Source organism: Phascolarctos cinereus, unplaced genomic scaffold, assembly GCF_003287225.1.
Source record: "Phascolarctos cinereus isolate Bilbo 61053 unplaced genomic scaffold, phaCin_HiC Scaffold_4;HRSCAF=312, whole genome shotgun sequence".
NCBI lineage: Eukaryota > Metazoa > Chordata > Mammalia > Diprotodontia > Phascolarctidae > Phascolarctos > Phascolarctos cinereus.
This window is the reverse complement of record NW_027555847.1, coordinates 560,156,177-560,273,303: the sequence shown is the minus strand read 5'-3', so window position 1 is coordinate 560,273,303 and position 117,127 is coordinate 560,156,177. Positions and strand designations below refer to the sequence as shown.

Here is a 117,127-nt window from a genome sequence, read left to right as displayed (position 1 = left end):
CAATCTTAAAATGATCAACGTCCAAAATCCTTCAAGATTAATCTCCTCAACTCCACAATCTACTAAAATATTTTTAGCAGTTCTACAAACTGTAAGTCAATTTGGCCAAGGCTGAAATGACAGGGAAAAAGTGTCTTGCGGGGTTCCCCCCCCCATAATTTAATCTCCTGTGGAAAGTCTGAAGTGGGAATTAGTCCTGCTTACTTGGACAGTTGCCTGAAGTGTGAAACTTCATTAGTCTTCCCCAGTATTCTAAAGTCTTTTGGCTTCAGCCTTTTAGCAGTTTTTCTGGCTGGCTGCATTTTCCCGTTTAGAAATCTTTGCTTATTTTTACCTTCAGTTGAGTTTTGTTTGATCTTTCTGATGGTTCCTCCTATTGGTTTTAATTTTTACTTACAACTTCACTAATGTGAAAATATGTTTAATGGGCATATAAATGTAAAACCTATGTCAGATTGTGTGCCATCTTGGGGAGGGGGGGGGGAGAAAAAGGGAGAAAAAATTTTCAACTCAAAAGCATATGGAAAAATTTAAAAAAATAAATAAAAATAAATAAAATTCAAAAAAAAAGAGAAATCTTTGTAGGGGGAGAGGGGGCTGGCATCCCATTCACTACTGGTGCAGTGGATAGAGAGCCCTGGAGTCTGGAGGATCTGAGTTCAAATGTGGCCTTACACACGTAACACTTACTAGCTGTGTGTGACCCTGGGCAAGTCACTTAGCACCATTGCCTAGCCCTGCCCCCCCCCAAAAGAAATCTTTCGATAAATTTCTGCAATAGAATCTACAAACAATACAAACACAACACAAGACAGATTTCCCTAGGTTTTACAAAGCAAAGACACAAAAACAGAGGAAATGATACAAGACACAAAGACAATATAAAGAAAAAACCCCTTTTAGGGGGAGGTAGGCAGAAGCTATCACTTAAAGTTGTTCTGTAAATCAAAAGTTCATCTGATCAGAATAAAATTTTTCAGTGACTAGTCTTAATTTCTTTAATTTGCAATAATCATAAGAGCCAAACTAAAACCAATATAAATTGCCAGTCAAATCTCTTAGAAATTTATGTCAGATGTCACATAATTCAATTTAAAGGAATGAGTTGAAGTATTGACCACAGGCTACTTCTTGATTTTAAAAGGGAACTGGTGTATCAGGGCTGGGGCCTCAAGGGCCTCCCCCTTCCCTTTTTCATCCTCAGAGTAAGGGAGTGAATCTTTCCTAGGGAGGAGTGAATAAATATTCTCTAGGAGAGGCAGCTTACAAGCACACAAATTTCTGATCGCCTGTTTTAACTGAGTGATACAATTCTGATTGTCCAGGGAAAGTGTTTGGACACTGCTTTGGAGGACATAGATTTGATTTTATGCCTCTTTTCTTTTCACACTTCAATTTGTTTGATGTTTCTATAACAGGCGCTAAGTTACTTTTGGGTTCTCATTTGGTGGGTTCAAGTGGCCATTTTATTAAAAGCTTAAGCTATTTAATTTTCTTGGCAGCTTCATCAAGACATTTCTTAAGGTAATTAATTTTATCCCAATCAAAAATACCCCAGGTTGGCCAATAATGGGGAGGGGGGGGGAACTCATCTAGAGTCAATTTCTGCCAGTCAGATTCTTGCAGATTTCAGGCCCATAATGTAGACATATGGTCAGCTGCTGTGTCCTTTAGAGGGGGTGGCTTCAGTGTCTTTGGATGTTTGGTTACTTATGGAAACTTGACCAAGATCTTACTTTATTTCAGAATCTTTTCTTCACCAAGTAATGTAAACTACCTAAATTAAAAACCGGGGCTTTAATCAGTCCCCAACCCGAATTAACCTGTAAAACCTGAGACTTTTCAGTCTCAACTGTAGGATCTTCACCAGTCCCCACTCAAGATATCTTCACTGGCCTCCACCCATGGGCACAAATTCCCAAGCCCCTGGGCCTCAGAAGTTGATCAGTGCTATCCCTGGCAGGCCTTTACCAGCCCTGGTGTCCTCCGATACCCAATCCCAGTTTTCTCCTAATAAGCGAACTCAACAGAAAGAGAAGAGAGTTAGGGATTCAAGCTGAGGGCACTTACCAGACGCCTGGGGGAGATGTTGTGTTAAATAGCATTAAAATCTTCCTCCTTGAAAGCAGTTCAAGAATTTAGCTGGAAAATGTGGGGTTGTTCTGACAGAAACCCCGACTGCCCAAAATGAATGATTTAGCACAGATTAACCTTTAACTTTGCTCCTCAGAGGAAAAAAAGGGGGTTTAGTTTTGAGCCATTCGTCATTCCACGCATAGGAGATTACTTGTGACAAAGGAAGGGAGGTAGGAGACCAGACTCTGCTGTCTGGGGAACAGCTCTCAAGCTAGTCTGATCAGAAAAGAAAGTGCCAGAAGGAGAAGCAGAAATTATCTGGAAAAGTAGGTGAGAAGGGAGGGTTTTCGATGTCTGAGAATCTTCTGTTTTATTGCTGAGGCAATAACCATTCCGTTATTTTTTGGGGGGGAAAGGGTAACATTCTCATGCCTGGGGAATATTAATTTTGTGGTATCGACAGAATTTTGAATGCAGTCCAGACTGGACCAGTCTCTAACCTGGGAATGAATGGATGGAGCCGAATGGAGTGAGCCAGAGGCAGGTGTGTCTGGAATCAAGTAGTGGTTTAATTAGTTTCAGAGTGAGGAAAACACAAATAGCAGTCCTCTTCAGTAGAAGGGCTTAACATGTTGGGAAACAGGCACTGCTTATGTACCCACTGGGCTGGACTAACTATGATGTAATCATTTTTAGGTCTTGAGTTCTTGTACCCACAGGTCCTGTATTGTCCCAAGTCTTAGGGGTTGTGATTACTCTGTGGGGTACAAAACCAGAGTTTTGTGATGGGAACAAACAGGAGGACAGTACAAGGAACAGGGATTGTGAGCATGTCAGAGGCTTGAATGATGTTGGCTGTCAGGTCCCTGGGAAATAGGGGGAGTGAGGGGCAGCTAGGTGGCGCAGTGAATAGAGTACCAGCCCTGAAGTCAGAAGGACCTGAGTTCAAGTCTGGCCTCAGACCAAACACTTGACACTTATTAGCTGTGTGACTCTGGGCAAGTCACTTAACCCCAACTGCCTAAAAAAAAAAAAGGAACAAAAAAGAAATAGGAGGAGTGAACACCTGGCACAATCCACTTTGCCAGAGGGTTGAGATCACCGAGAGAGCACAAAGGATTATTGTTATGCCAAGCTCAGGACACAGCCTGCTTGCTGGGCCTTGACTCTGGGAAGTAGGGTGTCTCCAAAATATTTTGACAGGAGCTATATTGAGAATAAATTAGAGAGGGAAGAGACTGAAAGTGGGGGTACTAATGAGGGGGCTATTGCAATGGCCCAGGTCAGAGATAATGAAGGTCAGCACTATGGTGCTAGCTGTGTGAGGGGAGAGGAGGAGACTTGTGGGACACATCTTGCAGAGGGAGAAGACAAAACACTTGGCAATTGATTCGACACAGGGAGGTGAGGAACAGGGAATAATTGATAAGGATTCAGCTTGGGAGACTTGGATGACTGGAAGGATGGTGGGGGTGGTGCCCTAGAGAAAGGAAAGGAAATTTGGAGGACTGAATGGGGAAGGAGGGGGAAAAAATTAATAATAATGGCTCACAGTTATATATTGCCTACTAGGTGTGTGTGCTACAGCTACCCAAAAATAACACTCAGAGATTTTCTAGGTATAAAGTGAAAGATTTATCATGTTCTCGCAAGAAGGGGGCTTCTGCTTCGTCTGGGGCAGTCCGAGCGAAGCGAGGCAAGGCGCAAAGGCCAGGACAAAGGTTATATAGCCCTAACACAGAGATACCCACCCACCACTGGCTTTGAATTCCCATTGGACAGGAATTTCAGCCTTACAATCTAAAATGTGAAACTGTACCCCAGAAACAAGGAATCTCATTATAATACTACCAATCCTAGCTATTTTATCCTTGTTAGTAATTAGCCATTACCTAATGCTGATGTAACAGTACAAATCATGTGTTTTCTAGGAACCTAAAACTTAGGCCTATTGAGGCTAGTGTAACCAACCTTGATTGAGTTTGTAACAGTCTAAGAAATTGCTATGCTTAGTCCATCTGAGAGACCTCACATTGTTTACATTGTTTTACACAGTTAAAAACCAGAGTCTTGACAAAAGTTTGCAAAAAGGAGAGATCTCTTTATTGACTTTCTCGAGAAAGTGCACTCCCATACTGCTTCAGCTGCCCCAAGAGTTCAAGGCAAGACTACATAGACCCCAACGTAGCAGCCCACCCTAACCCCCCTCCCATCGGCTCATGGACTGAGCCTCAGGGATACAATCTATTTGTGTGTAAAGTACCCCAGCACGTTCCCCTTTTCAGGGCCTCACAGTTTCAGCAGTCTTTTACCCAAGGTCATACAACCAGCTAGAGGATGAGATAGGATGCTCCCATGTCTCAGGAATTTCTGCTAACACTATCCAAGAGTGGGAGAGGGAGAAGGCTAGGGGAGGGGAGGGTCTTGCATTCTGAGGGGTCTTCACTTAGTGTTGGTACACATGTACACTCAAAAGCAACAATACCAGAACCATTAACAAGAACTGATGACCCTTTGAGGAGGCTTCACTTCCGAGAGATCATCTCTCACAGGTGCCAAGTGGGCAGTGGATAAGATTGTTATCTCCACTTTACAGATGAGAAAATTGAGGCAAACAGGTTAAGTGACTTGCCCAGGGTCACACAGCTAGTAAGCATAGGAGGTTAGATTTGAACTCAGGTCTTCCCTTGACTCTAGGCCCAGTGCTCTAGCCATGTGCCAACTAGTTGGAATATAATAAACTTTCTGTTGCTCATGTTGAGTTTGAAGTTCCTATGGGGCATCCATTCAATCAACAAACATTTATTAAGTACCTACTACGTGCCAGGCACTCAACTAAGCACTAGGGATACAAAAAGAGGCAAAAGACAGCCCCTGCCCTCAAAGAACTTAAAATCTAACAAGAGAGAACAAATAAATGCCATGCAAACATACAGGATAAATAGGAAATAATTAACAGTGGGAAGCAGTTGTAATAAAGGGCAACGGAGAGAGAGATTCTTTGTAACAGAATAATGTGGACTCTTACTCAGGGGTCCATAAGTTACTACATAATAACTTTTTATTTTATGAAAAACAAAATTTTTAAATTTCATCCTAGCTCAAGAGCTCTACAGAGAGAGGCAGCACCGCAGTTTGCCGACTCCTGACTTGGCTTGGCTGCCCTTGAATCACATTAACCAACAGGATCATAAAAATTAGCTGGGGTGGGGAGGGGCTGGGGAAGGAGCGACGAGTAAGTTGCAGACGGTCACCTACATTATGGGCCCTCTAGCAGAGAGTGCAAAATCCGGGCAGGCGCTTACCACGTGGCGCCGGGTCCTCCAGACCTGTTGGGGGCAGCAGCAACCCCCGCTTATCTTCACATCACGTGATTTCCTCTTTAGTCTACACCGAGCCACTTCCGGGCCACGGGACCGGAGGTAGGGAGAAAGATGGTCAATCTACGGCCGCGGAGACGCCGCTGTGCGTTGTCGTCCGGGACAGTGTTGGGTCGGGGGGATGAGGAAGAAGACTCAGAGGAAGACGTCTCCGAAGAGGAAGAGCCGGACCTGGAGTTCCCGGATGGCGGCCCAGCAGCCGATGGAGAAGGGATGGACGAGGACGAGGAGGAGGACGAGGAGGAGGAGGAGGATGACGAAGCCCCAGAAGAGGTGACGTTCGCCAGCGCCCAAGCGGAGGCTAAGGAAGACGAGCGGCGGCTGCGAGACGCTTTGCGCAGGTAACGCCCCCCCCCCAACGGCGCGGCCTGAGGTGGGGAGGGGGCGGCGCGCGGGACCCCCTCCTGCGGGCCGCGGCCGCTCTCCTGCGCGCCTTCACCTCGCCCGGCCTTTCTCCGCAGGGACAAGGAGCTGCTGAAGGAGAAGAGGAAGCGGCGGGAGGAGCTTTTCACGGAGCAGAAGGTCAGTGGCCTGGGGCGGGACGCCGGGGATCGGAAGACCTGCGCGTCCAAATCCCCCCTCTGAGCGATGTGGCCCCTGGGGCCCTTCTCCCTTGGTGCATGCTCCCTGCCTGCAGTCCCGGCCCTTTTCCTTCTTCATCCTCCAGGGCCCTGCCCCTACGCTCACTCCAAAGGGAGACCTCCCGAAGGGAGCGTTCCTGACCTCCCCCACTTCCCAGCCCGTATTCTGCATTCCGCGGTGAGGTCGTGTTACCGCTCTGCCTTGTGTGTCTTAACACTTGACCAGGCAGGGATCTTACCTCAGAGTTTGAAATTTAGGGTCTTGATCGCTGGTGTCCATTCTGGTGGAAAATGTGACTCACGTAACCCTGCACCCGACTCTCAACAGAATGGATTTAAGTATTAATAGCATTTAGCCTTGTAGCTCCATTTTCCACTTAGAAGGGTTATTTGGTATATTTCAACGGACTGTGTATGTGCTCTGCTTACCTGTATGTAGTTCTGTTACATAATGTCTAAATTTTATGGTGATTTTAAGCCCTTAGCAAATAAGAGAGTCCTTTGAAATCTTCTTTCATGGAAAAGTAGCAGGTTTGAGTAGTGTACTCTGGTGGAGAAGTGATTAATTTCTCCATAGACCCTCCAGTATATTTAAAAGTGGAGGACGTATGAAGCAAAGAGGATCCCCTTCATCTCTCTCTTTAAAAAGCATTATCATTTACCTTGGACTGACTAAAAGTCAGCCTTCTTTTGATCAGAGGCCAAGAATATTGATGGACAATTCCTAGGGGTCTAGTTACTAAAAATAATTCGGTAAATGTAAACATGAACTTATTTCAAGGTTTGCATTTTAGACATTAATTACAACCTAAGTGGGGGGGCAAATTTTTTGTGAGTGCTCTTTTAAGAAGTGAAGTCCAAAAGAGAAAGTGTTAAAATTCGATGTAGGGGAGGCTAGTACAAACTTCAGTGTACCCATTTTATTCGTGACCCCATTCAGTTATTCCAGAAGATGCTATTGAATCTCCCATCCAGAGGTTCTCTGAGAATTTAGGTAGGTCATTCCTGGGGATGGTGTGAGAGCTAATATTTGTGGCAATATTTATTTCAGTTATTTTGCTTTCTTGAGTCACAGGATCATAGATTTAAAGCTAGAAGTGATTTGACAGATAGCCACCCTAGACCAAAGTCTTTATTTTCCAGATGAAGAAATTAAGAGATCAAGTGATTTGTCCACAGTCACACAAGTTATAAGGAATGAGTTGAGATTTGAACTAAGATGCTTTGATTCCAAAACCCACACTATTGATTATATCATGCTGTTATTCATTGTAGTCCTTTGACTAATGCATCTTGCTCTAAGTACCTCTGGTAGTTTAAATGCTGTTTTTTTTTCCTCCAAGAAAAGAAAACTACTTCCTGCAAGTCTCCTAGAGGAGTTAACTTCCGCTACCCAGACTAAGTAAGAAATGTGGTTTGCTGACTTCAAATTGTAAAAATTCTGGGTTTTTCCTCATAGTTCAGCTCTTGAAGTGGAGTCAACAGTTGTACTACTCTGTGGCACAGCTCTCTAAGGAATACAGGACAACTTGTTACTAAAAAACTCTTCAAATGTTTTAATTTAATGGGGTTAGAGAGACAAAAGTACATTTCTTTTCAGATTAACAGGAAATACAATTAAGTCATACCTTCCCTCTTTATTTCTCTAATTGGAGTGATAGAGTTTGAATTGTACTTAGTTTCTTCTAAGTATGTATACTGCAAGTATTTGAGATTCTGTGTTAACTTCCTTAATGTGAGCAGTCTTGATTTGCATAAGGATTATTGGAAATCTGCTAGTGTTTGTTCTCAAGATTTCAAAAACTTAAATCTTAAATTATACCTGCTTAACCTTACTTACTCATCTTGTTTTTAACACTATGTTAGAAAAATTGATAAGCCTCAAAAACAGATCATCCCTATCTACTTGCATCTAAAGCCCTCTATCTGACTTACACTTCCCTCTCGAGCCTTACATTCTTGCATACCTTTCTTCATCTTAATTAAACTGGTTTCCTTATGCATATAAAATGCCCTCTTTCCTACTAATACTTTTTTTAAATCCTCCTGTGGTATTAGTTTTTCTCATTAAATTACTCTTAGTATACTTATCTTCATACGTGCATATTCCAGCTTGGAGGGGAGGGATTCTTGGTTTTCGTTTGTGACCTTGGAGAGTCACAAAGACTTTTCCAAAACTGGTTGAGGTTCTTATGACATTTAATTGTGTTATACCCTCTTCTTTATTAGTTGTAGAAAACAAAATATTACAAGGTTTTGCTGATAGCAACAGCCATTCTAATCAATTATTTTTACATTTTTATTAGAATAAATGAATCATTACCAAGACTGGAAACAGGTATGAAGTATTCTGATTGTTCTATCATTTCTAAGATATATATAAATAGAAGGTTGCATTTAAAAATTAGGTTTTCTTATCTGTACTTGAATGTGGTAGGAGAGGACATTAGCAGACTATAGCAAAAACAGATAATCTGTTGCCTCTTTTATAATTAATGTAGTTAGCTGGAGAAAGGGAACATTCTCCCTATTCATGCAATTAATCATGTCATAGTAATTTGGATTCAATTAACCATTCCACTAGAATTCTCATGTTCTTATTAAGATGTGAGTACCAAAGGGCTTTCATACACGTGGGAAATAAGTTATTGCCAGTTTGCTAAATTTTGTAAGTAGAACAACTGGCACAGTAGATAAGAGTTTTGGGTCTAGAGTACTAAAGATCTGAGTTCACATCCTGCCTGTAACACTGTATGACCCTGGGTAAGTCAGTTAGGCTGTCTGCCTCAGTTTCTTCACCTACACCTCAAAGGATTGAGGTTGAAATATTTGCAAATACTTCACAGAGTGCCTGACATATAGTAGGTATGATGTAAATGCTTACTTTCTTTTGTCCTAGGTAATATGGAAAGTGAGAAAAAGGGGAAAAAAGAAGCAAAAACCTTCCCTATAAGGTAATAAGCCCCTATTGTACCAAGATATGTGAAGGTGACATTTGGAGGACAATTATTGGAGCCTTTATCCAAATAAGGGTAATTTTAGGAAAGTATTGCTAATGTAATACAGTGTAAGTAGACTTCCAAAATTTGGATCTATTTGTATAGACTGATTATTTCTGTTACTTGAGTTCAGTGTAAGTTATAAAACTGTGAGGCATTGAACAAAAATATGTAAGTTCCTAAGCATTGAGTTCAGTTTTTTTTTTTTTTTTTACCTCAAATCCAACTTCAGATGCTTAACTGAGCTGTGTGACCCTGAACAACCTTTAATCCTTAACCTGTTTGCCTTATTCCTCATTCCACTTACTTCCCCGGGTGGTTGTAAGGATTAAATGAGATAATAATTGCACAGGGCAATTATTAGTAGTATGGATATAATAAAGGCTGTTGTTTTTTTATGTTCATTTTGCTTCATTCATTTCAAATTTTCATTTTGATTACCAGAATAAAGAAGAGGTATGTGGCCTGTAGACTAAAGGACCAAGATCTGATAGATTTAAGGCAGCAAGCAGCCAAAGGCTTCATACAGAAGTATTTATATGGTCGAGGAAGCAACAGAACTACTGGTAACTTGATTTCATATATGTTATTTGCCTAATTAACATTAATTTGCCTTGGTCAAAAGTTAAATCTTTTTTTTCTTTCAGTAAACAAATTTCTTTCCCTTGACAACAAGAGACTGCCAGTTAAGAAACCTGCAGTCCAGTTTGTGAATAGTAATTGGGGTAAGTTAATAATTTGAGTTTCTTCTTCCTTTCAGGTGTCTACGAAAGTTAAAATAGGCAGGGCTGGTTAAATAACTTTTTTTAATAGGAAGAGAGAAGAGACAGTTAATTTTTTAAAGAAAAGCCTCTTGAAAACAGGTCCAAATTACAGTTTTGTGGAACCAAGATCTATGATTTTGACCATATTGGACAAATCATATTGTCACAGCCTATCTTAGGGGGGAGTTGTCTGAGGCTCAAACATTAGGCAGTGAGCATTGTCAAAGACAGGTTTCAAAATCTAGAAGAGTTCAAATCTAGTGCTTTATTGTTACCTCTTACTGTAATTTGTTTAAAAAATAACATTGCAGGTTGATTAGCTGATGTCAGTTCGTTTATAGTTAGACTTTGGCCTTTAAGCTTTTTGTTTTGTTTTTTGGCAATTGGGGTTAAGTGACTTGCCCAGGGTCACACAGCTAGTAAATTTCAAGTGTTTGGTCTGAGGCCGAATTTGAACTCAGGTCCTTCTGACTTCATGGCTGGTGCTCTATCCACTGTGCCACCTAGCTGCCCCTTGCCTCTAAGCTTTTTAACTAAATGATTTTTGCCATGGATATCCATAGTATAAATGTTCTTTATTCATAGTACTCCATTCTTTTAATGCTCAGTTTTTAAAATAAGTTTGATTTGCACATTGCCACGGGGATTACTTAAATGTAAAATTTTCTTAGTATGTTCAGCATTTGTTTGTTTCAGGAACAGAGAGAAAACAAGGTGCCAAGAAGTTCAAAAAACAGTGGATGCATAAAAAGAAGCTGGCTTCCAGAAGACCAAATATTACTTGAATCCCATTTCTTTATTAAGTAATCATACTGTTAGGGTCACACAAAATTTATTAAATCTGTTTTGATGTTTTTTTAGAACTTGTTTGTTTTCTCTTTTTAACTGCATACTTTGTCTGTTTTATGTACGAAAGTCTCTTTGGCTAATAACTGGTCCTACGTGAAATTATGGATTGAGAACTTTTGTGTCATTCTGAAATCCGTGGGAATTGAGCTCCATGCCCCTTATATGAACAGTTTTGTTGGAAAACAAATACCAGGAAGTAGGCTCTTTTTTCAATATGGCTTCCGCCACATTTATCATTAACTGTCACTTCTGGTCTAGGATAGGAATACTGCTGTGCAGTATAAGTCTATGAAACTCAGACCACCAAAAAACAAAACAAAACAAAATCATGTGTGAAATAAAGTGAGTGGTTCAGAGAATTTTGGACCACATTTTAGGCAGAAGGGCCATTGGAGGCCATTAATTCCAATCCTTTCATTTTACAAATAAGGAAACTGAGGTCCAGAGAGGTTAATGACTTGCCCAGGGTCACAGAGCTAGTGTCTAAAAGCAGAATTGAACTTGGGTCTTTATGTCTCTGAGCCCAAGTGTTATGCCCCTTGTGCAGCCTACCTGCTTCAAAATAAGTAAGGACTGGGAAGTTTTCTCTACCAATGCAAGTTGGCACATTCTCTGCAACTTAAGACCCTGAAGTCGTAGGAGTCTTCAGAGAGTTCTCTAGAGCTGATAATTTGAGTGACTCTCTGAAGGTCACATAGCTCCAAATGGGTTCAAAGTTAGCTTTCTTTCCACTATGTCATACTGTCCCTTCACAGCCTATATGTAATAAAGAGAACTAATTTTAGGTAGAAAAACCCTGTGTAACAAACAGCAGAGCAACAAAAGGATTTTTTTTGAGAGAGATCTGATAACATTTTGAACTCTTCAAATGTAAGGGCCTAGGAAAAACTACTTAAATAAAAAAGATTAGTAATGATAACTTTCATTTTCAAAAAGACCGAAGGAAAAATGCCTTAGGTACTAAATTTTATTTTACTTATATTGTAGCTGAAGTAAAAGTAATTGTCAAGGCTGTTACTAGAAATGTTTTAAAAATAGGTCTAGTTTGCATCTTGTCATTAGTTAAGCAGAACTGATCTAAAATGGGTAAAGATTAAGGTGTCTTCCTTCACCTTAGTCTAAAGTACTCAACAGCTATAAGCAAAGCTTTCACTTTTTTCAAAGCAATTGGAAGAAACAACCAATACTAACAAATATGTTCTTGGTCTGACTAACTTCAGTAATGCCAAATACAGACCTTAGATGACTTGTTTTTTAGTACAACCCATCCTCCTGAAAAAAGAATTTCCCTTTTCTCTGTATTGCTGGACTTGTTTCTTTCCCCCTTCAAGCTTTAGGAACTGAATCCACAAACAGGCTACTGAATTGAACCAGCACTCCTAAATTTATACTGCTCCAACAGTCATGGCCAAACTATAAGCAGCATTAGTATTTTAATTTAGTTTTACTTTGCTTGTACCCAATTTTAGTTTTATAATTTAAAATTCAAACAACTCTAAAATCTGTAGAAGTAAATTTTTAATGGCTGGTTAATTATATCACTACATTTTTATTGCAATATAGTACTCATTTAAGCACTTAAAAATGGAAGGTGTACAAAGATTAAATTAAGACACTGTAAATTGACTAAATATTTGGTTTTTTATATAAATAAAGGTAACCACACTGTTGACATGTAATACTGTTATAATACAACAGTTAAACTTGTGAGTCTACAACAGAAGTTGTCTGCAGTTAAACAGGAAACAAAGTTGAAAAAGACCATGTTAAAACAAAACTACTGGGACTAACAGGTTGGGATTGTAAGTAGCAACAAACATATTCACTCAGCTCCTGAGTATTTCAAGTTTTACAGTACACATTAAAAATCATTTCTTCCATCAACACTATAAATCCAAACTGTCAGGTGTTTATGCACTTTGCAAATTACACTGATTGATCGCTAATAATGGCAGCAGGAGGGGGTTGGAAAGTCTCCCAATTTGAAGTTTATATCACCCACATGCTAACACAAACACAACTTGTTCTATAGTTCCTTCCCCTACCTCCCTCCCCCGACCCAAAAAAGCAGGATTTGGGGTTTTTTTTTAGATAATTGTTTTAGAGGATTTTTAATGATCAAATTTGAATATCTGAAATTCAGCAATATTTTAACTCTTAGACAACTAAGAGGTTAAAGATGGAAAATAATTTCTCCTAACACTAAGTTAGAAAATCATTTGCATCATGCTGTAAACTAGGAAGCAATGTAAAGCGACAAAGACCTGTCCCCAGTACATAATTTTAAAAAATCTAAATTTCAAATCGGCAGAGCTGGTCTACTTCCACGTTGACTATATGCCACAGTTGTAAGTCTGAGCTCTTAAATGCATAGCTAATGAAGATAGTCTTCCACTGTAGCAAATGCGCAGGATCCAATTCCTGATCGAGCCATCAGTCCTAGACATTGTGTGGCTTGTCCCATTGCTAGGGCAAGTGGAGGTTGCTTTGGCAGATTGTGAGTCTCTGGGGGGAAAAGAAAATTTAATAATGAAAAAGAGCAATTAGGAACTTCTTTTTAAAGGATATGTATGTTTCACCAAGAAATGTCGTCTTTAACAATGCAAAAGCATTTATTAAGCAAAAAGCGTGAGACAGCAATAGTGCTACGCACTGGGAATAGTGAGGAGGTGGAGCAGTTCAGGCATTGTAGACAGCCCAAGTGAAGGCAAAGTTCATATTAGGCATAAAGTTGGATATGAATAACAGCAGGTAGGCTGGTCTGACTGAAGGTGGGGAAAACTAATGGCTGGTCAGGATTGCAACCTTTGTATTAACACAAATGAGAAATCCCTAACTACATAGTTAACTTTGAATAAATACGGCAATTTCTAACCCATTAGTCATTGTAAGTACATACTACCAATTCGATGTGAATGTGTACTGGCTAAGTAAGCCTACAGGAAATTCAAATTAGGCATCTGAGAAGATTATAATTGGTTGGGGATGTTATCCTTGAAGAAAAGGCTCTTGGACAATTAGCTCAATTCAATACTCAAAAGTTCCAGTTTCCCTTTCAGCTGAACTAAAGACTGGTTAGCATATTAAAGCATGCTCTGAACTTAACATCTTCCTTCTTCCCTGTAAAATGGGAATTTCTAGGAAGCTGCTGTTTCTTCTACTTAACTGAGCTTGGCTTTTTTTTTTTAAACTGGTGCTCTCCTTTCTAACCAAGCTCAAACACAATAGTTACAGGTCAAAATGAGGTCAAATTTTTGGTGTTTAACTTTTCTTCCATCTCTGTTTTACCTGACAAAACCATCTGAGAAGACCTCAATACAGTTGTTCAAGCTGATCAATGCAATGACTAAACATGATTCTTTAGGACTGGTGATGAAGCACGCTACCCACTTCCTGACAGAAGTGTAATGGATTTGAGACACAAAATGAGACATCTGGATGAGGCCAAAGTGGGTCTGTAACTGGCCCTCTTCTGAACAATCTTACTTGACCTCATTAGCTCCTGTTGGTTCAATTATCATCTCCATGCAAATAACAGAGCCAGACAGCTAGGTGGTATAGCAGGCCTAATGTCAAAAAGAGTTCAAACTGGCCTCAGACTCAGTGTCTAACCCTGGCTCAGTTCCTTAACCTCTGCCTCAGTTTCCTCATCTGTAAAATGGGGATAATACTAGCACTTACCTCTCAGGATTATTGTGAGGCTCCAATGAGATCATATTTATAAAGCACTAAGCACAGTTCCTGGAACACAGAAGGTGCTATAAGTCTAGCCCTAACCTCTTTCCTGACCTCCAGACACATCACCAACTGACTTCTAGCCATACTGTACTAAATATCCCACAGGCATCTCAAATTTAACATGTCACCTCCACACCCCCAATGCATTCCCTCTTCTGAATTACAAAATAACTGAATCCTATTATAAATGTGAGCATCAGCATCGCCCAACTTTACAACCTCAATGCCATCCTCTATTCCCACTCACCCCATATATCCAGTGTGTTGCTAAATCTTCCTACTTCTACTTTCACCATATCTCTCGTGTTTTTTTTTTCTCCTCACTCACTCATGGCTGGTGTAGACCCTTGTCACACACCTCATGCCCAGACTATTACAATAACCTTTCGGTTGGTCTTTCCATCCCAATCCATCCTCCACTCAGCTGCCAAAATAATTATAGCTATGACTATATCATATCACCACCACATCCCCACTAACATCGCCCTACCCCCCCCTCCCCATCAGCAACTCATATCTATTTCTTTCAAGATCAAATATAAAACCTTTTGTTTGGTTTTTTAAAGCCCTTCACATTCTGGCCCCTTCTTACCTTTTCAATCTTCTCAAAACAATATTCCCTTCCACATACTCTACAATCTGGCAACATTGGCCTTCTTTCTATTACTTTAACACAATGCCATTCCCTAACTCCATTCCTTTTTACAGGCTGTCCCCCCACATCTGGAAGGCTTTCCCTCTTCCTCACCTTTATTCTCCTGATTTTCCTAGCTTCCTCTAAAATTCATCTCAAATTCCACCTCCTAGGAAAAAGAGGCTCCTCTCAGTTGCTGACTCTTCCCTGCCCCCACTGCTACTAACTTCCCTTTTAGATTACCAGAAACAGAGCATGCTGAAGCATGAGTGCACTTATATGGACACAACTGTCTGAAAGCTGTCTCCCTCATTATAATGGGAATTCCCTGAGTCTCCTTGCTTTCTTTGTATCTCACCTGCTTGGCACATAGTAAGCCCTTAAATTCTTTGTGAGTAACTTTAAATTCGTCAAATTCATCACCGTAAAGGAGATGAAGTACACAAAGGGGCACACACAGTACACTGCTTTAAAAAAAATCAAACATTTCTTTTTTCATCTAGTCTAGGATTGAGATGGAAGTGTGATTGAAGGGCAAATTCAAAGACTACAATGTTAACACAAGTAATTTTCTAATAACACTAGGAAGATGCTCCCAGTTTGTTTGTTTTTGGTGGGGGGGGAGGGCGCACTTCTTATTCAGTCATGTTTAACTCTTTATGACCCCATTTGGGGTTTTCTTGGCAAAGATACTGGAGTAGTTTGCCGTTTCCTTCTCCAGCTCATTTTACAGAAAAGGAAACTGAGGCAAACAAGGTTAAGTGACTTGTTCAAGGTCATACAGCTAGTAAATGTCTGAGGCCAAATTTGAACTCAGGAAGATGGGTCTTCTTGACTCCAGGCCCAGCACTCTATCCACTGCAGTACTTAGTTGGTCCCAAGCTGAGTTTGTTTTTTTTTTCCTTTTTGGTGATGCAATCAGAGTTAAGTGACTTGCCCAGGGTCACACAAGCTAGTAAGTGTCAAGTATCTGAGGCCAGATTTGAACTCAGGTCCTTCTGACTCCAAGGCTGGAGCTCTATCCACTGCGATATCTAGCTGCCCCCCCAAGCTGTTTTACCAGTCCTAAAATGCTAGCACCCTCTGCACAGAAATTCAAGGGAATCAATTATGTCCTGCTTTTAAATTTTACTTACCTAGTATTGCACTATTTAGAGCCGAGCACACAGGTTCTCTTTGTATTGGGTCAAGTTGGTTTCCAACTGGACTGCTCCAGGGATCTGAATAAGCAAGCAAACTGAATGCATCCTGTTGAGAAAACAGTAATGAGTTCACTTTTCAATTCCTATGTCTTAGTTACTGTATACTATCAGTTCCAAACTGAGAATGAGGGAAAACCCAACTATAAGAATACACTAACACAATTCATTTAATTTGAGCTATTATTCCAACCTCTCTCTCTAGTATGCCTGCTTACCTAAAAGGCAATTTTTTATTCTGCATGGTGCTACCGGGGAAGCAAAAATATATGCTCTTAATGAGCTTACCTGCTAATTAGTAGAATGACAAACACGTGAAAAATTAAATCATAATACAAGAAATGTCATAACATAATTTGTTATCAAATAAGCATGATAATAAACAGAACGGATTAAAAATTCAAAGAAATCACTTTGAACTAGGGGACTTCATGAAGCAGATGAGACTTCACCTAGGTTTTAAATCATAAGTAGGATGGTGACAAATGGAATGTAGAGAGAATCGTATTTTTCTTGAAGGGGAGGGGGGCCTCTAATGGGAACCCTTGTGATTCTAGGGATGATACTCAATTGAGGTGGGGTGGAGTTTCTTGATAAGTCAGTTAGAAAGCTAAAATGAATGTCCTTGTGGCTTTCTTCATCTTCCCCAATTTTGGCCTTCTTCAAAAGGGCACTCTGCAAAACACTGCACTATGTCGAAAGTCAAAGAGTACTGGAGCAACGCTAAACGAATTTACTCTGTAAAGCCAAAGCAAGCTATCAAGAGGTTATTTCACTGAACTAGACAAAACAGTAACAAAATTCATCCTGAGGAACAAAAGGTCAAAAATCCCAAGGGAAATATAAGGGAAATTAAGAGTTAAGGGCACCTACCATTACCAGATCTTAAACTATATTTTAAAGAAGCAATTAGCAAAACTTGTGGTTAAGAAAAAAAAAAAGATCTATGGGACAGGATAGCTAAGTGAGACCCAGAAACATAGTGTCTTGGTGTTGAATAAAAACCCCAAACAAAAAATGCTAGAGAAAAAACTTCGTAAATCAAAAAAGAACATCTAGGAAATTTAAAAATTAGGTTGGCAGCAACGGGTTTAGGCCACCTTACACCGCACAACAAAATATGTTCTAAATGGATAATCGACCAAAATACAAATGGCTGCATCATAAAAAGAAGAAAAAAGAGGAGAAAGGAAAGAGGTTCTTGGTACATCTATGGATAAGGGGAAAATTATTTACCAAATATACAATTAAGATCACAAAAAAAGTGAAATACTTTGCAAAAACAAAATCAAAGCAGACAGTGAAGGGAAAAATCACTAGACTGTTAACTTCCTTGAGGGCAGAGACTGTCTTTTGCCTCTTTTTGTATCCCAAGCACTTAGCACAATGCCGGGCACACAGCAGACACTTAACAAATGTTTACTGAATGAATGTTTCTGACAGCCAAAATATGTAGGAAATTGATATAAATACCTAAGAAGCACTATATGACCAATAGATAAGTACTCAAAGTATATGAACAGACATTTGTTTTTCAAAAGAAAAGCAAATTATAAACAACTATATCAAAAAAGTTCCCAAATCACTAATAAGAAAAACAGAAATTAAAACAACTTTGTTTCACTTCATACCTAACTGGGAAAAATAACGATACTAGAGTGGTATATGCTGGAGTGACTACAGGAAGACAGGTATAATAATACACTATTAGAGCTTCAATTATTCTGGAAAACAATCTGTAATTATACCAGAACAGTCTCTAAACAGTCTATACCTTTGAAACATTGATCCTATTAACTATTATGCATCCCAAGAACGTCACAGAGGGCAAAGGTCCCATATACACAAAAATATTTACCGCAATGTTTTCTGCAGGAAAAAAAAGAGAGAAACAGTGACGGACAGTGCCCATCAACTGCGTACAAATTGTGGCACATGAGTATAATGGGTTACTGAGCCATAAGAAATGACAAATATGAAAAATTCAAGGAAACCTAAGACTTAAGCTGATCCATAACAAAGCAAGTAGAACCAGGAGAATAATTTGATGAGCTTTCTGATAGTTGTGATGTTTTACAGTGTTGTTTTTCTTTCATTATTGTCTTCATTGTGTAAATTATTCTCCTCTTGCCTCTAGCAGAGAATACTATAAAAGCACAAAAAAGGCCTCCACTGTTGGGTGTGGTCAACGTAATGATTTATTTTCTGCAGCACTTCTTTATGACATGGGAATGTTGAGGGTGAAAGGAGCAGAGGAGCCACTAGGAAGGGAAAGTGAAGTTTAAAAAAGAAAACAATAATAGTACAATATTACACCTTGATAATTTTTTTAAAAAGTATTAGAATAAAGAGACATAAAGTCCTGAACTGAAGTATCAATTCTAAAGCTATCACTAACTGTGTGCTCCTAGGATCCTAGCACCACCATACATTTAAACCTCACAACTTCAGAGGTGATTTAGCACAACCTCTTAGATCAGTTCATCTCTGTGGGCCTCAGTTTTTTCACTTGAAAAATTAGGAAGTTGGATTATATGGTTTTATAAATTATGTGGGAACGCTAATTCTGGCTTTGCTGTTCAGAAACGTGAAATTAAGTTTCTATCCTGGTTAAAAACAAAACAAAACAAAACACCAAGCGATCAAGCCTTTCATTAATCCATCTTTATGTGATCCTTTATTTTGAAATCTGACAGCTCAGTCTGAAAAACCTACCTTCAAGTACAAATTTATTAGTTGAACATTCCAAATGACTATCAATGGACTGCCACTTCACATTCAGTGTGTCCAAAATCAAACTCGCTGTCATCTTCCCTGCTCCTCCTTCCAATTTACTTGCTGCCACTGATATGACCAATTCTCCTAGTTACTTAAACACAAAATCTTGGGAGCTATAGGATCACAAAATTTAAGAGGTGATGCCTTAGAAATAACTGAGGTCAATAGGGATTAAATGATTTGACCAAGCACAGAGATCATAAATGCCAAAGCCAAAGTTCAAACAACTCAAAATTCCTCTGAGTGCAAATCTAAACTCTTTCCATTATATGACAATACCACTCTCTGGTTCATTCCTGTATAAAACCTTTATATATAGTCACTAAATCCCGTCAACTCTTCGTTTGAATATTTCATGTATACATCTTAACCCCTACTGCCACTTCCATAGTACACAGTTGCTCATTGCCTCATGTTTGCACTAATGCAATATCCTCACTGATCGCTATCTATTATCTCTGTGATCCAATTTATCTTTCATACTGATGATAACCTACTTTTTTCTCTAGGATTGCTTCCATGTTGTCACTCTCTTGCTTTCACACTTATAGCAACTTCCTACAGTCTAAACCTAGCTTTCAAAGACCTCAATTAAATTAGCCTCATCCTACAAATCCAAGCCCTAACCCATACAATCTTTGACTCCAAACAAGGAATATTACAAACTCTCCCAAATACAAAATACTTATTTCTAATTCTGTACGTTGGCTCATATTGTTGTCTAAATTAACCTGAAATGTCTTTTTCTATCCTTACCTAAATATCAAAGTTACTAGACTGTGTGACCCTGGGCAAGTCACCTAACCCCAATTGCCAAAAAAACCCCAAAACAAAACAAAAAAAAAGTTACTAGGGTATGTTTTAACCCAACAAGCCAAATTTTACCTCAATGCTAGTTCTGTCTTCTGCTCCCAGCTTAGATCTAACCATTTCTATGAAACTTCCCGACTACACCAAGACAAACTGAACTCTACTTCCTCTGAATTCCCATTTCTTCAAAAACCTGTCTAAAACTTAAAGAGATAGAAAAGAATCTTCAACACCTTATATAGTCAACCCCTTCACTTTACAATTGAGGAAACAGGCTGAATCTGAAGCCATGTTCCTGACTTTAACTCAAGTGCATTATCCACTGCACCAGTATTTCATGGGGTGGTACTGTACAGTCATACATCTAGAGATGGAAAGGAGCTTCAAGATGAAGTTCAATTCCCTCATTTTACAGTTGAAGAAACTGAGGCCCAGAAAGTTTAAGTGGTCACACACAGGTAGTAAATGGGGAGGAAAGGGAATAAGCATTCATACAGCATATACTATGTGCCATACACTGTGCCAAGTGCTTTTACAAACATCTTATTTGAACCTCACAACGAACCTTCAAAGCAGAGGTTATTATCATCCTCACCTTATGGTTGAGGAAACTAAAGAAAACTGAGGTTAAGGGATTTGCCAAAGGTCACAGACTAATAAGTATCTGAGTCCGGACTATAACTCAGGTGTTCCATTAGTTCCTGTTTACTTCAGGCCCAGCATTCTATCTACCGTGCTACCCAGCTGCCTCTGTGACAAGAGACGGGATTTTAACGAGTCTTCTGATCTCAACTCTTTTTCTGGCTACACTGCTTTCTTTTTATTTAATCAAAATTATCTATTTTATAATAGATATACATTTTCTCAGTTACAGATATGAAAAAGTAGGACCTTCAAAAATCCTATCTAGTTCTAACTGACATCAACCTAAGTGGATAAAAGGTCAATAATCAATGTATACTTTTAAATGAAAATGCCAGCCAAAAATATAAGCTTTACAAAGGCCCATAATTTAAAGATCTGAGATTTTTGGAATACAAGATTCCTCAGGAAGAACTAGAAGAGTCTCCAAGACATACATGGTTCAAGTAATCTATAATATTCCTCACCCTCTATCCAAAGGAATCCTGATCCAAATAGTAGCCTCATGTCACCCTCTCTTCATGCTCCCCAGCCCCCAAAAGAAAACCAAGATTAAACTGAATGAGGGAATGAACAGTCAACAGTCTTTTCTTTCCTTGGCTCTGTAAGAAGCTTTCTCCCACAGAATCCCGTCACATAACTCACATTTCTCCATCTTATCCACATCTACACTGTGAGTAACTCTGTCAAAGGTCTTGCTAAAATCTAGAGTACGAGACTTGTCCATGGTGAACCCCCATCAGTTTCCCACAATACTCAAACTACTAAGATTTTCTGAACTGCTTTCTATTTCTCTTCAATTGCTTATGTGGTGTTGTTCTTTCTTCCCCCAATTAGAAGCTCCTTAAAAACAAACAAAAAAAAGATCGTGTCTATTTTTTTTTCTATCCTCAAAGCCATCTGTAGTACCATGCTTCCATTTGTAAACCAACTGGAAAAGGAAATGGCAAACCATTTTGCCAAGAAAACCCAAAATGGGATCATGAAGAGTCCGACATGACTGAAGCGACTTAACATAAAATACATAAAGCACTTTACACCTATTGTCTCATTTTAGCCCCACAACAACCTGTGAGGTCTTACATAGTATTGTCCCCATTTTATAGAAAATGAAGCTGAGGTCCTCCTCCCTCCGGCCACACCTCACCACCAGGCCAGGCTGCCTCTCCAAGTGAAGGCTCAAAGTTCAGCTCTCTTGTCACTTACCACCCCTGAGCCTCAACTTCCTCAGGTAAAAGATGAGGGTGAGTGATCAGATGGCTTAGCAGGGACCTTTCAGTTCTAGATCCTAGATCCTATAAATTCAAAGTGAACAGTTGGCCAAGAAGCAGAGTTTGAGAATGTGATCTGGATTTCTGTAACATGGCTTAGAATAAGAGTAATAAGACTCTTGGCAAGAAATGACAAGGGATGAAATATTCCTAAAAAGGTCCAGTTAAAAACATTATTTCAGTCTTGTGAGAATCTGAGGCGAAAGAGTAGCTAATGTAGAATCACAGAAGTAGAAATCACAGGAGAAAAGAGTAGCAAAAGAAAGAACCAACATCTCATGAAACAACAGCTAAGAGAACAACAAAACTCACTGCACCAAATATTTACATACAAATACAGACAAATATCTTAATTCTAGGAGGCAAATCTGACACCATATATATCATTAAGATGAGGTGGGATAACTAAAATGTGGCACTGGAATGGAACAAAAGAGTTAAAAGGAAGGATGGGACAAGGAACTCACTGCATGTTAAAAAAAATACAGAGTCACGTGAAGAAACCTAAGAAAATGATGTGGTAAAGAACGCTTAGATGTGTCCCTCCAGAATAGAAAAAAAAATAATACTATGGTAGATATAAACTACAGACCACTTGAACAGGAGGAAGTATTAAATGAAGAATTTAGAAAACATCAGAAACGTAACACAGAAATAAATTTCAAAAACATTTCGACCATGCAGACATCTGTGGATACACTGTCCCTGCCAAAAGCAGAGCAACTGATGTGATTTGCCTTTATCATTCAATTCAATAAACACTTATTTAAGGAACCAATTATGTAAAAAGAGGTATTGTGCTATGTACTAGAGATACAAAGACAAAAACAAAATAATCCTTTCCCTTAGAGGAGTTTACATTCAACTAGAGTTTATGAAAATTTCATTCTTAAAAAAAAAAAAAGAAAGAATCAGTGAGGGGAACAGGTTGCTAAAGTAGAGACAACAGTAACCTAGAAAGCAACTAATCATTTCTACTATAGTTCATGATAGCACAAGACAAGAAAGGTATGTGTGCAGTATAAAAAGCACTCTAACTAGGAAAAAACAGATTTCAAAAGGTTCAGAGGATCCAGTGGCCAAGTACTTGGGAGTGAAAGTTTGCTCAAGGACTATGGGAGACACTCAAGACTGAAATTCTGAAGATAAGAGCAGAATGAGTGTAATGAGTTAGAGAAAAAGGGAGTTTCTTGAAATAACCAATATGGATATACAGGAAACAATGACAAACTCAGATTTTTCAATGTTTCTTTGTTTTGTTTTTTACACAAAAGCATATGTAAAAGATAGGGGAAAACAGGAAGATAACAGAGAATGAATACCAATGAAGAACATGGTTCTGTTAGCATTGTGTAACACTAAAGCACCAAAGATGAGGCTGGCAAAGAATGCTAACAACAAGAAAATGAGTTTTTCAAACTACACAGGGAAAAAGAGGAAAACTGAATAAGAAACAGTTGAGAGTAAATGGGATGATAATGAGCAACAGTCTGAAAGCTAAACTACTCATTTTATTTTTGTTTTGTTTTCTAAGGAGAACAATCTTAAGACTGAGAAGCAGACAACAAAAATGGTTAGCATGAAATAGAAACCTGAAGTAAGTAATGAGATGGTAAGACATCTTAGATGGTATCACATCCTAGAGTACTGAAAACGCTAGCAGACGTGACTGCTGACATAAATCAAACAGGAGATGACAGAATTGGAGAATGTTGTATTACTTTTCAAAAAAAGGGATAAGGTTAGATTCTGCAAACTCTGGCCAGTGAGCTTGGACTCCTGTTTCTGAAAAATTGTAGCATATATTAAGGAAGTCTCATGTAAGCACTTAGAAAGGGAAGAAGTGATCACTAAAAGTCATCATAGCTTTATCAAAAACACTTCATGCCTAATTAATTAATTAATTGGCTTTCTGATAATGACTACAGGGGACAGAGCAAAGGAATGCACTATACTTATGTGCCAGCAAAGCATTTGACAAAGTCTGTCCTGCCAGATTTCTGAAGTGATATGCATTCGACTATATAGTTAGGTGGATCTGGAACTGGTTGAATGCCTGGATCCAAAGAGTAGTCACTGATGCCTCAATATCAACTTGAAGGGAGAACTCTGTGCTGTTTAGTATTTGTATCAATGACTTGGATAAAGGAATAAATTCATGCTCCTCAAATCTGCAATTAACACAAAGTAAGGAAGGAGAGCAAAATGGATGAGCCAGCATCTGAAAAGATCTTCAGAAGCTACCACATCGGACCAAATCCTAGAACAGATATGATAACTAACTGCAATTATTTCCCATTTATCCTACATAGAGATTGTTTGTACATAGTGTTTGCATGTTGTCTCTTTCATTCAACTGTGAGCTCCTTGAGAATAGAGACCTTCTTTTACCTTCTTTTTGTATCCCCCTGCCTGGCACATATAATAAGTAGGCACTTAATAAATATATACTGACATAATCAAAAAATCAACTTCAGGGGCAGCTAGGTGGTGCAGTGGATAGAGCACTGACCCTGGATTCAGGAGGACACGAGTTCAAATGTGGCCTCAGACACATAACACTTACTACCTGTGTGACCCTGAGCAAGTCACTTATCCCCACTGCTATCCAAAAAAATAAAAAATCAACTTCACAAATACAGGCTCAAATCAACAATTTATTAACTACTCACTAGGTGTTAAGAATAAAAACAGAAGTGAGATAGTCTCTGGCCTCAAAGAACTTAGTCAAATAACTTACATTCCCATGGGGGGTGGGGAAAGAAATGGATCCATATTCATGGATAAGTGAATATGTGTTATATACAAAATAAAAATACAACTGGAGAAGGAGAACTTACAACTTAAAATACATGACACTTGAGGTAGACATTGAAGAAAGCCAAGGGTTCCAAGAAGTGGAGGTGATGAAGACCATTCCAAGCATGGGGAACAGCCTGCCAGGTGGCTGCAACACAGAATATGTGAGGGAGTAAAATGCAATCATCTTGTAAAGACAGACTGGAGTCAGAGGGTAAAGGAGTATTTTATCCTAAAGGCAATGGGGAGCCACCGAAACTTCTTAAACAGAGGCCACATGGTCAGACTTATACTTCAGGAATACTATACTGTAGCAGACAGCTTGGAGCAGGAAACCAAGAAATCAACTAGGAAATTGCTGCAATAGTCTAGAGTCACTGGTGTTTGAACAGAAAGAAATGAGCAAAGGCAAATCACATGGAGGTAGAATTTACAGGAAATGGAAATGACTGGACCTGGGAAGTGATGGATATCACCTAAACTTTGAACCTGAGTGACAACAAGAATGGCAATATCCATAAGGGAAAGAGGTGTATTAGGAAGAAGCCTAAAACTGGGTGTAAAGACAATAACATTCTCTTTTGGACAAGTTTAGTCTAAAATGGTGGTATAGGTCTGAAGCTCAGGCAAAAAAAGACTGGATATTCAGATATGGGAGTAATCTGCAAAGAGATGATAGCTGAATCCATGAAAACTGATGAGATCATGAAGAAACAATGCAGACAGAGAAGAAAACAAGGCCCAGCACAGACAGAGCCTTGGGGTATATCTACTTATGGAACACAAACCAGATAATATTTCTGCAAAGGAGAGCAAGAAACACCAGTCAGACAGGTACAAAGAGAACACTGGGGGTTTCATAAAAACCACTGAAGAAAGAGTATCAAGAAGGAAGGGGTTAGTCAGGAGAGTCAAAGGCTGTAACAAGGACAAGAAGTATGACTGACAAAAAGCCACTGGTAACCTTGAGAAAGCAGTTTTCGGTCACGTGGTGAGGATGGAAGCCAAAACACAAGAGGATCAGACATGAACAGGAAAAGATGAAACAGAGGTAATATATGTAGACAGCTTTTTCTAGGAATGCGGCTAATAATGCAACAGTTTGAGGGAGGCAGAATTGCTCTGCCATGCTCTATCCTCATCAGGCCATAAAACAATAATGATAGCAGCTAGTATCATATAGGTTTACTATGCCCATTTTACAGATAATGAAAGAGATTAAATGACTTGCTCAGGGTCACACAGCTAGTTAAGTGTCTGAGGCCATATTTGAACTTAGGTCTACCTGAATCCAGACCCCATGTTCTAGCCATTGTGCCACGTAGCTTCTGACTGGTGGTTCAGGTGTGGTTACTATATTTTAAAAAAATTAGAGCTTGTCTAGGGTGGCAAATAGCCTGGAGAACATGCCACAAAACCATCAAGTGAAGGAACTGGGAATGTTTAACTTGGAAAGAAAAGATTCAAGTAAGATAACAATTGTCTTAAGTATCTGAAAGAATTATTCATTTTTCTTTAACCCTAAAACTAGGAACAATGGGCAGAATTTCATAAGGACAGATTTTTAACTTGGCATAAGGAATAATTTCCTTTTGATTATACAAAAGTGGAATGGGATGCTTTTGGAGGTGGCAGAGGTTAGAAAAAGGACTGTAGACTTCCAAAGTCCTCTAGATCTTAAGATTCTGTGAATCTGTTACCTTGGTAACAAATGATCAAGAGTAAACTGCTTACTCTTAATAAACATGTATGTGAACATTATACTGTACACTATTCTAACTTTTTTTTCTAGAGCTTTTTTATGCCTTTAACCTTTATCAAGTCACTTTTAGAATAAGTGTGGTACAAAGGCTATTTTCACGTATGACAAAGTCTTTCACTCTTTTTAATATCTAGATAGGAGTCATCCAGAATTTACCACCTTCTTCCCACCCCCACCTCCCAAAAGGCTAAAATGAATGACTTGACCTTCAGAGCCTTGTCTCCCCATGTATAAAATGAGAGGGGCTACACTAGAATGACCTCTGATGTACCTTCTAGCTCTAAATCTATAATCTCTATGATTACATAAAGAGATTAAAAGAAAAACCCAAAAGTGAAATTATTTCTATGATCTCGCAAAAGCCAAGTAACTCTTCAAAGTTTTACTGAAGCTGTTTTTATATGTCAGTTATTTCTCCTTATACTCCTTGCCATACCATCTCCCTAAAATCATCAACTGACACCACCCTCTTTCCCTTGTAACAAAAGACAATCAATTAAGCAAAATCTACCAGCACATAACAGTTTATGCAACATTCTATATTACGTCTACCCTACCACTCCCTGTTCTCCAAGAAAAGAAGGCAGGTACAATCCCTCAACTTTTCCCAGGGTAAAAATTAGTCATTAAAACTTATGTTTGGCTTTATATTAGTGATCTTTTCTTTATATTATTGTGGTCATTACATCCAAGTTCTGCTTCCTGAACTATGCATCAAGTCACACTACTCTTCTCATAATTCTTTATCTTTTCATATTTATCATTTCTTACTAGCATAATAAAATGCCATTTTCTAATAATATTCTCTATGCTACAATTTATTCAACAATTCCCCAAATCAATTGACACTTGGCTATTTGTAGTTTTTTACTACCACAAAAAAGTGTTGCTATGAATATTCAATTTTAGGAATAATATGGGACCTTTGTTTCCACTTTTAACCTTCTCGAGATATACCCATTAGTGGAATCTGGATCAAAAGACCATAAAGTTTGGGAGCTTCTTACATAATCCCAAACTGTTTCCCAGAATAGTTTTATAAATTCAGAGCTCTGCTAACAGTATATTAGTTAGTGCCAAGCAACCCTTATTCCTTGCTTCTCCTTGCCCCTTTGACCAATCCTTGCTACCCTCCTCAGCACTGCCCATGCCTAGGTCTTCAGCTACTCACCAGCAAGCTGCCTCCCATCTCTCACAACCCAGAGCCAATTCAGCTACCCATCTTACCTGCATCTAGATAAAAGTAAGGTAGGGGAATGGAAAGATATTAAACAGAAGAAATACTGAAGGGGGAGAAATTATGATGGGAGATCTTCAAAATACTTTGCACGTAACTTTCTTCATCAAAAGGAAGAAATAAGTCAATTTCCTGCAATTTAATCTATAGGTACAAGATGTAAAATGCCATCTTCTGAGCTTCCTAGAAAGTAGTAGCTCAACAACATTGAAACGGAAATTCAAAGGAATTTTATAAATGCCCTCTGCCTTCCTCCAGTTCTTGCTCTCTACCAACTTTAAATGAGAAAGAGTTTAAAAATTTGAAAATCCTTGCAATTTGGATGTGGTCTTAAAATATCTTTAGAAGTCTGTCATTTAAAAGCTAAATCAAAAATCAAAAGGGAAGACAAAATGACCTCTATTTTCATTTAATCTCTTTTAAAAATTAAACTACAGTATATTCTCATATGTTTTCATGGAAAATCATTCAAAAGTTTATGGATTAGCTTTAGAACATCTTTAAGTATACCTAAATAACAGAGGTCTTGTTAGCACTGTTACCTAATAAAAGTTTTCTTCTAAATTTCTCTATAGCAAGTTATTGTACAAAAATAATTATTTTTCTAAATACTTGAGCTGATTTACTTTTTGCACAAAAAGAAATCAAATGATATTCATGAAACTTATAAAGTCACTACGCAATCATACTCCTTCCTTTTAAAAAATAAATCAAACTCCAACTAACTAGAAACAAAAACAGAAACTCTCTTGGATAAACAAAATCTTGGTGAAGTAAGTCATTCTGGATAGCTGAAGACCACCAGTACAAAACTTTTTTATAATGAAAATCTTCTTAAACTATATTATTTTCCTGTAGTCTGGCCATAATGAATATATTTAAACTTTTCCTTTTTGACTAGTATCAGTGTGAACATGTTAACATAATGGGATGTAGATATTGAACTAGCGTACTGATAATTGGTGACAGGTACACTTCTTTGCAGGCTGATATAAAAACACAGGTGGTTTCTTGGCTCTTCTTTGCCCCATTTCCAGCACCTTCCCCCCCAAAACTCTGTTTTTATTGAGGTGTATAGCACAGAACTATACCAACACCTCAATGACTTCCCCCACTCTAAACAGACACACACTAGAGATCTCAAATTTAAAGAAATCTGCCAGATTGCTCTTCATACAACTGAGATGTATTATGCCTCCAAAGGGTATGGATTCCGTAGCTATTTGGCTACAGGAGGTGTTCTTTTGTCTGTCTCCTTCTCTGCCTTTGTGATGTTTCTCCTCAACCCCTGCTGATCTCTCTGTCACCCTCTTCCTTTTTCTGTCTTCTTGTCTGTTCAGTTTTCAGATATGCATGAAGCCAAGCAGTCTGAAAGAAAAGGCGAGCCTTTTATAGTCGGTGGGTCCCTGCGCTACTTTCTTGCTGAGAATCCAGGTCTTACTTATTACTCAAGTACCATAGCACAGGTGGTTGCTGAAGCAGTGTGGTATGGTGGAAAAAACATCCATTTTGGGAGCAAAGAAACTTGGTTCGAAACCAGCATCCCACACTTACTACCTGTGTAACCTTGGGCAAGGTGCTTAACCTTCCTGGACGTCAGTTATTCTCATCTATACAGTGAGGGCCTGGGAGGTCCCCACCACATTCCCAACATGGACAGCTTTTAGGTTCAGAATCATTTTAAAAGACTAGAATGCAAATATTTTGTTAAAACAATGATCATCAAATAATAGATGCCTCCCTCTATATTTTATTTTTAGGATAAACAAGCAAATTACAATAAAACTAGAAAATAAGATCTTCTAGGACATGTCCTGGGTCAACATACATTTATCCCATCTTGTACTCATTTTTATTGCACCTAGGACTCAGTAATATTTGGCAGTATAGGGAACTGCTTTGTCAAATTCAGGGTCAAGAGGAGGTGGCATATACTTTTCCTTTTCCCTACCCTCCAGATGTCAGTCTCAACGTCACAACAAATGTCACCACTTTCTTTTCGTCTTCTTTTTTAGATAAATAAGAGAGATACCAATGCCTGATTGCAATGGACTATCCTTAAAGAGCTAATATATTGCATTAAAAAGAACACAGGACTTGAGAATCAGGAGGATCTGGTTTTCAAATACTGCTTCAGATACTTACAGCCATGTTAGCTGGTCAAGTCATTTAAACTCTCTCACTCTATTTCCTTACCTGTAAAATGAGGATAGCACCTACACCTCACAGGGTTACTATGAAGATGAAATAAGATAATACACGTAAAGCACTCAGCAAACCATAAAAATTATATGTTATCTGTTGATTTTATAAGCAATTTGGAATTATGCTAAAAAAAAATACCCATATCCTTTAATGTAGCACTGGTCTTTCTGTCAAAGACAGAAAGGTCTCCTATATACCAAAATGTTTATAATAGTGCTTTTTTTGTGGTAGTAAAGGAACTAGAACCAAAGTAGATGCCTATCAATGGGGAAATGGCTAAGCAAATTGTGGTACATGAATTTAACAGACTACTGCCTCATCTTAAAAAGACTTATATGAACTAACGAAGAGTGACACTATCAGAATCATGAGAAAATACAGACACAGACACACACACAGAGAAAGAAAAAGAGTTCAATGGTATATAATTATAAAAGACCAAGTTTGGCCCCAGAGAAGAGCTGGAAAAAAATGTACTGACTCCCCTTCATTTGCATGGATGGGGACTACAGGTGTGAAATGAGGCATATACTGTAGGAGTCAGCGGGTGTGCTGATTGGTTTTGCTGATCTGCTTCCCCTCATTATTTTTTATTCTGTTACAAAGATGGCTTACTGAGTAAGGAAGAAGGGAAGGAAACACTTTTAAGGTGATGCAAAGAGTTACCAATAATTTTTTTAAACAGTGAATAATGGGGCATTCTTGGTACCACACCTCCTCTTCTTTTGAAGAAAGAAGTAACATAGCTATGATGCTCCATAACTGAATTAAATTCAACAATTTAAACACAAACTGCTCCATCTGTATCTATTCTATGCATTAGTATAAGGAAAGAATATACACAGATCACTCCTACCCTCACAGAATCAGACTTTTATTGAGGAGCCCACCAGTACATACTTAAGTAAATATGCAAAAGAGATACAAAGTAAATACAAAACAATGGTAAGGGAAGCACTAAGTGCTGGGATGAATGAGGCTGGTGCTTCTGTAGAAGGGTATCCCTAAACTTTACTCTGAAATAAGCTAAGGATTTTGAGGCAAGAAAAGCATTCCACATATGGGCAAACAGCCTGAGTGAAAGCAGGGAAGGGTGGGAAATGGAGTTGTCACGACCAGAAAAGAGCAAGTTGCATAGTTTGGCGGGAGCACAGACTGCATGAGGGAGAGTAAGATGAAATCAGATAGGAAAGGTCAATGGGAGCCAGACTGTGAAGTGTTTTAAATTACAAAAGATGTCAAACTATTTGATTGTAGATGCAATCAGAAGTCTCTGAAAGGGTATCAGCTCAGCAGGCATTCAGGAGAGACACTGAATAGATCAGAGCCTTGATTCAGTGACACCAAACAGGAGGACACCTGCAGTAGTCCAGGCAAATAGTGACAAGAGCCACAAGGAGAGTGGTTGTGGTCTGAGTAGAAATAAGGAGATGACAGATGCAAGGGACCATTTGTGTAGGTATTAACACAAGACTGGACAACAGACTGCCTATGAAGAGTAGGGAGAGTGAAGAGTCACGAATAATTCCTAGATCATGTGACTAGGTTACTGGAAGGATAAGCCTGTCCTTGACAGAAATAAGGACACCTAGGCAGAGATGTCCAGCAGGATGGTAGTCATAGAACTCAAGAGAAAAAAATGAGGCCTGGATATATGGATTTGTCAGTCACAGTTGATGAGATCCCCATGAGAGAATTCAGAGAAAAGAGAACAGGACCCACAACAGGCCCCTGGGGTAAAAACACACACAAAAAGAAGAGAGGACATAAGGAAACTGAAAGGGAACAGTCTGATGGGAAGGAAATTACATCATGTAAAGTTGTATCCTGAAAGCCACAGAGCAGACAGCACATAAGTGGAGGGATGGCTAAACATGTCAATAGTTGTAGAATGGTTAAGAGTAAGGACTCAAAAAAGACCACTGGATTTATCAGCAGTTAAGCTGTCATTGGTATCTTTGGAAAGAGCAATTTCAGAGAAGTGGTATGGCCAATTCGAGAATTTAATGGAAAGTGCAAAAGTCTAGCCATCTTTCTCTAAGAGTCTGGCAAAAAAAAAAAGAAGAAGAAGAAGAAAAGATATCAATTGCTTAAGGGTATGGCAGAGTTAAGTGTAGATTTTCTGAGTATGGGGAAGATATGTAGGTAGCAAGGAGGGAATCACTGGATAAAGAGAGACTGAAGATGAGAGAAAGTGGACAACAGAAGGAGTAAGCTCCCAGGAGACAAGAGGAGATGGAATCAAAGCAACAATTAGAGGGATCTGGAAAGAATCAACTAACTCCTTGAGAGTGAGGATGATAGAGAGGATCTGAGGTATAGGAGTAATGAGGTCAAAGTGATGGCACAGATATGGATTATGTTCTTCCTCATGTACTCACAGGTTTGAGAGAGAACTTTGGAAAAATTCAAGGGATCATGAAAATTTTACAAGGCCAGTTTGATCTCAGACAACTCCTGTACTTCTCAAGGAACACACCTGTTAACACAACTCAAGAAAGCTGCAAATTTATATATGGACACTATGCCCATTTGATCGTTACCTTTATTCTAGATAATAACTATGTATTTTTTAATATTTTGCTAATGAAAGAGGGCCTAATTAAAAGCCTTGGCAGCTTAAGTCCTCTATTTTACCTGCATTCCTTCTTGGAAAGGAAATCATACACCTCTTCCCTTACCTGCTCTAATTATGTATGCTGCTCAGTAAAACATTCTTGACTCTCTACTAAGGAGGTGCCACCGAGAGAAATTAAAAACAAAAAAACAAAAAAACTTCCCCACCCTGACACCCAAGATAAAATAACTCACTTTCAACATTTTTTTATTTGCAGTGTTCTTGCCACATTCTCTCCTTAGTTGTTCACTCATAGCTTGTAATTCTCTTCCAAAGTGGATCATTCTTTCAATGGCTGCTTGACTTCCTCCACAAAGCTGTCGCCTCAAGTGATTTGAATCAACTTCTACAAAATAATGACCTTCCGTCAGTAATATTACCAAAAAAAAAAACCCAACCTATTATTATCCTAATGAAAATGCCAATATAATCAAGACAATTCCACTCATGAAATATACCTTATATTTCAATTAAGAAATATATACTAATGAAGTATAACTTAGATGTCTAGCTTTATAGCTGCAATTAACATTTAACATTAGAACATTAACTAACATTTTATCCATGTATAAAATCAGCAAGGAATCCAAAGGATAAACATGAATTAAGGACAAGGAGACTCAAATTCCTTTTCCTGATTTCTGTGTAACCCTTGGGCATCTCATTATGGTGTGCTGTGTTTTGAATGCTGTCTTTACCTTTTCCAACTTACAAAAGCTTAAGATACACAAACAGGTAAATTATAAGAGGGCAAGAGAAGAGTAAACACTTGGCATAATGGAAAACATTACTTTTAAAGTCCCCAAGCAGCATTAAATCAAAAAGGTCACATTATACGTCAGGCTGCTCTAAATAGTATACAGGAAATAATGGAATTAACTATTGAGAACAAGGTAAAATCAAATTTCTGGAAACCAAGAAGTAGACTATTTAACTCTTGAACAATCTCACTAAGTCTTTACTAAGGCCATATACCTTAATAATGAAAAAAAGTCATGTAAGAAAATGATTCTACAATAATTATCTTAATTGCCAAATCACTTTCTAAAATAAAAGATGTTCTTCCAAAGCTGATTCCATTGTTAAGTTGCAGATGCTTTTAAACTACTTTTCTTTTACTTTAAAAAGGTATATAGCTCTTTGTTAATAAGTTTATTTTCAAAAGGGTAATACATATCCCTGCATTTATAAAAAGCACATTTCCTTATAAACACTCTAGAAACATTTGTTTCTTTACTAACAATTGAATAAATGTGTTTACCTCAACACACTGAAGAAATCCAATGCTGCCATGGAGTTTCTGCTGAATAAATCATTTAAAAGCTTCAATAATTTTAACTCTCCCAACTGTGGAGAATTCTGATAATCACTGAACTGTGTGGTACCATTTGTAATATAAGGTAACAGAACAGTGCAATTATGCATGCTATTAAGATTTAGAATGACAGCTCTATTATATATGGAGTTCAGTTTGGCTGGGGGAAAAAAAGCCAACAAAAACTATCCCTATCCAACTTTGACTTCTGGGTTACATCTAAATAAACAGGTTTATACATCCCCTACCTTCATATGCACATAAGGTTTTAATACTAATTTGAAAACTGCCATTACTGCCAATAGATGTAATAATTTTATCCAGAAAAATAAATTACTTAGGAATAACCCCAAATTATTTAGTAAGGAAAAATATCATCAGACAATTTATTTCCAAAGGAATTATTTGAAACAGAATGGTAACTTGCTTCTGTATTCTTCAATTTCCTCTAGTAAACCCCCTCAAAAATCCAGATTAAGTAAACTATATTACTTTAAAATCCAAAAACCACACATCTACAAATTCAATTTGTGTCTGTCAGTTGTTAATGAGTGCAAACAAGAACATAACCTTGAAGCTATCATTTTTATTAAAAATACAAGAAATATCACTGCAGACCCATTTCGGTGTCACACTCTTCCATTTCGTGGTCATGCTTAGAGCTACCATTTAGGAAACCATTGGATGAAGTCTCTCCAACTCCATTGGAATAATGATCAGTTTCCATGTCTACATCATTGCTGCAAAAGGAAAAAACAAACCTGATTACAAGAAATTACATACTTGTAAAAAGTTTTAAAATACAGTCTCGCTCAACCATGCTTCTAGTTGTTACTTCATAATGTAATACAGTACAACTTTAAAAAGGTGTTTAGTCAAAACTAATATGTTCATAGATAAATACATGGTTGACTCCTATCAGATGAGCTAGACTTATAGGAAAGAAGGGGAAAAAAAAAAATATATATATATATATATATAGAAAAAATGCTTTTTCTTTTTCAAAGTACTTATTTTCCTATACATTCTCATTCACCCTCACAATAATCAATACACCAATGAAAAAATACTTATCTGTTCCTAACAATAAAACGCCATTTCACTCTCTCGACCCCAAAGTTAAGAAGCCCAAAACCATGGGATCATATATTTATTGTTCAAATGGCCACTGGAGGCCATCTAGACTAAACCTATTTTTCAACTAAGACAACTGAGGTACAGGAGTGAAGTGACTTGTCTAGGGTAACAGAACTAAGTATCTGAGGTGGGAATGCCATCACTCCCCTCATTTTTCTAGCTCCTTTCCACACACAGAATGCAAAGTTATTCTCCATTCTCAGAAATCCACCCCTATAAAGCAGTTTCTCACATTTATATCTAAACTGCTTGAATTCCTCTTCTTCCTCAAAATGTTCTCAAAAGCTTAATATTTTTCTTTACCTTCTTCCAAAACACCCTCAAAAGGTTTAAAAAAAAAAACCAACTTGCAGTCAAGTCTCAGGGTTTCCACTTAAATCTCAACCTTCCGTCTTAGACCTCTTTAGCGCCCTCTCTTAAGCCACCTAAATTCCATGGCACTATCAAACCTTGATTTTAAACTATCCTTTATAATTGTACTTTTCTATTCTATTTGATGTCAGAATCAACTAAATCTATGAACTGATCCCTCTCAAATCTTCTTCTCTGCCCTTTTCCATGGGGAAATAATCCAACATCACTATTTCCAATTTGATTTTTGAATAGAATTCTCAAAATAATGTATTCACATTTTTTCTTCCTTTCTTCATTTGTTGATCTGCTTAATTTCAGGATACCTCAAACTTAATGATTAAGGCAGAACATGTCTCCTTTCTACTCAGGGGTCAATCTGGGACTAGAACCAAGGTCACCTGATTTGTTTGTTCAGTATATTTTCTATTTTGGTGCTTAATCTTCTTTGCCTATGGTAACAGAGGTTCTTGCTGTATTCCATGAAACATTTTCCCATAGAAACCATATTACCAACATGTATTAGGTTCGCAGGCTAGTGTCCAATGCCTAATAATGCCTAATTGTGACTACTTAATATATGTAACCTTGGTTAAGTCAATTAACCTTTCTAAAGGCTCAGTATGACTCTGACTCCTCACAACACCCACACACCCATACATATACATCCCCCCCCCCCCAAGGGCTATCCTCTCACTCATCCCTGTCTACCCTCAGGCTCTGTTTCTTCTTCCCAGAACCTTGATGCCTTTTTCTTGGTACGGACCCCAGACAGATGACCACTTGAGACCACACTTTTAATATTCTGCTACTGGCAACTAAGCTATAAAACCTAGAGTGACTGCTTACCTGGTGAAGCTATTAATTTGTTGTGATCTTGACATATTTATACTATTCAGTTCTGGAACATTTAAACTGGTTGACTGGTGTTTACTATGACAGTAAGATTGATGTGCTTTATTTGATATTACTCCATTACTACAACTTTCAAAACCTAAAGAAAACAGGAATAAAAGATTTAATAATAAAAGAAAAAAGTAATTTAATTTGCTCATGTGGTCAGGGTCTAAATTTAATTAGCAAAAATATTCCACAATCTGTATTAGTCACAATGCTAAGACAATAAAAATCTCAAATAACATGAAAAAGCATTTATTAGGTCAGGCACCATATAAATAACAGATTTACTCAAGGATATAAAGATTATGTAATGAGTGGGAAATGAACCACTGACAACAAAGTAAAGTTGATTTTGCTAATGAACTCAAACCTTTTGAAAGGCAGTGAAGAAATTCTAATATTTAGTGTGAGTTTCCTATGTGTCAGAACACGTTAGTATCCAAAGTATTAGTACATATTCTCTAGTGAAATACATGGCAACCTTATTCAAAAGATGTATATGCTTAAGGTAGATTGCATTGTGACATTTTACTACGGATTTTGGTGGATTTTATATGACCATACAAATATATAAGATGTTCCCTATTTGATCTAGGTTATTACAAAATTAATGGAAACATGAAATTCAGCCTTAATTAGGTACTACTTTCAGATCAAGCTTATGTAACTTGAAAATACTTCCTAAGTGACAACCCATATCCTTAAAAAGTTTGGCCTGCTTCGTTACAGTATGACCAGATTTCAGATAACCCCCCCCACACACACACACACAACCCCCATACATTTTCAGATGGGCATTGTGAATTTGGTTTGCTTGCTATGCGTATTTGTTACAAGGGTCTTTCTCTACCACCACCACCCCTTTTGAAGGAAGGGTATGAGCGGAAAAGAATAAATGCTTGTTAATGAGGGGGGTAGGGAAATCAATAAACTGTCACCTCTACTCAACTGATAAGTTTTAATGACAATTTATATATTAATGTTCCTATAGATATTTCACTCTCTCAACATCAAAGTTAAGAAGCCCAAAACTATGGGATCATATATTTATTGTTCAAATGGCCACTGGAGGCCATCTAGACTAAACCTATTTTTCAGCTAAGACAACTGAGGTCCATGAGTGAAGTGACTTGTCTAGGGTAACAGAACTAAGCGTCTGAGGTGGGATTTGAATTGAGATCTTCCTGACTCTAAGTCTGTATATAACACATCACAACAACAAACGTCACTGAGCTCTGACCATGTTGAAATCAACCAAAGAATACCAACTAGCTAAAAATCAGCATTTAATGTTTACTTTCAAAAGAAACTTTCTGAAAAACATTGTACAGTATTTTTTACTCACTTATTAAAAATTGTAAGGAAAAGCAAAATACCAAGTTCTCTAGATGAACCTCACCAGGAAAATGTGCGGTGGTTCCTTTGCCTGATGCTAAACTGTGGATATTCATTCCATGGCTGGGGCTCATGCTTGGACTACTAAATGGTCGAGGACTAACAGGATAACTGTCTTGAGACTTTGGACTCCGACCTCCTAAACACCTTACTTCACTATCAGTACCATTCACCATTTCTATAAACTGCCGAACCCTAAAGAACAAAAGAAAGATGACATTATAGCATACATTACACAAAGGCATTAAACTTAGTGCTTTATCTTAATCTATTTTTGACAGCATCTTGCATATTAATGATCTGAATTTTAACTGATTTTGTTTAAAAAAAAGTACATTTTTTTCAGAATTTTGCCAATATTGTATGTAAATACTGGGGATGGTGGGAAGGGAGGGAGGAGAGGTATCTTTTTTTGTTAAAAGTTAAAGTAACCAATAATTTGAGATGAGATGATTTAAGTCGAGCAAAATAACAAAATATGATTTTATTTTAAATCAGTCATATGCCTAAGAATGATGTTAATAAGATCTCAAGAAAATGAGCATCCCTTCAAAATGAGTCTGCATAAGTTCTACTCTCTCATATTGAGATTTTCTATGGGAAATATAACTCTAGAACCAAGATTTTTAAATGCAAAAAGTACTGAGGAAACAGGTTAATTTTTTAAAAAGAAATCCCTAAAAGATTTATTGCAAGTAGCTATTTTAAAAATAAAAAAGACATACAGAGTCTAATTATAGATTCTACAATGAAAAATTACAGACGTAAAATGCACGTCAGATAGCAAAATATTGTATTTTTAAACAATGCATGTTTTTATTATTTAAACATTCCATTTTAAAGGAAGAATCTTTACAAATATTTAAATAAAAGCAAAATTAAATTTAAAGCAATTACAGTACTATACATCAAATCACCTAAGAGAAACTCACTTTAATGTGAATAGGAGATTAGGATTTCTTTCAAGTAAACTTGGATATAACTGTTGTGTTGTTTCAATGGCTTCTCCCATTCTTCCTGCTAATACCAACTTCTGAATTCCTGTTCATTAAAATGAAGTAAAAAGTTAATTTTTTAAAAACCTAAAAAGTCGGGTACCTAAAAATCTGCAGTGTCTATTATTTATTCTCAATGACAGATTTCTATATCTCCCTTGAAAGCCTTGGTCTCAAACAGAAATGAGTCACACTTTGGATTACAGGCATACCAGGAAGAATAACATTAAATAGCTCACTTTAAAAAATATTATTTTAGGCAAAACAATATTACTGGAGGGAAACTAAGTTATATAGAAATTATGTTTTGAATACTTTAGTAAGCAATGTGAGGAACAAGCAAACTAACATTAAGAGAAATTAATTATACTAGGGCTCATGCAGTAACTCATTCTCCCAAAAATATGACTATGTCTCAGCCAGATTAACACAAAGTACTTTCTGGTTAAAATGTAGAATGATGTTATTTTGAAGTAATACTGGTCAGGGCACTATTATGTTTGGTTATGCCCATATAATCAAAAAACAGAAAGTCATACATCTATGTTCAATAAATACAATATAGATCAATGTACATATAATGATGAAAAATGCTAAGTAAACACTACAGTTTCAAGTGTAATTATGGAAACTAAAGAATCAGAAAACAAATAAAATTCTTTATTAGGCTTTCATTCCTAATCTCTGACTCTTGTCCAAAAAAATAAGCTAAGCTTTACACATTAATATGGCTTTAAACTGAGCAGCATTTTCAAAAACATTAAGTATACTCGTCAAATTGCCTCTGTCACAAATAAAACAAACTCTGATATAGTCCATGACCATTAAAGTTAAACTTATTTGCCACTGCAGCAGACTTAACAACCGTGGCCTCATTAGCACCAATCCCCACCAATTATTTAAATCATTTTTATTTTTAATATCTTCCACATAAGAATCTTTTGGTTTCAAAGTTAAGAGAACATATTATATTTCTTTTCCTTCTAAGTAGGTACAAAGGGCTTGGCCATCAATCAAGAAGACTTTTTTTTTTTTTAGGAAGACATTTCTTACCAAAAATTTTCACAAATTATTTTTCTATCAATACATAGAATTCTATGACAATTCTCTTTCTTATTCATTCTCTCTGAAGTTGAACATCAAAATGTTTATTAGAACGAACTTTGTAGGTCTAAAATTATTCTAAAATTATATAAATGAGCAATTTAAAATGAAAAGCATTAAAAGCAAATTTCACAAGAATGACACAGCTTGAAACTTAAACCCTAAATAAAATACATTAACAATACCGCACTGCGTTCTTACTTTGCCTATTCTTAATTGAAGCTAATTCTTCTAGTACAGTCTGGTCTGTAGATCTGGCAAATGCTTCTGCTGTGGCACAGTACCCATGATGTACTAAATAAGACGAAACCATTCTTTAAAAAAAAAAAAAGAATGAACATATCCTTAATTAGAAACATATACATACATATTTCATTCTATAATTTATGTTTAAAAGCATTTCTCAGAAATATAGAACATTTCAGATCTCAACTTTTAAAGATGTCTAAATAATCAGGTGTCATACATCTATGTAGCTTTTCTAAAAGGAAAAAAATGTTCCAAAGGCCAAACATGCTTAGATTGCTACTTCCTAGGTCTCATGGCCATAAATGCCATCTGCTTTTCTAAATGCTTTGCTCCCTTCACAAGGTCATAGATTTAGAAATGGAAGGGACCTAGAAAGTCATCCACTCCATTTCCATCACTTTACAGAAGAGGAGAACTGAGGCCCAGAAAGGTGAAGTACTTTGTTGTCATATGCATATGATCATACGCAGCTAGGCCATGATTCAAACCCAGGCCTTCTGACTCCAAATTCAGAATTCCTTCTACTGAACATGGTAACTTTTTACTTATCCTCTCTCATTTCCACTGACCATACTCTTCCCCTAAATTTTATGAGTGTATTCAAAATATACATATTCAAATGTGGCTTCCTCTACCCTGTGATCAGCTAAGGTGTTATTGGGGATGGAGGGATAGCTGAATCTCATTCAACATTTATTAAGTGCTTCCTATATGCAAAGAAGGCATTGTGAGAGATGATACAAATTCCAAAAGCAAAAAAAAAAAATAGTCCTTGACTTCAAAGACATTCTGCTGAAGAGGACAGGATATGCACACACATAAGTATAATAAAATACCACAAGGCAGCCAGTGATAGAAACAAAGAGAGATCCAGACAAAATACCATGGCACTATTTGATGGGGAAAATACTTTAAATTGGGGACAAGTTGGGGGCAACTAGGTGGCACAGTGGATAGAGCACCAGCCCTGGAATCAAGAGAACCTGGGTTCAAATCTGGCCTCAGGCACTTGATACTTACTAGCTATGTGACCTTGGGCAAGCTCACTTAATCCCACTGCTAAGCCAGAAAGAAAATCTGGGACAAGTAGAAGAGAACAAGGAAAACTGTATCAGAAATATGGCATCTAAGGTGGACTATCAAGCAAGATAAAGAATCTGAAAGGTAGAAATGCAGAAGGAATATATTCGAAGCTTAGAAAGAACACACACAGAGATCTCAAATGTAATGTCAAGTTTGAGGATCAGCTAAACTAGAATGAAAAGTACATGGAAAGTCATGTGGCTGGAAAAGTAGGCTGGTATAGACAGAATTACATGCCAGCCAGGCTGAAAGTTTGTATTTTATACTGGACCTGTGCCTTACAAAGTTTATTTTATCGCAATGAACAGGAGGAGACCAATTTCCTGGACAGTACTACAGTCCAGGCAAGTGGTTATGAGGACCTGAACTAGGGTAGTGGCTGGGTGAATGTAAACAAAGAGCCAGATGATGTCATCAAGACAAATGGAAAAGTTTAGAAAGGACAAAGCTTTAGCAAGGAGATGGGAGTTCAGGTTTTGGAAATGCTGAGTGTCAAGTATTGAAGGCAGCAGGCAGAGATATCCAACAGGTACCTGAAGATATAGGGCTGGAGCTGAGGACAGAGATTAGGACTTGATGTGTAAATGAGACACTTGCCAGAAAAAAATTAAATCCACTAGACCTGATGAGATCTTCAAGACAGAAAGAACAGAAAGGAACACGAGTGAATGAGTGGGCAATGAGAAGATGACCTAAGACAGTCATACTTTTCACAGGCAGAAAAGAGGTGAAAAAAGTAGTTAGAAATGAAAAAGAGAACCAGGAAAGAAGGGTTGTTGCCATAAGTCAAAGGGGGATCCTAAAGTTATATGGAGGGAATGATCCACATAATTAAAAACTACAAAAGTTCTAGGAGATAAACACAAAGAAAAGGTTATCAGAGATGTAGTACTTAAGAAATCACTGGTAACCTGTGGGAGGAAAAAAATAGAAAAATGAAGGCAAATAAGACATTAACTAAGAATCATGAAGAAGAAACTTGCTTACATAAATTCTACATAAATGAATGGTGAGGGATTAATCTTTCAACCAATACTGTGGAACTGCATAGACAGATAAACAGTACTGAGTTATACTGAACAGAAAGTCAATTAAATTTTTCATTAAAAAGCTTTCATATAAAAGACAAGAACAATCTATAGTTAATTAACATAAACCTTATGCTTTTCTGAAATACATCCTAGGACCACCGTTGGTTTTCCTGAGGCAGCTAAATGTTATAATGGACAGAGTGCTGGGTCTGGAGTCAGGAAGAACTAGGTTCAAATCCAGCCTCAGACACTTATTAGGTAAGGAACCCACAGGCTAGTCAGCCTGTTTGTCTCAGTTTCCTCAACTGTAAAACGAGGATGATAATAACAACACCTTCCTTGTAAAATTGTTGTGAGGATCAAACGAGATAATATTCGTAAAACACTTACCACAGTGCCTGACACATAGGAGGCACTACACAAATGTTTGTTCTCTTCCCCTTAAGGTAAACTAAACATTTTGCAAAAACTAAGTGAATCTTACTTGACAAAAGAAAATTTACCAAAGCGAACAGTTTCACCAATAAAATTATCTGCCACTCCATCAACCAATCTATTCAAATTATTTTATTAAAACCACACATCTGCTTACAGCTAAATAGTTCACCTCTTCTTTCCTCTTTTGTAAGTATGGATCTCAAGGAAACAAATGTCAACTTGCTCATATTATTATGCCAAGGAATCTTGGTAACTAAATATGACCTAGAAAAATTACACAAACTAATAAAGTCATATTTATTCTCCTACAACTCTCTAATAGCATCCAAACATAGCCATCCTTTAGGTTACAAGGCTCTAATTTTATAATAACTTCATTCTTGATGATGACTCTGGTGCACAAAGTTGAAGGACCCTGCTTCTTTCAAAGTGCTGATCGAAGCTGTCATGACACTATCACATTAGGAGGCAATGGCACTAAAGAAGTAGGTGGCCACCAAGGCTATCATTCATTTCACTAGAATCAGAGAGACATTTTTAATATTACTTTTTTATAAATATTTTTTCAAATTAGAAAATTTTGTCTTCCATGGCATACTGTGAGATAAGCTATGCTAAACATGTGAAAGCACAAAGCATTCAAGGGATTCAAGCCTTACCTAGTGCACAAATGACTTGTTCAAGTTCTACTAGTGAGCTACAATTGAATTAATCCGTGAAGAATAATTACTACCTAGCAAGACTGAACTGTAGACACGGCACTGGGCCTAGAGTCAGCAAGACCTAAATTGAAATCCACTTTCAGACACTTAACTAGCTGGGTGAACCTGAGCAACTCACTTAATGTCTGCCTCAGTTTCCTCATCTGTAAATTGAGAATAATAACAGCACCTATCTCCCAGGATTGTTGTAAACATCAAACGAGATAGTAATTATGAAGTGCTTAGTACAGTGCCTGGCACATAATTAAGCACTATATAAATGCTATTTATTGTTGCTGTTGTTATTATAAAATGCAAAACGTGCAATCTAAAATTATCTTCATCCTCTTATCAAATCTAAATATGAGCAATTATCCTACTAGGTATGCATGACTGATAGTGTGATGCTTATTTTTACATAACTAAATTCTTAAAGCTACATCATATATTCTATGGAATTAAATCCTCTGAGGATGATAAATGACTCTTCCTAACGTTTGGGGGGAAAAGCAATAATTTGGATACAAGTAATTTATAACCAATTATATGATTCAAGAAGAATATGTATTTTTAAAGTCTTCTAAGACCGAAAAGTTGCCTTCCAAGTTTATTTCTATTTAAAGGTTTATCATTATATAACTCAATCATGTTTGTGTTATCTTACCAATTTCAGATATGGGTTCTATACTAGCTTACTGGGAAACAGAAAATTAGTTCTATTTAAAATGTGTGATCTGATTACAATGTCTAAATTCTATTTCAAGCCATGGAAGTACTGGAGGAATCTTCACTTCTGCTCCTACATGCAGTTACATCAAAATGAACAGCAACTGCTAACATCCATGTATTGAAGAATTCTGGCCAGTCACTCACTGATTCGATGGCATGCCCAACAGCAGGTAAGGAAACATACATCTCACCTCAACAATTTAGGAATGCAAGGCCCTAATCTGACCTGTCATTTCTAGTTAATTGCCTGCAATCCCACGTATAGCTACTATGTCCTCCAGACAATGTTGCCTATTTTCCTGTGTCAAAGTACTATGTCAGACACAAAAGTTTATATCCAATCACCCATTATTTTTATTTTAGTCTCAGTTGTTGTTCAGTCGTTTTTTAGTCATGTCTGACTCTTCATGACCTCATTTGGGGTTTTCTTGGCAAAGATATTAGAGTGGTTTGCTATTTCCTTCTCCAGCTCATTTTACAGATGAGAAAAGTGAGGCCAACGGAGTTAAGTGACTTGCCCAGGGTCACACAGCTATTATGAGGCCAAATTTGAACTCAGGAAGATGGATCTTCCTGACTCCAGGCCCAGCGCTCTCTCCACTGTGCCATCTAGCTGCCCAGCTAGTCTCAAAATTAAGGCAATAACTCTGTGACAGAAATTCAAAATTTATCAATAAGGTGATCATAATTTAATAAAAGACTATTTTGCATGTGAAAACTTTCTCTGAAGACCAAAAGAATACCAACTGCCAAAATATTTTATAAAATGCAATTTTTGAAAATTGTTCAAACTACTTCACTCTTACTTTTGTATCATGGTCTGCCATTCTCCTTCTCTATCTCCAATAGGAAACCGGTCTATTTGTGCCTGTATTTTGGTTCTCCATTCTCGCATATAGTCTTCTATATCAAACACAAATGGATGTTGCCCAAAATTGGCATCTACCACCTCTCCTGGTGTCTGTAGCCCCACAGTAGGATACAAATTTGGCTGTAAGATAATATATTTTATTAGTTTATTTCCTAATACTCCAATTTTTAAAAATTCTCTCTTGGAAAGAACATTTTTTCACTATAATAAATGCAGTCAATTTTAAAAAGCATCAGTGAATTTATTTTATGTAGACTATTCACAACTACCAATTAGTAGAGGTTATCTAAAATTGTTATGAGACTAGATGATTTAATGACAATCATTATAAAAAATACATACAGAATGTAAAACAGTCAACAAAAATCAGTTATGCAGGAAGGTGGCAAAGTATTTCTCCTGACAAAACTGTTCCTAAACATATATCTTTCTAAATCATCAGAAACTATTTGAGCATTCAGGTATGTGCATAGCATTACTTTTTTCTAAAGAGATAATTTCTGTCCTCAAGAAACCTATACATACTGATATACAAATGAAATAATGTACATAAGCACTCTGCAAATTTTAAAGGTCTATAAATGTGAGGTATTATTATGATTATTTAGATATAGACAGATACATTCATACACTCACATGAAGAGATGCCACTTTAATTTATTTTTAAGGCTAGGTATCCCTATTTCACCCAGGTTAGAAAAGGGCATTGAAATTCTGCTCTGTTTCTGGCCAGGGCCAATTCACCCCTCTTTAAGTATCCTGAGTTCTGTCCCTCCCAACATTCCCCTCTCCATCAAGGAGACCCATCATACTAATGCTGCACTTAGTGAAAACCCCAATCGGCCTAACCCACTGAACCTCAGAACTCCCAAGTTCAAGAGTTTCGCTAGCCTCAAGCTCATTCACTGGTAGCAAGATGACTGATGCGTGCTACCATGTCTGGCTAGAGCCTACTGTTAGATACATTCTTGTAAATTGTATTGATGTGTTGATGTGTGTTGATGTGAAATCCTTAGTGTAGATGTACTGGATCCTGGTTGTGCCTATGCTACCTTTTATCTCTCAACATTTAACAGAAACCATCAAGTAAAAAGGTAAAGGAGATATTCATACAGAATCTTTAGGCAATGTCGAATAATCAGACTATAAAAATGTAAGAAATTTGTATATTTAAACAGATATCTGAAATACACACATAAATGCAGAGAGACAGACAGACAGACACATACACACAGTTCTCAAGATGGGGGATGGATAAGAATGCTTGGCAAATAAACAGGCATTGAATAAATGCCTGAATTGACTGAAGTCTACGGGCACATAATACAAAATTTTGTGAACCTAACTACCTAAATGTCTAAGAAAAATACTGAACTCCAGTAACAGACCTCTAAGATTTGTGAAGGGCACATAGGGTAATCTAGTTTAAAAGATGGCTACACTGCGTAAAGAGTGCTCGAGTACTCCTGACTCTTTCATTGGCTGTTTAATCCTAGGCAAATCCCAACCACTATGAGCTTCAACTCCCTAATTTGTGATACTGGCCCCACATATTTCACATGAGTTTTTATGAAGATTTAATTGGCAATGTATGTAAAAGCACTATGAGAGGCATGAAGTGCTATACAATTATACATTAAATAGTAACAGCATGGATGCTTGATATCAGGGCACATAGCCCTTCACTCAAGGAAATCAAAGAAGATAAGAAACAAATATTTTTAAACACATATTAAAGGGCGTAAGTACTATAGGCTGAAACCAGATGCTGTAAGCACTATCTGATATGCAACCAGAAATCTGAAACAAAAGAAAATAAGAGAAAACAGAAGCTCTACTGGAATTCTCTAAAGTCCTCTTAAGGAAATGTGAAAGTAAAATAAAACCCAAAATGTTATCTGTATTTAACAATCTTCCTGATTCAACAGAAATAAACTTTTATATCTGGAAGAAAGAGATCTACTCCAACCCCTTAATTTTGTTAAAATGGAAACTGAAGCTTAGAGAAAGCACATTATTTTTTCTATTAGGAGCAATACTTAGAGGATTGTTTTTAAAAAGAATTAGATAAAGACTTATTCTATAATAAAGATTATCAACACAGTGAACCCCATCCATAAAAGTAATAAAGCCACAATAAAAGGGCCAAACATACTTTAAAAATATACTTATTCAACACTGACAAAATTTATTCTGTTCTAATGAGTTACTAGTTATTGCAAATTTGGAGAATACAAAAATTTAAACTACAAAATGTATAAAATTCGCTTCTAGATGTAAAATTATATGATTCAATGACAAGCTGAGACCCACTTAGGTCTCATTCATATAAAATAAGTGAATATGATTTCTGGATATATAATCAACATTTTAGTAGAAAATCTTCGGGGGGGAGAATGAAAATCATAAATTTTGACTTCCTGAAAATACATGGATTGATTTGAAAAGCCTATTTTCCAATGATGCATGTAGGATTAAGGAGATTGCTACCACTGGTTCACTGCCTGAAGTGGACTAGAAAAAGGGAGCTCTGTTATAGATCCTTTTAGATGTATGATAGAAAACTAGACAAAAACTTTTATGTTCTTTTCAAATGTTAAAAAAATAAAATACTGAAAACCTCCTTTAATCTACAGTCTAGAAGAAAACTAGTTCAAATATACTATATGTACCACATTCAAGTTTTGTTCTACAAAAGAAACGATGTGTATAAGCACCCACTCTTTAAAACTGTTAGACACAAATCAATTAACTTTTGTGGTTGTTTTGTGTACGGACCAGACCATTGATTTTGCTGACAAAATAAATTCCTTCCATTAAGTTTCAGGCGTGTGCATGGGGCACTTAGAGGTTAAGCTGCTCCCCTAGGAATCACAGTCAGTTTATCTTAGAAAAATGCACTGAACCCATTTCTACCTGATTCCAAGATTAATTCACTATAACAGTGCCTCTTGATTTAATTATTAATAATATATTTCAGTAAGCTTACTGTAAGAAAGGAACTATCATCTTTTTAAAATGAAGAATGCTACCACTAAAAGAGCAATCATGTTCCCAAATCCATAACTAAATTAATCACACTGCGGATTAACACAGTATTTCTCAAATGGGGGTAAAGATCCCTGAAAGAATTGTCACAAAAATTTCTGAAAGGATTCCAGGCCCCTAAGCTGCAGAGAAGCAAATGAAGGTTTTGGAGGGCAGTGGCAGGGCCAGCTTTCCCCAATTTCTTCAGCTTTCCCAGCAGCAGATCTGACCTGATCTGTTATGTTCCTCTTGTGTAGGAACAGCAGAAATATGATACAGGCCTTGTGGCTGTCATATGCAAAGAGAAAATCTGTAAGAGAATAGCTTGGCTGACTGATGGGCTGGATTCATGCTAACCCTGCTTAATGATAGAAAGAAAATAATTTATTAATTTAAAAGTAGGAGAAAACCAATAGCAAAACTGGTGCCAAAAAACGATACTGAAGGAGATGGGCCTTCTCAACTCATATTTCCACACCACACCTGCCCATCAGATAGAACTATTTACCAAACAAAATGTGGTTTGATCTACCATAACTTGTTCTATAGGCTTAGCATTAAGGTAAACCAAAAGCCAGATGGCCACTGAGGCCTTAGTCTGCTATAGACATAATCCAAAGCACTTCATCACAAAAATCTTTAAAAGCAGGTAGTGATTAAAAATTATATATACAATTTAAAAAAAATTTCAATAGTACCATTACAGGTAGAATTTTAAATATTCTAAAATAAAAAAAAACTTTTTAAATTTGATTTCATTTTAAAACCTTCTATGTGGACTAATTTGTAAAAATGGGGGGGAGAAACTGGATATAATGATTAAGTCCAGTCCCTAACTTAGAAGGTCTACAATCATACAGTAATTACAGGAATGTGATCTCCATGCATGGCATCTAAATACAACATATACACACAGACAATACATACATATTTATATTTCTTCTATCATAACTTTATATATACAAAGCAAGATACAAAATATACTCTAAAAAGATAGTTATATCTTACCGGTAGATCTGTGAAGGCTATACCTGTAAAACACAAAAAGATAACTAGTATTAGAATTGCTTTTCAAAAGAAAACATAGAATGCTGTACATCTGGGTGATCATCAGTTTATACAACTAAGTAAACTTTGATTCTAAAGACAAAGGGTGTTGTAATACAGAAATAGGTCAGCTCATGGAGTGAGCAGACACAATGTGAATTTCAGCTCCAACATTTACTAACTGGCCTCATCCGTAAAATAAGATTAACCCTTCTAGTACATACTCCTACCTCACTTTGTAAATTTTCAAACTCCCTATCATGTATGAGTTATTATTATTATGCTGCCACTGTTTAAAATACTGTTCTAATTTCACTTTGGGGGTTACTTTTAAGTCCTAGAAAGCAGTTCCAAAGTAAGTAAGTGGCAAGATTTGCCACCATCATATAGTCCAAAGAATATACTCTGAAGGCAATTACAAAGGCTAGTTCTAAAAACATTTCAAGAAAGAGCTGCATTACTGGAATAAAGGTACAGCCTATAACAAGGTGATTAAAGATCAACATTCATTTGGATGTGTAAGCACTGGTATTGTTAAATTTTTTTAAATTATCATGTTATAATCACATTACACAAGTTTGGCCTAAAAAAGGCTACCACCTATAAATTGTCACAACGAAGCTTCTGCATTTAGAACCCCTCCCCTCCCAAACCACTCTTTTTATAATACCTTAAAAATATTTTTAAAATACCAAACCTTCATGCTGCCTTGACAATAGAACAGAACCATAAATGTTCCAAGTTTTATACCAAAATATACTAATTTCAGCTTTATTAATAGCAGAGAAAGTAAAAAGTCTATGCACCAAAGAAAATTCATTCAAATTCTTCAGAAATCTAAAAAAAAGAATGTCAACCAATGCAAAACAGGAAATTTTATAATTTCATTTTCTAACATTGATACAACAGCATTGACAAATTCTTAAGAGGAATTCCCTATCTTCTTTGCAGACAACAATAATATTATAACATGATCATTTTTCGATAATCTTTTGCTTTACTAAAGATAAGACTTTATTGATTAAAACATTTCCAAACATTTCCTAAAAATTTGAATAGCAAATCTATTTTGGTTTTAAGGAATAAAAGTTTTAAGACCTTGTCAACAGTTAACAGCTATACAACAAACTACACATATACATATACACAGACACATGCACACTTCACTTTTAAAAGCTGGGTATATTTTTCAACAATTTTTAAAGTAACTCCAATTGTTAATTCATTCTCAGAGGAAGGAAGTACTTTTAAAGTATTCAGCTGACAACTTTAAGAAAATCATTTAGTCACAACTTTGAAAAATAAATACAAGAATTAACTAATAGCTCATTTACTTTAATATTCATTGCCAATTTTTTAAAAAACTGTTTCAATTTGCTATGTACAGGAAAGTGTTCCAATAGACCAGATTACAAAATATAAGTAATCTACTAAGGATAGACATTAAGACTTCCTAAGGGGTATGACTGAACAATAATTAAACATCACTTGCCTGGTCTGGAAGAAATGCCTCAGACACTGCCCCGAAGTACTCAAATTATTTATAAGTAATTAAGACATGACCCTATTAGGTATCCTGCTCTTCCCTACCACTTTTAAATGCTTAAGGGAAAACATATTCAAACTTAAGACTTGTGAAAATTTGATAGTATTTGATAAATCAAATGGAGTCGAGTCTCCTTCCCTTCCCACTCACCCTCCAAAAAAGCTCTTTTAAATAAAGAATATTTTCAGAACCTTAAGTAAAAAGACTGCCTGTAACCATGATACCTTTTAAAATCTCAGAAGAAAGCATCTATTATAGTTTGACATTCATATCTTTACATACAAGACTAATTTCTTCTTGTTCAATACAAGATCAATATTGTACATTCAACCAAACACTAAACAGACTACAACTCTTATCATATTATCTCCTAAAGTTTAGAGCCGACTCTCTATTATTAGATATATTCAAAACTCTAGTCTCATTTTCTCCAGTTTAATATAACATAAGATCAATCTTCTACAGTCAGTTAAGCATCCTGAAAATCCAAATCATGTAGGAACACAAAGACTCTTTTGACAAGTTTGCACTAGAATACTATTAACAGCAAACAAATAAGAGAGTTTATTTTCCTGCGAAAAAAAAATCTTAGCCATTACAATCACCTTGAACCTTTAAGAAACATATATATAATCTTTATTAGTAGCCCTGATCAAAATCCCTCTGTGGACAGCCATAAAACAAGCATCCTTTGTGATGCAAAGGAGGCAGAGACAGTCCTTGCTACAGTAATATGCCATAAGCACTTAACCAGATTCATAATCATGTAATAAGAATTTGAATTTTTTAATTGTTAGATTATGAAATGGAACCACAAATCATACACACAGAGTAATAACAGACAGTTCAAGGAACTATTGTTATTACTAATATAGCCGGGAATTCAAACATTTCCTGGAAAAATTACTATGTTATGTTGGAAGGATCTGTAAGATATAAAGAGTAACTTGTATATTCTGATTTTAAAATTCTATTTCTTTGCTAAGAGCAATTTCTTCCAGCCTCCTTTTCATAGTTAAAAGATAGTGTATTTATATTTATCCTATTTTATTTTTGCCCCCTCCCACTTCCCCCAAATAGAAATAATTCCTTGTTAATAAAGTACCTGTTTTTATAGCTTATTGAGTTTTGGCTGTTTTTTTGTGGTTATTCTTTGAAGTATGCACTGAGGCTGTCCCCAAGAAGGGCGTTACTACCAGTCCCAGTCTTCATTCTGGAAGAAGGTAAATTGCAAGTGGAATTAATTGTAGGTTGGTGGCCTAAGAAATTGTTGGTAATGTATGAGCCAATTCCATGATTTTAGGCCAAAGTAAAATTTCGGCAGCTAAGGAAGGGCAGAGACTCATGAAGGTAAGGGCTGCAAAAACCCAGAATTGGAATGCATTATTCCTAGCCATATACCTAGAATACTGCTTTTAAATGCCACAAAATGACTCAAACTGCTAAACATTTTTAAAGCACATGGGGTTGTTCTTTTCTTTTCCTTAAAGAATGGAATTTTAGATAGCTTAGAAAAGATTGCAAAATTCTACTTCTGATATGAAAATCATGCAACAAGACTGAAGCCTACATTCAGCTTTAAATGTGTTATGTGTTATGATCTAAAAAATAATATTTTTCCTAGTAATTTTTCAAGTTTTAGGTTTGTCCAACCCTTTACTAATCCTTTTTCTCCCTTATGACCCACCCTATTTTTCTTTCTTTTTCTTTTCAAAGAAAATACCTACTCACCTGCATGCCTCTATATTGCAGCCACCATCCTTCATCCATCCTTCTTTAGCGGAACTCTCCTCATAACATGTTAAAGTCATGTACTTGGTTGGTAGCAATTAATCTTTTTTCAACCATACTGCTGTTCCTCCCCCTCACTCTCCCCCAACCCCCGCAAGGGCTGATGATATTGCATGAGCAGCATTCTTAGCTTTTGCTGTACCAGGAAATGAACCACAAAATAAACCTAAGTTTCCTATACAGCAAAGCAGAAAACTCCCTAATCTAGATATTTTGTGGTATTGCCATAGTTTTTTCTGTCTCTGAAATACAATATAATTTTAAACAAGAATAAAAATTCCCACAATTTTCACAAATTCACTCGTATGACTAGAACATACAACCCTGTATCTACTGCACCTACAGTAATCAAAAATCAAGTAAAACTATAGTGTTGTAAAGATGACAAATGTAAAAAAGAACCTGTTCTAGAATCAGAACATTTGCTTATTTTACATGCAATAAATTATCTCAGTACCTAAACTATGTCCATTCTTTGTGTAGAAGCAGGTATTGTTGATAAGGTTTACACAACAGCCAATGACATCACCAGTTGTAAAAGTTGGTCCATAGGGTTGTCCCGTTCCAGAAGAACAAAATGAATGTCCATCATCTCCATGGTAACCATATGAATGTTTATCCCAACCTAAACCGAAAGCAGTAATTTATTTATTGTACTTCATGTTTTATGTAAGGAATTTACTTTCTTTGTACTGGATTTATTCATTTAAAATTAATGACAAATACATAAAAGGCCATTAGAAGAATACAGAAGTGCTACAAAAAAAAACAAATTCTCGTTTGTACATTTAAATCTCTAATCACTGTATTAGAGTATTTTTAAAACATAATGGTCTTGTGATAAAAAAAAGAAGTTATAGATATGAAACATAGGGTGCTCTCACATGACAAAAAAAACACGTAAATGTATTATTTGCAGGGTAACTTTACCATGTTCTTTTCTGAAAGGATGTTCATATATATAATGTCCTGCCTTTTACAAGACTTATTTCAAAAGCAACCCGTATTTTAAAAAAGAGAGAGAGAGAGATGTTCTGTTCTTCTCTTGTTTGACAGGACAGGGTTTTGATAATAGATCACCTTGGTTAACTAGGTGATTCAAATCTAAAGATTAAGCATTTTGTGATCCCTCAGGCAACATCACTTATCATGCTAAACCATTTGAACAGAACCTGAACTACAGATTGCTATCACAATGCTATAATTACATTAGAACAGACAACTTTCATTCTATATTAACTGTCATTTTAAACAATGAAACATTATTTAAAACATACCACTATGCTCTTTATATCTTTTACAACATTTATTATTACATAGATGCTGTTAAGATGCCCTAGCAAGCAAGTAAAACCTCTAAATACAATCTGAAGCCAAACTGAACTGACTTATATTAAAAAAGCATTTAATACAGCTTTACATTAATGGTTTTAATTTTGAAATTTCAAAAAATCCAACTCAGTTTTGCAAACTAACAGGAGGGGAAAATGGTGCAGATAAACATAAGATTCACTAAGATACATATTCTGGTGATATACTTGCCATACTACTTATGGTTTCCTTAAGACAAATATAAAAATTAGTTTATATTCCTGAGTACATACCAAATGGGTGAGGCATCTTAGGAGTATATTAGTGGTTGGGGAAAGCCCACATGCAGAAATTTGAACTGAAAAGGGTCTAATTGTGAAAGTTAAAAGACTATAAAAAGGTACGGTGATAAGCTCTTAGCTTTGCATTGACCTAAATCACCTCCAAGGTCCATTCCAACTCTAAATCTATGATCCTACGAATAAAAGTTACCCTTTTCTTAGTCTGTCTTTAAAACAATCCAGCCTCCCCTTAGAATCCACAACTTAGACAATCAACTAAAATAAATATTATTTTATTCCTTGCCCATTTAAAACTGTCACTAATCCCAAATATGAAGACAAATAGCAGCTACCTGCAGTTCTACACTATACTTCAAACACAAGTATACCTGGTAGTCTATTCATGTTCACACCTTGAGCAGAAAGACCAATTCCCATGTAACTGTAAAAAAGAAAAGCAGGTTATTCCTTATGTAAACAAATTATGAACAGTATATGACACAATCAGAAACATGCTTAAGACACATGAAGATTGTATAGGGTCAACAGATTTGCTGGGTTTATAGGAAAAATAACATTCAAATTCACTGAGTTACAAAAAAGAAATATTACCCACCCAAGAGAACCAGGACTGTGTAATCAATAAAACACACTTGGTTTATAGGAAAACAAAACAGCAATAATAATTACTTTACCAACACCTATAAATCCCTTCCTACTAACCTACTGAGGATGATCTTTAATAACATTCTATTCAAAATATAAAAACCCTTTTTGGAAGAAAGGCCAAAATTTTTCAAGCAGACCAAAAAGAACTAGAAAATCAAAGGAAAAGACATTCTCATATAATGTGAAATTATTAACATTTTAAAATATGTATTTCAAAAAGTATGACGATTTTGAAATAGATTTTTGGCAAACAGACAAAATCCAACACAACAAAGACCCATCAATTTATAATTATCAAGATGCTACATCAGCTAAGAGTATGACGAAAAGAATCATATATTCTACTTGAGTAATCATGATTGTAAGACAAAGATGACATCAAAAATATCAGAGAATAGTGGAAGGGGCACAGATTCTATATTTTTTATTGTGATACATTTCTCTTTACCATATTTACTTAAAAAATTTCTTCCCTTTTCTACCTCTATGCTAAAATAAGTGCAAGGAGTGAAAGAACTGTAGGTTAATCCTTGGCTCAGATTTGTTTAAAAAAAAAAGACTATGCCGTGGATATTTATTCACACACACACACACACACACACACACACACACACACACACACACACATACGGGCATCAACAAGCAATATAACAAAATGAAAAGAATAATGGATTTAAAATCAAAGAATCTGGGTTTTAATCCTGATTCTGCTACTTGCCCTATGACTTTGGGCAAGTCACTTAAGCTCTTTCCTTGGTTTCTTCATCTGAAAGTTGGGGAGGAGTCTGTTTGAGGAACTGGACTATGCAGAGCTTTTTATAGTTTAAGAAGTGCTGAAGGAGTCAGGAGTGGAAAAAGTTTAAGAAGTCCTGGACTAGATAACCTTGAAGTCAATCAATCAACAAGCAGTTATCAAGCACATCCTGAGTTCCAGGTACTGTGCTAGGTGCTAGGGATACAAAGCAAGAAGAAAAGAGGATAGGAAAAAAAAAAGGAGACAGGATAGAAGAAAAATAATTCCTATTCTTAAGGTGCTTACTTTCTATCAAAGAAGACAACAAATCTAAGTAAATACAGAATTAAAAAAAAATAATAATAAATGTAGTACAATAAAGTTCAGGGGAGCTCTAGCAATCAGGGGCCAGAATCAGGCTTTATGTTACCGGGGGTGCTTGAACTATGTCTTAGAGGAAAAAAAGAATCTCATGAGGTAGACGTGAGGAGGGAGTAAGTACAATGCAGACACGCAGGGCTGTCAATACAAAGGCATAGAAACAGAAAATGAAGCATCTCACGTGAGGAACTGAAAAATGGCCAATTTGGCTGGACAACAGAGCACAAGAGTAGGAAGGTAAACTGAGATTTGGAAAGGTAAGCGATCACATTTTGAAGGGCTTTAAAACCCAAAGTTTACATTTTATCCTAAAAACAACCACTGGGGCCACTGGAGTTTACTGAGGAGACGAATGGCACGGTGAAATCGTCATCAAAAGAAAATCACTCTGACAGCTGTGTGGAGAAGAGTTTGGAATGGGAAGAGATTAGTAAGAGATCCTATATTTAAGAGAAAGCTCCAAGGAATGAAGAACAAAAAAAGTAGTAGTCGCAGGTGACAAACATGGTATTTTCACTTAGTACTACTCTCTTTTTAAATTTCAGAGTACCTCTGCTCTAAGAAGGAAACTAATTAGAGGATCACTGAAACAGTTCAGAGGACATCCTGAACTAAGGTGGTAGCTATATGAACAGAGAAAAGGGATTGGATATGAGAGAGGTAAAGCAAGGGTTCTTAACCTAGATTTCAAGGAGTCCATAAACATGGATGTGCAAAAAAAAAATACGGGGGCAGCTAGGTGGCGCAGTGGGGAATGGCCCTGGATTCAGGAGGATCCGAGTTCAAATGCGACCTCAGACACATAACACTTACTAGCTGTGTGACCCTGGGCAAGTCACTTAACCCGATTGCCTAACCAAATTTAAAAAAAAAAGGAAAAAATACATCTATTTTAGTAATCCTATGTGTTTTATTTTGTAAATTTAAAAACATTATCCTGAGGAATAGGTTTTACCAGATGTCCAAACGAGTCCATAACACAAAAAAAAAAGATTTAAGAGTCCCTATCACAGAGGTAAAAACAGCAAGACTTGGCAACTGATTTGACGTATGGGGTAAAAGAGAATAAAGCGCTGAGAATAATGTCGAGATTAAGAACTTGAGAGAATGAAAAGAATGGTGATCTCATAAACATACATGCAGAAGTTTGGGAGTAAGATAATGAATTATTTGGGACATGAGACAATTGAGATGGCTATGAGATACCAAGCCTGAAATGTCTACTAGGTATCTGGTAATGGTAGACTAGAGCTCGAGAGAGATTTCTACCAGATATACAGAACTGTGATTCAGTCAGTCAATAATAGAAATGAAATAGTTAAACCCACGGGAGCTGCTGAGAACCCAGAGAGAACAGATAAAGAAAAAAAAAAGCACAGGATAGAGTCTTGTGAATACCCACAGTTAAGGGGTGTGATATGGATGATGAGACAGCAAAGAAGACTGAGGAGCCATCACACAGGTAGGAAAACCAGAAAAAGTAGTATCATATAAACCCAAAGAGAGAACATAAGAGTAGAGAGTGATCAAGTGACAAACGCAGCAAAGAAGTCGAGAAGGATAAGAATATTACTAACACCATCAGATATGACAATTCAAAGATAGCTGAAGAGAGCAGCGGCAGTTGTGTAAGAAGCAAGGATGCAAAAAGTTTAATAATGAGGGAAGAAATAGAGGCCTGTAAGTTTACATATTTTTCCTCCAAAAGTTTGGAAAAAGGAAAGGGAAGAGAAAAGACTACAGCCTGAGAGGGCGTTAAGGTCTAGTGAAAGGTTTTGGCCTTTGGAGGAGGCTTGGGCATATTTAAAGGCAGCAAAGAAAGAGCCAATAGAGAAGTAGAGGAGAAGGTGGGGATATGATTAAAAGGACAATCTGCTGGAAAACATGGGAAAATATGAAATCAAGGAAACAAGTTTTTGGCAACAAGGGACACCTGATTAACAAAGATGGGAAGAAAGGACAAGATTCCTTCAAGCGAACACCTAGGATCCTATATTTAAGAGAAAGCTCCAAGGAATGAAGAACAAAAAAAGTAGTAGTTGCAAGGTGACAAACATGGTATTTTCACTTAGTACTCTCTTTTTAAATTTCAGAATACCTCTACTCTAAGAAGGTAAAGGAAAAATTACCCACTAGAGCCCCAATTTATTTTCTTGGCCTAGCATCTACTGTTAGCATTGGCAGAACCCCATTCCTTGATGAAATTTATGCCTCAGGTACCAAAGAAGACAGGAGGCTAGTCAGGAACAGAATAGTAAATATGACTCATTAATCATAACTCAAACCTAAGGAGACTGCCTCTTTTTTTAAAAAAAAATATCCCTTAGAAAAGATTATAAACAATTGATTTCTTACTTTTTTTAATGAACAATCCTACTGTCCCTTATAGGCCATTCCCTTCCCCTCCACCTGTCAATTACCTAACAATCTATTCAATGTCAATCACTTAACCTACTAACTAATCTAACATAGATCTACAAATTTACTTAATTCAATTTTTTGGTTTAACATTGTATCTTTCTTCCTTGCCATTTATAATGCAGTCAGAGCTAAGACTAAATCCCAGGTCTCCCATTTACAAATCCTTACTTACTGCAATATATCCACAGTGTTCAAAATAAGATCTAGTTATAAAATCAAGTGGGTGGTGGGGAAAATATAGATATAATAGCTATATATGTAAATAAAAACCTACTTATTAAATCATAAAAGTAAATGCTGAAAAGTAAAAATACTTTTTAAAAAACCTACTTATTTAGAAAATTCAGAAGTTTTGGGAGGGGGGACTGGAAAACTAAAGTTTAAATGCAAAGAAATCTAATTTTAGACTTCTTTGATAGGGCAGTAATAAAACTAAAATTTCCCACAATATTTGCCACTGTTTAATATTGTCTTCATCTTTACTAGTATCTGCAACAACACATGAGATCCTCAGCAAAACACACACATACTTCCAATAATCTTAAAATACACTGCTCCTATCTGCACACCATAAATTCCTCCCCCGGCCTTTTGACAGAATAATCAAGTCTGGCCAATAAGAAAACAACTGTTAACCAGGACCAATACCTAATCCCCACTACAGCCTTGGCTCTATCCCTGAGTCCCTCAGTTCATAAGTAAACTTTTACTTGTCTTCCCCAGAATCAGACCTCTCCCTCACTTCCTGGCCCTCTCCCCAAGTTCTGTGCAGCTACTACAACTGTCTAAACGTCATAATAAATCCCCCAGCAAAGATCTACCGTATATACTAGAGACCTTCCTTTTACCCCTTTAAATGTTTTCTTAGATAATATTTTTTCCCAATTACATGTAAAAAGGTTTTAACATTCACTTTTTAAAAATTTTTGAGTTTCAAATTCTTTCCCTCCCTCCCTCCCTCAACTCCATCCTTCCCAGGATGGTAAGCAACTTAATATAGGTTATACATGTGCAGTCATGCAAAACTATTTCTATATTAGTCATGTTGTGAAAGCAGACAGAGACCAAAAGGGGGAAAAACATAAAAAGAGTACGTAAAGGGAAAAGTAGTATGCTTTGATCTGTATTCAGACTTCATTAGTTCTTTCTCTGGAGGTAGAAGCATTTTTCATCATGAGTCCTTTGGAACTGTCCTAGATCACTGTACTGCTGAGAATAGCCAAGTCATCCACAGCTGATCACTGTACGTTACTGTGTACAATATTCTCCTGGTTCTGCTCACTTCACTTGCATCAATTCATGTAAGTTGACTCCTTTAATATTCTCTGAAGAACCACTGGAGCACACTAGTTGTCTATCTGCTTGTTGTTATCCTTCATTTTAAACTGGCTCATCTCCTTTTCTAATCATGTATGTCTTTGATGCCACTTTTCATCAGCAAGTCTCTCTCTGAGAGTCTGGAAATCAAGCTAAGGTCATCACCTTGACTGTCACCTCTCCTCAGACCCTGATAGAGATATAAGCCCAGGACCCTGAGCTCAAGAGCTGCCTTGCTTCCCATCCAGCCCCTAGTCATCTCAGGAAGCAGGCCCTGTGGAGATGTGACCCAGTGACTGCTACTGCTAGTGCTGCAGCCCAGCCTCCTCAGCATCAACAGCTCTGAAGCCCCAGAGAAGAACATTCTTACCACCAAAGGCCTTGCCACTGTCAAGCCGTTCAACATCAGAAACAGATAGGTCTTACAGCAGAAATTACATTAAAGGAGATGCTTTCCTTTCTATTTTACTGATGTACCCTAAGGACTTGGGATCTTTCCATCTGATCCCTCTTATAAATGTTGTCTCCTCAATTAGAATATGAGATCCTTGAGTGCAGGACAGTCTCAATTTTCTGTTTAGCACAGTGCTTTGCAAATAGTAAACACGTAATACATGCTTTTTCATTCATTCATTCAGTCTTTGCACTGCCTTTACAATAATCATTCTTTTTTAAAGTTAAGTTTAAAAAAAAACTCAATTGAAAATGAGGGGAAGGGGTTAACTTTTTATTCTTCTGAAGCCATGCTATTCCATGATTTATAGCCATATATCATCACAGGGAAAAATCAAGAGTTAAAAGATTGGTTTTTGTGGCAAAGAATAGCTTGAGATCCTTGTTCTGAAGATCAAAAGTGAGATAATGTGCTTTATAAAACTTAAACTACAATATAGATCCAGCTTTCATCATTATTTAATAAATTACTGAAAATGCCATAAAATTTCCCAAATATGATCCAGCTTGGATCTCTTCCCAATTCTACCCTCAGAATGCTGCCCATTTGCAGTTCCTAAGGTCTGTACTGATGGTCTAATTCACGGCTATCTATCCAACTGTGAACTAATTTCAGCTGTAATAATATAATATTCATTTACTTGTTTTTTCTCATATGAATAGCCAAGTTTGAGTAGATCTCACTGAGGAGGTACTGCAGTGTTTATGAGTTTGATGCAATAAGCACGATGTTAGGAATCTCTAGAAAGTATCCTATTTTAGGTTTGGAACAAGACATTGTTCTTGGATTCCAACTAATACATTTTAATTACAAAATTACTTTAATTACTAAAGTGCCATGATAAAGGACCTCAACCAAGTTATCATTAGCCACTTTTAATATTCATATACCTTGTTCATTTGTTCAAATGCAACTTGTCCAATGTTTATTCTGAGTACCTCAAGCAACTTGTCCAATATTTACTCTGAGTACCTCAAATAAAATACTAAAATTCTTTTGGGAAATGTAAAGCTTAGAATTTCACATTCTCTCAACATCAAATTCAGCTAGGCTGGTCCTAACATGGCAGACATACCATCCATCATTGGGCTCATACTCAAAACTTTCCCAGCATAGTAAGACCTCCTAGGGCTTGGACTCCATTGATCCAGCTTTCAGGAATCCAAGTCACATCACCTCTGTTCCACTGGAGTAGGGCTTCTGGTACCAACCTAACTAAATTCATAGAGGTTCATCACCAGAATGCTGGCCACCAAGTGATGAATATTTTTGGTCACATTAAATCATGAGTACCATCTAAGACACATGCAATCTCTATCGATGTTGTTTGTAAAGCAAAAGTATGTGCAAAATTCCTTTAATACAGTGGTGTCAAAAAACTCTAATAGAACTGGATCCCTGTGGGCTGCATATTAACTTTTTTTCTCCTTGAATAAGATTTTATTTCTTCTCAATTACATGCAAAAACCATTTTAACATATGGTTTTTAAAATTCTGAGTTTCAAATTCTTTCCTTCCCTCCATCCCTCACCTCACCTCCTCCCTGAGACAGTACACAATTTGATACAGGTTATATATGTGCAATCATGCAAAACATATTTCTATATTATCATGAGAACAAAAGGGTGGAAAAACATGAAAAAAATAAAGTGATAAGTAGTATGCTTTGATCTGCATTCATACTTCATCAGTTCTTTCTCTGGAGGCAGAAAGTATTTTTCATCATGAGTCCTTTGGATTTTCTTGGATCACTGTACTGCTGAGATTTAAGTCATTCATCGTTGATCATCACACAATATTGTTGTTACTGTGTACAATGTTCTCCTGGTTCTGCTCAATTCTCTTTGCATCAGTTCATGTAAGCCTTTCCAGGTTTTTCTGAAATCAACCTGCTTGTCACTTCTTATAGCACAATAGTGTTCCATCACAATCATATACCACAACCTGTTCAGCTATTCCAACTGATGGGCATCCCCTCAATTTCCAATTCACAAAAAGAGCTGCTATATTTTTGTTCAAATAGGTACTCATCCCTCTCCCCTTTTTAAGACTTAGTAGTGATACTGCTTAATCAAAGGGTATGCAGTTTTACAGCCCTTTGAGCACAGTTCCAAATTGCTCTCCAGAATGCAATTCCACCAACAATGCAACTCCACCAACAATGCATTAGCGTCCTAACTTTTCCACATCTCCTCCAAGATCTGTCATTTTCCTTTTCTGTCACATTAACCATTCTGATAGGTATGAGGTAGTACCTCAGAGTTGCTTTAATATTCATTTCTCTAATAGTGATTTAGAGCACTTTTTCATGACTATCAATAGCTTTGATTTCATTTTCTGAAAAGTGCCTGACTATTATCATTTGGAGAACGACTTGTATTCTTATAAATTTGACTTCTCTATATATTTGAGGAATGAGGCCTTTATCAGAGACACTGGCTATAAAAATTTCCTCCCAGTTTTCCACTTTCCTTCTAATCTTGGTTGCACTGGTTTGGTTTGTACAAAAACTTTTTAATTTAATATAATTAAATTTTCCATTTTATATCTTGTAATTCTCGCTCTCTCTTGTTTGGTCATAAATTCTTCCCTTCTCCATAAGATCCGACAAGTAAACTATTCTCTCCTAATTTGTTTATGGTATCACCCTTTATGCCTAAATAATATACCCATTTTGACCTTATCTTGGTGTATAATCTAAAATGTTGGTCTATACCTAGTTTATGCCATACTGTTTTCCCAAAAGTTTTTGTGCATATTGACTTTGAAAAACCACAAATTAACATTATCTATGTTGCATTGTTCTTATTTGTCTTGTTAGTCATCTCCCAAATAAATCTTAGTATGTTTCAAGCTTAACACCTCTGACTTAAGGCATAGATCTAGCTTATTTGATTTTCTCTTTTTGGGAGGAGAGGAAAGATAGAAGATTGTGGATATGTACACAAATATATGTATATATGCCATAACAACAATCTATAAGTTTACAAAATGTTTAAAACACTGAGACTGAAAGTATAGGCAATTCAGGAAATCTTCTTTCCCCCTAATTTTCAACTGTTTGAAAAAAAAAGAAAGAAAGAAACTTAAAGGAATGGTCAGAGAACATTCATGGAATTAAATGTCATTGCTAATTTTCAGGAGACTGCTTCAAAAGATCATTTTGCCATACTATGTTTTTCTTACCATTGGCATAAATTGATTTAGCACCTAGTTTATAAGAAAGTTCATTTAACCTGAGTAATCAATTCACAGATAATGCCAGAATTAACTCCTTTTTCAAGGAGTTCAAGAATAGCTCAGACTTCCACTCCACCTTAACTCCTATCATCATATCATAAGGACTTTTGATTTACATGATGATGACCCCTCCCAATATCCTCTTGACCTTCAGTCCCATTTCCTAAATTCCCATGTTCTCCACCTTCACAGCACCTCAGCCACACACATAGACTGTTAAACCTTTGCCCTGCCAAGCACCAAAAGTAGTTCTACTTTCATGTTTGCCAGAATGGCACAACTCTTCTCTCATATCATAACCTCCAATCCTTTAATCTCTGCCTCACTCCTCCTAAATGTAACCTCTACCTTCCCTCCCTATTCTCCTAATCCATCACTCCTGTTCTGATCTCATTAACCTCCTTTCATGGTCTGAAACCTAGATCAACCAAACGCTATCAGCTACCCTTAAACCCCTGCCACCTTGTCTTAGCAACAATCTCACCTTATGAAACTCCAACCCTGAGTTATATTCATTACATGCTAATTTCCTACTTCCATGCTGCTGAATGTTTCTGGTCAAAGCCAGAGAACTTTGGAACTCCTGTATACTTAATCTTACTTCAACAGTGTCCTTATTTTTGTACGGCAATTGTTTTATGATATCACTCTCTCCATAGTGGCTTTCTGATCTTCCTCTCTCTTCTAACTTACCATTACACTTTCTCACTCATTTACTCTTTCTCAGCATGAGAACTCACAACTTACTATTCTAAGAAAACAGAGGGAGAGGCACAGACAAGATGGCATAATAGCAGGAACAAGTACAGCAAGCTTCCCTCCCAAAAAAAGTACTCCAAACAGATCTAAGAAATGCACCAGACCAAATACTGATTGGGAAATCCAAGAAAAAAATCAAAGTGCATCATTTTTCCAGATCAGTTAAGCCCAGGAAGACGTCTGTTGACACTGAGAATAAAGAAGCTCACTGTGTGGAACATTATAAGACGAGGCTATGCACCAGGGCAAAAGGAGGTACCAGATCCAGCAAAGAGGGGCTTCAACTTGTGTATGATGCAGGAACAGGCACCAGCTGGTAGTTCTGTCACTCATTACCAAGTTATGAGATAGATCCAGGACAAATTGTGCCTAATGGCGGTATTCCAGGGTGAAGAAAGGTTGCAGGCCCTACCTATGTACTGAGCAAAGAACAAGTTCAGACCAAGTTCAAGCAGTGTGTGGCCCAGACCCGAGGGAGCAGATCAGGGTCTCAAGTTCTAGCCTTCAATCAGATCTGAAACCTAGAGAGGAATAACCAGGACAAGATTCCCAGAACAAAGGGAAGTCACAGTTCTGCCATTCTGAATCATCAGAGCTTCGCAGTCTACTGAAACTCCAAACAGGACCGGCAAATAGGCCTGTTTTGGTCAGACTCAAACCCCGGTTAGGAACCTGCAGAACTCAGATGAAGAGGACAGTGATAAGATTTTTTTCCTCTATCAGACCACTGAATAGTAAAATCTTTCAAGATCCCAGCGTGAACTGTCCCTGAGATCTTGGTATCTCATAGCAAAAACAACTGACCTAGAAATCAGATTGAGGAGAAAAAAAACTAAGAATCACTGAACTACCTGAAAGCTATGACAAAATAGACATCCTATTTCAAGAAATCTTAAAAACTGGCCAGATCTCAGAAACAGAGGGGAAAGAAACAGAAAGACTATTCTCCTGAAAGTGTCTCCCAAATGAAAACTCCCAAGAACATTATAGCTAAAATCTAGAATTTCCAGGTCAAAGAAAAAAATAATGTAAGCAGTTAGGAAGAAAGAATTTAAATAGCAAGCAGCTACAGTCAGGATTACACGACTTAGCAGCCAACACATAAAGGAATAAAAAGCTTGGACTTCAGTATTCCAGAAGTCAAAGTATAAAAGTTTGCAACCAAGATTAACTTACCCAGCAAAACTGAATCCTATGGGTGAACAACAGCCTTTTAACAATACAGGATTTCCTAGCATGCCTGATGAAAAGATCAGAACTGCATAGAAACGCTGAAGTATAAACAGGAGTCAAGAGAAACAAATGAAAAAAGGTAAATATGAACAAAGAATCATAAGGGATTAAAAATAAGAATAAACTGTTTACATTAATAGAGAAAGATGATACATGTGTTTCCTATGAACCCTACCTTCATCTGCGGTCACAGAGAGAAGTCTAATTAGAAGACCTAGCAGAGGTTATGTTATGTCTTGGTAATCTCAAAAAAAAAAAAAGATGAAAAAGAAGAGGAAGAGAAATACACTAGAGGAAGAAAAGGAGAGAAATTTTAGGAAAAAAACAACCTCATGAAACTGGGGCATGTTAGCAAAAATCTCGTTTATATACAAATAAGAAATGAGGGTAGGGTGGCAATTCACACTTAAATTTTACTCATCTGAAGTGGTCAAAGGAGGGAATTAAACACACACACACACACACACACACACACACACACACACACACACACACACAGATACAGAAATACATCTCACTCAACAGAGAAATAATAGATGGGAAAGGAGAAAAGGAAGAGGGCAACCGAGCGGAGGGGAGCTTAGCTGAGGGAGTTAAGTCTTAGGCAAAGCAACAACTCTAAATAAAGGATATATAATAATATCCATTGTTCTTCTTATGGTGACAAAGAATTGGAAACAGAGGGGTGCCCACCAACTGGGCAATGGTATCAATGTAATGGAATGATGTTGTGCTGTAAGAAACGATGGCAGAGATGGTTTCAGAAACACTTTGGTAATATCTGTATGAACTGTCAGAGTGAAATAAGCAGAACTAAGAGAATAATTTATACAATGCCAATAACATGGTAAAGACAAACAACTTTAAAACACTTAGGAACTCTGATCAGTGTAATGACCAATCACAATTTCAGAGTAATAATGATGAAATTCATCTCTTTACAGAGAGGTTGGAAGACTCAGGGCAGAATACAGGGCACATGGCAAGGGGAGGATGACCAATGTGGAAGTTTGTTTTGCTTGACTATACCTCTTTGTAGTTGGTGTTTTCTTTTTCTTTCTTTTTCAATTGGGAGAGCGGGGAAGATAGTAGGAGTGAGAAGAGAAAGAATTTTGATGGTTGAAAAAAATGTTTTTTGAAATAAAGGAAACAGAGGTGATGAATAGCAGACTCCCTCTTCCTCTTCCCTAGGTCACACTTCCTCACACTCCAATCTTTCCTTTAAAGAAAATGCTTTATAAAATTACAATTCAATCATTTCAATTAAGCATACAGAAAACTTTGAGATGTTCCAATAAAACAATCCTTCAATTCCCTCATCAAAACATTTGCATTCCCATTTTAAAAAGTAGATAAAATTAAACATGGACAATTATGCTTCTGAGAACACTTCAAGAAAATTTTCTGAATATTAACCCAGATAAGATATTAAAAGACCAAAATTCAAACTTTAAACACATTAGAGGTTATCTAAAGCACTGTTTTGTTCATTAAGTTTGAACACACAAAGTTCAAAAGAAAGCATATGACAAATGTTATTTCAAAACAAACTAGTACATAGTATCTGAACCAACATGTGAAATAGTAGATTTATGTCTGAATTGGCAAAACAAATACAGAGAATCCTCAGCAAAGCTTCACAAATCAAAAATTCCTGATTTTCCTATTCCTTACACAAATTTTCATTTTAGTTGTAATTTCATTGTGACAATAAGATTAGCCATGACAAAAAGGGAGAAGGAGCACAGGAGCACACCTACCTAAATATATTAGTAGTTATGCAGGCACCACAAAGGAAGATGGGTAAACAGAAATCAAAAGCACTACTTCTACCCACTGCCAATCATGTCAAAGATGATAAACAACACTTCAGCAGCATTTATGCAAAGATGATAAATAATACTTCAGCATTTTTAAATTCCGGTCCCAAAATTCAACATAAAAAGTACTCATTTTAGGTGAGTGGAGCACTTAGTGCTTCTAAGGTCTTCTTGAAGCATACTGGCATTATATTTATATATAATATGTATGTATAGTACACACAAACACATACATAGTGTTGCTTCTTCCCTCTTTCTACAAGAAATATAGCGGAGGTATTTTGTAAGCACTTACTTGAGTGTTACAATGAATAAAAAAGGTTGTGGAATCTCAAAAATTTGCTTCAGCGCAAGTAATATGAGACAAATAATATCACCTTGGTTCACTTTATGCAAAGTTTAAAACAAATCCCACAAAAATTAAGCAAATTTATCCAAAACCAGACTCTTGCAAATCAGGAAACATCATGAAAACAAGTCAAAAAACTACTGTCACCCCACCATACATGACCCAAAGATTTCATACTATGGTCCGTGTAGAATTTCTTATTTTTCAAACATATGCTATTATATGATTATTACAAAAGTTTCTATAATCCCATAAGTCTAAAAAGACAAAACAAAAAATCAATCAGGGTTATCTTGTTAACAATACCACTCCAAACTAAAATACCATCATAAAAAAGTTTGTGGAAAATTTCTAAGTATGAGGGAAAAAATCTAAATTATCTATGCCTTTCGATCCTGAGATGTCACTCACTGATAGGCATCCACCTCAAGAAGATCAAAGAAAGGACCAATATTTCCCAAATATTCATAGCACTTTTCTGTATAACAAAGAAGGGAGTGGAGGGAGATACCCCCATAGATGGTGAATAAAGAAATGGTGTCATGTAAATATAATGTACTATTATTGAGCCATAATATATGAGGACAAGTTTCCTCATCTGTAAAATGGGGTAATAATAGCACCTACCTCCCAGGATTGTTGTGAGGATCAAATGAAATAACTGCAAAGTGCTTATTAGCACAGTGTCTGGTACATAGTAAGTGGTATATAAATGTTAACTATTATTATTATGATGAATTCACAGAAGTATAGGAAGATTCACATGAACTGACAGTGAATGAATTAAGTAGAACCAGGAAAACAATATACACAAATAATGACAACAATGTAAATGCAAATAATAAAAACTGACTGAATTCCATCAATCATTGAAGTGTCACCTACATGCCAGGCATTGTGCTAGGCACTGCTGATTCAAAAGGAAAGAAAGAAAACATCTCTATATTCAAGGACATTTTAAATATATACAAGGTAGTTGTGGAAGGAGGGCACTAGCCACTGGAGGAGGGGGAGTATCAGGAAAGCTTTTCATGCAGAAGATGATGCATGAGCAGCATCTGAAAGGAAAAGTGAGATTCTATTAGCAAAGGTAAGAAGGGAGTACATACCAAGCATGGGGATCAGACAGTATAAATGCAAAGAGGTGGGAGATGAAGGAGTGTCATGTATGAGGTCCAGAGAGATGACCAGTTTGGCTAGATTGCTGAGTGTGGGAAGAGGAGTAATTTCCAATGAAGCTGGGAAGCCAGGTGGAATAAAATCTAAACAAAGGAATTTAAATTTTATCCTAGAAGAAGCCACTAGATTGGGCTGAGGAGAGGAGTCACATGGTCAGATCTGTGCTTAAGGAAAATTACTTTCACAGCTCTACAGGATAGACTAGGTTGGAGAGAGACTTGAGGCAGGGAGACTGATTAAAGAGCCTACTGAATTATAGGCGAGACCCTGAATAAGAATTTGAACTAAAGTAAAGTAGCTATGTGAATGGAGAGAAGGGAACAGATTCAAGAAATGTTGTGAATATAAGAATGGAAAGACTGAGCAAATAACCGGGTATGAGAGGTTAAGAGGAATGTGAAGTCAGAATAATGCAGAGCTTACAAACCTAAGACACAAGAAGGACGTTGGTACCTTCAACAAAAACAGTGGCCTGAAAGAGTAGTTTTTGTGAGAAGGATGATGAGTTCAGTTTTAGACATGCTGAGTTTAAGATGTGTCTGGAACATCTAATTTGCAAGGTCCAATAGACAGTTGGAAATATGGGACTGAAGCTGAAGGAACAGATAAAGGCTGGATAAAGAGAAAGTACTAGGAGTCATCTGTATAAATTTGGTGAATATCATCTTTAAGCCCCTGGGAGCTAATGAGATTACCAAGACAAAGCACGGATGGAGAAGAAAAAAGGTGTAAGATTAGAACCTTGGGGAACACCCACAGTTAAAGGGTTTGATACAGATGATATATCAGCAAAGGAGATTTAAGAAGGAGTAGTCAGACAGGTAGGACCATAAGCAGAAAACAGTATCAGGAAAATTCAGAGGGCAGAAAATATTTAGAACGAAAGGGTGGTCAACAGTATTAAATGCAGCAGAAAAATCAAGAAGGGTTAGGTCTGCGAAAAGACCATCAGCTTTGGAAATTCAGAGAACACTGGCAACTTTGGAGAGAGTAGATACAACTGAAAGATAAGGTGAGAAGCAAGACTATAAAAGGATGAGGACAGAATAAAGCACAAGTATAACATATATATATATATATATATATATATATATATATATAAGAGAGAGAGAGAGAGAGAGAGAGAGAGAGAGAGAGAGAGAGAGAGAGAGAGAGAGAGAGAGAGAGAGAGAGAGAGAGAGAAAGTATAGGCAGATAGCACAGGCCAACTTTTTCGAGTTTGGCTGACAAAGAGAAGAGAGATATAGGACAATAGCACTTGAAAGGATGATCTTGTCTAGTGAAGGCTTTGTTAAAAGATGGAGGAGACACTTTTTAAGGCAGTAGTGAAGAATCTAATTGATAGGGAAAAGAGACAAAAACGTGTGAGGGGAAGGGGCAGCTAGGTGGCAACAGTGGGTAGAGCTCCGGTCTTGGAGTCAAGGGGACCAGAGTTTAAATTTGACCTCAGACACTTGACACTTACTAGCTGTGTGACCCTGGGCAAATCACTTAACCCTGACTGCCTCACCAAAAAAGGAAAAAAAAAAGTTTGTTATGAGGGGGGTGAGGGGAGAATGATTTAGGTTGTAATCTGCTGAAGAAAACAAGAGAGGATGGGATCAAGTACACAGGATGTTAAGGGATTGGACTTGGCAATAGGGGCCCACCTCTTCTTTGTCAAGAGCCAAGGGAAGGAAGATGAGAGTGTGAGATTATTTCAAAGGGTTTTTAAATTAAGAAAATGAAAGAAGAGGAAGCTCATGTCAAACAGCCTCAATTTTTCTGGCAAAATAAGATGAAAGGTTCTCAGCTGAAAAAGAACAAGGAGGAGGAGCAGGAGGAGGAAGAACTGTTGAGAGCTTTCTGTTGAGGGCAGAGTAGTTTTGGAATAGTTTTTGTGGTGAGAATAGGAATCAATTAAGGAGGAATAACAGAAATACCTTGTGGCCAGGATAACTGTACAGACCAATCTTGGCTCCTAAAAAGAGATAAGGAAATTTTGCCTCCCTCCTTTTTAGAGGCAGAGAGTTTTTTGTATTAAGTGATTACAGCTGTAAAACTTTGCATATGACTTCAGCACAGACCAATCGGTCAACTATATTTACTTGATTGGTTTTTTTTTCTCTGTTACAAGCACAGACCAATCGGTCAACTATATTTACTTGATTGGTTTTTTTTTCTCTGTTACAAGGGAAGGTACACTGGGAAGGGTTTAGAAATACCTGGAAGCAAGAGGTAAAAACAAAAAAGGCAGCAATAAAACTTAAAAATATTTTTTAGGGTTTCCAGGTCCAAATCAATTACTGGCTATTAAACGAAGCATAACAAAATTTGAAACCAAAAGAATTTAAGACACTTATTCTTTGTAATGAGATTTTATCAGAACTAAAATTAAATTAAATCAAAAAGAGATAACCTTATTCTTTCTTGTCATTTTTTCCTTCCGCTTTCTTTTTTTTTAAGTAGACGATCACTCCCTTAACAATATTAAACATAGTTAAAAAAAATAATTTTATCATTTTGCATTGTCAGGAATAATTCGTAATTTTCTTGTTAAAAAAACCTGACTTCTTAGTATTTTATATCCCATAGGTACTAAATCCTCACAAATTACTACAATTCTTGTTTCTTTTAATAAAGCTACTCCTTTATATGCTGTGAACTATATTTAAAAGTTGGGGTAGGATTTCTGTTTTGGGTTTTTCTTGTTTTTATTTTTTGCTTTTCTTTCTTTATGGGAGAAAAAGGTTAAATAATTGCGTTCCTACCCTACAAAAGTCAGAGGGAAGCCACATGTAAAGCAAAACCATACAAATTAAATCCTATTTTCTAACTTACATTTTAAAAATCTTCCCATTTAGTCTTAGGGTCCTCAGTATAAAAAACTAAGTCAGGCACTTTCTTATCTCTGTAATATAGAAAACAGGAATTTGCTAAGTTGTGATAGCAAATACGACTCAAACTAGCAAAAAAATAACAAAAAAATGGACCCAGGACCATGGGGTTTAATACAAGTACGTACTAGTTAACATAAATGCCTAGAAGTTTTCTAAATTGCTGCCAATCACATCACTTTCCTACTGACTTACATTAAAATTTCAGAGGTGCTTTATCTTCACTTCAGATAGATCTTCAATTGGCAGTGACCTCCTAACACCTTAGCCTTAAGTTTTTCTGCCCCTCAGTTTCTGACAAGTTGTTACTGATCTGTAAACAAACACTTAAATGCATTAGAGGAGCTCACTATTTAAAGGAATCCTCTTGTACTGTAAATCACCACCCTTTATTATCTATTTTCATATATTAGGTTCCCCTAAAGAGACATCTATTTTAAGAATACTATATGCTTACATCTAAGAAGGACGACTCAGTATGATTGAAATCAATACAAAAGTTGCCAATTACAAAGAATATAGGCATATCTTAACAGGTTTCTAAAACATTGTGAAAATCTTGCTTAAAATGCACCATAGAAACTCACTAGTTAAAAGAACCTTAGGTAAAACTTCTTATAAAGTAAAAAATCTTTTAGATTGCAAACAATCATTCACTGAATATACTTTGTAAAGGTTTGTTTGGGCCATTGTTGGAAGTATCTGTTCAAAGCAAAATTAATGAATAGGCTAAATTTTTTGACATCACTCCCCTTAACTGACTTTGTAAATTCTGATTTTGGTATGTTCATTTAAAAAAATACACAAACACTCTGATCAATAAGCTATGTAGGACCATTCAAATAAACACACAAAATCTCTTGACAATGACCACTGGGGGAAAAAAATAAGCTATGTAGGACTATAAAGTCTCCAAAACAAAATTAAAGCTTTTTTAAAAATAATTATATAAGCAAAGTTTTAATGAATTCTTTTAATACTCTCAGTTCTGAGCTTCTAGTAAATTTGTTTTCAAGTTAATACAGAGAATGAGAGTCAAAACTACCTTTAAAAGTACAGTATTTTTATTTTTAATATCATTTCCTAAAATAACCAAAGAAAAATGTATTTATTATATTCCAAGTTAACACATTTATATAAGCAAAAGAAAATCACATTATTCTTAAGATTTATGTTTATAGGTACTCCTCACTTTACCCAACATATTTTCTTTAGAAGTTGTCAAATATATCTTCTTAAATCAATCATCTGAAATATACTGTAAGTATTCTCTACTTAAAGAATCTTATTTGTGAAATCTTTGCAAAAATGGAGGATCAATCTCTAATGTAAATCATATAAGACCAGGTGTTTATATAAAAATAAAAATTCAATTAATAGTAACCCAACTAAAGGCAGAGTAATTGAAAGAGTGCTAGACTTGGAGGAGTCAGCAGAGACCATGGTTTGAATTATGCTTCTAACACTACCTGGGTGATTTTAGTCAAACTCCTTAAACTGTGAACCTCAGTTTCGGCCATCTGTAAAATAAGACTAAAACTAACCTGCAGTAACCAATACCTCATAGAGTGGTGAGTAAAGTGCTTGGCAAATTTCAAAGCACTATATAAATGAGTCTTTATTTCTTCTAAACATACTTAATTTATAAGAACGTAGCAAATGACAAGAAAACAAACAGCATGAATTTAATTAGGAAAGGTACTTCCTGAGCCTATTCCAAGATTAGTACACACATTTTAAAGCCCCTACATACATTTAAAGTACCATATGCCCAGAAGTGATGGTCAGAAACATGAACATCAGGTACTAGGAAGGTCGGGACTCAAATACAGATTCAACTGCATTGAACATACTTTACTGGATCAGGAAAGTGTTCTAATACATTTTTAAAAAAGATTTTTAACAATAAGAATAGAAACAAAAGGATTTTTCCTGGTTTTTTTTTTTCTTAAGTCATTTTCATTCATTTATGTCCAACTCTTTGTGACCCCATTTGGGGTTTTCTTGGCAGAGATACTTGTATCTCTGTATAGCGTGCCATTTCCTTCTCCACCTCATCTTACAGAAGAGGAAACTGAGGCAAACTGGGTTAAGTGACTTGTCCTGGGTCACACAACTAGTAAGTATCTGAGGCCACATTTGAATTCTCGAAGTTGAATCTTTCTGACTTCAGGCCCAGCACTCTATCCATTACACCACCTAGCTGCCTCTTTTCCTGGTTAAACCTCAGTTAAACCAGAAAACTAACTGCAACACTACACTACCTAGTTTTCTGGGTAAGCAACTCAATTCAATAAATACTTATTAATCAAATTTTTGCAACACAGTTTTATCTCACATTTGTTCAATAGAACTTTTAAAAAATCACTATGTAAATGTGAATTACAATTGAATATTAAATTTAACATTCATTTACTGACTACAATTGGCATTAATTGTAAAAAAAAATGAATTTGAGGCTTTCAAAGGTTTAGAAAGATAAAAGTTCTTGACCTCAAAGAGTTTTCAAACTAATAGGCCAAGAAAGTTATTCACAAAGACAAAGTATTACATAATTGTCTAAGGCAGTTAGAAGCAATGTAGTACTACCAGTAAAAAGGGTGTTGGGATGTGGAGCTGGCTTCAAAGCCTGGCTCTGCCCTACCTGTTCATTTTGGGTAACTAACTTAACTACGGGCCTCAGTTTCCTCATTTGTAAAACAGAGTTACATCAACCGAAGAATGGCTAACAAACTGGGATATAAATGTAATGGAGTATTACTGCATTATAAGAAACTGAACTATGAGGAATGCAGAAACATAGGCATATTCTTATCAACTTATGCTAAATGAAGCAAAATAAGGAAACCAATATGTGCAATGCCGATGACAATATGAACTAAAGAATTAAAAAAATCTGTATTTGTGTAATCTGGGCCTCAGGTGAGAAAATACACCTCTTTCCTTCTTGCGGGGGGAGGGAGGGAAAGCTATGGGTTTGCAATGTTGCATCCCTGTCAAATGCAGTCAATGGGTTAGTTGGCTTTGCTAACAGTCTGGATTTGTTTTGTTTTCAATCTGTTACAAGAGGGGCAGCTAGGTGGCAAAGTGGATAGAGCACCGGCCCTGAAGTCAGGAGGACCTGAATTCAAATCCGGCCTCAGACCAAATACTTAACACTAGCTGTGTGACCCTGGGCAAGTCACTTAACCCCAACTGCCTAAAAAAAAAAATCTGTTACAAGAAGACTTTCTACACGATGAGATATACACTTACAAATCAATGTGTATAAAACAAAAGGTACCAATAAAATTTGATAAATAAAACGAAGTGGGCTATACTAGATGGCCTCTAAAGTGCCTTCCAGCTAGATCTATGTTTGAAAATGCCATATGAATTCAGAGGGAGATATCACTTATGGTTTATAAGGGTTGGGAAATACCTTCTCAAAAAGAAATAAGGAAAGCTTTCAAAGAAGAGAACCTGTAGTAGAACCTTACAACAGGATCAATAGATTTAAAACCAGAAGAAACCTTAATCATCTGATTTCCTTCATTTTCCAGATGAGTAAACTAATTTGAACAGAACCTTCCATGATTAACCAGTTAAACAGGAGATATGGGCAAATTTAGAAAAGTGGCCTTCTAAGTATATTACCATTTCCATATGAGCAAATCAGGGTGAAAAAACAAGAGGAATTAAAAGTATAAATTAGTTTGGCTTGAACCATAAAACTACATAAAAGGAAGTAGTGTCAGAAATGGTCAGAGGAAAAAGAAGTTGGGAAAAGACACATAAACTAATAAATATATAAGACTAATAGTTATTCCCCAATAGATAAATGGTCAAAGGATATAAACAAACAGTTCTCAAAAGAATTGCAAAGTATTCACAACCACAAGGAAGAATGCTCTAAATCACTAACAAGACAAATGCAAATCAAAACAACCCTGAGGTTTCACCTTACATCTTTCCAACTGACAAAGATGACCAAAAAAATGGCAAAAGTCAATGGTGGAGGGATTGTGGAAAGATAGGCACACTGATACTTTGTTGGTGGAGCTGTGAAATGGCACAACCATTTTGGAAAGCAATTTGGAATTATGCAAATAAAGTGATCCTCTGAACCAGAGACTCTATTACTTATACTCCAACAAGGCCATTGATAAGAAAATTCTCCATACATACCAAAATATTTAAAGAAGCACTTTCATGATAGCAAAGAGTTGGAAACAAAGTAGATGCCCATCAATTGGGGAATGGTCTAAACAAAGAGTGGTACATGAAGATAATAGAATATTACTATGCTTTAAGAAATTATTTATGTGATGAATACACAGAGGCAGGGAAAAGATCATGAACTGATGCAGAGTGAAGTAGAGTAAAAAAAATGTTCACAATAACTACAATAATGTTAATGGAAACATAATCAAAAGCGAATAACAAAATTATAAAGATCAAGCTCAAATGAGGGGATTAATATTACACTCCCAACACACCCCCTTTGTGGAGGTAGGAGGTCCACAGGTAACACACTCTGTGTGTTTTTGGATTTTCTCAGTGTATTGATCTGTTGTGCTGATTTTCTCTTTTTTTTTTTTAATCTTTAAAAAGTACTATGTTTTATGGGATGGCTTTCTGGGAGGGGGAAGGAGAAAGATCCTGAAGGATAATTATAAAAATGTGAAAAACATAAGACATCAATAAAAATCTGTATTTAAAAAAAAGTAGAAACACACACACACAACACACACACACACACACACACAGATTGAAAACAGACTGCTAAAGGCCCTGAATGCCAGGACAGAATCTAAACTTTATTTTGTAGACAAAGAAATAAACTGAATATTTCTAAGGAAAATTGATCAATTAGGAAGCTATTGCAATAATCCAATTAAGAGGTAATGAGACAGTAATCTAGAATAGCAGCCATAGGAATGAAAAGGAGGGGGGAAAAAGGATAACATCATGGTAATTATAACCAACAAGACAAACTCCTTCTACATGACAGCCCTACAAATACTTGAATACAACTATCATGCTCCACTCCCTCAACTCTTTTCTTCTCTAGACTAAACATTACCAGTTCAGTTCCTTCAATAATTGGTCTTAAGGCACCTTGGTTGCCCTCAACTTATGTGCTTACTAAACTATGGTACTCAGAACTGATAATACCAGTTACGGTTTAATCAGGCAAACTTTGTTTAGTCATTTCAGTTATGTCCAACTCTTTGTGACCCCATTTGGGGTTTTCTTGGCAAAGACAGAAGACTGGTTTGCCATTTCCTTCTCCAGCTCATTTTACAGATGAGGAAACTGAGGCAAACAGGGTTAAGTGACTTGCTCAGAGACCCACCACTAGTGACTGAGGCCAGATTTGAACTCTGGAAAATGAGCCTTCCTAACTCCAGGCAAGGTAATCTATCCACTGCATCACCCTCTTTGGTTTTTTTTTTTCAGCTGTTTCAGATACTTCATGACCCCATTTAGGGTTTTCTTGGCAAAGACACTACAGCGGTTTGCCATTTCCTTCTCCAGCTCATTTTACAGATGAAGAAACTCAGGCAAACAGTGACTTGCCCAGGGTCACACAGCTAGTAAATGTCTGAGGCTGAATTTGAACTCGGGTCTTCCTGACTGCAGGCCCAGTGTTCTATCCACTGCACTACCTAGCTGCCTTGTCAGACACACTAGCACTTCCTTATTTCTAAAAACTGTGCTAGATTTTTTTTGCAGTCATTTCACACACTTTTCACCTATATTGAGCTTGTAGTCCACTAACACTCCACAATCATTTTCAGATGAGCTACCATCTAATTCATTAATATCTAGTCCTGGCCTCTCTCCTGGGCTGTCCCACATCACTGTCTAATTAGCATTTCCAAATGGATGTCCAGTAGACATCTCAAACTCAATATGTCCAAAATAGACTTCACTCTTTCTCCTCAAACTCACTCCTCTTCCCAACATACCAATTTCTGTCAAGGGTCCCTCTAGCTTTCCAGTCAGTCAGGTGTGAGAGTTTGGAATTATTCCATATCTTACTGAATGTAAGTTCCTTCTCCAAAATTATAGTATCTCTCCCATTCTCTTCAATCTTCTACATTATCACCTATCATAGCTTACTGCCACCAGGTCTTTCCATATTCAAGGAAGGATGTAGTTCATTTGGGCCAGGTAATTTCATCATGGGCAGGTAGGTATTCCCTTACTATTGCTTTATTTATCTTGGCTATCAACTTCCTGAGTGTGGCTAGAACAGGCCCCAAAGCCACAGTTCAAGCACTGCTTCTGACATATCTAGCTGCACCCTCCCAAGGGCAAATCACTTCACCTCTCAGTGCTACAGACAACTCTCTAAGAACACCAGTTGAAGAACGAAAAAATTCCTCACCAAGTTCCCTAAAACAAGGAATTCTAAGTCCAGTTCCGATCCCACAGAACTCCCATTTGACCATTTTCATTTTATCCTACCAATCCAAAGGTCATTCTCCTTGGGAGGGAAAACAGAAACAAAGAAACAGCTGGAACAGCTATAAGCCTTATCTCATAGTCATTATAACTTCTCCCAGAGCAGGGAGGAAATCTTATCCCTCCTGCCTGTGATCTTCTTTCTCTTACCAATGTAGCTAAAAATTTCCAAGTTGTTTTAAGCTTTCCTCACCCGCCTATACTCATTCTGAACTTGGGTGGGCACTTTTGCTATTTTTCCAGAACCATATGATGATTTTGTATAGATTCTGTTACCTCCTCTGCTTTCATATTCTTTACATGCCTTTTTAAAACTTAAGTTAGTAAGGTCTCTAGGCATCCAAATTGGTCTCTTCAGTCAACTCCTGTTTTTCTTCCTCATTAACATTTTCCTTTCTGATAATAATTTCATTTTTGTAAATTCTGCAATCTCTTCAGTACCAACTTCCCCTATATAATTTTAGACCATGGGATTATCTTTCCTTCTGCTTTGAAATCTGCTCTACCATTATCTTGAGGGCTAGTTTTTCTTCCCTCTTACCACGTACCAGGGAATGGAGGACAATTTCCACATAAGGATCCTAAAATTCTCATCTGAGCAACCAGTTCCTTCCTGTGAATGAGTATAAGATGGGTGTGTGTGTGTGTGTGCGTGTGTGTGTGTGTGCGTGAGAGAGAGAGAGAGAGAGAGAGAGAGAGAGAGAGAGAGAGAGAGAGAGAGAGAGAGAGAGAGAGAGAGAGAGAATGAATATAATGAGCTGCTCTGCTTTGGCATTAAAAAAAGTGTTCTGGGTCGTCTGGATAATTGAAAGCCATCTCTACTATATCATGCCTCTGTGCCAAACCTGCAATCTGTTTTCCAAAAGTCTCATGTATTATTACCTTTCTAGGCAGTCTATCAGTAAAGTAAGCAGACAAAATTGCTCATTTCTCCCTCCAGTAATTTTTACTCAAAATGTTCTCCATCAGCTTTCTCTGATTTTCTTCAGGCTATCCCCTTTCTCTCCTTTAATTCACTCAGTTTCTCATAAAGAAACTGCATGATAAGCTACAAACAATGAAAAAGAAAAGATGAAACTGAGTTCTTCACAACACTACTCTTCTGCTGGCCAACTATAATTACAATCCTCTCACCTCCAACTCAAATTTCTTTAACCACCTCCACCATAAAAACAAATCCCGATCTTCCAACTATCCACTGAAATAAAACAACACAGAAAAAAGATGTCAATGTAAAAAAAAAAAGAAGAAAAGGTATATTAGCATGCTACTCCATTTGCCCCTACATTCACAACTTTCATTTTAATTCACAATGCTAATAAGCAGACAACAGACTTTAAGGGAATATTTACTGAATACGAAAAAAAAATAGATATTCAGCTATTTCTCTGGTTCCTGGAGAACTGTAATAGTGTTGTTAATTACAAATTGCTAGAAACCGTATAATATATGGAAGAACTTGGATGTCACTTATCTCATTATAATATCGAATTCAGTTAAAAGAACAGGTGTGTCTAATCTTCTATCTACCCTCAAGTAGTCACTGTTACTTAGACGGGCACAAATAAGAATTTTTAAAACCCTTACATTTGGCTTTGAAATGTATTATGTGATTTTTCTTGAAACTAATTTGCCTTTTTTTAGGCCACTATTAAAAACCAATGTACTTACAGAACACAAAATAATGAAGGTAGCCTAGAAGTACATTAGGTGAGCCTAGCAAACTTGGAGTAATTCCATTTTAGGCAATTTGAAAATTCAATAATGATTGTCTTTCAAGGAAGAAAATTTGTAACTATAAATTTTAAGTTTGGACCACTGACCATTAAAGAAACGTTTCATAACCTTTTTCGTTATAAAGAAATATTTCATCAGTTTTACTGACAAGAGTGGAGCACTTGACATTATTCCTCCCCCCCTCCCCAAAAAGTGCAGAGGTCAAATCCCACTACAATAAAGTTCACTGTATATCCAAAGTCTTCCTTTGCCATATACCTGAGGAAAGGCAGCAGGTATACTGCTGAGCGAAATACACTAAAATAGAAGCACACCCAATAACACTCCAGATTGAATTTTTACACCACTCAAATTTTCTATTTCATCAATATGATTCACAGGTCTCGTGGCCTACTTATAAATTAGACACTTTAAATGCTAAAAATTACCTAGCAATATTTGTATTACTTACTAAATTAAAGCTATGTTATAGTAGGCGAGAGAAGTCAAAATTAAAAAAAAAGAAAATATTAGGAATGACTAGTCAGCTGTAGATCATCTATGCTACTTCTATTCATACTTGATAAATTTCACTTTCAGTTTCTTGCTGACGCTGTCATTTAGTGTCTATTTTGCTGATGTCAACCACCATCCCTTATGTTCACATTATAGCCTACAGTCCAACAAGAAATAGAAGGGAAGGCTTTTAAAACTAAAAGACATTATCTTCCATCATTCTCAAAAGGCATAACACTGAAAGAAATTAAACTCAGTGAAAAATAACAAGCTTGCTGTGGTTGGTATTTTGCATGAGTCTAACAGGTGATGTACACCACTTCTAGCAATGGAGGTTAAGAACAGAAAGGCAAGACAGTAAAGTGAAAAACAAAACCCTTCTAGAAGTCACATCTTTATAGGGTAGTGGCTTCATTACTTTGTGCGGAGTGTGGCAAATTTCTACATACTTACAATCAACTATAAAGAAAAATGTTCCAAATCCAAATAAATTCCACGATCATACCTCACACTTTGAATTATTTATACTTCTGTTCATTTTATTATCATGCACAACTAGATATGGATCTAGTTCCTACTGTGAAACTGCATTCTTAAGATAGTATGCTTCAAAAACTGATCCAAGGTAGGATTTTTAAAAGGAACCTAAAGTGACAATTTCTCATTTAAATTAAAATGAAGCCAGTAGAACTCATTCTCCTTTGCACATAGTAGGCACTATATAAATGGTCAGCAGATATTATTATTGTGGCTGTGAATAAGGCAAACAAAAACATTTGGTCTGTCTGTCAATTTAAATAGATACAAAGGAAACATTTTTAACTTGTAATAAGATTTAGAGATATTGGTTTAGAATAAGTTACATGAGGAATGAGCATTAGACTAGGCGTAAGAAGACCTGGGTTCAGGTCCCCACTCTGCCCACCTAGAGCAAGTCTACCTCTCAAGGGCTTGGTTTTCTTCTCTGAAAGTACTGAAGGTGGGAGGGAATAAAAGCACAGGTACTATGGTAAGTGCTTTACAAATAAATATTATCTCACTTGGTACTCACAACCCTTAGGGGTTGGTGCTATTATTATCCTCATTTCACAGTTAAGGAAACTGAGGCAGACAGAGGTTAAGTGACTTGCTCAGGGTCATACATCTACTAGGCATCCAAGGCTGGATTTTAACTCAGGTGTTCCTGACTCCAGCAGGCTCAGTGCCCCATCTACTACGCCACCTAGCACTGCCTCTAAAGTAGACTAGATGATCTCTAAGGTCCCTTCCATTCTAATGATCTTCAATCCTATCAATTTTATGAAACTAATCACAAGCAAAAGCTATAGGTTACAGAAACTTAAGAATGAAAACAAACACAAAGTTTAGTACATAGAAAGAACTTCTTTAAATGCATAATATTAGCATAATAAAGAAATTTGATAAACTAAGCCATCTCTTGATATTTTCTTATGTTGATTCAAGGCAAACTTAAAAATATACATGCACATGCTATAATTTTTTCAAATCAACATTTTGTCTTCCTCCTTTCCTTCCCCAAGACACATTTCACAATTATCCCTTCACTCGCTATTTTATAAGAAAATCCAGCTGCCAACATGCCTCAGATTAAAACAGAACTCAAATCTAAATTTGTATGTACTTCAGTTTACAGAAAACTCAACTAAACATTCTTAAAATAATCCCATATCAAAAAGAGGTTTTAACCTCCAGGCTGTGATAGCAACAAAATAATGACCAGCAAGCAGCTGCTCTTTCTCATTAAATGTTTACAGAAAGTCATTGCTCAATTCCAAGTTTTCCTCTCAAAATAATCTATTTCAAATAATTGAATTTTAGTCAACAATTTCAAAACACGTCTGAAAAAAATAAACAGATTAATCCCCTAGAAATATGAACTATTTACTATATCCTTAAAGCTCTTACATAATTCAAAAAAATAAGTGAAGGAACAAACTTCTACATACATTTCTTCAGCAAATTTAACATAGAAGAGTAGATGTTGAAACCCTTTTTTGGCTTAGCACTTTTTTCAAAGATTAGCTACAGGTCACTAAGTATCCAAGAGATGTATTTAGGCAGCTCAAATCCCAAGTTGGCTTTACAGAATTCCTGATGCAGGAGGGAGGATCTGCCCAATGGTCCAGATCATGATGCCAAAACCCACGCACATCTCCTGATCTATCTAGGGAAGAAGTATCTATCACTCACATATCAAAATTCTCTGGAATTTCCATAAATCTGGAGAAGGGACCTGACAAAGTACTTGGATTCTCAGACCCTAAAGAGAAATCTAGGTATAATAAGGCCACTGGGGTTAACAGCCTCACAATACAAAGTGGGGACAGGGATCTGACGGTGGCTACACCTTACAAGCCACATCATTTTGAAAAAAGCAACAGGAAGGTACTAAGAACAATTCTCTCTCCCATTTCACTCCAATCTTACACTCTGAATATTCAATGAATAAAAAACTGTTCTAAACAGTCTAAGACAACACCATAACTACAAAAGACCATCATATCTCAAAGTATTGTTTCAGAATATTTTTAGTTTGAACTAGTATTTTAACTGAACTAAGTCTAATCTGATACCTTAGTAGAAAAATTAGACTAAGACATAAAATTTGTGAGTAAATCAACTTTATATAATTTTAAAAGTGAATAGCAGAAAAGAACATATCAAGTACAAGAGTAGTTTACTTACAAAAAGGTATGCTAGTTATACTTACCCATCTCTTCCCTTACTGACAATTTTTACTTCAAAATAATAAATCCCACAAGCTGCTGGTATAGGATGTGTGGCACGAACTGAGGCTGCATCTTTTGGAGTTTTACCATGACCTACAAATGACATGGGAAATAAAAATAATATGTGAAAAAATATGCTTGTCAAAAGGACAGGTATAATTCTAATCCTGTCACCTCAAGTAACTAAAGATTTAATGAGGCATACTATGTTAATGATAAATCCTACTTGTAAAATTGCACAATTCAAGAATTTTCTGGATTAATGTCACATATTTAAAGATTTTTTTTAAACCTGGGAGGGCTTACATGAACTCATCCAAGGTAAAGTGAGCTGAATCAGGAGAACAATCTACACAGTAACAGCAATATTCTAATAATAATCAACTGTGAAAGACTGAGTAACTTTGATCAATACAATGATCTACCACAACTCCAAAGGACTCATGATGTAAAATGATATCCACCCTCCAAATAAAGAAGTGATGGCCAATCTAACTACAGATTGAACTTTTTCCTCCCTTTATTTTTCTTGCTTCTTTTTCCCAGAATATGGCTAACACAGAAATATGTTTTGCATGACTGTATTATGTATAATGTGTATTACACTTAGTGCCTTCTCAAAGGGTGAGGGAGGGGAGGTGAGAGGGAGAAAATCTGAAACTGAAAATAAAAATAAAGTTTTTTAAAAAGATAAAAGATTCTTGAACTGGGTTGAAAAATAAATTTAAGACCTTGAATACACTGAACTTAGTGACACTCAAACATGAATTAAGCATTTTAATAAGACTATTCCTGTTCTAAAACCAAAAAGGCATAGAGATTTATTAAGGTGAGTGGTTAGAGACTAATATTTGCATACGAGGTATAAAAAACTGAACATACTCAATTATCTTTTTAGATCACAAAGCTTTGAGGCTTTACATTACAGCACTTTTTTAAAGACAAAAATTTCACGTGATTAGGTTTAACTAATCACGTGGAATTGTTTTTAAGTTTAGACTTGCCCATAATTACATAGTTACTTTTGATATAGCACTTGTTGATAACTTTATAACACAGCCTAGCATATGGGCTTATGTTTTAAAATTTCTTCATTTCAACAGTTCATTGATCACATTAAAAAAAAAACACTGAGAAATGCATCCAAGCTTTAATCTATTTTTATTAAAGAAATAAAAAAATCATGCCATCATTACTAGGAAATACATTTCAATGTTAACACATTCCCTATGATACTCATCCATCTAAAAAAATATAAACCATCTTCAAGCTGAACAGTTTCCTCCTTCTCCCAAATATAAGGTAAACAGGAAAAAGGCAAGAGGGACACAAGCATGATGCCTTGTAAGCACGAAGATGGACCACAACTGAGGAATTCAACAAACATTAAGTAAGTGCCTACATGGGTGCAAGGCACTGCAAAAGGTACTAGGGATACTTGATACTTCAATGAGAATACCAATCAATCAATGTTAGTACCCCCTCCAACAATGCAGATTACAATACATTCACAGTTTTTCTTCAGTGGGACTCTTGTCTCTGAACTCTCATATCTATCTTCCCAAAACACCAAGACTTAATGACATTGCATAGATAATCACTGAGCAGGGTGCACTGTCCATCAGTTATCCCATACCTTTTCTTATTATATACTTCTAATGATGTCCTTGATGCCACTTCTGAAAAATTCATCAGTAATGGTTGCAACTTATTCAAGCTTGCCATATGCCTCTCCATTGCCCTTTACAACGACCACTTTAATTTTTCAGATTGTAATATTTCATATTGTAATACAGCAATTCCAAATGATAACTGTTGTTTAAAAAAAAAAAAGACAGGTCTTTGTTTCAGGAAGAAACTTAGGACCAGTGAAAGAACTCAGTTTCCCCAAGATTATACATATATCCTGCTATCCTCCTTCAATTTGATTCTGTTCATGCATACTATCTGTCCAAGGGACTTATAATGCTTGGGCCCACTTTATTGGCCATTCATACCACAGCCTATCACAATCAACAAACAGCAGGTATTCTTTATCTACTTGTTTTTTTTCCTTCACTTGAGTGATTATGGATTTCATTTAGGAGGATCTGCAATTTTATTAAGGTTATGCCCAAACAAAAGCACCTGGAAGAATCTCTCAGTCTTAACTCTGCACTAGTCTTCTATGATACTGGCAAATACTGTCAGAAAACAGACTTTGTTTTACACCTCACTTGATAATCATCAAAGGCTCAAAGATCTGTTATTTCATCTTTCAGGGAATCTTGTACAATTGTAACAAAGGCCTTCAAGGCTGCATTCTGTTCTAACAAATCAAACACTGCTAATTAACACAGTGAGATATTGTATCTTCAACCTTTCAGTAAATCATGTGGCTGTTAAAAAAAAAAGTTTGGCTTGCTATAGAATCTCATGCAAAAACCTAAGTATTCCCCTTTCCTAAGTTCACCAAAGCAACACCAGTCAAAGGGCTTAGGGATACAAAGTTGACCAAAAAAACAGTCACTTTCCCTTAAGGAGTTTTTGATCCAATCGGAAGGATTACACACAAATATGTATGATACAAGGACGAATGTAACAAGTATGAAGAAATACAAAGTACTATGACAAAAATTAGGAAGACTACTGTTATTTTCAACCCCACTGTGAAATAAGTAAAATGGACAATGGGGAAGGTTTCATGGGAAAAGCTTCCAATTGAGATGACCCATGAAGGAAAAGTCTTTCCAAAGGGAGATATGGAAAGTATGTATTACAGGCAGGAGAAGAAGAAGATTGATAAACAGCCAGTAGTCCAGTCTATATAAAATGTAAAGGGGACTATTAAAAAGCCTGGAAAACTACAACCAACTTATAGAAGGCCGTAAACCCCAGACTAAGGAGTTTATATTTTAATCCTGAAAATAATGGGGAACCACTGGAAGATTTTAAGCAAGTGAGTGATAATGATGAGAAACCACACACGAGGAAGACTGTTGTAGCAGTAAGGTGAAGAAAGGACTATTCCTATTCTAAAGTATATAGAAGGCCATGTTGGCCTAGTGCAGAATTTTGCAAGCCCTACTGTCTTATCAGCCACGTGGGAAATCATCACACCTCATCACAGAATCCATCTCTTGCATCAAGACACGGCTCAAACACTACCTTCTATATGAAGCCTATCCTGATCCCTTCACTATCTTGTAGGTAACTAGGTAACTACTGTGTACTTGTTTTTACTCTCTTTGTATTTATTCTGTACATACTTGTCATTATTGTCTCCCCCATTAGGATGAAAGCTCCTGGTCAGAAGGGATTGTTTCATTCATTGTAGCTCTATCCACAGCTCCTAGTAGGTACTAAATAAATGTCTGTTGATCAATCTTGAGCTAGAAAGTTTTTGTGAGTGAGCCTGGCAATAAACTTTTATATTTTGACTAAGGACCAATCTAGCTAAGTATGGAGAGGATAGACACCAAACTGGCCAAAGGGTAATCAAATTTTCAGCCATATCAAACCTCTAAGACCAAGTTGCAAAGAGATCATCAACTGTGTACATAGAGGGCCTAAACCAGGATTGAGGTAGAGAATGGATTAGAAAGAAAAGCCTGAAAGTAGATCTTCTAAGAGATCACTATTACATGGTCAGTGTGAGAAGAAAAAGAGAGGATATGTATCACAGAAGTAGAATTATAAGATTTTACAAATGACTGGATATTAAAGAAGGAAGGAAAAACTCAGAAATGCCCCTAAAATTTTGAGCCTGGGTGAAATGCTTAAAATAACTGAACCAATTCTCTATAATCCCCAAAAAACTGTTCCCAGAGTACACTACATATTATTTTAATGGTCTAGTAAGGCATTATTTTATTCAACATGAACTCACGTATATCATTATTCTTTCACTCATTTTCTTAACTATGAGTATCTAGAATGCTTCAAGTATGATTTTTAAACTAGTCACTTGCTTTTTGGTCAGTTTGTCTGGAATATAAATATCACACCCACACCATATAATGAAAACATCAAAGGAAAGGAAATCACATCTGGCTAGGGATACATTTTAATAAGACTAATATATTACCAATATATATTATACCATCAAATTATTTTGCTTATACCTACAACACACACAAGCAACATTTCCACATGCTCAGAGTGTAGAAGACATTCAATAAACTCTGCCTCTTCTTTCTATTACCTGTTAGGTTTCCATGGAAATGTGTGTCTGTAGGAGAAATCTAAAGAAACCTGCTGCAGGCAGATGCTTCTGTTTTCTTAGCCTGGTGAACAGTAAAGGAGTATATGGAAATATGTATATGAAAAGATCAATTCGCCTTCTCTAGAAAGAGACAAGCAAGAAAACAAGTGCAGAAAAAAATCCAAGCCAATTTTTAAAATATAAAGGCATTTCCTTTTTACCCTACAAGCAATGTTCATATACTTTTGAATTCAAAAAATGTAGCAGGGTAGCTTTGAAACCTGTGCCCTGCTTATTGTTCAGGGACACTATAGTCTTTCACCAAATGACTTCAAACCTTGCATGGCTTCATATTATTCAGTAAAACATCTTTTCTATGAAAACGTTGCATTTTCTGGAGAAAAAAATATCTAAGCTAATTCCATAAATATTTTTGAAGGTAATATCTTTAGGAAATCCTTACACTAGAAGCCAAATAACTGGAGCCCCAAATTAAACCGAACTTTTTCTACATTCAACTTTTTTTTCTTTTGTGAGGCAACTGGGGTGACTTGCCCAGAGTCACACAGCTAGTCAGGGTTATGTGTCTGAGGCCACATTTGAACTCAGGTCTCCCTGACTCCAAGGCCGGTGCTCTATCCACTGGACCACCAAGCTGCCCCTACATTCAACTTTTAAAAGAGGAGCTAATTTCCAAGGTATATCTGTACACAAGGACCAATCTATACTTTCTTTGTCTACAATTCTATACAATGAAAAAATTATATCCCAAATAATGATAATGCTGAGATACCGAATAATACAGAATCTTAATTTTAAAAAATCCACTATACTAAATATTGAGACATTTTCAAGGTGTTTTATTTTTTTAAAACAAGAGGTAGAAATGAAAACATTTCTTGGCTTAATCCTTAATCAGAAAAACTAAATTAATTTAACAACTCCACTCCCAGAACATTTCAATGAAGTAAAACTTTATTTGTAGATGTAAGTAAATATTTAGTTCAAGGATTAAAATGTAGACTCATGCCTATCAGATTGCACATCAGTTATTTCAGTGGTATAGGTCCTATTTCTAAGAATATTCATCGTTATCTTAAATAATGTACCTGCCAAAAACAACTATGCTACAAAAAATTATAACATTTTAAACTAGACATAAATGGTCCTGTGAGTTCTCTCCATGAAACTCACAAATATACGTTATAGTTATATTAGGTTTCATCTAAAAAGTCACAATGTGGGCAAACCTAAACACAATATTAGCACATAAAATAATTTCTAATTTTACCTGTTAACAGGCCTGCTAATACAGGTAAAATAGCTGTCATTTGCTATTCACTCAAAAATAGTTTATATTCACAGGATGAGACTTAACCCAATAAAGTTCATTCACTTCACTTACACTATCAAAATAGCAAAATAAGCCTCTTTCTTTTTAGGCTACAATAAAATCAATAAGCATTTATAAAGTGCCTGCTTTGTGCCAGGTACTGTACTAGGTCACAAAGGTACAAAGAAAAGCAAAACAGCCTCTGCAGTCAAGAGACTTGCAATCTAGAGGAAGAGATAACTTGTACATGAATGACTTGTACTAAATAGACACAACATGACTTGGAGTAAGGGAGGAAGTTACTGCTAACAACTGGGGGGATCTGGAAAGGGTCCCCAAAGAAGAGACATAGTACTTAGCTAAGCCTCAAAGAAAATTAGGATAGAGTCGTGCCTTAGAAGGGAGCACTTCTGGTTGGTGGAGATGTGAACTGATCCAACCATTCTGCAGAGCAATTTGGAACTATGTCCAAAGGGCAATCAAATTGTTCATACCCTTTGATACAGCAATACCACTGCTAGGTCTATATCCCAAAGAGATCATAAAAAAGGGGAAATGGTTTATATGTGCAAATGTATTTTCGTGGTAGCAAAACATTGGACATTGAGGGGAGGCCCATCAATTGAGCAACGGCTGAACAAGCAGTGGTATATGAATGTAATGGAATACTATTGTGAAATAAGAAATGATGAACTGGCAGATTTCAGAAAAAAACTGGAAAGGCTTGCATGAACTAATGCAAAGTGAAATGAGCAGAACCAAGAAAACACTGTACACTGTATCAGCAACATTATGTGATGACCAATTATGAGCGACTCAAGTCTTCTCAGCAACACAATGATCCAAAACAAGTATAAAGGACTCACGAAGGAAAATGCTATTCACATCCAGATAAAGAACTGATAGACTCTGAATGCAGATCAAAGAGGTTTTTTATTTTATTCTTCTCTGCGGCTTTTTTTCTTTTTGATCTGTTTCTTCTTCCATGACTGTTACTAATATGGAAATGTTTTACATGATAGCACATGCACAACCAATGTCAAATTGCCTGCCACTTTCAGAAGAAGGGAAGGGAGATGGAGGGAGAAAAATTTTGAACTCAAAAATTTGTAAAAATGAATGCTAAAAATTATCTTGACATTAACTGGGGAAAAAAAATAAGATGCTATTTTTTTTTTAAAAAGGGAGTGCTTTCCAGGCATAGAAGGCAGTTGTGTATGAGCCTCCAGAGCATTCTCCCTCCATTCTTAACTATCTTCTCAGGGAACAGGGAGGACAAGCATTAAGTACCCATGTGACAGACACAGTGATAAATGCTTTACAATTATGATCTCATTTCGATCTGGCAAGATCCCATCAGCCTAGGTACTCACATCTTATCAGTACCTTCTGCCTCACTATTTGGACAGTGCAGTCATGAACTCATCATCCTCCTTTAAGACCTGGTTGTACTCATTTTTTACTCATCTGTGGCTTCTCCACCATTTCCCCTCTTCCCCCCAACTGAATATATCCTTCCCTTTCTACCCACCCTACTTTCAGCTTTCTTTTGTGTGTTGTCTTCACTAGATAGTAAACTCTTTGAGAACAGGGACTGTCTTTCTTTTCCATATTTGTTTCTCCAGAGCTTTTCACAAAGCCTGGTGCATAATAGGCACAACCCTGTGAGACAGGTGCTATTGTGACCTCCTCGTTTACAGCTGAAGAAACTGAGGCAAACAGATTAAGTGACTTTCTCAGGATCAGAGCCCTTCAAATCCACTGTACCACCTCGATGGTAGGGGGCTTTAGAACACACAAAGTTGCTCCCTCAAACTCCTTATCTCCTAATTCCTCAATCTCCTTTAATGATATTACCAACTCCCTTCATTCCAAGTCATTCATTCCTTCATCCAACACAGGGATAGATTGTGAATGTCAGCATTACTCAAAAACGTTCTATTTCTTTAATAAAAAACCTAAGACATTAGTCTGACAATAACTTCCTATCACACCATCTTTCCATGTGCCTCACCCCTCCTAAACCTATTAACCTCAACATGACCTCCAATTCCACTACCCCTCAGTATTTTCTTAGGCCAATTACCTCTGCTGTGTTTCACTTTCCTCCCTTCCCAGTCTCAACCAAGTAAACTCACACTATCCACTGCTCTCTAATGCCTCATCCCTTTTTATCCCATCACAACTTAATTTTATCTCGAGGTCTGTGTTACTCCATTAACTGCACCCTAGGTGGAAATGAAATGAGAGGAAATCACACAACTGTGCTGACTAGATAAGAGACATCCCCCCCTTCCTCCCCAAACTTTAAAAGGCAATCCTTTTGTTCCTCCCTAATTCCTTAACTACGGCAGCTCTTGGGGCAGTGAAGAGTGCTAAACCTGGAGTCAAGAAGACTGCTCTTCCTGAGTTCAAATCCAGTCTTGGACACTTACTAGTTGTGTGACCCTGAGCAAGTCACTTTAACCCTGTTTGGCTTCAGTTCCTTATCTGTAAAATGAGCTGGAGAAGGAAACAACAAACCACTCTAGTATCTTTGCCAAGAAAACCCCAAATGACGTCACAAAGAGTCAGACATGACTGAACAACAATTCCCTAACTCACTCTGCACGAAAATCTATTTCAAATCAGATCTTCTCAAGCCTCCCACAATTCCTACCCACCCACCCCTACCCAACTCTCTTGGTTGTGTGTACCTGGTCTCTTATTTTACTCAGAAAACAGACCATTTATCATAACTGCTTTCTCTTCATTTCAAAACTTCTGGACATTATTCCTCACTCCTTCCCCACCTATCCCCTCCATGCAACCCCCACCATGAGGAAGCTCATCTTACTAAGGCCAACCCTCTACAAAATAGGCCCAGCAAAAACTCTAAATAGTATCTGCTTCTGTCTTCTACAGCAGTGGCCCCCTCAATCATCCCATTACTCTATCTTCAACTTCTATCTACTAATTCCTTCCCTACTGCCTCTAAATACGCCCAACTCACCCAGGTACTAGAAAAACCTTCACTAAATGCTACTAGCCCCTCAAGCTATCATTCTAATGATAATGAGAATCATTCTAATGAGATCAGGTCCCTAGATTTCACCAGATTGCCAAAGGGGCCCAAGACATAAAAAAGGTTAAGAATCTCTGCAGTATACTCTCAGTAGCCTCTTCTACAGCCAATCCACAGACTTGTTAATCCAGCTCTTCCCCCCTCCTTGCTACTACCACCAAATTCTTTCCCAGCCCCACATCAAATACCTACTGGATTTCCATGCTGATGTCTCAGACACATCTCAGTCAACATGTCCAAAACAGAATTCATTCCTTTCCTTAGTTCTGGCCCTCACAGCTGTATTATTACAACAGCCTCCTAATCAGACTTCCTACCTCAAGTTACTTCCCACTCTAATACATCCCCTACACAAAACTGCCAAAGTGTTTTTCCTGAAGTATAAATCTGACTGTGAGACTACCCTCCTCTCTAAATTCCAATAGTTTTCTCCTAACTCTAGAATCAATAATAAATTCTTTCTGTCTGGGGGCAGCTGGTGCAGTGGATAGAATACTGACCCTGAAGTCAGGAGGACCTGAGTTCAAATCTGGCCTCAAACCAAACACTTGACACTTACTAACTGTGTGACCCTGGGCAAGTCACTTAACCCCAATTGCCCAAAACAAAACAAAAAAAAAAACCTTCTGTCTGGCTTTTAAGGGCTTCCCCAACGATTGTGCATTCCTGCTCCCTGCCCTCACCTAAACCTCATGAAATCCTTCTCTTCCTTCAAGATGCAACTCATCCTTCAAGATGCAACTCAGGTACCACTTGATGCTCAACCTGATCCCAACTGTTAGTGCCCCCTCTCCTTACCTTGAATTTACTGTAACTACTTTGTATTTATCTATTATCTTTGTATTTATTCTGAATTCATTCATATGTGTACTTCTTGTCTCCCCTCAAAAGAATGTAAGTCCCTTGATATTGGAGGTCTGTTTCACTCTTTGTATTCTTACCCCAGCACCTTGCACAGTTCCTGGCACATAGCAGACATTTAATAAACGCTTGTTGATTGACAGCCAGTGCAAAGGCACCAATGCAAAGGCACCAAGATGGGAGATGAAGTGATGTGTCCAAGGAACAATGAAAAGGCTAGTTTGTATGGACCATAACATAGGTGAAAAGGGATAATGTGAAATAAGGTCAGAAAGGCAGATTAGGACCAAACTGTGAAGAGCATTAAATATCAATTGGAAGAGCTTATACAGGGGTGGGGAACCAAACAGATTCAGTCAAAAGGCCATACTTGAACACCTAAAGGGCCACATGTGGCCTCTAGGCTGCAAGTTCCCCACCACTGGTTTGACCTAAGGCAACAAGGAGCCATTGAAGTTTATTAACTAGCAAAGTAACATGGTCAGAACTATGTTTAGGAAAAAAGTCACTTTGGCAGCTTAATATGTTAATTCTGGTAAGGTCTCCAGCCTGGGACAAACAGAGTGTACCAAAATATCTGCCCAACCTGTTAGCTTGCTTCACCACTCTTTTATCCATTAGAAGGTACTACAACATTAAAATATCAGCACTGCTCCACCTACTTCCACATACCTTCAGTATAACCTCTCAATTAAGATGCTATCATCCCAGAAAACTATGCAGATCCTGTTGAAAGCCAGCCATTTCCATTTCACAACTAAACATTTTAAGTGGGAATCAATAAACTGGCTGGGAATAAAGAATAAAAGAAAATAGATGATACAGCAAACGTTATTTTAGACTCAGCAATTTCTAAGGAGGAAAGGTTCTAATAAAATAGGTTTCTTACACTGTAATGCCAAGTCTCAAGCTCCAAAAAAGATTTGAATAAGTGGTCAGAAATACATAAAGAAACCGGTCAGGGCACTGAAAGAATTTGGTGCAGTTTCACACTTTTATGATTGCTATATTTATAATGTCTCCTCTCATCTTAAACATGTACATAGAAAGGGATCCTGTACTCACTGGATATGTGCCAACTGCTGCAGTAAAGCCTGGCCTGATCTGATTCCAAAACCTGAGCCAAAAATAAACTAGAAGATCTGGAGATGGATCAAGTAGGGCTGGTATAGCAGCAATTGTCTTATGAGTACAAGTTACCAGTCCTGCCCAGTGACCTCCAGATGAAGCCTCACTCCTACCTCTCCTCATCCCACTCAAGAAAAAAATGTAGTAGGAAATCTTTAATTGTTATTAATTGAGGACTAGGGCACATTGCAAGGCATTAGTCATACTTCTTTCAAACGTCTTTAAAAACTTTCCTTTTGCTAAGTGAAGAACTATTGCTAGAAAAAAACATCAACAATAGTTTGTGAAGAGTCCAATTAATTTTATTCACTAAGCAAATCTGCCTTTCTATAACTTTTAAGACAGTCACATTTTGGCTTACAATATAGATACGTAAAATATACTTAAAATACTTATATGTTTATAGACTTAAGTATATAAAATATACTTAAAATATAGATACATATCAATATTTTTAACATTTACATATCAAAAAGTTGGGTTGTTTGTTTAAGAGACTGTCCCAATCTACCTATAGACTGTTTAGGAAGACAGGAGAGAAATGTGCTACTTTTCTTCAAAATAACAGCGTTCTGAAAAAAAAACCCATAAATCTTCATTTTAATGTTTTGGACCATCTTATGATCTGAGCCTTCTCATGACCAAATAAAACCAGAATATCATTAAAACATAACTTAGTCTTTCAGATTCAGATATAATACCAGTCAAATCATGTAATCTTCAAACAAATTGTTGTTCAGTCATGTCCAACTCTTCATGACCTTATCTGGGGTTTTTGTGGCAAAGATACTGGAGTGGTTTGCCATTTCCTTCTCCAGCTCATTTTACAGATGAGGAAAGTGAGGCAAATAGGTTTAAATAATTTGCCCAGGGTCACACAGCTGGTTAAGTGCCTGAGGTCAAACTCAGGTCTTCCTGACTCCAGACTGGGGGGCTCTATCCAATGTGCTACCTACCTCCCCAACAAGTTACACATGGCAAACACCTGATAAAATAGATAACCTATATTCCAGCACCATAGGTACAATGGAAAGTACCCTGACTTTTTATCCTGTCTCTGTTTCTATGTGACTTCAGGAATATCAGACCTTCACCTCCTTTGGCCTGTGGTTTCTTCATCTGTAAAACAAGGAAGTTGAAGTTAAAGTCATTAGAGCTGGAAAAATACCTATGATATTCTTTTAGGCCTTCAAAAATTTCTCAACCTTCTCTCAGAGATCAACCCCGCCCTGATTTTTCCATTTGCTATACTCTTGTTGCTGGGTTGGTTTACTCTGTGTGTGTGTGTGTGTGTGTGTGTGTGTGTGTATGTGCGCGTGCATGTGGGTGCGTGCTTGAGAGCTGAGGAAGGAGAGTAACACAACTGTTGAAAAGTATGAGGGAGAATCCCAGTCAGGTGATGAAAAGTCTTGAGAACTAACCACTGATGGGACACTGAACATTCTATATAATTCATACTAAAAGAGCCAACCACTAACAATTTCTCAAGCTTAAAAGAAACTAAGCACTTAAATAATACATCAAAGATATTTAAGTATTCAATATTTCAAAACTTTAATTTGAAATGCAAAAACAGCACCAAATAATTACTTTAAAATTTGTCATTTTCAGGTCAGCAAACTAATGCCTGGTCATAGCACTTGACAAGTTAATGTTCCTTCCTTACCCCTCCCACTGTATTCCTTAACCTAGTCACAAAACTTATGTAAACTGGGTACCATGTTCATTTTAATTGGTCTACAATGCACTAAAAACCTGGGTTTTTTTCCTAGAAAAGTTAAATTAGACCCTCTGACAGCAAAAAAAAAAGCAGAAATAAAAGTTAATTGTCTAAAAAATTCTCAATAGGCAATGATGGAAATTGTGGTTGACACTTTCAGGGATCAGGAGACAAGGAATTTTTCATCATCATATTTCTGTGTGGAAAAGGTAGGTGGGAGAGAGGGAGACAGAGGGAGAGAGAGAGAGAGAGAGAGAGAGAGAGAGAGAGAGAGAGAGAGAGAGAGAGAGAGAGAGAGAGAGAGAGATGGATGGAAAACTGTAGCCAATGTAGCAGAAATAGCAGCAGTTAAATATATACTAAGGTTAAAGGAGCATGTAGCTGAAACTAGAAATAAGCTGGTTAGGGGATGGAAGAGGAGGAAGGAAAGTGGCAGAAATACTGCAGTAGAGAAGCAGACACTGTATAAGTCCAGTTCTCAAGAGGAAAAACTCTGAAATAACCCTCAGGTTATAAAATATCCACCAATCTGCACTGTTATTTAACAGAAGCCCTTGGCTACAGGGAGTCAACACCCTCATGCCTTTCTAGATTTAAACAAAAAGCTGATCTGAATTTTCTTTGATTGTAAGCTTTGGAGGCTTTAGTCATAGGTCATGTTATGAAATATTCTGAACTATTGTGAAATTCTGAACTCCAACTGGAATTTCACATAGCAAATAGCAATGTGAGGAGGAAAATACATCACTGGGGATAAAAAAGAAAATTTCACCAAAGCATTTCATTTAACAGAAATGGCATTTAAAAGTTACTTGATATTCAACTCTTACCTCCTGAAACAATCACTGTGAACCTAGAAATCAGTTCCAGCCCTCTAGGGCTATGAAGAAAAAGGAAAAGCTTGACACTTCCAGGGAAGAGCATTAAATATACAAAGCTAAAATCCTTCCTTCAGCCTGTGGAATGATGAATAACTCCTCCCTACTCTCTATTCCTCAAGACATGACATCCTCCTACTGGATAACAAGCTTTTTCAAGCACTGATTATGTTTAAAACCGTTAGGTATACAAACACTCCACTAAACATTTTTTCCTTCTATTCTAGACTGACAAGAAGCAACAATGTTTAAAAACAGTTCTTAAAAAGTGTTACTAAATGACTGATTCAGGTGGATTTCCAGTATGGGTGTCCTTGTATGCAATGAATGTAGTTTTGAAAAGTGATCAACTGAATTGCACTTTATATTAATTAAGGAAGTTTATTAAAGAATCTTTGTACTGGAACATTTTATAAAATCAACTTATTCTTTCATTTAATTTCAGATTTTCTTATGTAGGAATTTTTTATACTAGACATAATAAATTCTATTTCATATATAGTTTATGTATGCATATGTATCTTTCACTTAAGTGTGTGTATACATACATATATGTATACATATATTCACACACATTTAAATGAGAGCTTTTCATAGGAAGAGTGAAATTTCATTCATTTAATTAAAGTTTTTCTTGATGCAGTGGTCCTTTGACCATGGGCTACAGCCATTTTGAACCATAAAATGATTAAGTAATGCTATCTAGTTCACCTTCCTGTTGTGAAGCAAGGCTTCACAAAAGGAGACTTCTAAGCCCGCTCAATTCAAGGAAACTCCTTCCACTCCCTTCATCCATCTAAGGTTGGGAAGTATTAAAGGGCTAAAGGAGAGGCGAGGAGAGAAAAGCAATAAATGTAAGGAATATGGTCAAATGTGACTGAGTCCTTTACAGAAAAAGTTTGCCTCACATTTCCTAATATTTCCCTGCTTGGTCCTTGCCTTTGTTTCCTCTAGTGTGAAAATTCATTTTTCATAGCCCAGATTAATCTAAGTACAAACTGCCTCATTATTTATCACTTAAAATCAATGATATATTAATAAATTCATAATGAAGCTATTCCCATTTACCCTTTGACTTTTTGAGTAGTAACTGGGCTTTGAAAAAAGTTCATTTGGCACTAGAATCACTTTTCAAAAAGGGAATGGAAGGAAAGTTTGGATTTCTTACCTTTCTATCATACTATATCTCTTTCCTAACCTATTAACCAAAGCTAAAATCTTACTTGAGATTTTTAAGGGCATTACTTTACCTTTTTTAACCACATTATCCTAAAATGTTAGAACACCTTTGGTCTGTTCTAAATAAGAGATCTAAAGTGATTTGACTATTTCCTGGCTTCATATCACAGTCTTTCCAAGGCACTCTATCGACCAATCTTAGAAATACCAACTAACTTTCCTCGTGTGGGTAATATTTCTTCTAATCGATTACTCTTTAAACATCCTTCTATCCTTTTAGGGTTTTCAGGTTTGAAGCATTAAAGTGACATACATACAAATCAAGAAAGTTCCAGTCAAACTATAAGTAAGTGATAACTTCGAAAATACATACTTTAAAAACAGGGAAAGAGTTTAAAGTTTTGTAAGCTGAGAAAATTTTAAATATATGTTTTTAAACTTTTCTGAAAGGCTAATTCAACACATAGCCTATTCAACACTAACTATAAATGTTACGATTGAAATATAATAAACTTTAGTTCTTAAGTGAAAGGATTTAAGCCCTACTCCTTATTTATCAATTAAGGGAATGCTATGCATAGGCCTTATTTCTATATAGATAGAACCCCAGTGGTTAGTCACAGCCCTGGCAACACAATTTTGAGAAAGAGTCTGGCACTGTTGAACATTAATCCTTCCAATCACTTAAGGAATACAGTTTCCAAATACACATGCCCAATCTCTGCTTATAAGACTAAGGTCTTATGGACAGAATAAGGGAGCCACATGCTGGAAAATTGGTGTGATAACATCTTTTAGAATTTAGAAACATGCAAATCTATCCAAATGGTAGATGAAATTCAATACTAGGTTTAAGTCAAGTACAATTACATCTTTCATTTTTTTCCTCATCTACATAAAAGGCTGTTGTCTCTAAAACTGCTCACAAGATTCCTGTATTATTGACTAGTTATACTTTACATTTTTTCATCCAGACTCATATAACGTATAAAAAATGACAAGCAGAAGAGGCAATAAAGGGGAGAAAGGATATGAGTAGACGGAAGGGGAGGAGTACAAGGAAAGGAAGCAGAGGAAGAAAATGAGGAGGGGGCAGAAGGGAAGACTGCAGAGAAAAAAAATCATAGACCAACCATCAAAATGCAGTCCTCCAGAAACAAAAGTGAAGTTTCTAGAAAGTGGACCTCAGTACTGCACAGAAAAGATTATGTAGCCAACAGCTTTAAAAAAAAATATCAAAACAGAGGGTACCAGTGTTTTTTTTACATATTGTTGACTTCATGAAATGAACATAATACACATTTCATTATTCACTTTTAAAGTAGCTATTAAAATTGACCTAAGGAATTAAAACCATATTTATGCCTAAGTTAAAGAAACTAAAGTCAATAAAAGTCCCTAGGATCTTTGCTTCACTGTACAGAAGAGGAAGATGAAGTCCATGACTAGCCCAAGATCACAGTTAATAATATAATCCAGAGTAATAGCTAAAATTAACTGACACCAATGGTTCTTTCTGATCACACCTCATTAACTGGTTTACATACTTGTATTTTTCCATCGACAAAACTTTTTAACAGAAATGAGAATCTATCAAGTCCAACTTAGGAAACTTTTTTTGGAAGTAATATCAAAGATAAAGACCTTAACCATATAGCCAAAAACCACAGTAATAGAAGTAGAAAATTAAAAGCAAAATAACTAGCATATTATTCTGAAATTTGTAATAAAGTAATTATTTTAAATTGGCAATATTATCTAGAAGAGTGGCAAGAGAAAAAAAGAGTAAATCAATATTCAGCAACATCAGTTTTAATGTATATAGGCCTCCTCAGTACAGCCAAATCATGCCAGTTGTGTGCCTGTAAGTCATTCTCCTTTATGATTAAACAGTAACTTATTTATGGAGGCCTGTTGCAAATTTCACCCTGTATACTTTAAGGATTTAAATCACAAAGTTGTTTTTGCACTCCACATTCATCTGCCTAGGACTCCATAAGGACCCTCTCATTGCAGCCAATCAGAAAGAGGCTGTTTTGAAAGTAAAAGCTCTTATTTCAGGTCTTGGGCCTAAAACACTAAACTAAAACTAAAACCAAAACATTTGTTTCCAGACCTAATATTTACTGTTAGATGGATTAAAAAAAATAGGTCAGATTAACATATTTGCTGTTCAGATTAACATATCTGCTGTTCACTCTTCAGGAAATTTCAAACCCTCTCCCCACACAATATACAATTTTATACACAGCTATTTTTCAGAAAGCTTTGTTTTGAGGGACATCTCCTGAAGTCACACAGATCTTGTAAATTACAAGTATAAAACAGCAATATCAAGACATTATCAAGTGTGAAACAGTCTTGTTTCCACAACACTACCTATATCAATATAAAAGTACAGATTATTTTAATGTTATTCCCCTTTCTGTTAAGTTTCAGTAGCCAAGATTTGTTTTTGTGGCTTCACCTTCTTGACACTTCCCTGTTGTGTCTGATGAAATATGCTGACTTCGAACTTGTGCCCTTGGTTCTTCCTCTTCTAAACAATTTCTGGCCTGTTTTTCGGAACAACCTTCCACTAAATAAATATCCATCTCCTTCGCGTTCCTAACCTCCTTAGATAAGCAATTATACTTAAGATCTTTTTATCCCTATACCAAAATAATTAAAGAGAGAATCCTGGGAGAACAATGTAACTAAACATTGAAGATGTAAGTTTCCTCTACTTTAAGGGAGATCAGAAAAGAGTTCTGTCCTGACACTGTTGTAAAAATGTTTCCTTTCTGGATTCTTTCGAGGTGTCCTGTTACTGGTGCGAAGATTACTACATCTCTGCTCAGGATAATTATGCTCACTCTACTTTCCCCAACAATCTTCCCAATCCCTCGGAAGTGGCCTGCCCCCACCTTTCTTTCCACAACCCCCCGCCCCCGAATTTGAAACACTTCGAAAACAAGCTCAGCAGCCAAAACACATTTTAAAAACAAAAACACGGAAGTGGCGGGATTCCGGGGGGAGCGTGATCGGCCCCCAGGCCAGTTACCTTTGTAGTGGACCCGCAGGTTGTTCTGCGAGAGGCCGATGTAGCTGAACTTGTCCTTCGGGCTCCACGAGCGAGGCAGCGGCGTCTCTTGCTCGTCCACCGCCGGGTAGAGGCGCTTGAGCCGCCGCTGAAGCTCCTTCTCCTGCTCGTTCAGGGCTGGGTCCCCGTGGGGGAAGGGGGCCGAGGCGCTGCTCCCCGTGGCCGCTGGCGGGGCTCCTCCGGCCGGGCTGGCAGCCGCCGAGATGCCGGGGGCCGGGGTGGCGGCGGCCGCGGCCGGAGGCGGGGGAGGCGGCGGCGGAGGCGGCGGCGGGGCCGCCGTGGCCGGGGGTGGCGGCGGAGGCGGTGGGTGCAGGAGCAGGGCGGCCGCCCCGGCCCCCACCCCGACGCCAACGCTGCCGCCACCGCTTCCTGCTCCCCCGACCGGGGACGCGGCTGCGGCAGGGCCGGCCGGAGAGGAGCCGGCACTAACGGGGGTGGGGGCCGGCAGGACGACCCCCGGGGCCGGAGCCACGGCCGCGGCTGCCACGGCCGGCAGCTGCTGCTGCTGCTGTTGTTGATGTTGATGCTGCTGCTGCCCGGACATCCCGATCCCGGCCGAGACTCACACCCCCGCCGCCTCCTCCTCCTCCTCTTCTCCTTCTTCCTCCTCTGCTCCCCAGGGGCGCTGCCAGCACTGGCCCAGTCAATCGGTCCGTCCGCCCGCCCCCGCCCCCCCTCTCCCCGGAAGCAGGCGGCCGGGCCCGCGCGCCTAGGGGTGAGCGCGACGGTTGGGGGGCTCTTGGGGGAGGGGAAGCCGAGGAGAGGCTGGGCTGAGAGCCGGGGATGGGGGAGCGGGGTGGGGGGAGGTTGAGAGAAAGAACGTTGGCTCGAGCTCAGCGGTCGCGCGAGGCACGGGGACTGCCGAAGCGATGAAGGGAGACGGAGGGCGGGCGGGGGGAGCGCGCGAGAGAAGAGGCGGAGGAGGTCGATGCTGGACTGCTGCTGCTGCCGCTGCTCCTGCTGCTCCCGCTGCTGCTCCCACTCCTACTGCTACTGCTGCTGCTGCCGCTGCCGCCGCCGTCGCCGCTGTTACCCTGCGGCGGACTCCGCCGGCGCAAGACGTAGCGCGCAGGCGGCGCCAGGCGAGAGAGACGGAGAGGGAGGGGGAAGGGGCAGAACACGGGGAAGGGGGAGAGAGGGGCGAGAAGGAGGAGTAGCGAAGGGGGAGGGAAAGAGGGAGGGGAAAATAAAAGCGGGGGGGGGGAGGAACTGAAGGGAGGGAGCACCGTAATTTGGCCAAAGAGCGCGAGATGCCGGAGAGCTGGACTGGCTAGGTCCCGAGAGGGTGGAGAAGTGGGGAGGGCGGGGGTGTTGGGACGCCGCCGCTGCAGGAGGCGCTGTGGTCAGTGCGTGTTAGAGGGGTGGGGGAGGGGGCGGTAGAGTTGTCTCGCAGCAAGTGCGCGCACGCGCGAGCCCGATCAGCTGGGCTTCTCCGGGGGATGCCTCGGGGACTCACCACCTTAGTGATCCGCACGTCCCCTTCACCCCGCAAGGAGCGCTGGGTTAGCCATCGTGCTCTCTTCCACCACCAACCCTAACCCCCCACCTCCTTTTCGATATTTCTCTCGTCCGTCTTTCCTCCAACCAAACCTCAACTCAGGCTCATCTTTTTTCCCCTCCTACTTTTTACTTCTTTTTGTTATTGTCGCCCTCCTCCCTCCACCAGCGGCGGCTCCAGCAGCCGCAACAGCCTCTCGCTTAGGCAAGAGTAATCGAGCGCTGGTGTCGGTGCAGCATCTCTTTTCTTGCACCCCCACTACCACCCCAGTCTGCACCACTAAGCACCCTTGGTGCAGAGCTAAATGCTCCCCAATAGGCAACTTCTAGAGTGGTGCCGGTTCAAGACACTACGGAAACTTAGTGTCTCTCCTCCGTCCCCACCACTCGCCCCCAGCCTTCTGCCTACTTAAACTTGTTCAGGATTGTAAACATGGTGAATAGCTTCCAAAGTTCATAAAGGAATCCTGAGTTTGCAATTAACTAAGAATTCTTATAATGCAAAGGGAAAGAAACAGTTTTTCACTGGACTTTGCTTAGAACTTAGAACCTCAGTGTTGCATGCCCCTTCAGCTCAGTCTTCCTCATCTGTAAAATGAGTGAATTACACTAGTTGACATCCAAGGTTCCTTTCAACTCTAAAATCCTATGATGCCCCTCTCCCAGTACATATAAACTTTACATTTTTTCATACTATGAATATTTTGATACATAAAAGAGACAGCATGGCTTAGTGGAGTCATGAGGTCCTGAGTTCAAGTACTGTGGGGGGGGGAATGTTTTCTGCCTTTGGCATTTACTACCTTACCAACCTCTGGCAAATCATTTGCCGTTTTGGGGCCTCGGTTTCCTCATTTGTAAAATGGGAGGATTGGACTAGATGGCCTTCCTGCTCTATGACCTCAAAAGACAGTTAATCTGTTGGTGACCCAGGCAACTCTACAAAGCCTTAAACTGCTGATTTGCGTGTGTACAGGGAGAATGCAGAAGGGGAATTCCCACACACAAGCAATCACAGGTCAGGACCAAAACAAACCCATAAAACCATTAAATAGAAACTTAGCTTAAGTCCAAACAATTATAACACTTTTATTTTTTAAAAGTAGAGATTCCTATATGAATTAATTTTATGGGAATTTGTAAATGAATTATACTAGAGGAGTGTTAAATTAGCAGTCCTAAAGATTGAAATAGTTACCACAAAGAGCTACATAAATTGTATGAGTACAAGCTTATAAAAATATGCCTTTGGAAGAGCCTTTCTTCCTGAGACATCAAAGTACTTTATAGATTCATTCCTTATAGCATCTTCCTTTGTCAAAGAGAGAAATATGACCATTTTGTAAATGAATAACGCTGAAGTGGAATGCCTTGTTCAAATTAAAAACAAGTCAGCACAGCTTGGAACAAGAATCAAATTTTGTGACTCGCAGTCTAGTACCTGATTCACTAGGTTGGTACATCTTGCCCAGTGGCACAAACCTGACTTTAGATTGTCTGGAAGCCCATGTTTTTAGCATTCTTTTTTGTTCCAAGTATTCTTTTGTTTTCTTTTAAAATTTGAATTTTTATAAGTAGACCATTAAAATAAATACTAAATATTGGGTTTGCTTTTTAAAATGTCATACTTATCATTTGCTTAGTCGAATAAGCTTTTAACATTTTGGAAAATAATCTTTTTCCACTTCTAGGATAACTTTGGAGTGTATTGGTTTAGTTACAAGTCCTGGATTTCTGCCCAGAACTAATAACTGTATGGTAAATTTTATATTTAAAAATACTGTATATTTCAATAAGACTGCTATTAGACAGTAACCTTCCTACCCAGTTGTTCTGTAATAAAAATATCAAATAATCCAACCTGGTTAATTTGAAATTTGTATTGTGTAGTTCTTACATTTTAACAGTTTCGTTGTGTAGGATAAAAATAATTGAAAATTTGGAAGTGAAAGATCAATCTTGCACTTTGTAAAACAGGACAGGAAAGCCACATATAATCTGATGTATATCTTAGATTTTTGGAGAGCATATTTTAAAGGCTTCAGAGTAAGGATAAACAGGCTCCCAGGAAGTAAAATCTGTAGAAAAATCAGCCTAGAAAAGAACAGGCAGCTCTCAAGAATAAGAAATTCAATGAAGAAAAAAAGGGGGAATAGTCTAAAGAGACCAATGTGGATACATAGGCATTGTAATAGTACTGCTAAAGCCCTGACAAACTGCCTTAGATTTATTGTTGTTTTTCAAAAATTTTTACTGATAGCTTTTATTTTTACATTGTCTAGATTTCTTCTTATATTCCTCTTTCTTTCTTCTCCCAGGGATGCCCCCTTATAACAATAACAACAATGAAAATAATAAGCAATGATCAATGCAATGACCAACCACAATTTCCAGAGAACTCAAAATGAAACATGCTACCCACCTCCTAATAAATAGGTGATAGACTCAGAGTACTAAGACATTTTTTTTACATGGACAATGTAGGAATTTGTTTTGCTTGACTATACATTTTTTGTAACTGGATTACAGGGAAAGAGTGAAGGTGGAAAGGAGAAAAAGTGATTTTTTTATTAAAATTTTTAAAAAATTATTAGAGGAATAGGGGAGAGGAAATCAGCAAATGTGCAACATCCAGGAAACAGGAAACAGGAAAACATCAAAAAAATCTGACATTATATGCAGTGTTCTGTATACATGGAGACTGAAAAAGATGCAAAGATGTCTTCTCATCTTTTCTTCGGGGCCAAACTTGTACTGTATACTTTATCAGTATACAGTTTTGATTATTTTGTAGTTATTCTTTCCATTTACATTCTCATAGTCTTGTATGATGTTTTCCTGGTTCTGCTTACTTGAGTTTGCATCAATCCATATGTCTTTCCATGCTTCTCTGTTTTTATCATTAATATTGCATCACATTTATGTACCACAATCTATCTAGCCATTCCCTAATAATTGGGCATCCACTTTGTTTCAAATCCTTTGCTATCACAAAAAGAACTGCTCTAAATATTTAGATGTATACAAAACTTTTCCTTTGGTTAATGGCCTCCCTCTACCTTAGATTTTAACAGACAAAAAAACAAGTGCAGGTGAAAAAGGATAAATTCTAATGTGTGCCACAGTACTTTAAAAAAAGTGGTAAGCACATGAAAGCACAGAATGAGCTGAGGCTGTGAAGGAAAGCTAAGTATAATAAGGGATTTTTTTAAGCTATCTTGAAGAATAAAGGATCAAAGAAGAGACATGTTCCCTCCTTGAGTAGATCAGATGATGACAATGGATGATGGAGAGCAGGCAGAGCTAATTAGCTCTTATTTTGCTTCTGATTTTTTCTGCCAAGGAGAATGCCCCTTGGAACTGAAAGGACAGAACAAAAATGGCTAATGGACCTATCACCTATGACCCAGGACACCACAGAATACTCTGGGCTCACGCTGACCAGGTTTGATCCTAGAGACTGACCTTTTGGAAGATCAGTTTTCCTCTCTGGTTGGTCTTCCCCACTAGGAATTACTACAGGAAAATCTATATTTTTTTCTTTCTATCTAACTAAATATATGTACCCATATAGATATATGTGTGTGTTTTATACAAGGCATGTGCTTCTGTATGTGTGTGTATTCCCCAAAAGCATAGTTCTTCATCTGCAAAAATAAGGGGGTAGGATTAAATGACCTCTGAAGTGCCTCTCAGTTCTACATCTGTTATCCCATGATCCTGTGTGTGGACACACATAAGCCTGCTTTTGCCAAGAGTCCCTGCTGGCCTCTATGCCCCCAACTGCTACTGTAGTACCTTAGAATTAGAGTGTGAGAGCTGGGAGGGAACTTGGGGGTCATCTAGGCCAACCCCTTCAATTTTCAGATAAAGAACTGACACTCAGTAAGTGTTTAAGCTGGGGTTAAACCCAAGTCCTCTGATTTTTAATCCATCAAGTTCCACTACATCATGCTTCCTTCTTCTCTGGATCTCCCCTCTCAGGTTACCTACAAGCAGGTGTGTCATGTGCTTCTACAAATAAGTTCAAATCAGTTGCCTCTGAGGGAAAGCAAGGGAGAATCTCTTTGCATTCCTGACCAGCTCTGCAGATCTCTGGAAGCAAAGTACAAGCAGAGAAGCAAAAAGAGAGTGCCCAAATGCCAAAGCTAGCTTTTCAGCACACTTTCATAGAGCATGGATAAGGGTGACTCCAAAAAGTCTATCCTCATGAATCCCATCCATCCAGTTATCTTCAAGGCAGCTCCAGTCAGAGAAGTTATCTGTATCCTTTAAATAAGGCACCAATGGGCATGCCCACACTCCAAAGGAAGATCTTGAAAGTTCATGCCCTATAACTTCATCAAGTTGCCTGGGGAACTTATCAAATTGATCAGGGACTCCCCTAATCAGATGCCGCTACAAAAAAGTGGAAACCTAAGATAAGTAGAAAAATTTTTATTAAAAACGCATTAACAGTCCTTGATGAATTAATTACCATACTCAACAAACCCCAGGACAGGGTCCAGAAAGAACTGTCAGATGTGACTGCTGAGGGATTTTCAGTGATCTTTGAAAGAGCATAGAGAATGAGAGAGGCATGATAGGCCTGGAGAAGAGCAAATGTTTTCTTGATTTTGAAAATAATCAAGAAAATAGAATCTAAGTACAAAGACCAGCAAGTTTGACTTCAATTCCTGGCAAAATTCTAGAATATATTCTGAAGTCATTGTTCAGTCATCTCTAACTCTTCATGACCCCATGGACCATATTATCCATAGGGTTTTCTTGGCAAAGATACTGGAGTGGTCTGCCATTTCCTTCTCCAGTAGATTAAGGCAAACAGAAGTTAAATGACTTTCCCAGTGTCATACAGCTAGTAAATGTCTGAGGCTGAATTTGAACTCAGATCTTCCTGCCTCCAGGCCCAGCACTCCATCCACTGAGCCATCTAGCTGCTGCCATATTCTGAAAGGGATGATTAATGAACATCTAGAAGAGGTAGCAAAGATCACAAAGAGCCAGCATAGCTTCATCAAAAATTAGTCCTTCCAGACTAATCTGATCTCCTAGTTTGACAGGGTTACTAGACTTGTAGATCATGGAAATGCTGCAGATTTAGTTTACTTCAATGTGAGCAAAGAATTTGATAAGGTTTCTCATTCTTGTAGACAAGCTACAGAGATGTGGACTAGGTGATAGTATGCTGGGATAGATTTGAAACAGACCAAAAGGGCAGTAATAGTCATTAATGGTTTGATGTCGTCTTGGAAAGAGTCTTCTAGTGAAGTGCCCCAAGAAAACTGGGCTCATTCTATTCAACATTCTAATCAAAGACTTAGATTGGGCATAGATAGTTTGCTTATCAAATTTTAAGATGATACAGAGATAGGAGGGATAGACTAACAAGATGGAGTCAATATCCAAAAAGACTTCAACAAATTAGAAGTTGGGCTATATCTCATAAGGGATAAAGTCTGTGATTTGAATAGGTTATAAGAAACTGCTGAATGAAAAGATACCTCTTCCAGTACAAGCCAGAACCCTTTTGGCAACTTAAAGTCAATCTTAGAGAAGTGCCGTAGAGCTTAGTGACTGGCCCGGAACATGTGAGAGGCAGAACTGGAACTCAGGTCTTCCTGCCTCTGAGGCAAGGCAAACCATTACACTACACTGCAAATACAGTGAATTATTATTATTATTATTATTGTTATTTGGCTAGGCAGTGGGTTTAAGTGACTTGCCCAGGGTCACACAGCTAGTACGTGTTATGTGTCTGAGGCCGGATTTGAACTCAGGTCCTCCTGAATTCAGGGCCGCTGCTCTATCCACTGTGCCACCTAGCTGCCCCCGTACAGTGAATTTTAATAGTCAAAACTATCAAGTCACACTTTTTTTTCACAAGCATAAGTTCAGGGAGGTATGCTTAGATGGCAGTTTATCTGACAAAGATATAGGAACTTTAGTTAATTTCAATTTCACTGAGTCAATAGTAAACAATGGCAGCCAAAAAAGCTAATGTAATAATAATAATAATAATAAATAATAATAAAAAGACAATGTAATCTTGGGCTACCTTAAGAAAGGTTTGGTGTCTTATATGTAATTGGGGGGGGTGTTATTAGTTAAATATTAAAAACAAAAGCATTGATTTTATTAAATATAAAAATGTTAAACTTTCACTAAAATTTTAATTCACTATTAAAATTTAATTTAAATATTAAAAATAAAAATGAGATATTACTTTTAAAATTTTTAAAGGTTTGGTGTCCAGGAATAAAGAAATGATAGTCCTACTATAATCTGCCATGGTAGGACCCCATCTTGAGTATTATATTTAGTTCTGAGCATGACATTTTAGAAGGGCTATTATAAATCAGAGAGCATTCAGAGAGAAGGACCAGGATGTCAAAAAATCTTGAGATCATGTAATAGATCCTGGATTAGTTGGGAAGAAGGAAGGATTTTTAAACTAGAGAAGAGAAGACAAGGTGAATATGATAGCAATCTTCAAACTTTTGAAGGATTGTCATATTAAAGAGGGATTAAACTTGTTCTACTTGGCCCCAGAGAGCAAAACTAAAAGCACTGAATGTTTATCCCATTCCATTGAAGCTGCTTTGGTAGTTAAATGTTTTCACAAGACAGACTAGCCAGTGATGCTAAATACAATGGGTCTTAATTATTACAAGAGCATTGTAATTCTCACAAGGAAGGCTATGATGCCTAACTGTGAGATACCTAGGAGCCATGGCAGTGCTGATCAAAGTATATCTAGGGAGAGAATCCTAGGCATTTCGATTTTCAGGCCAGAGCAGAAGGAGAAAGGTGAGGCCATGATGGTCCTATGGGAGGTCGCCTTCCAGCCTTGGTACAATAAGGACACACCAAGCACTTGCCACTCTGCCTTCTTTAGTGGATGGTGGTCTAGCCCTTTATCACTTCTTGTGTTAGGCCAACTTGATGCCCCAGAAAAGGTTCATGTGTTGTATAGGAAGGAGAGAGTTCTTGTGCAGATATAGCTGAGTGATTATCATACTTAGGGAGATACTGGGGTTTGGACAGCAAAGCTCCTAGTTTAGAAGCATCCGCAAGACAAAATCCAAAAACACCGGAAGTTTTTTAGGTAAAAGAATGGGCAAGAGGAAAGATATAAATCCTGTGAGAAATAAGCCTTGTATCTCAAAGAAGTCCACAAAACCTGGAGGATTTTTTTTTTGGGGGGGGGATGTAGGGGGAGGCCTACCACAAAGTTGCAAAGAGTCAAATTTAGGTGTAAAAACAAGGCTGTTACCAAGGCTAAAGATACCTATCTCAGGATCTCTGTCTGGTCACTTATGTTTAAGGTAAGAAATACAAAGTAAAGGAAAGATCCGGAGAGTTGATGTCCAGTCTCTTCATATAGGCCAGCACATGCTTTTACTACCATGTTTCGGCAGTTAGGCAGTTGCTATTGCTTTTGAGGGCAAAAGCCCTCTCTGCCCTTCATTAGAAGTCTAAGGAAGACCTAGGGAATCATGACATACTCAATAGATGAGAAAAGAGAGTTGAATGCTGTTACTCCTTTTAAGCCTACTGAATGGGTAGTTCTTCCTACTCAGTGGCCAATCCTCTATGGTATAGTCCCATCCCCCTTTCCTTGCTGCCACCATCTTGGGGACCAAAAGGCCAACCAAGAGCCTCTGGTCCCAAATGCCCTTCAGCAAGGGTCCAAGCCATGTGTCATGAGAAATAGCTTGATCATGAGGCAAACAGAAGGAGCTAATGCCAAAGTTTGGGTCCATCCCCTATGTAATACCAGTTTAAAGTAGAGAAATTGTTGTTCAATCATTTTTCAATTTTGTCCAATTCTTGGGGTTTTCTTGGCAAGGATATTGGAGTGGTTCTTCATTTTCTTCACCAGCTCATTTTACAGATGAGGAAACTGAGGCAAACACAGATTAAGCGACTTGCCTAGAGTCAGAGGCCAGACTTGAACTCAGGAAGAAGAGTTCTCCTTACTCCAGGCCCAGCTCTCTATCCATTGTGCCACCTAGTTGCCCCGCTGTAGAGACTATCTTCCACAATTAGAACTACCCAAAAGTGATATGGGTGCCTCAGGAAGCAATGGACTCCTTCCTTATTACTAGAGGCCTTCAAAGGCTGAGTGACTACTTGTTAGGTATCTTGCGGAGGCTTTTCTTATTCAGGTATAAGGTGGACAAGAGGGCCTCTGACGTTCTTTCCAACCCTGATAGTGGGTAATAAATTTTTTTATAAAGTTTCTTTTGTGTTAGAAGAAATAATAAGTTAATGTCAAAGTGCTAAACAAATATAAGATAGTGGGTGGTGGGTTTTTTTGTCCTTTTTTTCACATTAAAAATAGGTTACATCCTCAAAAGTCCCTGAAATAATCACCTTGAGTCATGTTTATGAAGGTGACTGTGCTGTTGGAGGTTCATACAAAATGTGCATAAGATCATGAGTTCCGTAAGACTGACAATACACTTGAAATGGATTTAGGACAGAAAGGAATTAAAAAAACATTAAGGGAGAGACTTGCTATTTAAAGGAATTCAGTCATGATCTTTTTGGAAAGCAAAGATGGCTTCCTTGAACAAATGATCAGTTCCTAACTTATCTGATACATAAAAGCAGATTTTCATGTACTGGATTAACTTAGAGAGGAATAAACTAAGATAAGTGTTGAATTGGTTACTACAACTTTTACTTTTTAAAGATTGGGATAGGGCAACAGTTCTCAAACTTTTTGGTCTCAGGACCCCTTTACACTCTCAAGAATTATTGAGAAGCCCAGAGTTTTTGTCTATGTGGGTTATATCTATAGATATTTACTATATTAGAAATTAAAACTGACACAATCTTAAAATATTTGTTAATTTATTTAAACATAATAATATACGTATTATACAAAAATGTATAACATTTTTGAAAAAGCTATATTTTCAAAAACATAAAACGTTTAGTGAAAAATATATATTTTTTCAACGTCTCCCTTAATAGAAGACAGCTGGATTCTCACATATACTTCTCCATTCAATCTATTGTTATATGTTGTCTTGGTTGAAATATACAAAGAAAACCTGGCCTCACACAAGTCGTTAGAAAGGGGAGGATTATTTCAATCCATTAATCAATAAACATTTATTAAATGCCTACTTTGTGCCAGGACTAATGCTAAGCACTAGGGATTCAAAAATAGGAAAAAGATAATCCCTGTCCTCAAGGAGCTTACAAGCTAATGAAGAAGACAATAGGAAAACAAATATAACGAAGCAAATTATATACAAGATAAATAAGAAATAATTAACACAAAGAAGACACTAGAATTAAGAGAGGTTGAGGAAGGCTTCCTGTAAATTGTAGGATATTAATTGGCACTTAAGGGAATATATAAGTAGAATAAGGGAGGGAAAGAAAACATTCCAGGCATGGGGAGCAGCCAGAGAAAATACTGGGAACAGGAAGATGGAGTATTTTATTCATGGAACAGACAGGAGGCTGGTGTCACCAAACTGAAGAATATGTGTAAGGGAGTAAGGAGTAAGAATACTGGAAAGGTAGGAGGGGGATAAGTTATAAAGGGCTCTGAATGCCAACAATGCATATTTTATTTAATCCTGGAGGAAATAGAGTCACTGAAGTTTACTGAATAGAGGGGAAGGATGGGTGTGTGTGTGTGTGTGTGTGTGTGTGTGTGTGTGTGTGTGTGACATAATCACATCTGCACTTTAGGAAAAACACTGTGGTGGCTGCATGGAAGATGGATTGGAATGGGGAGAGACATGGGGCAGGCCAACCCACTAGCAAGCTATTGCAATTTTCCAGGTGTGAGGCTTGTTCTAAGTGGTGGCGACATCATAAGATAGAAAGAGGTTTATTGGATAGATGTTACAAAGGTGAAATTGACAGGCCTTGTCAGCTTGGATATGGGGGGCAAGAGAGTGAGGAATCCAATATGAGTCCTAGGGTGCAAGCCTAAGAGACTGGGAGGGTAGAATTGCCCTCCACAATAACAGAGGAGTCTAGGGACAAAGAATGAATTAGGGGAAAAGATAACTGTTTTGACATATTGAGTTTAAGATGTCTACCAGACATGCAATTTGAAATTTCTGAGTTGAAGATGTCAGATTGGAGGCTAGTAGAGAGGTTGGGACAGGAAAGGTAGATTTGAGAATCATTAAATCCATGGGAGCTAAGATCACCAAATGAAATCGTATAGAAAGAGAAGAAAAGAGGACCCAGAACTCTGAGAGACACCTACAATTAAAGGGCATTATCTAGAAGAAGATCCAGCAAAGAAGACAGAGAAGGACTGGTTGGAAAGGTAGGAAGAGAGCCAGGAGAGGGTGGTATCCTGAAAACATAGAAAGAAGAGAGTATCAAGGGGAAGAGAGTGATCTACATACAGTGTCAAAGCCTGCAGGAAGATCAAGGAAAAAAAAAATTGAGAAAACACCATTGGATGTGACAACTAAGAGATCATTAGTAACTCTGGAGAGAGCAGTCTTGGTGGAATGATGAGGTCAGAAGCCAGATTAAAGGGGTTAAGAAGGGAGTGAGAGGAAAGAAAGTGGAGGTACCTATTGTACATGAAGAGATATAGGACAAAAGGTAGCATAGGTAGATGTAGGATAAAAGGATGGAAGAATCAAGTGAGGCTTTTTTCAGGATAAGGAAGATTTAGGCATGTTTGTAGGCAGTAAGAAATGAGTCAGTAGAGAGGGAGAGATTGAAAATAAGTGAAAGAGTCGGGGTAACAGAGGGGGAAATCTATTGGAGGAGATGGGATAGAATGGGATCACTTGAACAAGTGGAGAGGTTAGCCGGGGTAAAGGGTAAGGTCACTTCATCATGTGAGACAGGAATGAAGGGGGAAATAGTGACACAAGGCACCTGAATGATAGGAAATGAAGAAGAGGGAAGAAGAGGGAGTTCACAATAAAATGCCCTCAATTTTTTCTGTAAAATATGAGGCAAAGTTCTCAGCAGAAGGAGTGGTGAGGAGGTTGGGCCATGGGAGGTTTGAGAAGGGATGAAAAGGTTTGGAAAAGCCACTGTGAGGAGTGGGATAGTGAGCTGATAAGGGAGGTATAGTAGGATTGCTTAGCAGCAGTGAGGGCCACTTGAGGTTGTATAACAGAAATCTGTAATAGATCCAGTCAAAACCTCCATCTTTCTTCAGCGGCCTGTGTGTAGAAGTTAAGGTGGTGAATGGTGGGAGTAATCCAAATCTTGATACCTTAATTAGATGAGAACATGTTTCAATCAATCATACATACATAAACCTCAGACCAAGTGCTAAAAGGCCTTCAAACTGGAATGATGCGCAAGAATTATATTCAAACAGGCCAAGGAAACTTGCTTACACTTCAGGGATTTTCTATAAATTTTGAAGAGAGTAGAAAAAAAAAGGTGCCCATCAAATGGCAAATGACTGAACAAGTTATGGTATATGAAGGTGATATAATACTGCTCTGCTGCAAGAAATGTTGAAGGGGATGGTTTCAGACAAGCCAGAGAAAACTTATATGAACTGATGCAAAGTGAAGTGAGAAGAACCAGGAGAAAGATGTATATAGTAACAAAAATATTGTAAAGACAATCAACTTTGAAACACTTAGGAACTCTGATCAAAACAATGACCAACCACAATTCCAGAGGATTAATGGTGAAAGATGCTATCCATCTCCAGATAGAGAAGTGATGGACTCAGTGCAGATTGAAGAAAATTGTTAAGCGGAAGAGGAAGTAGGCTAAGTGGTCCAGTGGATAGAGCACCAGCCCCGAAGTCAGGAGGACCTGAGTTCAAATCCAGCCTCAGACACTTGACACTTACTAGCTGTATGATTCTGGGCAAGTCTCTTAACCCCATTGCCGAGAGAGAGAGAGAGAGAGAGAGAGAGAGAGAGAGAGAGAGAGCGAGAGAGAGAGAGCGCAAGCAATAACAACTGAGGTAATCAGAAAAATACCTCATGTAGGAAATGGAAACTGAGCTGTGGTTTGAAGGAAGCTATGGGTTTTATGTGGTAGAAATAAAAAAGGAGTACATTCTAGATATGGGGGACCACCTGTACAAAGGCATCAAGGTAGGAGATAGCATCTTGTATATAGACTAGATAGCAAAGTTCAATGGGAACAAAGAGTGCTCAAAGAAGAATATAAAATAAGATTAAAAAGATAAATGGAAGTCAGGTTTTTTTTGAGGGGGAGGGTAGAGGAGCTTTAAATGCCAACATAAAGATTTTATATTTTGCCATGGAGGCAATAGGGAGTCACTGATGGTTTTTTATTAAAGTAGTGATGTGGTCAGATTTATATTTTAGGAATATCAATTTGGCAACTGTGAGCAGACTAGATTAGAAAGAGGAATCTAGAATCAGGGAGATCAGTTAGAAGGCTACTACAGTAGTACCAGCTAGAAGCGGTGTGGGCATGAGCTAGGACAGAAGCTATGTAAACAGAGAAAAGAGGACAGATGGAATAGAGGTCATAGAGATGGAATTTACAAAACTTGGCAAATGATTTGAAATAAGAAATAAAGGAGGGGGAAGAGTAGATGATGATTCCTTTTTGGATTTCTGAAGATCAAATTCAATACAGCTTTTATTTTCAGTGTGGTTTTTCCAGTTTCCATAATGGCTAGATCCATACTAGCCTTCTTAGCTGTTCCTTTTATCACATCTAATATTGAATGACCTGCTTTGGAAAGAAGAGTTTTGCTGGTTTAAATGATACTGATATGTTTAACTTTGGATTATAGTTTGAGAATATCAGGAGCACAGGATCCAGAATCATAATTACTTCTGGAGCAGTTTCTCAGGCAAAAATCTTTGAAAGCTCTTCAAGATGCTAAAAGACCAGCCATATCTCCCCAACTCTGTATATGTGAAGTTAATTTTTAAAAATCCAAGTGCAGGACATTACGTTTATCCCTATTAAATTCATCATAGTTACATTCTAGCCTACTGATATTTTCTTTCAGATCCTAATTCTAACTTCCAGCTTGTTAACTCTTGTTCCCAGCTTTGTATCATTGGCAAATTGGACAAATGTACCATCTGTGCTTTCATCCAAGTCACTGATAAAAACTCAACAGAACATGGACAAGAGAGAACCCTGTGCCACTCCACTGCCTCCAGACTGACATCAAGCCTTTAATTGTTTGAACAGTTCCAAGTTTATCTGACTGTACCATCATCCAGCCCAGATCTGTCCAACTATCCATAAGGATATTGTGAATGTCTTTGTTAAATGCCTTCCTAAAGCTTAGAAAAACCATATCTAGGATATTCCCTTAATCCAACAATGAAGTATCCCTATTTATCGTCTCCCCCCATGAGCTCCTTGAGGGTAGAGATTTTCTTTGGCTTCTTTTTGCATCCTTGTCACTTGCATCCCCAGAACCCGACACATAGTAAGTGCTTAATAAATGTTTATTGGCTGATTGACTAAAAAAAAAAAAAAGTAAATGCATTTAGGAAATGAAGGCAACTCAGTCATTCTATTACTGAAAAAAAATGAACTTGGATTATAGTCATCTCATAAAGAACATGAATAAATATCTTCTTCAAATAAACGACATAGTTAATCCAAAAGTTATTTTCTCTTGTTTTTATTCCTGATTCTTCTCTTCACCTTCTCAAATTGCTTCTCTATGGCATCCTACTCAGTCTATTCCCTGCTTTGTAGTTGCTAAAATGAAAAGTGCATTCCTGGATTATGCAGCTGAAGAAGGTAGACAAGAGTCCTGTAAAACTTACTTCTTCTAGACATAGTCAGCATCTAATGAGAAATAAGTACCTTTAGGTAGGCTCAGGACAGCACTTAATAGAGTTAGCTACCCTTTTATTATGGCAAGCTAAGCCAAGCCTGTAGCTTCCTCTGGGTCCCCTAAGTAAGCTAACAAGTATGAGGGAATAAAAGTTAAGAAGAGATAAAGAGAAAAAGACAGTCACTGGAAGAAAAGAAAGGAAGGGAAGAAAGAAGAGGGAAAGAGAAAGAAAAAGTGATAATAGTAAATGCTGCCAAGAGTTATTATAACTTGTCTAATCTTCTAGAGTTTGCAGAATCACTGAGTCTCTGGATTGGAGAGGACCTCAGATATAGGTATAATTGATATCATATTGCTTGGCTTCTCAATGGATGAGGGAGGGGCTAGAAAGAAGGAGAGAATTTGGAACTCAAAATTTTTTTAAGATAAATGTTAAAAATAAACTTAAACAAAAAAAAAAAGGAAGAGACCTCAGAGTCCATCTGAAAAAGAATCCCCTTTAAAACATTCCTGACAAATGGCTATTGGGTCTTTGCTCAAAGATTTGCAGAGAGGGAGAAATCACTATGTCCAGAGTTACCCCCTTTCATTTTGGGATATCTTTAAATGTTTCGTGAAATCAAACTGAAATCTGACTCTCTGCACCTTCTACCCACTGCTCCTAATTCAGTCGTCTGGAGCCAAAGAAAAATAACTCTAATCCCTCTTTCCCATGAAAGCCAAAACTATTCTTGAAGATAGCTAAGATGTCCACTTTATCTAAGCTAAACGTCCCCGGTCCTGCAATAGATCTTCATGTATCGTAGTCCTCATTCTTCTCACTATCACTCTCCTTTTTGATGCCATCGACTATCTATTCCTTCGAGACACTCAAACTTCTCCAAGGACCTGAAAGAATAGTTATCCAACAGAACTCATCTTTGCCTGATCCTTATCCTCAGACCGACCAGATAAGGACCTGACTTCTCCCCTTCCTCCTTCATCAGTTGGAAGACTAACACAGGGATGAATTATACCCCACATAAAACATATGTTGGTTCTCTGAGACAAAGCCCCTATGCCCCTACCCTAGTTGTGGTACCGTTCTTTCCCACTGTCGGCTAGCATCTGTGTATTCCAATTTGTAACCTTTTCTGCAATACTCCGAAAACAAAAGAGTACATAGGTGAATTTGAATGTAATAGCTGTCCTTCTGCTAGGCAGAACATGTAGGCCCAATAGCCTATATTCTACCCTACAGTTATGATCCCAAATAAGATTGTTTACCCAAAGATCATGGATTTGGAAGGAATTTTAGAAATTATAGAGTCCATTTTCCTCCTTTTATAGAGAAAAAATTTGAGGACTAGTGAAGTTAAATGACTTCTACAAGGTCATTCAAATAGTAAGTAGCAAAGCCAGAACTTGAAACCACATCCTCTAATTCGAGTCAGTGTTGTTTTTAATTCTTCTATCTGTCAATCAGTCAATAAACATTTATTAAGAATTTACTATATACTAGGCATACTGCAAACATGTGACTAGAAATTCCTTTACTGCAAGCAAGGGAAAGTGTGAGGGGGAAATAGGGAGAGTAATTCTTCCCAATATAAAACCCTACAGAAAACTTAACTTACATCAATTTACTTGAACACCAGAGGCAATGAGGCATTTGTGTACTTTTTCATTTGTGCTAACTGAAGCATTTTGTTATTTTATAGAATCACATAATTATAGAATTTGAGACAAAGAGGGAAACTTTGAGATCACCTAGTTCAACTGTCTTCTTTCACAGATGAAGAACACCCAGTGATACCCACTGAGGTAAAATTTCTTGTCCAAGGTCACATAGCTACCTACTGGTAGGGCCAGGACCAGAACCAGGTCTTCTTAGATCATAGATTTAGAGTTCAAAGGGACTTTACAGGTCATAGGATATAGATTCAGAGTTGGAAGGAACC

The 117,127-nt window shown here is 37.3% G+C and overlaps 2 protein-coding genes across 4 annotated transcripts; one reads left to right on the top strand and one right to left on the bottom strand.

Moving 5' to 3' along the window:
- Window positions 1-5,459: 5,459 nt before the first annotated feature.
- NOL7 (nucleolar protein 7) lies at window positions 5,460-10,663 on the top strand. The gene is made up of 8 exons (XM_020986780.2): window positions 5,460-5,797; window positions 5,918-5,978; window positions 7,381-7,439; window positions 8,344-8,375; window positions 8,937-8,991; window positions 9,481-9,602; window positions 9,684-9,761; window positions 10,497-10,663. The coding sequence occupies exons 1-8, from the start codon at window positions 5,511-5,513 to the stop codon at window positions 10,583-10,585; spliced, it is 783 nt and encodes a 260-aa protein (XP_020842439.2). The 5' UTR covers window positions 5,460-5,510; the 3' UTR covers window positions 10,586-10,663.
- A 1,487-nt stretch (window positions 10,664-12,150) lies between these two features.
- RANBP9 (RAN binding protein 9) lies at window positions 12,151-100,580 on the bottom strand. Of its 3 annotated transcripts, XM_078153586.1 has the most exons (15): window positions 99,899-100,580; window positions 82,491-82,602; window positions 54,033-54,085; window positions 52,509-52,676; window positions 48,676-48,698; window positions 44,576-44,760; window positions 39,740-39,852; window positions 38,372-38,480; window positions 37,444-37,634; window positions 35,994-36,138; window positions 34,275-34,396; window positions 32,536-32,687; window positions 24,562-24,668; window positions 16,158-16,269; window positions 13,066-13,154 (listed from the first exon to the last, which is right to left on the bottom strand). In XM_078153586.1, exons 1-14 carry the CDS (start codon window positions 100,479-100,481, stop codon window positions 16,173-16,175), a joined length of 2,160 nt encoding a protein of 719 aa, XP_078009712.1. In that variant the 5' UTR covers window positions 100,482-100,580; the 3' UTR covers window positions 13,066-13,154; window positions 16,158-16,172. The 3 variants fall into 3 exon arrangements, with proteins under 3 accessions (XP_020842438.1, XP_078009712.1, XP_078009713.1); XM_020986779.2 differs by lacking the exon at window positions 24,562-24,668 and having other exon boundaries at window positions 12,151-13,154; XM_078153587.1 differs by lacking the exons at window positions 13,066-13,154; window positions 16,158-16,269; window positions 24,562-24,668 and adding an exon at window positions 33,603-33,644 and having other exon boundaries at window positions 32,614-32,687.
- Between the last annotated feature and the right edge of the window lie 16,547 nt (window positions 100,581-117,127).

What these genes read in the sequence shown, in the direction of transcription:
- NOL7 (XM_020986780.2), top strand. Translation starts at nt 5,511, where the DNA reads ATGGTCAATCTACGGCCGCGGAGACGCCGCTGTGCGTTGTCGTCCGGG. An exon ending in CTGCGAGACGCTTTGCGCAG is followed by an intron (nt 5,798 to 5,917) that starts GTAACGCCCCCC and finishes CTTTCTCCGCAG; the next exon opens with GGACAAGGAGCTGCTGAAGG. An exon ending in ACTTCCGCTACCCAGACTAA is followed by an intron (nt 7,440 to 8,343) that starts GTAAGAAATGTG and finishes CATTTTTATTAG; the next exon opens with AATAAATGAATCATTACCAA.
- RANBP9 (XM_020986779.2), bottom strand. Translation starts at nt 100,481, where the DNA reads ATGTCCGGGCAGCAGCAGCATCAACATCAACAACAGCAGCAGCAGCAG. An exon ending in CCTGCGGGTCCACTACAAAG is followed by an intron (nt 82,603 to 99,898) that starts GTAACTGGCCTG and finishes TGTCATTTGTAG; the next exon opens with GTCATGGTAAAACTCCAAAA. An exon ending in CAAATAAAAAAATGTTGAAA is followed by an intron (nt 16,270 to 32,535) that starts GTGAGTTATTTT and finishes TTTTCTCAACAG; the next exon opens with GATGCATTCAGTTTGCTTGC.